This window comes from Miniopterus natalensis, chromosome 1 (assembly GCF_054644295.1).
Source record: "Miniopterus natalensis isolate mMinNat1 chromosome 1, mMinNat1.hap1, whole genome shotgun sequence".
In the NCBI taxonomy this organism is placed as follows: Eukaryota; Metazoa; Chordata; class Mammalia; order Chiroptera; family Miniopteridae; genus Miniopterus; species Miniopterus natalensis.
In genome coordinates, this window is record NC_142081.1 from 2,651,410 (window position 1) to 2,794,472 (window position 143,063).

The 143,063-nt window shown below is 50.9% G+C and overlaps 2 protein-coding genes, 1 non-coding gene and 2 pseudogenes across 3 annotated transcripts; 3 read left to right on the forward strand and 2 right to left on the reverse strand.

The window, feature by feature from the left end:
- Positions 1 to 1,076: 1,076 nt before the first annotated feature.
- Positions 1,077 to 2,724, forward strand: LOC148093979 (MAPK/MAK/MRK overlapping kinase-like). The gene is made up of 4 exons (XM_087820010.1): positions 1,077 to 1,371; positions 1,837 to 2,020; positions 2,134 to 2,212; positions 2,642 to 2,724. The coding sequence occupies exons 1-4, from the start codon at positions 1,208 to 1,210 to the stop codon at positions 2,722 to 2,724; spliced, it is 510 nt and encodes a 169-aa protein (XP_087676136.1). The 5' UTR covers positions 1,077 to 1,207.
- Positions 2,725 to 4,759: 2,035 nt separating this feature from the next.
- On the reverse strand, positions 4,760 to 96,661 carry RCOR1 (REST corepressor 1). Its single transcript, XM_087818106.1, has 12 exons — positions 96,349 to 96,661; positions 96,203 to 96,262; positions 48,031 to 48,114; positions 29,751 to 29,803; positions 28,197 to 28,358; positions 27,364 to 27,482; positions 24,411 to 24,489; positions 21,417 to 21,611; positions 14,606 to 14,683; positions 14,335 to 14,392; positions 13,514 to 13,743; positions 4,760 to 9,855 (listed from the first exon to the last, which is right to left on the reverse strand). The coding sequence occupies exons 1-12, from the start codon at positions 96,659 to 96,661 to the stop codon at positions 9,814 to 9,816; spliced, it is 1,473 nt and encodes a 490-aa protein (XP_087674232.1). The 3' UTR covers positions 4,760 to 9,813.
- Positions 45,572 to 46,262, reverse strand: LOC107536495 (non-histone chromosomal protein HMG-14 pseudogene; annotated as a pseudogene).
- Positions 85,221 to 89,753, forward strand: LOC107536489 (sperm-associated antigen 7 pseudogene; annotated as a pseudogene).
- A 5,929-nt stretch (positions 96,662 to 102,590) lies between the features above and the next one.
- LOC148093980 (U6 spliceosomal RNA) lies at positions 102,591 to 102,697 on the forward strand. Its single transcript, XR_015716298.1, has one exon. It is a non-coding gene; the product is annotated as a U6 spliceosomal RNA (small nuclear RNA).
- Positions 102,698 to 143,063: the final 40,366 nt, after the last annotated feature.

The window sequence follows — 143,063 nt, forward strand, 5'->3', positions numbered from 1 at the left end:
GAGCTCATGCGTTGGAAATATCACACCTCGTGATGACTCACGGCGGGGCCAGAGGGCACCCGGCTCTGCGTTCGCTCCCTTTTATTAGCCGTGGGAGCAGCTGGCTCCCGGGCGCGGGGTCCCCAGCGCCGGCACCTGGGGCTGGGCGCAGGTGGGCGGTGGGGCTGTGGCTGAGCCGTGCCAGTCGCGGGAGATGCAGATTTGGGGGTGGACCCCTCCACGTGCCCCCTGCAGAAGCCGATGACTCAAAAGGCTGCTGTGAGGTTTGACAGCATGACCACAGCCCAGCCTGCCCCCGAGGCTGCTGTGGGTTCTCCCTGCGAAGCCAGCGCGAGCACCACTGCGTGGGGGGGGGCGCGAGCGTCGGGCACGGCCGGGCCCACCAGAGGCTCCTGGCTCCGCAAAGGCCCAGAGGAGGCAGCCGCCAGGCTCGGCCAGCAGGGGTGGACGCTCGCCCTGCAGGGCAGCCTGGCGGGGGTGCGGACAGAGGCAGGAAGGACAGTGGAGGGGGAGGAAGGCACCGGGGGGGGGGGGGGCGCCCACCCGCCCACGGGACCCTGCCTGAGCCCTCTGCTCCCGAGCTTCCGGCGCCCTGCCGGCCAGGCCGGGGGGCGCCAGTGGGCACACTGAGGTCTAGGGAGGCTGTTGCCCTCGCAGCCCACAGGCCCCTCTGCCCAGGCTCCACGGCACTGGCCTCACAACAGCCTTTGCGCACCCTGCCCTGTGCAGACCCACGAGGATCCGGCCACTGTCCCCCGCCCTGTTCTGAGCATCTGTTTGAGGCGAAGGGCTGGGGATGGCTAAGAGCCTCCTCTCCGGGTGCCTTTCTTCCGTTTGTAGATGACAGGTTCCACCACCACCACCCTTCTTTAAAAAGAAGACTTTATTTTTCAGAGCAGTTTTAGGTTCACAGCAAAGCTGAGGGGAAAGTACAGAGATTCCCCACACACCACCTGCCCGCGGCCCAGCCGCCCCATCAGCTAGTGACGAACCGCACTGACCCGACGTTGTCCCCCAAAGTCCCCAGTTCCCTCGGGGGCCACTCTGTGTGGCGCCTTCTGGGTTGGCCCCGTGTACTCGGGCCCCTCTAGGTCGCAGGCCGTCACCCCAGCGCAGGTCCCTGTAGTCGTGACGAGAACGGGCCACGTGCTCGAAGTGATGGCGTGATCGTCTGTTGTCATTGGGCTTTCAATACAGGTCGAGAGCTATGAGTTTTGATTTTCCTTTTAAAAAGGGATCAGGAATTCCTCTCCTGACAGCCAATCTGTCCCCGCAATGCCTCTCCCTCCTGCACGCAATGGTGGCCTATGATCCCGACGAGAGAATCAGTGCCCACCAGGCCCTGCAGCACCCCTATTTCCGAGAGCAGAGGTGGGTGCTCTGGACAACGGGGGTGGGGGGGTGCTGGCTGCTGAGACGGGGGGGGGGGGGCGTCCTGAACAGCTCTCTGCCCTGAAGTGCCCTTTTCTGGAATACTCTCCTGACGGAGGCTGTTCGCGGGGAGGGCTCCGTTAGACCCGCGGGGAGCCCACTTGCCCCTGTGTGAAGGGGTGAACTCGCCGTGAGGTCTGACAGTGAGCTGGGTGCACCCGGCACTGGACGTACGTGCTCTGAGCCGAGTCCACGCCCCTGTCCACCCCGCTGTGACCTGGGGCAGGGTGCGGGCCTGTGGCGGGGCCACCCCCAGCCAGAGACTGCGGCTGAGACGAAGGGGAGAGGTCCTCATAGCCCGTGTGGGAGGCAGAGGCGGTGGCCGCGACGGGACGGGCGCCTCTGGAGACAGGACGGGCTGTGTGGCGGGTTCTCAGGGGGCGCTGCTCTCCTCCCTCCCTGCAGGGCGGCGGAGAAGCAGGCTCGGGGCGGCCACAGAAAAGCCGCTGTCCCCGAGCGCCCCGTGGCCCCGGAGCAGCTCAGTGACAAGTGGCCGGTTTCCAAGGAGGGCAGCAAGCAGGTACGGACGGGCGGCCGGCAGGAGGGGGGCCCTGGGGGGGCCGCACCCTCGGGTGGCCTGAGTCTGAGGGTGCCACCGCGAGGCTCCGCCGGCTCTGCCCTTTCTGCCCTGCCGGCCAGCGCCGCGTGGGCAGGCCAGACGGGGCCGTGGGGTGTCCCGCAGGATGCCACTTGTGCCCCCAGACCCACCCCAGCGGGGGCACAGAGAGGCTGAGCCGCGCCCAGGTGACCCAGCTCACCGGTGACCTCCCGCTGGCCCCGGGTGAGCGCTCCCGTCACAGAGAGGGCTCCACACACACTCTGTCCATGCGCCACGTGCAAGCCCCTGGTTCTACCCTTCACTCCAGGGACCCGTGGCTCCAGGTCATTGTCACGGTCACCCGATACCCCCTTGCCCGGCGCAGGAAACCCTCAGGCCATGGCTGTAGGAGCTGGCAGCCCGGCCCTGCCGTGCGTGCCCAGCCAGCCTCATGGGTCCCCCGCTCTCTCCCTCTCGGTCCTGCCCAGATGCGCCCCCCCCCCCCCACCACCCCAGTGGCCCGAGGGCACAGGCAGGCACAGCAGGGGCTGGCGCTGGGCAGTCTCCGGGCTTCTGCCACCTCAGGACCTTCTCATCAGGCTCTGATGAACTAAGGACTGTACGCCCGCTTCGCCCCAACTGATTATAAGGGGTCTCCTTGCCCACGGCCAGGGGGTCGGAACCTCCTGAAGAGGCGCGTGGGCCCATCCCCAGGACAGGACTCCCGGGCAGGTCCAACCCTGGGGCAGGCCTAACCCCCGGGGACGCGTGTCCCCAGCCGGCACGGTGGGCTGCTGGGAGGGGCGGCTGGGTCTCCCCAGTGGCCCTTCTCACTGTCCGGACCTGCCCCTGCAGTCGACGTCCTTTGGGAGTGGACTGAGGACCGGGACAGGGACCTGCTCCCAGTCTTGTCCTGGGCCAAGCTGGAAGGCACAGGGATCCCCCTAAAATGGCTTCTTGGGGACTTGGCACCCCAGGCCTGCCAGGAGGTCCTGGGCACAGCAATGGCCCAAGAGTCACTGGCTCCCTTCCCGCACCCCTATGTGCACACGGGCCCTGGAGGCCTCCGCATTGCTTCTGGCGGTTCCTGGAGCACAGGGCCTCCACGGGTGCACCCCCAGCCAGGCCGTCCCCCAGGGCCACGCTCACATGCGGGCCTCACTTCAACCTCGCCTGGGACACAGCCGGGAGTCGGCCTGGGAGTGGGGTGGGGACAGGCATCTCCCACCAAAACCATGCTGGGAGAGGGGCCCTGCCCTGCCCCACGGCTTCCTGGGCCCCCCAGAGCCGCCCCCACCTGACACCTGAGCTCAGCGTCACTGATCAGAGACACGCAAAGTGATACAATGAGGTCTCACCGCCCGCCTGTCAGAATGGCTCCATCAATAAACCAACAGACGACAGGTGCCGGGAGGGTGTGGGGAAGGGGACCCGCGCGCAGGGCAGGTGGGATGCCGCCTGGGGCGGCCGCGGTGGGACGCAGTGGAGAGGGTCCGCAAAAAAGTAAACATGGAGACCCAGCGACCCCACTTCTGGGAATTTATCCAAAGAAACCCGAAACACTAATTTGGAAAGATACAGGCACCCTGTGCTCACTGCGGTGTTTACAATAGTCAAGCTACGGAGGCAGCCCAAGTGCCCAACACACCAGCGGGCAGAGGCGGCTGCTTCTCAGCCGTAAAGAGCAAAACCTTGCCACCTGCGACAGTGCGGACGGCCCGGGACAGGGCGACGCTAAGGGAAGTCAGTCCCTCAGAGACAAGCGCCACAGGGTTTCACGTACACGGGGAAGGCGGGGCTGTGCGATGTGGCACAGAGGTGGCCCGTGTGCGCAGGCGTCCCTCCCCTCTGGCCTGCGGGAAGGGGCCTGACCCATGCTGGCCATCGCCCTTGGTCTGGGGACCCGTGGCGCATCCCCTGCCCCTCCCCTGCCCAGGGTTCCCTCAAGCTCTGCCCTCAGGTCAGCAGAGGCCCAGCCCACCCAGCGGCCTGGCCTGACCCCCTCACCTCTCCCATGCTGCCTGCAGTCCCCCGGCTTCCCTCTTCCTGCCTCCCAGCAGGAAAGCCTAGGGCTGGGGTCTCACCTGTCCCCTCCCTCAATCACACAGACGTCTCCCCGCCTTGACCTCAGGCCCCTTTCTCCCTCATGGGCCCTGGGGCAGCACTGGGCGCTCTCCCGGCCGCTCCGCACAATAGGCAGGGGCACCCGCTCTGCTGTGTCCACCAGGCCAGGGCCACCCCCCACGACGCAGTCATACACTGGAGGGACCCCGCGTGCATATGGTAAGTGCTATCGGGGCAACACTGGATCTGGGAGTCGGGGCTTTACAGCGGTCATCGAACCAAACCTCCACTTCAGCTGCAACAGAGGTGCTGGACCGGAGCAGTGTCCACTCTGGGCTGACCGGAGGCGACAGAGGGGGCCGTCCGGCTGCTTCACGGCCACGGTCCAGAGCCCAGCATCCGGGTGAAGCCTGGTCAGGCTGGAAGGAGACACTGCCACCGGGCAAACAGTCCTCCCCTTCGGACAGAGCGGGAGCCCGCAGGTCTTGCCAACTCGCGCACCTCGATCTGGTCCCAACCGCAAGGTCATCACGCGCAGAAAGGAGTGTAGCTCAGGTAGAGCCGAAGGCTAAAAATGAAAAGCATCCCTGGCCGTGTCTGCGGGTGTGGTTCTGGGCATTTATACAGCCAGAAGCCCCAGGGTCCGGGGCAGAGGCGAGGAAAAGGCCGCTGAGAACCGGGGATAGACGCTGCTCGGATGGAGAGGGGGTGCAGAAAATAGTGCTGTTTCATTTTTATTACATCAATGGCTTGAAAATTTTTATTTAACTCCAGCAAATATTGGAAATAGAAAAATGAATTCTGCAGAACTTCACAAATAAATTTTCCAATCTCCACTAACAAAAAAATGTCATCATCCAAGGGCTAAGCAATTATAATGCTATGAACATTCACCATAACGAGTGTGCTGAAGTAGAAAACAGGCAGAGAGACATTAAAATGTTACTTACACGGCATCTTACAACATCGCTTCCTTAACGCCCCAGATCACTTAGAAAGATACAGTTTCAAACTTAACCTTTCACACCGTTCAGATCTGCAGTCTGAGCATCGCCCTAAGCAGCACCTGGCAGGGCGGCGGGCTGGGCGGGCCGCCCGCTCCAGGGCAGGTAGGCGGCGACTGTAAACACCGGCCTCGGACGCGCAGACTGCCCTGACCGCCCTCTGGGCCCAGGCGGCTGCGGCTGTGCTTCATCTGGTTGGGACAAGCGGGGGACACGGACGCGCAGAGGCGCCTGGTTCTGAGCGCCGCCCACCATCCCTCAGGGGCCACTTCCTCGAGTCAAAGTTTCGCTGGGGAGTGAAAGCTTGACCCCGGGTTTCAGGGGGCCGGATGGGGGTGGGCCCCGCCTGCTCTCCCCCGGGGAGGAGGGGACCACCGTCCCAGTCTCCAGAGGCCACCCCAGACCCTGCAGGCTGCCCAGGCCCGGGAGGGGGGAGCCGAGCAGCGGAAACTGACTCAGCTTCTCGGCCAACGACCCTCAGCTCGGTCGGCTTCCCCAGGACTGCGCGGCCGGCCCCCGGCCTCGGCCAGCGGCGAGGGAGATTCGTCCCTCCAGGCCTAGGCGGCAAGTACACGCCGGGTTTAGGGAGAAGACATGGCCGTGACCTCGTGAGCACGACCGGGCCCCAGGCATGTGACCGGGCGTTCCAGTCAAACACATCTCAAGAGCAAGCGTATGGCGACTGTGCCAAGGAGGCTGTTACACGTGTGCTTGAGGGACACAGCGGAACGTTTGCATACGGACAGACATCCTCTGGGAAGACACACAATGGAGGGAGACCTTCAGGATCCAGAAGGCAGGGGGATTATTCCCAGAACAGTGCAAGACATTTTAATTACATTTTTCCATGGATGAGAATTTGGAATTTCATATTAAGGTTTTGCATTTTGAAATTTATTTGGATTAGATAAGGGACCTATTCGATGTTTCAGAGACCAACCTTTCAGCTGATGAGGAGAGAGACGGAGCCCCCCGGGAGGAGGCGCGCTGAGCGTTCTGCGTGTCGTCTACTGCAGCTACAGACCCCACAGACGGGGAGACCCCACAGACATGTGGCAGTTACAGACTCGAACGCGCGCGGCTCTGGGGTACAGTACATTCTTATTAACGTAAAATGAAAACCACAGACGGAGGCAGAGCTGAGCGGAAAACTCCGTCTGGCTGGTTAGCAGGTGGTGGAAACATTAGTGAAGCCGGAGCTGAGGGTGCTGGACGGAGCCAAGGGCACCAACGAGTCACCCTCCGCCTTGGACTGGTGACTTCTGCCCTGGCTGGGGCCGCACCAGGTCCCACATCGAGACAGTAAAATGACCAGAGTCCTTTTCAAGACTCACTAGGTGGGGACGGCAGAGCCGCTCTGTAGTCTGCTGCTGGCGATCATCATACAACGAAACCGAAACAAAATCTAGACTCCTTTTTGGCAAAAGGGCCGAAACAATTAAGAACACAGTTTGTGTTCATGTAGCGTTAACTGCACAACAGTGGGAGAAGGAATCTGAAAAAGAAAAAGTAAGACCCCCCGAGACACCACTCAGGGGCTCGGAAACAGACGCAGCGGATGGCGTGGTGGTAACGACCCAGGAAGTTGTCACTTCTAGTTGTTGACACAGATTTAGAGCTATTTTATAAATTTGAGATTCAGGTATTTTAATAACAATGCATAAAATTTTTTTAAAAAGCTTGACTCCTGGGTGGGCGGCTTTAGAAACAGGAGGGCGCGTCGCCCCGAGAGGCCGGCGGCGCCCCCTGCGCTCACCGGGCGGGCCCGGGCAGTGTAATGCACCGTTTGGCTTATTTTTGGTTTTGCCGATAGTACGTCTGATCTTCAGAAAGACAAAGAGAGGGGGCAGTTGGAATTTAAAGTGACAACGAACACACTTCAATGGTGTGTGACATTTGAGGAGACTCTATATACACAGCAAACAACTGCTGACTTAGTCCGCCACAGCCAAGTTCTAACGCAACTGCTTTTCAGACTCGTTTTTCGATCAGAGGTGTGTGACCATCAAAAACTATCAGAAGCCATTCCACGGAGCTGGGGTCCGGGTGACACGCAGCACAGCGCGGCGCAGTGTCGCCCTGACCTTGGCTCCCGGCGCCCTCAGCACAGCGGGCGGGCAGCTTCCTGCGTAAACGAGCTACTTACAGACTTGATCTGCTTCAAACCAGCCGACACAACATTCAAGTAACAAGGTATCTCAATGGAGAAGGGAAACAAAATTTACCTAGCACTTGACACAGCTACATGAAATGAAATAAAACAAACTTTTAATGCATATGCAATACAATTTGTATCTTTAGGATTCCTAAACTAAAACTATCATCTGTTTCAAGGGTACTATATTTTGCACAATAACTTATACTTAGGAGAAATCTTCCACAAAAATATATATATATAATCATGACATTCACATTGATCAGTCGTGGGGAGGTTAAGGGGACGTTGCAGCCGCAGCAGCTGCCACTGTGGACCCTCCCCCACCCCAGCGCGACCGGCCGATGCACCAAGTCTTGATATGTTTAAAAGGGTCTTCACATAAAAAGACCGCTCACTTTGCTCTCGGCAAAGTGATTTCTTGCATTTACAACATCATTGCAAAGACAGTGTAAGGAAACAGCTGAGGACACAGGGCTATCTTGTGCGGGAAACCACAGGAGGGCAGTCGAGGGGATGAGCACGTGCCCCCAACCCAGCGCCGCGGGAGCGAGGCCCCGCGCAGTGGCTCTCGGCGGCCCGGCGCCGGCCCTGGGCTGCTGCCTCGCCGCAGGAGGAGCACCAAGCTCTCGGCGCTGCCAGAGGGACGGGTTCTCAGGGAGAAGAGCCCGGGCGGGAGGAGAGAACAGGCCTGCTGGCAGCGGGAGCCCCTGCGGGAGGCCGCGCCTGTGACGGGGAAGGAGACCGAAGCCCCTGTCCAGCCTGGTGTCCCCTTACAGCCATGTGCAAAGCATATACACCTCCTCCCCATGTTTTCCTGCGTTTGCAGTTACACAGCAGGCTTGCGATGCCAAGAAAGCCAACCCTTAGTGGCTCCTAGTGTCACCTCGCTCCCGTCTGAGCAGGACCGTAAGTCTGCCTCCCGACACTGCTCCTCACTGCGCCCCCTCACTCAGTGCAGGGACCAGAGGATGCAAGTGGAAAGTCTCATTTTATTGCCCCCTTCTGAATGACCTTTGTCCAGATTCCTTAAAAAAGGTCCAATTCCAAACTATGATCCTAGCTGACCCTCTTCCTAAAATCAGCTGACTTAAAAAAAAAAAAAAAGGCAAGGTGCTTGACAGTCAAAACACATTAACTTTTAATTGCATATTTTAAATTCTTAAGAACTGTTTATGCCGCCTTAAAGCATCGCATTTTTTTCTTTTTGGTATTGAAAGCAGGAAGAGTATTTAAGTGATGCAAAACGACACCAGAAAGCTCCTTCAGCATATTTAGTGCAGGCGGGAGCGGCGAGGGCTAGACAGGTTTGCCACGCCAGCCCGCAGCCCTCGCGGCCCACCATCTGCCGAGAGAACAGAGGGGATTCTGGAATCTCAGGACATTTATCAGGAATTTTCACGTGTTCCCAGTCCAACCAAAGGGCAGCACACACCACTCTGCAGACTGTTTTTCATCCTGGGCTCACTAGACCCAACAAGCTGACCACTTCTGTTCTGCACTACACCGTGGAGAGAGCAAGGGCGGGGTTGTGTGGTCACACACATCAGGACATGAAGGACCCACGGGTATGTGGAGTGACACATAAAGGCCGGGCATACCGAGGCCAGGAAGCAAAGTATTTTATAAAACCCCCACCAGCCAGCCTAATGCCCTTTGTGGAGCGAGCCTGACATTTGAGTCTGCACGGCCAGAGTCTGCAGCGAGGTCTTGTCTCCCACCCTCAGTGATGTCATCTTTGGCAAGCAATCGACGTTAAAGAAGTAAGACACCCAAACAGAAACAGGACTGATAGCATGGTTGCCAAGAGGAGAAGGCACCAATTCCAAATGTACAGCACCAGGGGCAGTGGTATGGACCAGGTCTCTGGGAAACGGGGAGAGAGAGGGTGGCACCCATCCTGGGGCTGCGATGCTGAGAGCTCAAGGCAGAAAGTGTTGAGGTTCACGTTCCTTTTCAGCTACGTGTCCAAAGAGAGCTGCTGCGAGTCAGCTTCCTACCAACCGGGAAGGCAGAAGGGAGAGATTCAAGCGAATTAGATTTATAAACCATAATTACACCCTACTTTCAGGGAAATGGGAGTTGAATCAGGATGTTTGGCACGATCAAGGTTACGATGCAGTCTGCCAATACACTGTGACATCCAAGAGAGCGTGATCTCACTTAGGTGGACGCCTCCGACTGAGCAAGAGAACTTTCCAGAAGGCCAACCGGGTCGCGGTTACTGGAAATGACACTATGCACAGAGTGGAGATTGCGGGCCATGCGGGAGCAGAGTCGTGCCTTCGGTGGGCTACCTGTTCTGAAGCTGCTGACGGAAGAGCTGCCATGGGTGGGCTCCGGAGCTCTGCCTGGGGGATGGTCCCGTCAGGGCGGCGTGCGGGCCCGAGGTCCCCCGCACACAGGCTGAGCGTGAGATGCGCGGAGCTCTCTGGGAAGTGGCGCCAACACGGAGGAACGAGCGGAGAATTAAGGCAGGTGTAGCACAGGACCGGAAGTGTATGCCTTTTTGGTAATAGCTGCTTGTCCAGAGAGGTGATGCAGATGGCTAGGTGATGTCTTGTAATGCCCGGCGTGCTGGCAGCACCGGCGCCCATACCAAGTGCAGAGCCACCCGGGCCTCAGGAGGCAGATGCATATCTGACGTCAAGGACAGAAGCAGCCTGAGCAAAGGGGAGGAAAAGAGAATCAGAGAGCAGGAAGCAACACCAACGGCTCACACTGGTGTCCGGCCAACGGCCCTGACGGTCCCCGAGGGCGGGCCGGAGGCAGCTGCACAGGACTGAGTGCGGCCTCTGCAGCCAGGGGCCCTGGGCTCAAGGCCTGGCTCTGCCACCGTCAGGCTGTGTCCCGGCACAAGTTACTCTATTTGAGCTTCACTTTCCTCTCCTGCAGAACACACACCATCACGGTGTCTACTACCCAGGATTAAACAAAACCCCTGGAGAGGGCAGCTGGCAGGCGCTCGGGGACATCAGCACTGGCTGGAGGGGCTCCCGTGGTTCCTGCGGAGACAGTGGCACCCAAGGTCCCTAAGACGGCAGGATCCTCCTCAGAAGCTGCCAAGCATTTCTTCCCTCTCCCCTCCCACTTTCAAACCTGACTCCAGTCCAAACCTGAAGGTTACTCGTGTCTCAGGCCCCCTGCTCACTCACAGGGTGTTTGTTTGTTTTTTTTATTCTTTTCTTTTTTTTAATGTTTTTATTGATTTCAGAGAGAGGAAGGGAGAGAGAGAGAGAAACATCAGTGATGAGTCACTTGATCGGCTGCCTCCTGCTTGCCCCCGAGTGGGGATCAAGCACCTAACCGGGGCCTGGGCCCTGACCAGTAATCGAACCACAATCTCCTGGATCCCAGGTTGATGCTCAACCCTGAGCCACACCGGCCGGGCCCTCACGGGGTCTTATTGCCTGGAAACAACTGGGCTATGGGCCCAGAACCCAACACAGCTGCTGCTCAGGTGAAGTCAGGTCATGGGAGTGGCTGGTTGTCCAATCAGGAGACTTCTCATTAGCAAACAGAATCATTCTTACATTTTAAGTGAGACTGACTTCTCTCCCATCTGTCCCTTTCAGCTTACATGCCCCTCCTGACACTCCCCCCACCCCGTACCCCACCCTTGGCCCCTCAGAGAGCTCTGGATCTCACAAGCTCAGAGCCCTTGGGTCTCCCTCCCCTCGGCCTGAAGGAAGGAGCAGGCCCTGCCGCCCTCCCCTGCAGTGGAGGGGAGGCCCAGGAACAACTCCACTCTGGTTTATGCAATCAGCCTGTGGCAAAGCTGGCTTGTTGTGCATCATTTTGAGTGAAGTCGCAGACCTCCTGGGACGTTAAGGGAGGGCTCCCTGCACCAGGACTTCTGCATCTGAGGCAGACGGGCAGGCAGGGCCGCAGACAGCGTCGTCAGCCGCTGGGTGCCACATGGTAAACAAGACCATGAAGGACAGGGACAGCGAGTCCTGCGCACGGAGCAGAAGACAGTTAACCATCTAACAGCTCTCCATGGGCCCTGGAACACAGCAAAGCAGCTGGTCCTCACAGGTAATGTCCTTCTGCAAACAGAGGGGGAAACCAGGCTGGCGGAGCATAGGGCTTGTGTGGAAGCAGCAGAAAGACTAAAGGAAAGGAAATCCAGGTGTGTGAGAGAGTGTGAGACAGAGTGTGTTTTAAATGACCAAAGGTGAGAGGTTTTACAGGAGACATAAAGGCAGGTGAGGTGATGCCATTCTCTCTAAAGAGCGGGCTGGGTGAACAGACACAAGGATCAGCCGCCAGGGAGCAGCGCAGCCTGGCACTGGGGGAGTCCAGTGGGGAGGGGCCACCACCAGAGGCAGAGAAGAGAGTGGGGTGCTGTGCTGTGAAGTCAGCATGGGAGTGGACCAATCAGAGAGAAAGAGAAGGGCCTGACCGTTCCGTCTCAGTAAGTGAGAGAGGCCGGAGAAACAAGGGTGGTGGGTGCACAAGGACCGACGCCCTGAACTGACCATCACCCTTCCAGGCCAACCCGGCTGCACCAGCTCCGGGGAATGTGCAGAGGGAAGGGAGCCGGGCTCCTATGGTTTCTGCTCCTGGAGCTGGAGCTGGAGCTGGAACACCGTGGAAGAAAGCTTGCTTTCTTACAAATTCTCTGTTCTGTCCCCAGGAATCCTCAACTTTTCAATGCTCCCTAAGTTGAGTCTAGGACTTTAGGAAGTTAATCTGTTGCTAAGGGCGCCATTAGCACTGGACGGAATCAGTGCCAAAGACCAAGACACCTCCATGTTGCTCCGATGCGACTATATCCAGGGCCTCAGGCTGGTCCACTCACATTCACGGTGTGACTCAGGAACCGCTCTTGTCGGCAACACTGCAGACCCTGCACACTCACTACCCAGTCTTTCCAGAGGCCAGGGAGCCTGACGAACACAATCCGTGTATTTAACACACGCTGGCCAGCGGCCCCGGGCACTGCGCGGTGCCTTGCCCACAGTTGCTCCCACACTCAGGGCAGAAGGAGCTCCAGGCTGCTCTCTAGCCAGGCTCCTCACAGGAAAGCACAGACAGACAGGACAGGTAACTTCAGTCACTCCCACGTGGTTGCTGGGAGACGGGTGAGAAAGTGACTTCCCTTGTAAAGCTGAGTTACCCCGTCAGTTACATCAGTGAGCAAACTCAAACGTGAAGTGACTGGCAATGAACTCTGCCGGTGCCCAGCCCCATCTCCTCTTCTGTGGGAGTGAGGGGCAAATATGCAGCAGGGCAGGCTGGCAACACACGGGGAGATGGCAACAGCCCTGTCCCAGGAAGCAGGGAGGGACAGGTGGGTCCCTGCAGCCTTGGGACTCTCCCTGCCTAACCTCTGCTGACTGGGCTGTGACATCAGAGCCAAGCTCCTGGAGACTGTTAGGAGGCAGGCCTGGCGGTCGCAGCCAGCCACACCTAGAGCTGTCCCCATCCACACAGAAGTCAGTCAGCTCCACCTGGCGTCCAGGGCTGGGGGACGGGACAGTGGAGATGACCAGGAGCTCTGGTTGGTTGGCTGGCTGTGCAGACTCAGCAGCAATTCACTGACCGCACAGGGAGAGGACACCACCGTCTATGGGGCTGACTTAACTGACACTCCCCGAGACACCTCCCACTGCCTGCACCACGGCAGATCCTTGCTGTCCTAAGGAAGTGCTGGCACCGGGGGATAGTCTGTGGCTAGAGGAAGTGCTGGCATTGCCAGGTAGCCTGGGGCTAGAGGAAGTGCTGGCATTGCCGGGTAGCCTGGGGCTAGAGGAAGTGCTGGCATCGCGGGGTAGTCTGGGGCTAGAGGAAGTGCTGGCATCGCGGGGTAGTCTGTGGCTAGAGGAAGTGCTGGCATTGCCAGGTAGCCTGGGGCTAGAGGAAGTGCTGGCATCGCAGGGTAGCCTGGGGCTAGAGGAAGTGCTGGCATCGCGGGGTAGTCTGTGGCTAGAGGAAGTGCTGGCATTGCCAGGTAGCCTGGGGCTAGAGGAAGTGCTGGCATTGCCAGGTAGCCTGGGGCTAGAGGAAGTGCTGGCATCGCGGGGTAGTCTGGGGCTAGAGGAAGTGCTGGCATCGCGGGGTAGTCTGGGGCTAGAGGAAGTGCTGGCATCGCGGGGTAGCCTGGGGCTGGAGGAAGCCAGGATGATGTTAGGAATCAAATGTAAATCACACACAGTGACAAGTCTGAATGAACTCTCAGCACATGTACCGTGGTATTTACAGGCAAAAGTCATGTTCCTGACATGCTGCGCCCTGAAACACTTCCCCGGGCGAGGGAACGGACGGGAGGGGCAGAACGCGGTTGGGGGGGGGGTCCCCCCCGCGCTGCCAACTTACCTCCTCTTCCTCATCGGGAATCTTGGCGGAGCTGTCAGGGGACTTGGCCGGTTTCTGGTTACTGGGCCCATGGGTCTCTTCTTTCCCATGCTCTGCCTCCCATTCTTGTAAAACTTCATCTATGTTGAAGCGGCGTCGATAATTTACAAAAAAGTTTTTCACCTGCACCACTGACTTGTTCCCGATCACGTCGGAGATGGCCTGGAAGTCTCGGCCGTATTTCCTGATGGCTGAGGGGGTGAGGGAGCGTGTTTTTTTCATTACAAGAGAAAACCAATTAAAAACACACACACACAACTGAGACTTGCTTGTACCCAGATAAGAAAACACACAGGCTTCTAACAGCCGTGCTGCCTTAGTGTCCCAGGCAGGGAAGACGTGGAGCCAGACACATTCCACAGGTGGCTGGCCCAAGAAGTCCCTGCGACCCTGTCCCCAGAAATCTGCACACTGCCCTCAGACGTCACCCAGCAACTACTCTGTGGTTGTGGACACTCTGCACCTGTCTTTCCAGGGTCCCCAGGACTAGAACACCCCAGCCTTAAATCCCTAACATTCGGTCTGCTTGCCGGGGTTCTGGCCTTCCTGACTATTCAAACCCCACAGGTAGCTGTTAAAATGAACTACCCACAGCTTTAAAACCAACACCTCCGCACTAATTTTTAATCTTGTGAGACCCTGAGGGAGCTGGTAATGTGGCTAAAATGACTTCCATGGCAAGAGCCTAATCCTCCCAGAATCTGCTCAAATGGGCAATGCGCTGGGCGCGGAAGGGGCAAGAGTCTCTCCTAGAAGCTCTCTGCGAGAGGGACCTCCCCTACCTTGCACGGCGAGAAGCTGCTCCTCCGTGGTCCAGCGCGCGTTGCATTTCTGAATGACCTGGACACCCAAACGAGTCATGTTAGCACACCACACATCCTCACGAGGGCTGACCAATCTCTCACATCAGAATTTCAACATCAACTAGGTTTATAAAATTCTGCCCACACCTTTCTTTCTACGAGGTGTATACTGGAGACACAGCACATGAAGATTACTCTTAACACACAGAACTCGGGCATGGCTTCTGGGACGATGCTAACACAATCCTACCTCTGGAAGTCGATAGGGTTCTATCCCACCGTCGAGCTTTTCTTTGAGGGCACTGTTTGTCTGCTTAATATTCTGAATCTAAGAGAGAAAAAGACTGTTATTTTATTTTTGAAAATATATCTTTATTGATTTCAGAGAGAGGAAGGGAGAGGGAGGGAGAGAGAGAAACACCACTGATCAGCTGCCTCCTGCATGCCCCCCATTGGGGATGCAGCCCGCAACCAGGGCATGTGCCCTGATCAGGAATTGAACCGCGATCTCCTGGATCCTAGGTCAATGCTCAACCGCTGAGCCACACCCAGCCAGGCAAGGAAAGATTGTTACAGCGGTACCTCGGTTTTCCAACATCTCCGCTGACGAATACTATAAACCCAGAAGTAAATGCTTCGGTTTTCGAACACACCTCGGAAGTTGAACATGCCACACAGCTTCCACTGAGTGCAAGATCCTGAGGCCTAGCTATTGGCTGTTGATCCCTTGGTTTTCAAACGTTTCAGAACTCAAATGGTCTTCTGGAACGGATTACATTTGAAAACCAAGGTATCACTGTATTTTAAAGATAAAAAACTCTGAAGTAGGGCGGGTTGGGCTGGCTCCAGAGTGGGGCTGAAGGCCAGACAGGGGTGTGGTGGGGTCGCCCTGCTCCATGCTCTTCTGAGCTCTGTGCCCACAGGAGGAAGTGACAGGAAAGGGATCTGACATCAGGTAAGAATCTGAAAAGAAGCCGGAGGCTCCTGCTGGCCCCATAGGCACCCATGGATCATGGCAGGAACAGTGAAGTGGGTCACGGGTGCCAAGATGTCAGTGCTCACAAATAATTGTGATATTTAAAAATATATATCTTTATTGATTTAAGAGAGAGGAAGGGAGAGGGAGAGAGAGAAACATCAATGATGAGAGAATCATTGATCGGCTGCCTCCTGCATGCCCCTGACTGGGGATCGAGCCTGCAACCCGGGCATGTGCCCTGACCGGGAATCGAACCCCAATCTCCTGGATCCTAGGTCGATGCTCAGTCACTGAGCCATGCCAGCCAGGTGTGATAATTTTGAAAAGAGAGGATGGTGCAGGTCACAGACAGTGAGGACTGGAGTTCCCACTAGTTGTGTGTGCAGACCACCTGAAATGTCTTCAGTGTTGAAACCAGCCATTGGCTCTCAGATGATCAAATAGTCCACCCCTTTCTGAACCACTGAGAACTGACCCGGAATGAGCTGATGGTGAAGGTGTTAGAAGATACCGGAGAGCAGGAGAGAGAAGGGTGTCCTCTGGCAGGAAAGAGGAGACTGGAGAACACCCACTACAACCTGCTCGAGGAGGAGCTCAGGAAAAGCCCCTCCAGCACCCAGACTGTGAAGCCTTGTGGCAAAACCCAGGGCAAGGGCATCCTTCTCATCAACAAGCTCCCGCAACCAGTGGTCCCGGGCCAGCCACACACCCTCACGTGTGGGGCCGTCCGCAGACCTGGTTGAACACAACCTTCCTTTTCCTACTTCCCTGTGTGCTCAGTGACTCTTCTCTAATGTCAGATGGTTTTCACTCTCCACGCTGGAAGACCAGAGGTGACAGGGTCCCATCGCTGGCTCACCTAAGGGTCCTGGCCCCTCATCTGTCCAGGAGGCCTACTGCACAGGTCTGGATCACAGAAGTTTCTGGTAAAGCAAAAGGGGCAGAGGGGGGTGCCCCACCTCCATCTCTTCCTCACAACCTTGAATGCAGCAGACGTGAGGGTTACAAAGTGGCTCCTGCAGCTTCCAACGGGACAGACGCAATAAGGCAGGTGAAAGGCCAAGCTAAGAACGCAAAGTAGAAACGTGAAGGTGTCAGGGTCCCTGAGAGCACCGCTGAACAGAGGAGCTAACGCCAGCACACTGACACTGGGATTTCTATTTGATAAAAACAATCTCATAATTGTTTAAAAGGTGTTGTGAGTCAGGATTTCTGTCATTTTCAGGTGAACAATTCCCTGACATACAACCAAACATGGGGCCTCCAGATAAAGTGTCGCTGAGTGACTGTCATTTTGATTCCAGAAGTGTGTTTGGCAGGAGCCCCGAAACCCTGTCTCCTCCCTCAGGAAGTCGGACTCCAAGGCCTCCCTCCGACAATGGGAGTAGCTACCTTCCAATCAAACAGTCCTGCTCTTGACCCTGGCTCTGAAAACCAAGACTCTCTTATCTATCACTCTGCAGAGTCGGTAACACCCGTGGAGCCTGGAGCAGCGGCGCCAGAAGCACATCTCAGCGAGCAGTGAGCCCCCTGCACCGGAGGTGGCAGTGCCCCGAGGGCATGCAGCCGCTCAGAGCGGGTCCCCCAGTGCAGACTGAGCTCCCACCCCGCAGCCCCATCCATCCTGGAAGATCAGGCGGCCGGGACTAATCTCCTCTTGTGAAGAGGCCCAGGAAGATTAAGTGATTCTCCTAAGATTAGATGCAGCTGTGCCAGCAGCCAAGACAAGGAGCCAATCCTCCGGCTCCACGGGGCCGCTAGGTCCTGGTCTGCGCCGCTTCCCCGCACAGCAGAGACCGGGGCCCTGACCCACTCTTCTCATCTCTGAAACGACAGCTGGCTTCCTATTTAACCTTCCAAGGGACCATCAAGATTAACAACTCAAAGCATCAAAAGCTAAAAGTGAACCATCAGTCCACAACATGCTTGAACTCCGGACAGAGGGCAGGGGGAGGAGGGGGCGGGAGAGAGGAAACGCCCGCCCGAGGACAGGGCGAGGCTGCGAGGCTGAGTTCTCAGTCTCCAGGTGCCATGCACCGATTACATTAGGTTAATGTAACATAATCTATTGTGTCGAACATAATTAGATTAAAACAACACTATTTCTCATACTAGCCAGAAATAAGTAGCAAAGGGTTAATTTTTTTCTTTTTATTGACTTGAGAGAGCGAGAGAAACATCAACATGAGAGAGAAAACCTGGAACCTGGGCATGTGCGTTGACCGGGAATTGAACCCGCAACCCCTGGGTTCCCGGGAATGATGCTCGAACCGCTGAGCCACGCCAGCCAGGGCAAAAAAGGGTTAATTATTTTATTATTTTTTAAATGTATCTTTATTGATTTCAGAGAGAGGAAGGGAGAGGGAGAGAGAGAAACATCAATGATGAGAGTCACTGATCGAGCCTGCAACCCGGGCATGTGCTCGGTCCGACAGGGAATTGAACCCGGATGGCCTGGATCCTAAGTCGACACTCAACCGCTGAGCCACGCCCGGCCGGGCCAGGATTAATTTAAAAACAATATCTTGCCCTGGCGGGTGTGGCTCAGTGGTTAGAGCGTCGGACCAAGAACCAAAGGGTCTTGGGTCCTATTCCCAGTCAGGGGCATGTGCCAGGGTTGCAGGTTTGCTCCCCGGCCCCCGTCGGGGTGCGTGTGGGGGTGGAGGGCAACCACCATATGTGTCTCTCTCAAGACACACCGACATTTCCCTCCCTCCCTCTCTCCCTCCCTGCTCTCTCTGAAAAGCGATAGAAAGAAGTATCTTCAAGTGAGGATTAAAAAAAAAAATTAAACAACAACATCCTTTACAAGAACATTAAAAAAAGTACTTAATACCTAGGAATAATTCTAACGAAGGGTATACAAGACCTATGCGCAGAAAAACAACACACAGAGAAATTAAAGGCCTCCATAAGTAGGGGGTGGATCAGAAGATGTTAATTCTCTATTTTGATCTATAGATTCAATACAATCAAATTCTAGCTGAATTATTTTTCTGGAAATTGAAAAGGTGATTCTAAATTTTATTTTATTTTTCTATTATTATTATTTTTTAATCCTCACTCGAGGATATTTTTCCATTGCTTTTCAGAGAAAGTGGAAGGGGGAGGGGGGAGAGAGAGAGACACACAGACAGACAGACAGACATCAATGTGAGAGAGACACATCGATGGGTTGCCTCCCGAACGCGCCCCAACCAGGGCCAGGGATTGAACCTGCAACAGAGGTACATGCCCTTGGCCACAAGTGAACCCAGGACCCTTCAGTCCGAGAGCCGATGTTCTAATCACTGAGCAAAACTCACTAGGGAGGTGATTCTAAATTTTAAATGGAAATACAAAGCGTCATAAATAGCCAAGACAATCTTGGAGGACTTGTACTGTCAGATACCTACACTTACAACCTACCTACCTACAATGAATAAGACAAACATACCACAGAAGCCGACAGGAAACCCCTAACCATACACATGGACGCTGTATTGAAAACAAAGGCCCCTCTGCCCTGCAGCAGGGAAAGGACAGTCTTTTCAACGAACAATACTCGTTTAACTATATATCCACATAAAACAAACGAACAAAAATTGAACCTACCCATAACATACACAGAAGAACACTTCCAGGTAGACTGAAGATCAAAACGTAAAAGACTTGGACAGGTACACGCAAAAAAATGAAACCAGACCAGCTACTTACTCCATACACAGGAAAAACTCAAATGGATTAAAGACTTAAATGTTAGACTCGAAACCATAAAATCCTAGAAGAAAATATAGGTAGTAAAATCTCGGACATTTCTTGTGGCAATGTTTTTTCTGATACATCTCCTTGGGCAAGGGAAACAAAAGAAAATATAAACTAATGGGACTGCATCAAACAAAGTTTTTGCACAGCAAAGAAAACCATCAACAAATTGAAAAGACAACCCACTGAATGGGAGAACATATCGCCAATGATACATCTGATAAGGGGTTAATATCCAAAAAGAACTTATAAAAGTCAACAACAAAAAAAACCAAACAATTCAGTTAAAAAATGGGCAGAGGAGCTGAACAGACACTTCCCCAAAGAGGACACACAGATGCCAATGGACGTATGAAAAGACGCCCGATGTCACTGATCATCAGAGAGATGCAGACTGAAACCACAGTGAGAGACCACCTGACTCACACCTGGGAGGGTGTGGAGAAAGGGGACCCTCGTGCACGGCTGGTGGGATGCAGACCAGGGCAGCCTCTGTGGAAAGCAGCGTGGAGGCTCCTCAGAAACTCAAACATGGAGCTGCCTTATGACCCAGCGATCCCACTTCTGGGTATTTAGCCAAAGAAACCTAGCACACTATTTTGAAAGATACACGCACCCCTATGTTCACTGTAGCGTTGTTTACAACAGCCAAGATTTGGAAGCAGCCCAAGTGCCCATCAGCAGACGAGTGGATAAGAAGCAGTGGGGCATCTACCCCATGGAACACGACGCAGCTGTTAAAAGGATGAGACTCCTGCCCTTCGCGACAGCATGGAGGGACCCGGAGAGCACCATGCTGAGAGAGACAAGTGCCCTGTGATTTCACTCGTGTGGAATTTAATGAACTGAACTACCAATAAAATAGAGACAGACTCATAGATAGAGGGCAGGCTCACAGCTCAGGGTACGGGGTTGGGAGGAAGCAAAAAAAAAAAAAGAGAGAGAGAGAGGGAGAGAGCGCATGGACACGAACAACAGTATGGTGATTTCAGGGGTGGAGGGGGAAGAGGGGATAAATGGTGAGAGGAAAGGAGAGGGAGAGAGGGAGAGAGAAACATCAATGATGAGTCACTGATCTGCTGCAGCCCGCAACACGAGCATGTGCCCTGACTGGGAATCGAACCCCGATCGCCTGGATCCTAGGTCGACGCTCAACCGCTGAGCCACGCCCGGCCGGGCAAAATAAAAAATTTTAATGTAAAAGGCAAAACACCACTATGATCACACAACAGAACATCTCCTTGACCTTAAGGAAGGCTGTAACAGAACTCGAAGAGCACTAACTTTAAAAGACAAGAACGAGAAATCAGACTACCTGAAAATTAAGTTTCTGGCCATCAAAGGTACCATTAAGAGTGAAAAAACAAGCCTTAACACGGGAAAGAGGACAGTCTGTGCCCCTCTCCACAATGCCGCGGGACACTGCGGCCTCACACTCCTGGGCGGGGAGGGTACTGCTAGCACCTGGTGGGTCAACGCCAGAGATGCTGCTGAACATCTTACAACACACAAGAAAACTCTCCACAAAGAAGAATTATCCAGCTTAAAATATCAATAGTCGCAGTTAGTGAACCTGACGCCGCAATGCAGCCCAAACTCACCTGAACTGACACGACCACTCTGGTCAACCATGTGGACCGTTTTCTAATGTCGGACACATGCATCTCCCTAATCCAGCAACTCCACTCTTAAGCATGTATCCAACAGGGATGCATACACAGTGCACCAAGTCATATAAAAGAGTGTTCCTTGGGTATTATCTGTAATGGCCAAAAACGGGAACAACCCAAACGCTCCTCCGTAGGAAATCACGCAGCAATGAGAAAGACAGGAACTACGGCTCCACACCAAGGGATGGGTCTCAAGGTGAATGAAAGCCAGACAGGAAAGAAACCACATCATGTAGTTTGTACACAAAATCCAAAAATGAGTAACAGCCATCTGTGGCTTTACAGTCCGAACAGTGGCCACGTGCTGGAGAAGCCAGGTGATCGGGAGGGTGCGAGGGAGCCTCAGGCAAGGCTGTGCTTGGCGAGTGCAGGGGTGGAGGGACACAAGTGGGCTTTGGAACCAACAGTCCATTTCTTGACCCAGAGAGAGGCGAGCTGGGCATGATCGCCACGTGAAAGTCAGTGAGCAGACACATCTATACATACACACTTACTATCAATTTCAAAGTGAAATTAAGAAAACTTAGTGAGCCAGTACCTAAGATCTTCTGCCCAATTCCTTAGGGGGGAAAATGCCCGTTTGAGATTTGTGGAAAGAGAACATCCTGTCTGTGGAAAATAAAACACCTCTGAAGTACTGGCCGGCTGTCGCCCAGGGGAGTGGGTACCTGTCGCTTGATTGAGACCAGCTCCATGTCCAGCTGCCGCAGCACCGTGGTGGCCGCCGTGGCATTCGCAGAGACGGCCTCCACGTCTTCTTGGGAGAGGAACATTCCTTTGGGAGGTTTCCTTTTTGCTCTGTTTTTTGCTTGAGTACTATGCTTTTCTTTCTTGATCTGAGGAACTGTCTCAGCAGGGGGCACCTGCACAATATACACATTTTGATAAATGAGACATGAAAAAATTAAAATGCCAAATGAACAGTAACAGCATATTCCTTCACATGAGCCCAAATGATCTAAGGCAAAGGCCAGCTGCATCATAACTACCACGTACCAATTCTAACAGGCAGCCAACAGACAAAAACATTGCTAAACACTTCGCAGGGGAGCGCAGCTCCTCCTGCACAGACGCCCTCACTCCATCGCCCGGAGCCTCTGAGCAAGCGCTCGCGGCTTCCTGGAGGAACACAGGAAGGAAAAGCCTGCACTCTCTGCTGAGTTGTTATATATGAGCAGGAGCTACTGTATTTTCACATCCCTAGCGATACAGATGGATGTATGAACACAGAAAGAAGATAGAAAAGATTCGGCACATGTATGAAGATCCACTTAAATTCTTTAAATCTTCATACAAGTTAAAAAATATATAAACTTCAATAGGAAACTATTACTTTTTTAAACACCTTTTTTAGGGAATGACAGCTTTTAGGGCAACTGTGCCCTACAAACTTGCTTCAAAAAAATACATGCTGTCACTTTAAATGCATGACTGCTGATAATTTTTTAAAGTGCTTTCTCTGAATCCAAAACCTCCAGAAATGAGATGCAGGGAGCCTGGGCAGGGAAGGGATAAGGCCTTACTGCTGACCATTTATGAACAAGAGGTGTATGTGCTTGTTCACTGCTCATCCTGCTAAGAGGATCACATTCGCTGATGAAGCTGGACGCATCTTCACCCCGGGAAGGACTGAGCTGAAAGCCCATGAGTCCCGCGCGGTGCTCACAGCGACACAGGGTGGAGTCAGCGGCTGCTCAGGCAGGACCACCTAGGGCGGCGTGTCTGTTTTAATAACACTTTAGTATCTAAACAAACTACGACTTCACCATTTTTCTTTTTGAATCAGAAACTGAGCTATACAAATAAGAATTACAGAAATTAATATAAGATCAACCCTTTTCCCTTCCAATTAAAATGTCCCGCTGAAGAACCCAACGGGCAATGCAACAAAGCAAAGCTTCCTGGACAGTCCAAGCACAATCTGATTCCCGAACAACCCTAACGGAGCTAACCCTTGAGAAATGTTGTTATCTGGACTCGCATATAAATCCCTGGCAAAGTGCCAGGAGGAAAGGACTAGTTGTCCCACTTGGTGACACAACCACACCAAAGAAGCCTTAAAAACATATCGGGAACGCTTTGACTCAACATTCAACGCCTAGAAATGAATTATAATGGAAAAAATTAAGTGCACAAATATTTAGTTGTGAGATCAGCATTGTTTATAACAGCAAAAAGCAGGGGCAGAGACTGTAAGGCCCACTGAGGATTCCCTCAGTCGGTCGTGAAGTAGCTGCACGATGGGATGACACACAGCTGTGCGCACACACATCTGACATAAAAATATGTTCAAAGGAGAGTAAATCTGAAAGGTGATGGAATTTATACATATTAAAATCCCATTTATATTTTCTTAGGTAAATATTTACTCAGAATTAAGTATACATGCATACACTTTTTAAAAACATTTAAAAAAATTTATTTTAGAGAGAGGAGAGGGAGGGAGAGAGGGAGGGAGGAAGAGAGAAAAGCACAGGCTTGTCCCACGTGCTGACGCATCCCTGGTTGATTCTTGTATATGCCCTGACCAGGGACTGAACTTGCAACCTTGGCATTGTCGGGATGACACTCTAACTGTGCTGCCTGGCCAGGGCCCATACACTTTTTACAGAGGAAAATGTTAATGGTGATTATGTGTGTAAGTGGTTTCACTTTCTCCGTTATGGTTAGCTAGTCTATAAAAGCATGCGTTATTGATGTAAGTAAAATTTAGGTATGTCTAGACCTTTTTGTTTTTCCACACCTAAAATAATTGCTCTCATATTTTAGAACCTTTTGAGACAGAAAACCCTTGAGATTTTGCTGAAACTATAGGCTCTGCCTTCAGAAAAACTCTTATGTGACCACAGGTAAAAGTCATGCCCGCAGTGGGAGCCCACCCTCCAGCCTGACTGAGGAGCTGAGGGCCCGCCCTCCAGATGTCACGGCGGCTCCCCAGGCCTGCTGCGGGTAGTGCTGGACTGTGTGGTTTCTGACTTGAGCCATGGAGCCCTGGGGGTCCTACACATGCTTTATTCAATTTTATGAATGGACAAAATACTGCAACCCCCATTTCAAAAGGCTAAGATCATCCCGACACCCCGTTTTCAGTGGACAGTTTACAAGAGTCATCCACAATTATAGGGTTTCATGAGCCCCCTGAACCTAGACACTAAAAACCTCTGGCATAACGACTTTCAAGACGTGAGCGACTGCAAGTTCACCATGCGTGAGGCTCGCCCTCGTATGACCTGGGCTGTCGTTTCTGAGTAACAGGATTTGCTCTGAGCCCGTCAGCGCTCTGCTGTTGCCTCCTGACCCGGTGTGTGCAGAGTCCTGGGCCCGCGACAGCTTGGAAGGAGCCACAAGCCCACGAGGAGCCGCGTCCAGCCTGGGCCTCAGGGGCACCTCCTCCTGCAGCTGAGCCAGTCGCGCAGGGGAGCACGCACGAGGACTCGGCCCGGACAGACCACCGTGCGTCACCGCAATTTCTTCCTTTGAGACGCCCTTTACTCGTGTCTCTCAGCAAAGGCAATTCTAAGCTCTACAGACCAAGTTACCAGTTTAAAACGTCCTCTCACGATGCCCTGTACAATGTGGCCCTTAATACATTCAGTAGAGTGAGCAAGAGGAGCGACGCTTTGCTCACGGACTCATCAAACTCAGGTGCCTGCAGGAAGTACCTCCTTCTTGCTGTCCTTGTTCTGATCCATCTCAAGGTCGATGGGGTTACTTCCGTTTGCCTCTTCCAGTTCATCCTCACTGGAAGACAGGAAAACGTTACTGAGAGGTTACTTTGTATTGACTTAATTAATATACAAACAGAAGCAATAAACTGGCTTAATGACAGATTTAACATAAAATTAGTATGTTTTCAGACTGCTGAGATAAAAACAATTTTACAATTCAAATAAAAAACCAATTTCATAGTTCTTTTAGTCTAAATGATTAAAATAAACTATTAAAATGGGTTTCTAACTCCCAAACCAGGCCTAGAACCCTGTTGCTTTATATACGTCAAGTGTTTTCCCTTAACTCTCAACTAAAAATATGTAATTTAAGACATTTACTTTATCTCCCCATAATTATCTAGTGGAGAACTGGGATGTGATCATGAGACATAACTGAGAAATTGTTCAAGACTAAAGCCCCACTGCGCCTGGAGCAAATCCACCGATGAGTGAAAACAGTCTCAAGCCCCACCTGCCTGCTCACGACCACCCAAGTCTGAGCTCGGGGAGGCTTTTTGGTGGCCGTGACAACTGGTATTTTAAATTAAGTTCATCCCAAAAAGGACACTCAATTGCTGTGGTGTTTCAAATGCTTTTGCTTATATCCTTCCACATAGTATTTCTTATTAAAAAAAGGACCAGAGCCAGCTGGTGGGGCTCAGTGGTCGAGTGTCAATCCATGAACCAGGAGGTCACAGTTCGGTTCCCGGTCAGGGCACATGCCTGGGTTTCAGGCTCGATCCCCAGTGGGGGGTGTGCAGGAGGCAGCCGATCAATGACTCTCTCATCACTGATGCTTTTTTTTCTCTCTCTCTCCCTCTCTCTGAAATCAATAAAAAAATTAAATTAAACTTTAAAAAGGACAAGAGCTCTGTGGTAGGTGGGAGCTTCACTAAACAATTAGAAAACAAGCCCTGGCTGGCCCACCGCTGAAACCAGCTCATCGGCGATGGCTACAGAGCGCTCAGGTTTCGAATGTCCACATCCTGCCTGGTCTCAGGAATCCATCCCAGCTGACTACACCCGTGCACTCCCCACCCTCCAAGGCCCAAGGTGGTGCAAGTTCTGGCTTAAGAAAGAGTGTCCAAGAAAATAGTCTGGGTTGAGGGACTTTTGTCCCAGCCGCTGACATTACTATCACAGGCAGGTCCCATCACAACGACAAGCCGCGGGTGCTCCCGCCACAGCAGGTCTCCTCCTCCGTCTGCACCCTGAGAGCGAAGGTGCACACGGGAGGTGGGAGCAAGAGACCACCCGGGATGTCATTCATGCTCAGCACAAGTTCCAATCTATGTTTGTATTTAATTCTGATCTTAGCTGAGTAGGCTGCATCTGTTTGCAGTAATAAATTTAATTTATACACAGTAAACAAGACCTGAGATATAATGGAAATAAAAATTTTAACCAAAAGCTGCTACAACACTAAAAACATTCAGTAAGTGGGTTTGCCACATTTCTTTGGTTATTAAGAGTGCTGATTCATAAACAGACCCACTGGTATGTACGCTGAAGACCAAAAACATGCATATGTCTCAGGTCAAAAACCTTATAGACTTAGAGCTGGAAAGGGCTCTGGAGACGTTCTCAGCATCACTCTCATTTTACACTTGGGCCAAGAGGGCTAGGCTCTCCAAAAGTGATGCCTGACTTTCAGTTTGTTCCCACAGGTTAGTCTCTTTAATTTGAAATCATCTCTTCTGAGATGGGGCCAAATAATTATAAATTTACAAAAATAATATATTACACAAAATATATAAAATATAATTTTAAAAAGCTACCTACAGCCCTGGCTGGTGTGGCTCAGCGCTTGGAGTGCTGGCCTGCACACCAAAGGGTCTCGGGTTCAATCTCAGACCGTCTGGGAGCATGCGGGAGGCAATCAATCGGTCTGTCTCTTTCACACTGATGTTTCTCTCTCTCTCTTTCTCCCCCTCCTCCCTCCCTCTCTTTATAAAAAAATTGGAAAAAAATATCTTCAGGTGAGGATTGACCCAAAAAAAAAAGTCACCTACATTATCACCAACCTAATACAAAAACCGTTATGCTGTGTACTGGCCTCTGGACTTTAAGCATCTTCGTTTTGGAACTGAGGAAAGGGGTTCGGGAAGGAGTGTCTGAACTGAAACCGGCCTGTGAGTGGGAGCAGAGCCTCCCCAGCAGAGCCTGGTGCCGCTTCTGCGTGTGCACACGGCCCCTCCCACCGCGCTGCGCCGCACAGAGGCTGAGGAAGTGATGACTAAGGTGTCCTTCCAGTAAGCTGGCTGTGAGACCAGCATTTACCAAGAAGCCGTGCAGTGTTTCCCACTCACTCGCATATACAAATCAGACAGTCGAGGAGGGAGGAAGGAACCTGAACTGCCCTGGCCTCTTCAACGCACCCAACACGAACCCATCACGTGAATCTGCACGGCACACCACACACATCTCAACCCAGGAAACAACAGATCCTGTCACTAAAAGAAGACACACTCGCCCAGGCTGGGCCGCTCAGCTGGGTGGAGCGTCGCCCCCATACGCCAAGGTTTCGAGTTCGATCCCCGGCAGGGCACATACAAGAGTCAACCAGTGGCACATCAGTACGCGGGACGAGCCAGTGTTTCATCCCTCGATCTTTAAAATCAGTTTTTAAAACAAGATGCCCTCACGGGCATGAAAGAATATGCAGGAAAGTCTACTCGTTCACATGACACTTCCTGGCAGCAGGGAGAGCGGTGGGGAGAAGCTTGCAGGAGGAAACGCTGCCGCGAGGCACAGCCACCAGCAGGGAGCGGAGCGCATCTGAGTCTGGTTCGGACAGGTAGGCACTGGGCCCCTGCAGTCACTATCTGTCCTCGGCGGGCCCACCAGCTCCCAGGGGTCTAGTGGCCTGCAGCCCCGCGGTGAGCAGCACCCCCGGCGCACTGACCTCTCCTCCCGCTCGCGCTTCTGCTTGCGAGCGTGACGGTCCATCACGCTGGTCTTGGTCCTTGTCTTCTTCCAGGAGTAGTAAAACTTCACCAGGCTTGCTATAGATTTATCAGGAAGCTACGTACAAAGAATGAGTCGATTCAGATTCAGACTAACCTTCCAGGGTCCAACGCGCTCAGATACACTTAGCTAGGATCACACTCGCGCAGTCGGGTGTCGAAGCCACGGCCCTTCTTCAGTAAGGAAATAAATTCATGAAAGGACTCTCCTCGGTGCATTTTCAAATTACTAAGTGTGACTGGAAGTGAAACTCAGCCCATGAAAGACTGTAAAGTCAGTTTAAGATGAATCAGGGTTTTCACACACCTAAAGTTTCTAACATATTCTATCATAACTTTTGGGTTACTTAAAAATAGTTCATTTTAGAACTAATGTAACTCGGTAAGATTTTGTGGCAGAACCCACCAAGCAGCATTCTCCATTGCGAGAAATGAGCAAACCTTTCCCAGGTGGACAGGGCCCATGATGCTCCACCTCATCAATAACTATCGAGAGCCTTTGCCAATAACCTTCTGGGGAATTGAAACAAGACAGACTGAGGGTGGGTGGGGGGCGTCACAGCCATCGAGCTGGGCGGTGCCAGGAAATGCTTCCCTGCTGTCATCTGCAGCCTCTCGTTCCCCTAGCAGCAAGCAGTGGGCTGCTTTTCCTAAAGGGAGCTCTATTAAAAATGAGACACTCATGCCTGCAGGCGACAGTCCTATCCCTCAGGTATGCTGCAGAGGAAAGAGGCTGGGGGGCGGGGGGGAATCAATGGTCTCATCTACTTACCATTTGTTGGATTCTATGAAAAGTTTTCCCATGAAAACTAAAGGCTTGCTCAAACAAGACTTTGTCTTCCACAGTCCACTCATCTGGGAAGGGGGTAAAGTTGGGCAAATCAGCCAATGACTTTTCAATATTATGCTTATGCCAAAAGAGCATCCCAAGGGCCTAGAAAAATAGCATCGGTGAAATTTTAGACCAAAGACATGAATGCAACATTAAAATGGAAATACGGCTGGTGAAAGAAGAGTGTGCACATCTCTACACCAGACAAATTAACAGCTACTCGTGTGCGCTGCTAAGTGGCCGTCACAGACACACGACCTCCTGCACACTCACTCACTTATCCCAGAGCCCTGAGTAAGGTCCACCATTCTCGCTTCTCAACTTAGAACACGGAGGCCCTGAGCATTATTCAGCACCTCGCCACTGGAACAAGGCCAGGAAGCGGCGGCCGCTGCGCTCTCACAGGGTCACACGCTATCGCCCTGCAGGTAACAGGAGAGGCTGTTCTAAAAGCACCCACTGCTTTGTTATTCCTCTGCTCAAAAAAACGCAACTAGAGCCCTGGCCTGGTGGCTCAGTGGGTTGGAGCATCACCCTGGGCACCAAAAGGCTGTGGGTTCAATTCCTGGTCAGGGCACATACCCAGGCTGCAGGTTCAACCCCCAACTGGGGAGCGTACAGAAGGCAAGCAATCGATGTTTCTCTCTCTTCCCCCTTCCTCTCTCTCTATAATCAATAAAAACATCCCTGGGTGAGGGTTGGAAAAAACAACAAAAAGCCTGCAAATAAAAAGTTTTTTCCAGCTCAGAAAGGAAAAAATACAGGAATGCATGGGAAGCATATCTTGCTTTGAAAGATTCTGGAACTATCTTATTGTAACCGCCTAAATTTTAAACAGTTCCACTGGGATAGAACAATTAAAAATAAGACCAGGGCCGACAGGAAGAGAGCAGCGCTACGTAACGCCAGTCACTGGCGTCCTCAGTCACTCGGACAAGTGAAAAACGTTAGTGACCAACCGGTATAAGACCAGGGTCAGTGCCAGGAGAGCCCTAACCCAACTCCATGGCCTTGTTTCTAAAACAGAAATTAGAAATAAGGTTAAAATAAGGCATCACCACACTGTTGGAGAAAAGTAAATTCCATGGATTTCTCATTAACACGCTCCAAACAATTTTTAAAAGAAAGCCTTAGCCAAATCTTACAATTTGAAAGTGATTAAAAAACAATTAGTATCAAAACACGACAGGTTTGAGCGTGACAGCGAGCCAGGAAAAACCACAGAACTGACAGGTCACAGCCACATACGAAGGAGCTACCTACGCCCAGGACCCCCCGGGCCTCCACTGCCCGAACCCCGCAGGCCCACAGAGACACGGCGCCCCCCGCGAGGTCCTCTCGCACCCACCTGAGGTGCGGAAAGGGGTCAGAGCCTCGTGGGCGCTGCCAGCAACCACCCGACTGCTGAGGGGAGACACTGCACTCCACACACACAACCGACGCGGCGGTCCGCTCAGCGCGCCCCTTCCTACCGCGAGACAGCCATGCCGTTACCTGTTCCATGTTGTACCCGTGCTTCTCCTTGGCGATGGCGATGTACTCGTCCACTGAAAAACAAGACGGGCCGGTGAGCAAGGCCAGGGCAGGCGGTCTGAGCACCAGCGCGGCGGGCAACGCGCTGCGGGCCTGCCGCGCGCGGGGCCGGCAGGAAGAGCGGCAGGAGCGGCGCGGGGCCGTGCGGCAGAGCCCGGTCCCCCCGGGGAAACGGCTGAAACGCCCAAACACTAACAGCACTTATCTCTGGGCGGCAGAACTATGGTTCTTTTTTTAAAACAACTTGGTTCTACTTGTTTTCTACAACAAGTATTTCTTTGGTATGCTGAAAAGTAATTACTCAGAAATAAAAAGATACATTAAATTGGGGTTCGCTCAGGCTGAGCCTCGGCTGAAGAACGGCAACCTTCTGTTCTATCTGAAAACCTAAGGGGCAAGTGGCACGAACCAGTGTCTGGTCTCTGCTTTCAGACGCTACGGAAACTGCGAGGGACACTGAGCCCCAAGGATGAACCTGCTTCCACCCATATTCTCTAGTCTTCTCTCCAAACAACAGACTCATCTGTAGCACTTCCTTTTATTCACGTATGACTTTTCCACACAAATCACAAACATAACACAAGCTCACAACGAAACAAAACAGGAGCACAGAACTGTATGGAACAGCGAGGTCCCCACAGCCCCGATCCCTCCGTCCCCGAGGCTCCCCCCGAGGGGACCGGCTCCGGGAGCTTCGCCCACCAGCCAGGCGGCCAACGGCAGGAGCCCCGTGAAGCCGGTGCTCCGAGGCCTCGGCCGCTACTCCATCAGGCCACAGCCACGGCCCCGCTGCGGTGGAACCTACAACCCGTTCAGGAAAAAGAAATCAGTTTTGAAAAATAACTCATCAGCACGTATTCTAACACTAGAGGAAACGTTTCCACCGACAGAAACAGCAGCACCACCCAGAGCGGCGAGTGGCCGCCGCACCAGAAGGACCACGTCCCCCGTCCAGCGTCCGAGTGCCGGGCGGCCGGGGGCCGAGTCGGCGAACCACACCCTGCACAACCTCGACACTACGTGCGTTTATTTATTTTTAATTCTCACCAAGGACACGTTCATTGATTTTTTTTTTTTTTTAGAGAGAGGAAGGGGGGGTGGAGAGAGAGAAACATCAACTGCCTGCTTCTCGGAGGTGCCCCAACCAGGAACTTGACCCGCAACCTGGGTGTGTGCCATGACGGAATCGAACCTGTGACCTTTCGGACAACACTCCAACCAACTGGGCCGCGCCGGCCAGGGCAAAACACTACATGATTTTTAAAATGTGGGGGGGAAGCCCTGGCCATTTTTGCTCAGTGGTTAGAGTGCTGGACTGTGGACCAAAGGGTTGTGGGTTCAATTCCCAGTCAAGGGCATATACCTCGGTTGCAGGTTTGATCCCCGGCCCTGGTCAGGGCACATGCAGGAGGCAACCAGTCAATGCGTCTTTCACATCAATTTTTTCTCTCTCCCCCTCCCTCCCTCCCACTCTCTCTAAAAATCAATGAAAAAATATCCTCAGGTGCAGATTAAAAGGGGGGGGGATGGACTTACTCCAAAGTGTGTCCCTTGCTTATTACTTCACAACAGGGTGGATTAAGGCGAATACAAGAAAAATGCCCTAAGGTTCTAGAACAGTGCTAATGGGAGGGAGGGTGCACATCTGGCCAGAGCCCTGCTGAGGGACCGGTGTGGTGTTCACCCTCGGAGGGGCCTGGATGCCAACGGCAGCGTGGACCTGGGGTGGACCGTGGGTCAGATGACCGAAACGAGGAACCAGACTGTCCAAGTCAAGAACACGTAAGGGGAGAGGGAAACAACTGACAGAATGCGGGGTCAGCTCTGAGAGGGGCTGCTGGAGGCGTTTCTTCTAATGCGGACTTGGTGAGCACGCAACAAATGAACCTCAGACACCTGCTAGACTAAATCCCGGCTCTGGGATCATGTGGATTTACCTGAGCCGTGGGACGAACGTGTGACGTGTGCACGGTCACCTGTCGGCCACGTGCTGTCTAAGCAAATGGGCACAGGCTGACCGCATGCCGCCGGAGCCTGTCCCGCCCGCGGCTCCCAGGCAGGAGCCTGTGCTGAGTCTGCTCTGCTCCCTCAGGAACAGAGTTCACTAAGCCTGTCCCCACTGTTGCCAACCATAGTTAGCTAAAAAAATTAGCTGGAAAACTCAGGGAAACAAGAACATTCTTTGAATGTATTCTATTTTCATCTGCTGTTTTGTTTTTTAACATAAAAACTGGCTTGGAATAGTAAAAGATTAAAACCCTGGACTCTGACTGCTGCTGCTAAGGTCGCTGTGACATTCGCCAGGTGTACGCAGCAAGGCAGTCCCACCACGGTGCCTGTGAAATCGCACACCTGCTGGATTTTCCTGGAGCCCCCCCTGGGGACTCAGATCTAAAGCGAAGGAAGAAAGAAGGCCACCGCACTGCTCACGTGGCATCACTGGGACGTCCCGGGCCCCTGGGCGTGATGAAGTTGATCTGTGAAGCGGCACTGCCTGACAACCGCTGGCACAGTTTCTCATCTTTTCACCGTCCCCGTGCTGTGAGCACTGCGGTGCTGTGACACCCACCAGTCAATGTGTTCCGGTTTTCTCGGCAGCAGGTTAAAGGCAGCGCAGGCTGGGTCTGCGGTAGAAAGGCTCCAGTCACCCCGTGGCTCCATCTCCCAACAGAATGGGGTGCCTGGCATGTACTAAGCGCTGCATTAAGACCGTGTTTCCTTTAGCAGTTCCCTGACCTTCCCAGGCAGCAGCTCTCACCAGGAAGCTGGGCTACCACCAGAGTGTGAGGGCGACACCACCGAGGGGTCCTCTCCCTCCGGAGTCCCTACAGAATGAACAGAGTCGGCCGTACAAAGAATGCCGCCAACAGGCCTCGCGTAGTCCTGCCTTCCTACCCCACATCTCCCGAGCGCTTCCGTTTCCTAATCGGGGGAAGGGCTCCCACCTCACTCTAGACTCCCCCAGGGCTCCCACCTCACTCCTTCCTTTACAGAGCAGCCAGTAGCTGCTGGGAAGATGTGATGAAAATGAAAGTGTGAATTTTCAAAACCTCCCACGTGGTTTCCTTAAGCAAAACTAAGCTTTCAACCTAAGAAAATAAAATCCACTCCCAACTGCCTTCATTAAAAACAAAGGATGCCGGGCCAACATGGCTCAGCGGTTGAGCATCGGCCTGGTATCCAGATCGGGGTTCGATTCCTGGTCAGGGCACATGCCCGGGGTGTGGGCTCAATCCCCCGCAGGGGCGTGCAGGAGGCAGCTGATCAGTGACTCTCTCGTCATTGATGTTTCTCTCTCCCTCTCCCTTCCTCTCTGAAATCAATAAAGATATAAACAAACAAACAAACAAAGGATGACTGGAAGTTCAGGGAGGTGGACACAAGATGAACCAGGGAAGGGAGCAGGAACAAGAGAACAGCAAACTCCCTGAAACAGAGCAGCCGGAACAAAGAAACGAGGAATCCTTGGGGACATTTCTAATACCTCCTTATCTGTGGTGACAATAATCTTGGTTTTGCCTCTGGAAGATTACAGGCGAGCCAGAGTGGATCCCCATCTGGGGGAGGAGCCGCCGCAGGAAGAGTCACTAAGGATGGTGTGAGCAGGCCGCTGGGCAAAGTCCATGTGGCTAAGGCAATGCCCAGACACTCCTTGGGTCTGGACCTTTGCACCTCCCCGGGGCACAGAGGACAGTGCAAGGAGCCAGCTGGTGGAAGAAGACACAGACCTGCCCTGTGCAGCTCAGCCGACACCCTGGTCTGTCTGTCAGAAGCAGAAGAATCAGTCAGAGTTAAGTGTTCTCTGCTTCAAAAGCAGCCTATCAGTGCATAATGCAGTCTTTTTAAAACTTGAAAATCCCCATGGAAACCACTGAGGAAAACCGTCCAGTCTTAGGTTATGATGGACAAAGATATACACTCTGATTCTTTAAGAAATACACAGACTGCACACGTTGTTTGCTTTTTGACAAGTCCTTACCATTATGGAAAGCACAGGTGAATGGGCTATAGTCCAGGATAACATCACTTAAAGGTAGTGTGTGTGTGAAATTCATCAAGAACATTGACAACAGAGTCAACAATACCGTGGTAACTATGTACGGTGCCAGGCGGGTACTGGAAATAATTGGGGGGAACACTTTGTAAAGTGTGATTGTCTATAAACACTTATGCGGTACACCTGAAACTAATACGAAATAATAGAGAATGTCAACTGTTACTGAAAAATAAAATTTTTAAAAGAAAATTCACAAAAAGCCTAATAAAGCATTTACTGAGTTACCCTTCCTATGCACAGAACACTATCGAGTAGTAGGGAAAAGAGAAAGGGACCGATCTCCCCTCAGCGGCCGGAAGCAGCACGGAACAGGAGAGAACACGCACATAAAACAACAGCACAGAGCGGGACGGCCGGCGGGGAAGGCAGTGGTCGGGGAATGCCGCCGCCGATGGCAAGTCACGAAAAGCTTCCTCGGGATTCGACAGTTACACCAATTGAGTAATAACAGTAGCTGACATCTGAGAATTTACTGTGCCGGCCACTGCTCCAAGCTCTCCAAGGCCCGTCTCCAGTAACTCTGTTCTTACTCTCGCTCACAGAGGAAGACCCCGAGTCTCAGAGGCGCCGGCGATTTGCCAGGAGCACGCAGCGGGTAAGCAGCAGAGACAGGACTTAAGTGAACGCGGGGTGTCTGATTCCAGGAGCCCTGGGGTTGAACCTCTGTCTACATGCTCTCCTCTCGTGAGTAAGGGGCATCAGGGAGAAGCCACTTCAGATGAGAACAGCCCCCACCCCTGTACAGAGCGCCCACCAAGGCTCATCCGCACAGCGCACCTAGCTGGAACGGAGTTAAGAAAATAGAACTGTGGCTGATGAAGGATGTGTGGAAACAGGTCACAGGCAAACGGCTGCCTTGTGCTAGGCTTCATTCGTGTCTATACTCATGTTTTAACCCAGGGAACTACGTGCCCTTAGGACCATTACTAAGAGTCTCAAATTCAGCTGCAGATGAAAACTGCCACAGTCACCTCAACTCGCCTGCCTCCGAGCGACACTGCAGCGGGAACACCTTGTGGTCTGGCACAGCCTGCGCAGGGCAAGAGGCAGGCTCCGTGGGGGGACGGGGCTATAGCTTCGATACAGCTAAATTCTACCATCGTAACACTCGCAGTGGCATTAAGTACTGAAAGGAAACACGCACCAATTTCTCTCATAACTCATACTGAGCGTGCCAATTTTTTTTTCAAGAATATAATAAATACTGTGGCAGCTCCTCTTATTATTAAAATAACCAAAATGAGTTGTCACTGTGACTCAGAATCAAAGGGAGCGTAAATCATGTAAGTGAAGCAAGTGTGCCACCTGCTGGGCGCAACTATCACTACAGTTAACATTTCAATGGCACCCCCCACCTTCAGGGAAAGGGGGGGAAGACGCAAGATAAGCAGAGGCTCTGCGGGAGTGTAACGCAAAAAACCAGTCCCCTTAGCAATCAGACGCACTTTCTCTATGAAACGCTGTTTCTGAATGTAGTTTTACTAAAACCCCACTTTAGAGAAGAAGCTGCCCCCCTGGCGCCCAGCCCAGCCCCACAGGTGACAGGATCAGGCGGGAATGAGCAGCAGGAGCGCCTGCCAAGCCCCCACGTCCGCAGGCAGCGCTGGCACCCCGCCTGCCCCACACCGCTCGGCCACCCCCCATCCGGCGTCAACTCTCAGTTAAGCGTGGACTAGTGTGGTCTCAGAAGTGTCTTCCGCGGCTAACACTGTACAAGTCATGTTTAAAGCTTTTTAATGTTAAAGAGCAAAGGCAGGGAGTGACACACTCCCTCCGTGCGTCTCTCTCACATCAAGTCAACGTACTGGATGACTCAGTCCCTCAGCAGGCAGCTGCGTACTCAAAATAATTTTGTTTGCTCTCATACATGCTTTGTTTTGTACGATACGAGCTAAGAAAGGAACCATGCTCAAAACGAGGTCTGCATCTCCCTTAACTAAAGGTAACATTTCTCTGACATTAAAAGAGAGAGAAAATTTTTATTTTTATTTATTTATTTTTAAAATATATCTTTATTGATTTCAGAGAGAAGAAAGGAGAGGGAGAGAGAGAGATGGAAACATCAATGATGAGAGAGTCATTGATCGGTTGCAGCCCGCAACCCGGGCACGTGCCCTGACCGGGAATCGAACCCTGATCATCTGGATCCTAGGTCGACGCTTAACCGCTGAGCCACGCCCGGCCAGGCAAAAGAGAGAGAAAATTTTTTAAAGTCCAGCACAGTCAACTTGGCCTTAAACCTCACAGCTGACTACACTGTGGGAAGAGCCCTGGACCCTGCTCAGTCCTTGGTTTCCATCAGCAACCAGCAGGCTGAAGCCACCTCCTCTCCTATAAAACAAGAGTGAGATCAGCCATCCGGCTCCAGTCCTTCCCAGTGCAGCAGAGGAGTCGAAACACATGGGTGTCAAGTATTATCAAAAGTAATTCCTTGCCCTGCCGGGAGTGGCTCAGCGGTTGAGTGTCGACCCGGGATCCAGACGATCCAGGTTCGATTCCTTGTCGGGGCACATACCCGGGTTGTGGGCTCGATCGATGACTCTCTCATCAGTGATGTTTCTATCTCTCTCTCTCCCCCTCTCCTTTCCTCTCTCTGAAATCAATAAAGATATATTAAAAAAATAATAATAATTCCTTCATAAATATTTGTGAGATTCAACTAGAGGGAAGGGGTGCAGTTTAGAACCATGGAATTAGCTTAGCAAGAGAAACCAGAAAGGGCCTGAGTGCCGTTAGAGCTGTGCTCCAACTCTAGTTCCCAGTCCTGCCCCATGAGCCACCTCACCAACTTCTTCAAAACCCCGGCTCTTGGGCTCCACCCAGCTTTGTATATGTGTGTGCATACATGCATGTGTGTACACATGAGTGCATACGCATGTGTGGTGCATGTGTGGTGCACACATGCATGTGCGAGCATGTGTGCACTTACATGTTTGTTATATATGCACATACATGGGTGCATTCGTTTCCTTTGTGCATATATACCATTTTTATGAAGTACGACAGGTTCTAACAGAGAAAAGCACATATGGAAGGACACAATTTGGTGAATTTTCAGAAAATGAACACACCCAGATCAAGGAGAGAGTCAACTGCACTCTAGATGGTTTTGGTTTATTTCTGTAATGCTTGCAGGGGATTATGATGGGCCAGTTTTGAAAATCAACAAATTAGAGCATAATATTAATGTGTATAGCATGGGCTTGATAACATTCCCCATTTTAGTGCGATAAAAATCATCTCAACAAGCACAACATATTTTAAGGTTTGGGTACTGAGAAGATTATGACAATATCAAAACCATAGAAACAAGAAGAATGTGCTTTGAGGTTTGCGAATTTGAGTTGTGAATTTCAGTCATGCAAAAAAATTTCCTTTCAGTGACTCAAGAGGTTCCTTTTTAAATCACTGATTTCAAGCCCACCTCCCGCTGAGGGGTGAAGGAGCAGGGGAGAGAGGCGGCGGTTGGAGGAGGGTCTAAGAGCTGCAGAGCCTGCGAGCCCAACCGCTTACCGCTTACAGCCTGTACACAAACCTCACGTCGCGGGGCGCCTGTCTCTTACCCTGCCTCTCCCACCTGTGCAGACAGGGGTCCTTCCCCAGCTCATCCGTCTGACACAAACGGGTCTGCATGAGATTTGAGGAGCCAAGGGGGCAGGTTACAGGAGGCACGTGGGGACTGAAGGTCCTGTCCACCACACACTGCCCAGGTCACTCGCCCTGTACGGACCCATTTCTTTAGCTAAACTGCAGGGTGGAACAGTGAGAATACCAGGGGCATGTCAGTTGGGAGAGGGCATGTTTTCTCATTGTAAATCCTACCATTTTCAACGCTTCAATCTTGGGGGGCGGGGCCCTTCATACCTGAAGAAACCTGAGCTTGAGAAGTGGGTGGCAGAGTGACGTCTCCTAACACCCCACCCTAGCACGTTCCACCTTTAATCCCTGTGCACTGAGTGGGTAAATCTTTTAGCCCTACTGTGTGCCCAATGCTGTCATGTAGCCATGATGAACAGTCTCTGCCTCCACAGAGCTCTAAGTCTGGCTGGTTATTACAAAATAATTAATTCCAATTGTCATATGGGCCAGAGACAAAGAACTACGAATGCACTTAGCTGGAAACCTGACCTGCAGAATCAAGGAAGGACTTCCGTTTCTACTGGGACGGACACCGTAAGTTCCTGCTTTACTCAAGTGTTACTTCTAGTAGGGAAAAATGAAACAGAAATGGTCAAGAGTAAGGATGTGATTCAATAAATTACGCTCCATAATGGAATGCTACTTGGATCAAAATTCAGTTTAATTTCCAATCAGCAAAGTTAAAGTTGAAAAACCATCATACACAGTATGACCCATACTTAAATGCTTAAATTCAGAGTGCACACGAGCCCGGCAAAAAGGAAGGAAAGCACAACACTAACAGTGGTTGTACTCACGTCAGTTGAGGTGAAGGAATTTTAGGCTATTTTTAATAATAAAAACAAGCTTATGTATATATGTGATCTCTTTTCTAAACCATTTGAGGGAGTCCTATATGTTACGGCCCTGCACACGTCCTACCTACTCGGCATTTATTTTCCAGCAGCAGTACCCACATTCTTATGGAACCAGAGAAGAGTACATTTAACACTGAAACAATCATCTGTGTCTGTATTCCAACCGGGCCAACTGAGATGAAATGTGCTTTGTATTTGCTGGAGAATTTTAAAGTAAGTCTCAGTTATTTCATCAATATGCATCTTTTTAAAATGCCAACCTATTTTTTACAAGACCACATGCCATTATCAGACCTAACAAAAGCAGCACACATCCTTGGTATGAGACAGCGCTGTGCTCACGGGCTGCCCAAACAGTCCAGCAGTCCCAATCACGGAGGGAACACAGCGTACATCAATTCTGCGTTTTAGTGGCAGCCATATAAACTGGTCGGGCCACTTTGGGAAATAATTGGCACTCATCTCTCAGAGCTGCGTATCTATGCTCTGGATGGATATCAAGACACAGGTCAAAGAATGTTCCCAGCAGTAACAGCTGTAATTGTCAAAAATGAAACCAAGGTCCACCAGGACAGAAAGGATAAGCCACGATAACAGAATAAAATTCTTTACGTTTAGAAGGGTGAAGACACATTGATATGGTTAAAGGGCAAAGTAATCCTTAACTGTAATGGAAGGCTTCCACTATAGCGTGTAAGTTTAGCTGTCTTTCTAGTAGGTTTTGCATATTTTGGCTAACTCTGGAGCACTTAAAAGAAAACAAAAATAATAAAAATAATTTTCACAGGCTAAAAAACATCATTTTAATCACAAGCTTCAAGCTCTTGGATGGCCATTTATTCATAAGGTGCTGGAAACCAAGGCCAACGTTAGCTTATCTTATTCCAACCCTTGCACGCCCTCCAGTCACAGAACTCACAGGTGAGAATTTCATGTGCACTCTTCTCCCTGGGCAGTGAACTCCCAACCCACAAGGGCAGTTTCCCATTAGACTGGAAGCTATGCTGGCCTGGGACTCAGACTGTCCACTCTTGTATTCCTCCAGTGCTGGGCACATATGCAGCCTCTCAAATATTTACTGAGTAAAGGAATGGTCACCACGAGGTGAGTGGCAAGGAAGAAAATGTTAGACTGCAAGTGGCCCAGGTTGCAAAACAGGGAGCCCAAAAGCCTATGTTTACCACTCTCCACAGAGGAGTGTCCACAGCCCCACCACGTTCTCACTCACTAGACAGGTATTTACGGTGCAACTCCCACATGCCAGGAGAGGGCTGACCAAGAGCCAAACACACGCCCAGCTCCTCTGCTCGCTGGTCCTCAGCAGTGGGAGGGACACGAGCAGTGCAGGTCGGTGATGCTCGAAGGAATGAAGGGAATGGGGTGAGTAGCCAGCAGCGGTCTCCATTTTCTAGGTGGTCAAAGAAGGCCTCTGACAGAGGCATTGAGGCAACGAGGAGTAGTAACTGTGGGGGGGCCCTGTGGACAGTCAGGGACAGAGGGTCCCAGACAAAAGGGGCAGAAAAGGCTCTAGGAGCACGTTTTGGGTAAGCTCAGGCGACTCAGGCCTCGGGCCCAGCAGTCAGGCCTTCTGACTTTCATTTGTGGTGGACTGGAACATTGTGAATAGAGACTCCTGACATTTATGACATATTTATATGAAAGTTTAGACACTCACTACACATCTATGAAACTTTCGCACACAACATAATCCTGAAAACGTGTGAGGTCAAATGCGCTAACAAAGAAACCACCTCCGTGTACGCTGCAGGTCTAAGGCGGGTTCTCGTTCCAAGAAGGTAAAACTTACTTTAAAATCTCTAATTTGACTTTGGTTTCTGACACAGTTTTAAATTCTGTATGTCTAGCATGTTATATGTGTTAATTTCTTCCTTTACAGTTACTAGTCAGCCAGCTTTAGAAAACTGCCCGGCGTATCTTGGCAGAGCCGATGAGTTCGTCTTTGCTATTTTAATGCTTTTTACCATTGCACCAGTTTTTCCTTTTTTATAAAATAAAAACAAAATACAATCAAATAAATAACTGCAAAAGCACTGATCACACGTGACCTATAACATACAGAAAGGCGGGAGCACTGTCTCACTGATTCCCAGGAGCCAGGCACTACCTTGCTAAGGTCTACGCCAAGGCACCTGCAGCGGAGTCTAGGAAACGTGCTTCCTTAGGAAACAGTGAGTGTGGCTGAGTAACCGGCTTCCCCTCCAGCCCCCATTCACCTCTTTCAAACCCTCCCTTAGAAAGAATCAAACAATAAAAATCATCTTCAATTACTCCCTTTCCTAACCTAGTCTATTCTCTCTTCTAAAATTCCCTGCTAAGAATTATCCCAGGTCACAGTTTTATATTAGACTTGACAGCACTTGCTTTGGTAAACTTTTTTGTTTTCTTTAAAACAGCAGAATGAACCAGACTGTAAGAGCTGGCCTAACTCTACATACATTTCCAAGACCAGATTATCTAGTAAAAAAAACAACACACAAACCTTCTGAGGTTCCTTTTTTGCTAACCCTCAACTGCCTCTCTGCATTAAGTCCAAACCTCGAGAGCGTGTGAGCGTGAGGCTCTGCTCTGAACCACAGGTGGTCAAGAGCTTTCTAATACAAACTATTTTGCTTCTAGCTAAAATCCCTCAAAAACCCTCATCCCCTTAAGAAGTCTGCCTGCCCTTCCGGTTCCATTGCTTCTCACTTCCCCAAGGACCGTGTGTGTCCCCGGCAGGCTGGCCTCCACAGGAGCCTGCATTTCCTCCTCACACCTGCAGGCCTGTGCAAAGGCAATGCCAGCCATTCTCCGTCTAGACCGCAGGCATGCCCCTAGCCCAGCCAGCCAACTCATTCATTCCTCAACATTTTATTCAAATGTCAGCTGCTCCCAGCGCTCCCCTTGGTCCTGCCCAGGAAGATGTGGCACTTCCTGCTGGGTCCCCAGGGGAGCCTCAGAACTCTACACAAACGAGGTGCTTGTGCTCAAACGATATGAGCATCAACTGTCCTCTTCACCGGTTAGTGAACACTTTTTAGTTTCTCTCACTGTCCAGATTCCACGATGTGACCTAACCTTCATTCCCTCCAATGTCCCCTAAACCTCATAGCACTGTTTCAAGTAATTTTCCAGAATCACTTACTATACTATTTACATTGCATGGTTCTCAGCCATGTTACTTGAAATTGCTTACATTTCCTCTACATGAAATGTCTCCACAAGGCACATTTTCTAGGCATCACCCAAAGGTGGTATCTTACACACAGCCCAAAGCAACTGGTGTAACATCAGTACTTAATTATGGTTTACTTAATGGAGCAGGACGCGGAGCCGGGTGTGTGTAATAATGCAGCCTGCAGACCAGAAGTCTAGCCGAAACCTGGCTACTAACTGGCTGGGGGTCCTGAAGCATTAGACTGAATTAAGTTTTCTTTTTTTCTTTTTAAACATATCTTTATTGATTTCAGAGAGAGGGAAGGAGGGGGAGAGAGAGATAGAAACATCAATGATGAGACAGTCATTGATCGGCTGCCTAGCCCGCAACCCGGGCATGTGCCCTGACCAGGAATCAAACCCCGATCTCCTGGGTCCTAGGTCGATGCTCAACTGCTGAGCCACGCCTGGCCGGGCTAAACTAGGTTTTCAACACCTGAAAAGCAAGAGTTGGAATAGAGGGACATGGAGAAATTACTTGTTTACATATTAGTTTTCCCCTTTCTCCACTAAAATATAAGCTCCCTGAGTCCCTCCCTCCTGGCACACTAAAGGTTCGCAAAGCTGCTCCATGAAACTGTAAATCAAGCCAATTCTCACTAAACTCAAATTCAGTGTAGCCCTAATCGAGATACTTTGGAGAAAACACGATGCCACAAGTCTAAGAGTCTCCTGGAAAAATAAACCCATGAGCCAGGAGTACTGAGAAAACAAAATGGAACCAAATTAGGAATCAGCTGATACATCAATGAAACAAAACCCAGCAATTCTACTTCCACATGTTCACCCAGAAGAACTGAAAGCAGGGTCTCAAGGAAATATCTGCACACCCATGTTCACAGCTGCACCATTCACAGAGCCAAGAGGTAAAAACAACTCGAGGGCCATCGACGAATGAACAGCAGACCAATGGGGTCTCCCCATATAGCAGAATATTATTTACCCATAAAAATGAAGGAAATGACATGTTCAGTGTGGATGAACTTTGAGGGAATTATGCTAAGTGAAAAAGCCAGTCACACAGAAACAAACACTGATGAATCCCGTACTTGAGGTGCCCAGAGCAGTCACATTCATTGAGTCAACAAGTGGGGAGGTGGCTGCAGGGGCTGGGGGGGGGGGGAGCTGCTGTTGATGGGGACAGAGCTCCAGTTCTGCAGGATGGAAAGAGTTCTGGGAGCTGGCTGCACAACAGTGTGAACGTATTCAACAGCGGTGAACAGGGCATTAAAACGGTTAAGATGGCAAACTTTATGCCGTATTTTACAATTAAATATAGTTTTAAAATATTTTTTAGAGAGAAAAATTAATACTCCCAGCATTAGGGAGGTTTTGGAAAACAGGCACACTCCTCTAACTCTTTAGACGAAACATGGAAAACCTATAAAATATAAACATCTGTGCCATCTGACCCATCACCCCCCTTCAGTGACGCTCTCTGCAGCAGTTTAGAGATGCTTGAACTAGGAAACACCCACATTATGTGGCCATAAAACACACCAAATGTGCTTACAGAAACTAACAGACACCCAGAAAATTAACAACAGTGGTTAATTTGGGAGACGTAGAATATTTTTCACTATTTTATCTTATTTTGTGTGTAGGTATCATTTTTAGTTTAAAAGAAAATAAGCTAAACACCTATTAGAGTGCCCAAAATCCAAAACACCAACACCAAGTGCTGGTGAGGAAGTGGAGCAGCAGGACCTCCGTTCACACCGGTGGGAGTGCAGATGGTGCAGCCACTTCAGAAGACAGTTTTGCAGTTTCCTAGAACTAACTGCGCTCTTGCCATACAATCCAGCAATCCTGCTCCTTGGCATTTATCCAAAGAAGTTGAAAACTTATGTCCATAGAAAAATCTGTACACAGGTGTTTACAACAGCAGCTTTATTCATCATATTTGCCAAAACACAGAAGCCGCCAAGATGGCCTTCAGTTGATGAATAAACTGTGGGACATCCAGGTGATGGAATATTATACAGCACTAAAAATAAGATGAGCTATAAAACCATGAAAAGATGTGGAAGAACCTCAAATGTACATTATTACTAAGTCAAAGAAGCCAATCTGAAAAAGCCTATACATACCATATGACTGCTACTGATGATGTTCTGGAAAAGGCAAAACTATGGAGACAGTGAAAGGATCAGTGGCTGCCGCAGCGAGGGGTGGGGGGCTGCAGAGGCAGAGCACAGGATTCAGTATGACACTACGATGCGGACACACGTCACACACCTGCCAAAACGAACGGGAGCATTTGAGATCCTGCTACCCAGAATATGCTGTCAGCCTAACTCAAATAAATTCTTATAAAAATCCAAAAACAACAAACACACCCTTATAGAATGTATAACACAAGAGTGAGCCCTAATGCCAACGACAGCCTTCGGGTGACGATGTGTCGCTGTAGGATCACTGATGGTAGTGAGGGACATCCACAGTAGGGGAGGCTGTGCCTGTGTGGGGACCGGCGGTACATGGGAAATCTCTGTACTTTCTGCTCAATTTGACCGTGAGCCTAACCTGACTCAACCTAAAAGTGCTCTAAAAATTAAATCTATTTTAAAAAAGAAACAAAATAAGATATAATGTATTAGCTCCTTGTCCTAGAACTAGGGATTTGTCCTAAAGAAATAAGAATGTTCACTATAGCTCTTTAAAAAGTTTTTTAAAAAAATGAAAGACTAAACTATGATACACCCACACCTGTTAAAAACTAGGTAACTGGAAATGAACTGAGACAGAACCGAGTCCCACATATATTGTTGATAAGAGCAAATGGCTGAACAGCTTTTATTTTCTGATAAAAATTTTAAAATATTTATTATGTATAAAAACATTAGAGCCCTGGCCAGTCTGGTTCAGTGGTTAGAGCATCAGCCTAGGGACTAAAGGGTCCCAGGTTTGATTCCAGCCAAGGGCACGTACCTCGGTAGCAAGCTCGACCCCTGGCCCTGGTTGGGGTGCGTGCAGGAGGCAACCAATCGATGTGTCTCTCTCACATCGTTGTCTCTGTCTCTGTGCCCCCCACCCCAGCTCTCTCTCTGAAAAGCAATGGAAAAAAATATCCTCAGGTGAGGGTTAAAAAAACAAACAAACAAATTAGAAAAAGCACATCTATTGTAAACAGTAATTATAAGGCTTTAAGTATCTACATCACACATTCTGTATTGTTTGAAATTACAACAGCATTTACTTTTATAACCACACAAAAAATTTGTAAACTTGCAGTAACCAACCCTAAGAGGCAGAACTCTAAACATCTACTTGAGAAGAAAGAAAGAAACATAGGAAAAGCTAAGGACCTACAGACATCCTTCCACATCGGGGATATCACTGAGAAATCTGTACATGCTCCAAGTCTCCTATTTCTACGCAGAGTCAGAGCCAACACTGGACAACCAACACTTTCACATTTGCTCAAAATAAAGAAGAAAGGCAAGTAGAAAAGACTTCTTTTCTGCCCATACATCAGGGGAGTGACAGGTGGCAGAGTACAAACCGTGTGTGCTATTTGCATGAACACTGTAATTACATTTTAAGGCCTATGATTAGACTACTTACTAGTCAAGGAGTATGATTCCCAAAGCGCCACAAATTGGTACCTACTGACAGGAACCACACTCACACGTCAGCAGGTAAACAAATTCCCATCAACCCACAATTCCACTCCTAGGGATATACCCTAAGCAAATACTAAACACAATGAATACAAAAACAAAACAGAACAGAGGACAGAGCTATGGCTCAGTTTCTCACTATCGGCTTCTACAAAAGCGACCAATTAGAAGCAACCTAAACATTCCATAGAAGGATGGTAAATACACTGACACACCCGCACGACAGAACAGTCCACAGGTATTATGATGTGTCCAAGAGGTTTTAACTGTGGGAAAAGCTGAAGTCAATGCTCAGGAAGAGAGCACACAGATACATACAGCGGGTCCCATTTTGTTATAATGTTGATGGGGGTAGAGGGGGGCAGTAATTGATGGGGGTTGATGGGAGGGACGGGGCCACTGTCCGTGGAGTGTGCTTGGTGTCCCCGTGTCTGCCTGCGTTTCCTCCCACACCACAGAGCAGAGCACGGGAGGTGAATGGCGTGTCTACACTGTCCCACTGTGTGTGAGTGGCTGTGAGTTCACCTGCGATGGGAGAGCGGCCTGTCCAGGGTGGTCCCACCTTGCACCCCGAGCAGCCAGGAGAGGCTCCAGCCACCTGTGACACTGACCTGGAATCAGCAGGTTGGAAAATCATGATCTGATTTCTTTTTGTTCACCATTCTTAGATGTCTGTATAGCTCACACCTATTTCAGTGTTTAATGATAGAAATGTTTGGGGTCTTCGTTCAGAAGTTTGGTGATGTTACTCTGGATTGTACAAGGGAGACAGATGGTGATAGGACAGGGTATAACATCAATCAGACTTGGCTTCTTTCTCTCCTGCTTCATCCGAGACTGGACTTCCCTCCATTTCAGTTTCCCTGTTTTCCGCAGGGAGGCCTTCAGGTGCCTGGTGAGCCACTTGGCCTGTTTTCCCTTTGCTCCCATTTGCACTTTTGTGTCTGCAGATTTGTCTTCTCCTGCCACCTTTTTTGGCATCGTTTCCACTTATGGGAGCAGGTTTAGCTGACAACCTCGCTGACCTCCTCCCGGGCTCCTCCTTCGCTGTCCTCTCGGCAGAGCTGACCTTCCTCTAGAACATCCTGGCAGTGGGGCGGTGGGCTGGGCGGGCCGGGTGCCTGAGGGGCGAGGCAGCCTAGAGCCTTTGAGGACCTGGGCTGCCTGGCCCGCTGCGCTTCCCCAGCCGCCCAAGCTGCCCAAGCTGCTGGGGCCGCGATGGGGGGCAGTGGAAAACCTGCTTGAAGCCGGATTGGGAGCCTGCCTCCTTGCCCTGCCCCCGCCCCAACTATTCTTAATATTCAATTCTGGGCACCATAATTTAAGATGGGCATTGTCACCAAATGCAATATATCCAGGAGGGCAACAGAAATAAAAAGAGACCCAAAAATCAAACCATCTAATAAACCGTAGGCAGGTTTAACTTGGACTGGGACGGCAAGGGAGGTAGGAAAATATCGCAAAGACACACAGAGAGGCTTATTTAGCGGAGTTCGGGAAAACAGAGCTTTACAGGCAGGCAGATTTTCAGCTCTCTGTCAGAAAGAACATGTTCAAAAATGGAATCGATTGCTTTTGTAAGTTACCAAGTGCTCAAAAGGAGAGAGAACGTTTTAAAGGCCCTCCCAGCACAGGAACGGCATCCGAAATACCAACACTGCCTTCTGCTGCTCTGTTCCCCGTTAAGAACTCACCGAGCAGCAGCTTGACGGAGGCAAAGCTCATGCACCTTTAAGTCAGGTTATGCTGAGGCTACTGCTCCATTTAGCACCACTACACGCAGGGCACTGCACCAGAAAGGACCCTCTTGGCCAAAACTAAACAGGTTTCTTTACCGTAGGAGCTCTATGCATCTTAAAATGCTCACGTGGACACTGTGTATACCAGAGAAGGGTGTTTAATATGCATCAACCTCACACTATTAGACAGTAATGTGTTCACACCTATTTAATGCTGCAGAACATAATGCGAGGAATCCTGTCACGCCCTTGCCCCGCCTGTGCTCACAATGCAACAGTTTTCTGATGGACATTTACCACTGAGAGCTTTTAAAGCCCTGTTATGTTTTAGAGAATTGAGTATTAACCTATTTTTCAAAGACCCCTTTGAAAATCCCATGTCATTCCTCCAGAAAAACACACGTGTACCCAAAAATTTTGCATGTGATTTCCAAGTTCACGAATCCCCATTAATTCCATCCAGGCCCCCCACTAAAAAGTCCTCAAAAGGAAACAGTTTTTCTTCTCTTCTAAGTTATGAAGAAAATAAAACCTTTGAAAGTGGCAAAGGCTATGGTATCATTTGAGCAGAAGGGACAGAGAAGCTGAAAAGCAAACTCTGAAAATACAATGAATCAGCTTGAGGACCCCTCCCCTCCCCATCTAAGGTAGCTCAGAATATTCATCCTAATAGGATTTTAAACCCATGAAACAGCCAATCCCAAAGTCCTACTTCTAGGTAGGCTGAAGTCTTCCCATAAGGTCCATTCCAGTGTCACATATTGGACCTTTGTGATCTTTCAAACAAGAAACCTGCTCAACTCTCCGGCTTTATAAAGCTATCAATGCCCGCCAACGGGGTTAGGCACTGCGCTGTAATGCTCCTTCCACTCTGAGCCTTCCTCTGGGTTACTTCAGCATTAGCCTGCATAGCATTTTGGTGAAGCCACAGGCTGGAAATCTTTCAGTGATCGTGACAGGCCACAATAAAGAAATACACTCTCAAACTCTTGAAATTACTTATTTTAAAAATGTAAGAGAACTGTAACATATGTAGGGACTTTTAGCTACAAAGCTTGTTTAAAACTCTGCATTAAGTAAGAAGATGAAAAATAAAGGTGCTCTAAAACTTACGTTTTGCTTCTGATAGATTCTGATTAGGCGACCAGACCAGCATGCCAAGATTCTCTCGTTCCTGACTGCGTCTTGCTAGTTTGGCTTGGTAGAAATAGAAAAGAAATTTCTTATTGTAATTTAACAGACATATGAAGCAATGATTAGCACCACCACCCTGACCTTTTCACCTTGGAGCATGATGACATCGCCCACCCTTTACTGAAATCTGCCCCAGGGGAACCCACACACTTACCACCACAGGGCAATCGATGTGAATCCGACGAAACATTTCTACTGCTAAGTCTTTTCTTACTTTACTATTATTTATTTAACACAGTACATATGAGATAGGTGTAAGTGCTATTCTCATACGTCGAGGAGAAGAAACAGGACAGGTCACTTGGCTACGAGGGGACTGCACTCAGAATGGTGTCCAGGTGTGAACACTGTGGACGATGACACTGCTTTTGGACACGGGACACAAAGGGAAGCTGCGTGTGGCAAGCTGCTCAAAGACTCCTCTGAATACGAACCCTTCGTGTGTGCTTAGGATACCCGAGCCCTTCTCGGCAGAGTCACTCTGGTGACTCTGACAACAGGAATCCAAAGGTTCTTTCAACAACTTTATTAAATAATAAACATTAAAAATATTTGACTTGAAAGGAAACTTCAGAAGTGTCTTCAAATTCTTTAAAATCTGTGATACAAAATAACAGGCCCACAGGCTTACAAGTGCCATGAAAAAGAAGGAAATCTTGCCGTTTGAGACAACATAAATGGACACAGAGGGCATTATGCTAAATGAAATAAATCAGGCAGAGAAAGACAAATACCATATGATTTCACTTACATGTGGAATCTAAAAAACAAAATAAACAAACAAAACAGAAACAAACTCATAGATACAGAGACCATTTTGATGGTTGCAACAAGGAAGGGGCGTGGGGGTGAAGAAATGAGAAGAGATTGAGAAGTACAAACTGCCAGTTATAAAAACAGCCACAGGGACGTAAAGGACAGCGTACAGAATATAGTCAATAATATTGTATTAACTATGGTGTCAGGTGGTTACTAGACTTATCGGGGTGATCACTTTGTAAATTATATAAATGTTGTACACTTGAAAGTAATATAATATTGTACATCAACTGTAACTGAAAAAAATTAGGAGAAACAAGCTGGCGGCGTAGGTAACAGCTGCACCCACCACCTCCCGCAGCCACATCAAAATTACAACTAAAATACAGAACCATCACTCAGAACCTCCTGAAATCTGGCTGCACAGAAGTCCTAAAACCAGGGAACTGAAGAAGCACCAAGAGCGGTGGGAGGGGGGAGACGAGGGCGGATCGGGACTGAATCGGAGACCCGCTGGGGGCCCACACCCAGTGCCGCGGTTTAAACCCGGGAGGACATCTCGGCGGTGGGGGTTTCCCGGAGGAGCGAGGGGTCCCAGCCCCACAGCAGGCCCCCAGCCCAGGGCTCCAGGCCGGGAAGAGACGTCCCCACACCTCGGGCTGTGAACCCAGCGGGGACTGTCCCTGAGGGTCCCGGAGGCCTCGGGAGCCCCAGCAGCTCCTCTTACGGGCCCGGCAGGACTCCCTCGGACGCTGCCTCTGAGCCCAGCGCTGGGAGCAGCCGGAAAGGACCCGGGACACTCGGGGAGGGACTAACCTGCCTGAGACCCGGGCGAGAGGTGGAGGGGCGGCTTCCTCCCGGGCAGAAGGGCTGGCGGAGGCCATGGCTCCTGTGGCGAGTCCTCCCCGCACAGCCGGCAGGCGGGCGCCATGTTTGAATCCCCAGCACCTGACTCACCTTTGGCCCCGCCCCGTGACTCCCAGAGGCCCCTCCCCTCCCACCTGCAGCTCATCCAGGCCATTTCCAGGGGCTTTTCTGTGCAAGTGGCCTCTCGAGCCTCATGCTTAGGACTTTCCTAAAATCTCTCAGACAAGCAGCAGCGGGCCCCATACGGCTTGATAAGCGGCCCCAGGCCTGGCACTAGCAGCAGCTGCACTGGCTCATAGCTTGGCCTCTCCTGGGCACCTCCAAGCCCAGCACAAGGAGCAGCCAACTACGGTTTGCTGAGTAGCTCATGCTGGGGGGCCCTGGGCAAGGCACTGGCACAGGCTGACTTTGCACCTCCCGGGAGGCCCCAGAGACAGTGCACCTGGTGGTCAGACTCGACCACGCTGGATTACAACCCCCCCACATCCACAAGTGACACACTCAAGGGGCACACTTGGTGACCACCAAAGCTCCACTGAAGTAAATCCTGCTCTGTAGGGGTGTCTCCAGCGCAGCAGCTCTTTGGCTGTAGCTGCAGCTGGTCCTCACAGCTGATTGGCCTGGGGGTCAGTTCCTCCCAGGGACGCCAACAGCAACCAAGGCTCAGCTACAACAGGACAGTGCACACAGCCCACACAGGGGAGCCCCTAGAAGGCCCAGCTCAGAGGACTGGGGAGGCTGAGCCACTGGAACCCACAGGACACCTACTACACAAAGCCACTCTACAAATTCCAGGAGATGTAGCAGCTCTACCTAATACACAGAAACAAACACCTGGAAGCAGCCACAATGTGGAGGCAAAGAAACATGTCACAAAGGAAAGAACAGAAGAAATCTCTAGAACTGGAACTAAATGAAATAGATCCAAGCAAGCTAGCAGATACAGAGTTCAGGGTTTTGTTTTTAAGGACGTTTAAGCAGACTACTGGGGAAATAACTGACAAAATCGATAACATAATAAAGTACCAATTTGAAATGAAGCCTACAGGAACTGAAATGAAGAATAATTTACATGGAATCAACAGTAGAGTAGAGGACACTGAGAATCCAATCAGCAATTTGGAACATGAAGAAACAAAAAACACCCAACCAGAAGAGCAAAAAGAAAAAAGAATCCAGAAATATGAAGATAGTATAAGGAGCCTCTGGGACAACTTCAAGGGGCCCAGCATTCTTATTATTCAGGTGCCAGAAGGGGAAGAAAGAGCAAGAAATTGAAAACCTCTTTGAAAAAATAACTACAGAAAACTTCCCCTACCTGGGGAAAGAAATAGACTTACAAGTCCAGGAAGGACAGAGGGTCCCAAACAAGAGGAACCCAAAGAGGCCCACACCAAGACACATCATCATTAAACTGCCAAAGGTTAAAGACAAAGAGGGAATCTTAAAAGCAGCAAGAGAAAAGCAGTTAGTTACCTACAGGGGAGCCCCCATTCGACTGTCAGCTGATTTCTCAACAGAAACCTTGCAGGCCAGAAGGGAGTGGCAAGAAATATTCAAAGTGATGAAAAACATGGAACTACAACCAAGATTGCTCTACCCAGCAAAGCTATCATTTAGAACTGAAGGTCAGATAAAGAACTTCTCAGACACGGAAAAGCTAAAGGAGTTCATCACCACCAGACCAGCACTACAGGAAGAGGTGAAGGGTCTTCTTTAAGAAGAAGCTAATGAACAAAAGAATCTGATGAACTAAATAGATCCAGAGACATTGACACACGAAACAGATGATCACATTTCAGAGGGAAGAGGGAAGGAGGGTGGAGGGTGGGAAGAGATTAACCAAAGAGGTTATATGCATATATGCATAACCCATGGACACAGTCAATAACGGGGTGAAGGCCTGGGGAGGGGGTGGGAGCGAAGTGGAGGGGGTCAATTGAGGGGGAAAAATGGGACACCTGTAATACCCTCAACAATAAAGATAAATTAAAAAATTTAAAATTCCTTTACAATTTTCATTTGGATTGCAATTAAAAATTAAAAAGACTGACAATACCAAGGTTTGGTGATAATGTGGTGGAACTGGAACTCTCATGTGCTGCTGATGGGAATGTAAAATGATACTATCACTTGGTGGGAGGGAGTCTGGCAATTTCCTAAAATGTGGTATATCCATTCAATGGAGTTAAACTCAGCAATAAAAAGGAATGAACTGCCCTGGTTAGTGTGCCTGAGTTGTTAGAGAGCCAGCCTGTGCACCAAAGGGTCTCGGGTTCAATTCCTGATCAAGGGCATGTACCTGGGTTTGGGGTTCACTCCCTGTCCCTGGTTAGGCATGTGCAGCAGGCAACCAATAAATGTGTCTCTTTCACATCAATGTCTGTCTCTCTCTCTCTCTCTCCCCCTCTCTTCTTCCCTCCCTCCCTTCCACTCTCTCTGAAAAGCAATGGAAAAAATATCCTCAAGTGAGGATTTTAAAAAAACGTTTTTTTAAAGGAATGAACTATTTAAGTATTCAACTTGAATGAATCTCAAAACAATTATCCTGAGTGAAGACTTGCAAATACAGAAAAAGGGAGGCTAGAAAAACTTCTGTGGTGCTGAAGAGAAATCGATGGTAACTGAATGAAATCATAGTTTTCAACAGAAATAGAAATATGGATGCCTGTACACGTGTGCATGCACACATACACACATTTACTTCCCAGCTCTGCCTACTAAGAGGGCGCTGATGTGATGACAATTCAGCAACAAATGAGCACCTCTAGCTCCCAGATCTTGGTTTCTAAATACCATTCACAAATAAAAGAAACTAGGTCTCCTTGGAGAAATGGTTGATTGCAGGGCTAGGAGAGGAAGTGTATAAGAGGACAGTGGTCCCTGGCCAATGTGGTTCAGTTGGTGGGAGCACTGTCAATTCCCGGTCAGGGCACATACCCAGGTTGCAGGTTCAATCCACAGTCGGAGACATTGTAGGAGGCAACCAGTCGATGTTTCTCTTTCACATAATGTTTCTTTCTCTCTTTCTCTCTCTCTCCCTCCTTCCCTCCCTCCCTTCTTCTGAGATAAATAAAAAGTAAAATTAAAAAGTATTAAGAGGACCCTGAAACATCTTGTTATGCCAGAAGGTAAGAAAGTGTTCCAAGAATGATAGGACCTTTCTCCCACTAGCCAGATCTGGGTCAATTTGAGCAACAAAATAAATGACAGTAATAAAATAACAATCTATGATTACCATACTGATATAAATAAGCAAAAGGATAGATAAAGAGGAAAGTCAAATGGGGCCAGAACAGCCAGGTCAGTATTCAAAACACTGCGGTATTGTCAAAAGGATACACACAGATCAACGGAACATAACAATCCAGATACAGGTCCATAAAAACATGGCCAACTGATCTGTAACAAAGGTGCAAAAGCAGTTCAATAGAGAAACAATACTCTTCTCAACAAAGGGTACTTTACAAAGTAAACCTCAACCTGTACCTCACACCTTTTATAAAATTCAAAATAGATCTCAGATATAAAAATAAAATCGCTAACTACAAAACTTTTAGAAAAAACATGAGCAAATCTTTGTGAACTTGAGTTTAGGAAAATATTTCATAGACAGGACTCCAACAGTGTAGTCTATAAAAGTTAAAAAAGGGTAAATTGAGCCTAATCAAAACTTTAAAACTTTTGCTCTGCAAAAGACACCATTAAGAAAAATTCTAGGCTGTGAGAAAATATTTTTTAAGTCACGTACCTGACCAAGGACCTGTATCCAGAATATATAAAGAACCTCAAAAACTCATAAGAAAATAATACAATTTTTCAAAAGCAAGCAAAGATTTGAACAACCATTTCACTAAAGAACATATACAGATGGCACAGAAGAACATGAAAAGATCCTCAACACCATTAGCCAGCAGAGAAATACAAACTAAAGCCATGATGAGAAACCAATACACAGTACGCCTATTAGAACATCTGAAATAAATGAGTAATACCACGTACTGACAACAATTTGGAGCAACTAAAACTCTCATACACAGCTGGTGCAAATACGAAACAAAAAGCCCCTCGGGAATAGCTAACAAATGACTGACCCAACCATCCCACTCTTAGGTACACACCCTATAGAATTAACATACGTTCACAATAAATTTTGCAGACATTATAGCAGCTTTACTCACAACCACCAAACCTGGGGGTTGGGGAGGCCAAAGGCCCTCCAAGGAGTAAATGAGTATATGGTGGTGCATCTGTACACTGGAATAAACACTTCACAGCAATAAAAATAAACGAACTACTGATTCAGGAAACAGCAGGTTGCATATCGCATGACTGCGTTTGCAGGACACTCTGGAACAGGAGACACTCTGTCAGGAGAGGGAACAGAGACACATTCTGAGGGCCCGAAGCAGGGGGAAGGTAAGAGCCGCTGAGGTCATCTTCTGAGGAGATGGAGCTGTTCTGCGCCCCAGCTGTGCTGTGCACACCAAAACGAGTCCACTTCGCTGTCTATAAACTGAGGAACATAAACACAATGAAAAAAGCAATGCCGCTCACTTCTGGATGGGTACTGATTATCTGCTGAAGGTGCTAATTCTGAGGCTGCTCTCCTTGTTTAAAAGTTGGTTACCAAGTGTTAAAAACCTTAAAAAAACATGCACTGCTGGTGGGACTGCAAATTGGTGCAGCCACAATGAAAACAGTATGGAGTTTCCTCAAAAAATTAAAAATAGAGGGAGCATTTGAGACCCTGCTCCAGGGCATATGTCATCAGTTTGGCTCAAATAAACTCTTATAAAAATTCAAAAAAATAAAAACAGAGCTACTATATGACCCAGCAATCACACTTCTGGGTATTTATCCAAAGAAATCCAAAACATTAGTCTGAAAAAATATCTGCATCCTGATGTATCACTGCAGCATCATTTACAACAGCCAAGATAAGGAAACCACTAGGTGCCCATCAAAGACACAGGAGGTACATTTACACAACAGAGCTTAACTTGGCCTGAAAAAGAATAGAGTCCTGCCCTTGGTGACATGTGGATGGACCTGGAGGGCATTGTGCTAAGTGAAGTAAGTCAGAGAGAATACCACATGGTTTCACTTACATGTGGAATCTAAAGAACAAAATAAACGAACAAACAAAATGGAAACAGCCTCCAGACACAGAGAACAGGCTGATGGTTGCCAGATGGAAAGGGGGCTGTGCGGCCGGGTGGAAGGGGCGAAGGGGTAAGGGAACTACAAACGGAGTCACGGCCACAGGGATGCAAAGCATAGCACAGGGCACAGCCAGGACGCTGTAGCAACTACGGTGCCAAGTGGACACGAGGCTTTTTGGGGGGATCAGTTAGTAGGTTATGTAAATGTCTCACCACTATGCTGTACACCTGAAACTAATATAACCTTGAATGTCAACTGTAGTTGGGAAAGAAAAAAAAAAAACTTAAAAATATAAACCCAGACCTACCTGGAAGTAGGATTACAAGGAAATGGAAATTGCCAATTCCCATCACCAGGAAGATGAGAGTGTTCACCCTTCTGGTGAGAATGTACATTTACAACTACTTTAGGGAGAAAGCTGGCAGTGATAATACAGTTGAAGTGTGGATACCCTGAAAGCAACCCATTTCTAAATAGAATATCTATACAATAGCAGTGTTTTTTAAACTCAGGTCAGACCTATTAAAATTAATTTATTGGTTCCTAACCGGCATTTAAAAAAATAATAATAATAAAACCAGTATGTTGTTTAATTACATGTATAAATTATTTTTATTTTTAATATATCTTTATTGATTTCAGAGAGAGGAAAGGAGAGGGAGAGAGAGAGAAACATCAATGATGACAGAGTCATTGATCGGCTGCCTCTTGCATGCCCCCGACTGGGGATTGAGTCCGCAACCAGGCCTGTGCCCCGACCAGGAATTGTACCACGATCTCCTGGATCCTAGGTCGATGCTCAACCGCCGAGCCACGCCCAGCCAGGCTATAAATTATTGGTGGAGATTGTTTAAAGTTGGAAAATCCCTGCCCTAGAGACTAATATGTACACATGGGAGCGTAAGAAGCTGCTTAGTTTTGTGTGTCAATTTGGGTGAGTTATAATAACCAGTCGCTTAAGCAAACACTGAGCTGGGTGTTGCTGGGAGGGTACATAGCGGTTGCAGTTAACATCTGTCATCAGCTGGATTTGAGTGAAGTGCCTCCATGATATGGGTGAGCCTCATCCAATCGATTGAAGGCCTCAACAGCACAGTCTGGAGTCCCCCGCAAGAAACTGTGCCTCAAGACTGAAGCCTCAGCTCCTCCTTGCAGAACTGCCCTACAGATTTCAGACTTGCTGGGCATCAGCAACCACACGAGCCAATTCCTTTTAAATACCTAAATACACACACACACACACACACACACACACACACACACACACCCCACCCCCGCTGGTTCACACACACACACACACACACACACACACACCCCCACACCCACCCACCCACCCACCCACCCCCGCTGGTTCTGTTTCTCTGGAACAGTCCTGCTTGACGTGGACTACTCCCACAATGCTGTTTATAGCACTGAAATACAGGAAAATCTTAAAAGTCATCAACAGAGACTGGCTAAACTGCAGTATGTGCATTCAAAGGAATTAAATATAGAAAATAAAGTTAATCCCATTTACAGACAGCAACAATTTTTTATTACAAAAGGCAAGTTAAAGGAAATGTATGATACCATGCTATAAATATTAAAAATATAACAAGGAAGCTACATGTTATTGGAGGTACATACATTCAAAGAATAAAAGGTACACAATAACAAAATTTTAAAAATCAGGTAGCAGCCACTCTAAAAGGGGCTAGCTTGCTTTGGCTGTTACCTTTAATGGTCACTGCTTGCTGCAAATCTTGGTGGTAGGGAAGCAAACACTATTTTCTGTAGTTTCTATATTGTATAATTTCAAAACATTTTTAAAATAATTAAAAAGAAAAAAAGAGCCCTGGCAGGTGTGGCTCATTCAGTTGGAGCATCATCCTGTGTGCCGAAGGTCGCAGGTTTTTATTCCCAGTCGAGGTGCACACCCAGGCTGCAGGTTCAATCCCCAGTCAGGGCCCATATGGGAGGCAACCGATCAATGTTTCTCTCTCACATCAATGTTTCTCTCTCCCTCTTCCTTCCCCTCTCTCTCTGGAATCAATGAAAAACACAGCCTCAGGTAAGGATTATAAAAAAAAGAAAAAGAAAACCTGCCTGGCCGGCCGTGGCTCAGTGGTTAAGCATCGACCTAGGATCCAGGCGATCGGGGTTCGATTCCCGGTCAGGGCACGTGCCCGGGTTGCGGGCTCAATCAATGACTCTCTCATCATTGATGTTTCTATCTCTCTCTCTCCCTCTCCTTTCCTCTCTGAAATCAATAAAGATATATTTTTTAAAAATAAAATAAAAAGAAAACCTTCACTATGTGATTTGATGTTACCTAATACAATATCTATGTTCTAATTTAAAACAATCTTGTCCCACACTAAGAGAAATATTCTTTAAGTCTATTTTTTGTTGAGCCTTGAAACCTTGAATTAGTTATTTCTCATTCTATAAATCATATTGTATTTTCAACTATTTAGAATGAAAGCAACAATTTACACTTACATTTTACATTCCCGCCAGCAGCACAGGAGAGCTCCAGCTTTTCCACACTTCCTGACACTTGTTATCTGACCTTTCAATTCTAGCTAGTGGGTGTAAAGTGGTGTCTCGCTCTGGTTTTGATTTGCATGTCTGATGATTAATGATGTTGAGCCTATTTGATATGCTTATTGGCCATCTGTATATATTCTTTGGAGAAATGTCTATTCAAATCTTTTGCCCACTTGTGAATCAGATTATTTGACTAGAATGATGAGAGTGTAAAATGTTACAGCCACTTTGGAAAATGGTCTAACAGCTCTTCCAAAGGTTCAACACCAAGTTACCATATAACCCAGTAATTCCGTTCTTAGGTATGCAGCCCCGAGAAATGAAAACCTACGTCCACATAAAAACGTGGACACAAGTGTTTGCAGCAGCTTTATCCTCAACAGCCAAAAGGTGGAAACAAGCCAAGTGGTGACCAACTGATGGATGAATGTATACTACATATAATATAGCCGTGTGGTGGAATATTATACTGCCATAAAAAGAAATTTTGTTTTAATCCATGCTCAGTACGGATGAAAGCTGAAAACATGCTAAGTGAGAGCAGCCAGTCACACACATGAAAAAACATATTGTATGATTCCACTTATATGAAATGTCCAGATAAGGCAACTCCACAGACACAGACAGTAGAGGCCAGTGGTTGGCAGAGGGCATGGGTGTTTCGGGGAAACAGGGAGAGACTGCAGATGGTACCGGGTTTCTTCATGAGATGATGCGCGTGGTCTAACATGGGCCGTAGTGATGGTTGTGTAACTCTGTCAATATACTCAAACCACTGAATTGTATACTCTAAACAAGTGAATTATGTTTTGTGAGCTATAAGCTCAATAAAGCTGTTATAAAAAACAAGTACTTATTTTAATTATTTTATGTATTTCTTTATGAATAAATGAATTAAAAAGCAAAAATATCAAACTGTAGATAAGACTAACCACCCTGTAAATTTAAATAGTGGACAATTCCTAGGAAAGAAAGGAAACTAGACTGGGGGGAAATGGAATCTCTGGTTCTGCTCCAGAGACAAAAAAGAGAAATCTGAATAAGAGTCTGAGACAATTTCTTATAAAGTTGGGCTTAAAACTATCTTATTAAGGAGCAATTCAACTCCTATATTACTCAGGAAAAATTAAATGTTTATCCACAAAAAGGATGTTAATAGCCTTACTTGTAATAAGCAAAAACTAGAAACAATCCAAGTGTCCATCAACAGGAGACAAACAGATAAAGGTATATTCATACAAAAAATGCTACACAGAAATAAAAAGGAACAAACTGCTGATTCAAGCAACAACACTGATTAATCTCAAAAGCAAAAGAAAACAAAAAGCAAAAACACCCCAGGTGCTAAAGAGTACACACTGCATGACCCTATTAATCCAAAATCCAAGAACAGTAAAACCTACTGTGTTGATGGGAGGGAAGGGGCAGTAACTGGAAAGGAGCGTGAGAGAACTACCGTGTTTCCTGTCCCTTGTTCGAGGAGGTAGGTGCACAGGTGCACACGACTGTCAAACCTCACTTCACACTCAGGATCTGTGCATTTTACAATAGGTCAATTATTTCTTTTAAAAAGACCGTCAGCCCTGGCCGGTGTTCTCAGTGGTTAGAGCGCCGACCCAAGCACAAAGGGTCGAGGGTCGATTCCCCGTCAAGGGCACGTACCTGGGTTGCAGGTTTGATCCCCAGCCCTGGTCGGGGTGCATGGGGGAGGCAACCAATTGCTGTGTCTCTCTCACTTCAGTGTTTCTCTCTCTCTCTCTCTTTCTCTCTCTCTCAAAATCCATGGGAAAAATATCCTCAAGTGAGGATTAACAAGGAAAAGGAAACTGCAGCACTAAGAGAAGCTGCGCAGCCTCCCCAAGGCGTGGGAAACAATGTTTCGCTAGTGCAGCTCAGTGGGCGCTGACCCCACGAGCGATGCCCGCAGCAGGGCCTGCGGCGCCTCCTACGGAGTCAATCTGTCCCACACCTGGTCCTCCAAGTGCAAAAGTAAAACAGAGCAGACTACAAAACAGAACTGCACGCTGCAGAGCCATCCAATGCAACAGCTCATGTCCAGTTCAAGGACTGCCACAGCGTAACTGCCGACACTGTGCTAAAACCCCGCCGGCGGTTTCTCAGGCCCTGGCCCCTGCAGCCCTGCCTGCCCCTCCCGGGCCTGTCTCCACGGGTGCTCTCTCCCCAGTGCTTAATAGATGGCTGTGTCGTCGGCTACATTTTTCTGAATGAGAAACTATTTCCTTCCCTATGAAGTCTGTGAGGTCAGGGGATGCTGAGAGTAAAAGCCACTGACATAGTTTGATGGAAGAAGAAAAAATGAACATTTATTCTTTTGGTGGAATAAAAAACAGCACTAAGAGCCAAATTTTTAAAAGCTACATAATTATTACTGACTTTTCCGTAACTAATTCAGATTTGTGAGGATTTTATTAGATTCCTACCGCCACAATCTCTCTTTACAAAGTGCTTTATCCCTCTGAAAAAGTTTGGACATTCCTGGTTCCACACACACAGTCTAAAAAAACACTTCTAGAAGTATGACCAATGTAGAGTAGGATTCATTTCTCACTATAATGACAAAAACCTGATGGACCCAAGAGCAACGTAAAACTTTGTACACAAGTTCCAGAAAGCATAGAACCAAATTAAAAATAAGACTTCCCACTGTGATTTAAAATACAAACTAGGGAATTACTCTCTTTTTTTATATATAATGATATGCAAACAATTGAATAATAGACTTTTTGGGGAATCGTTTCATTCCTGTAAGCAATGATCTTCCATTGTACATGTAGTCTGAAGCTACAACCATTACTATTCCAATTCAAATAGTAACACCTATACAAAAATAAACCTCATTATAGCCCAGAAGAGCTTGGCAATATCACAATACACAGTTTTACTGGTTACTTTATTTTAATAACAAATCTGAACTAATTTATAAGACTGTAATTTATACAATTCATACCATATAAGAAAACACCCACCTTTAATATTATACTTACATACAACCTCTCCTTATCCTACTAACCTGATAATGTCACACTTTAACAACGGTGGAAAGCCAAATGCTGTCATTTCTTAATACTAATCACAAAAAAGGTATAGCTCTTTTTTCTTAACTTAGAACAGACTGAAAAGTTAATTTTATTATACATGATATAAAAACAAACTTATTTCTGCCCAAAGAGTAACCTATACAAAAGTGTCTGTTCAAATTTTCATATCTGTTAAGGAAATCACTTACAAATCACAATTATCGCACTGTACATCAAATTCATAGAGCTATAAACCCATGGATTCAACGCAATTCCTATTAAGATATCAATGGTGTGTTTCACAGAACAAAAAAAATTCCAAAAATTCATATGGAACCACAGAAGGCTCTGAACAGCCTCAGCAATCTTGAGAAAGGAGAATGGAGTTGAAGAACCGCGCTACCTGACACCGAATCATACTACGAGGCCACAGTAATCAAAACAGCACGGCGCTGGCATGCAAACAGACAGACAGACGGCCTGGCCGGGCGTGGCTCAGCGGTCAAGCATCGACCTAGGATCCAGGAGATCGAGGTTCGATTCCCGGTCAGGGCACATGCCCAGGTTTCGAGTTCAGTCCGCGGATGGGACACGTCGACAGGCAACCAATCGATGTTCTCTCCCACATCGATGTTTCTCTCTCTCTCCCCCGGTTCCCCCCTCTCTAAAATCATTATGCACATCCTTGAGTGAGGGTTAAAAAAGACCTGGAAGACTATAAAAACATAGAATAGTGTATCATGATAAAGCAAAAAGCAAATTACAACACTTATCACCAGTAAGGTACTGAGAAGGAGGAATGCCAATGAGCCTCGAGGAGAAACGATGCTGAATGTTCGTGGCTCAGCGCCCTGCCGTCCTAAAGCACAACACGCGAAAAAGCGGGTGTCAAAGCAGAGAAGAATCTAGTGAAAGTGTTGCCTATGGTAAGGGGTTAGTTATACAGAGATGTCGCCTTTCCGCTGTACTTCATACCTGTATTACCTATCCAAAGTCGGTAACATTTTATTTAAATAAAAAGTGACTCACAGGGAAAGAGGTGTGGCAAAGACCGCTGATCCTAAGTGGCGCGGATCAGCCCTGCCATCCCCGCCAGGGAGCGCTGGTTTAAACAGGCACCGGACTCGGGCATCCGCATCACAGAAGGGGGCTGTCAGAGCCTCACAGCCATCACAAGGCATCATTCAAGGACTCGCTCAAATTAGAACTGAATCTCATTCTGCCTGCTCTCCAGCTAACCCAAGCCCCCAACACAAGTGGAGTCCACGTTTCACAGGATGGCTATCACCATGTGATCCAGCACGAGCCTCTGGAGAACTAAGGAGTAAACGATAAACTCAATGATGCTGCTTTCAGGTAGTTTTTCCATGCTCCCTTGAAATCTTGCAGTCACACAACCTTCCCATTGTACGTGTAGTTATACATTCTAAGTTCATTATTTACCAATGGTAATATTTTTGTCAACTGGAAGACAGAAAATGTTAAAAGTAGGTGGCTTTATGGCAGGTGTCCCTGCTTTTCCAAAGTTCACTTGACACCACTTGTGAAAGGCCTGCATTAGTGCCCATCTCCGCTGACTGGAAGAAACACAAAGGATTTCACTTTTAGGAGAAAAGGCAGAAAGTGGAAAGCACATCTGGCGCTTCATTTGCAGAGCGCAGCGCCCTGAGCACACGTTAAGGTACCTGCTGCTTCCCTTTACACCGTCCAGCTTACCAAGGCTTCACAGGAACGCTCTACTTTCAGACAGTGAGGGAAACCTGTATCTACCCAAAAAATCTCACCTGGGGGCTGGGTCTAGGTGGTGGAAACAGTATGCTAGGAAGAAATGCAGCTTGGAGAATTTTCACCCAATTCAGGTCTCAATGAAAGGACAGATAAGATACTCAAACGCAGCTGCGGGTGGGCGGCACAAACGGGAAGCTCAGCGCCAGGAAGATAAGAAACAGCACCGCCCACCACAGAAAACAGTGTCCAAGGACACGAGTCAGGCAAAGGTCCGAGAAATCACGTCACTGTCAAAAAGACAGAGCAGGGGAGAGGGTGCCTGTAACTCACTGCTCAGCACCCTTCTCCCGCCCCGGTAAGTGGACACCCAAGACTCAAGGTCTTCCCTGTCTGTCCTTCTTTAATTTTTTAAAATTGATTTTGGAAGAGAGGAAGGGGGACAGAAAGGGAGAGAGAAACCTCAATGTGAGAGAGAAACATCGGGTGGCTGCCTCCCACATGCACCCCAACCAGGAATCAAACCTGCAACCTGGACACATGCCCTGACCGGGAAGGGAACCCCCACCTCTTGGTGTACAGGACGACGCTCCAGCCGAGTGAGCCTCGCTGGACAGGGCCCTGCCTGTCCTTCACGCAGCGAACACTTGTGGTTTAGTGCAGCAGTCCTGGGCCGGATCCAGCTCTCCCAGATGGAGTTACCTGATCTCTCCAGACCTCAGCTTTCCGTTCTGTAAAAATGGAGGAAGCAATTCCCTTCCTCACCGAGATTAAATAAAGTGGCATTTAAAACAAGTAGTAAAGGTTCTGTCCTATAGTGGGAGCTTAAAGTAACCGACCCAGACACCAGGACTAGATTTCAATCATAAGGATGTTTTTAAGAGACTTAGTTACAAAGCTCTCATCTAAACCAAACCCAGCAATTCCTATGTATCCCGCCAGCTCGGCATAAAGATCCTCTAGTACAAGTTTCCTTTTATTTAAAAGGTCTTCTGATAATCAACTCAGGCAACCCTCAGCCACAAGAAATCAGATACATGCAGCTATCTAATTAGGGAACCCATTCATTTTCCAAGTACACTTACTCATACCAAGCATTTCTACTCCAGTCTCTTAACTATTTTTTAATTCTAAATCCCTCATTATTGGCAACACTCAAAACTTAGTCAAATTATTCTAACCAATCGCAGCAGTCAACAGTTTACTGTGCAACGATGACTGCCATCAGCTGCTAGTAAATTAGGAGTTAACTTTAAAAATGAGAACATTCTCATTAAGATACCTGGATTCTTTTACAACAGCCAAGATTTGGAAGTAAAAATGAAGGAAATCGCCCCAGCCGGTGTTGCTCACCAGTGTGTGGGTAGAGCACCTGCCCACACACCAAAGGGTCTTGGGTTTGAGTCCCAGTCAAGGGCACATACCTGGGCTGCAGTTTGTTCCCTGCCCCCTGTCAGGTGCATGTGGGAGGCAACCAGTCAGTGTCTCTCTCTCATGATGTGTCTCCCTCTCCCCGCCTTCCACTTGCTCTGAAAAGCAATAGAAGAAATATCCTCAGGAGAGGATTAACAAAACAAAAAAAAAATTTTTTTAACAGAAGTCTGACCCTTTGCCACAGCATGGATGGGCCTGGAGAGCATTATGCTGTGAAATGAGGCAGTCAGAGAAAGACAAGTACCATGTGATTTCACTCATATGTGGAATCTAATGAACAACATAAACTAACAAAGCAAAATACAGACAGACTCATAGACAGAGAGCAGGTAGACAGCAGCTGGAGAAGGGGGTTGGAGGGCTGGGTGGGGGAGTGGAGGGATTGAGCCAAAAAGGAAAGAAAGAAACTCATGGGCACAGACAACGTGTGGTGACTGCCTGGGAAGGGGGAGGTGGAGATGGAGGAGGGCATGGGGGGATAAGTGGTGATGGAAGGAGACTTGACTTTGGGTGAACACACAACACGTGTACAGATGATGTGCTGTGGAAGTGTGCACCTGAAACCTGTATAATTTTGTTAACCAGTGTCATTCCAATAAATTCAATAAAAAAGGGGGGGAAATATATCTGGATTCTATTATGAGCCCAAGTCTCATTACCTAATACAGCAATTACTAGTGAGGAGATAGATAATTAAACTCTTCAGGACAAGAGCAAACCACCCAACATTTAACAACTAAGATTAAGAACTCTAAACGGGTCTCAGTGTCAAAATACCCCTGGTCAGTCCCTAGCCCAGCTGTAAGAACACCTCTGATATCAATGAGCAGGAAGAGAGCCCAGTAACCCCAGGGTTTGCTCCTTCCTATACAACTGCAAAATGACCCATCTCTCGCAAAAACATACAGATTTCAAAAGTATGTGGGATGCAGTTTCCCTATCAGAAAAAGGAGAGGACTGGACTTGGTCTGGATCCATTTAATGAAATGGCATAATCCCATCCACTTTCAAGCCTGCCCTCCCTTTTCCACTATCCAAGGAAATCCTGTTTGTTTTTTTATTGAGTGGGTGTGGTGAGGTTTGTAAAATTTGGGTGTTTTTTTCACTCACTTCCCCCGGAAACTTGATTACCCACTGACTTCACAACAGACTAGTCTTAGTCATGAAACACAGCTGGTGCCTCTTCAAGCTCCCTCTCCTCTCTGCCTTCATATACAACCAGGCTAGGTAACCAGCCCATTTTCTTGGAGATCACCACTGCTAGTGCCAACTTCCTCGTCAAGTTTCTTACTATAAACAAACCCAGTCTAGCCAGTGTAAGCAACTAGGTGGCTTGCACAAACTCTAGGAGGGTTGGAGAATCGGGCTTAGCGGCATGCAGCCGATGCACCACCAACACTACCCTGCAGCGCTGCTTGGCAGAGACCCTGCAGCTGCAGCTGCTGCCCACGAGGGTCTCCTGCAAGCTGCACAGCCCTCTGCCATCCTGGCTTCAGTTTTGCTTCCCGGTCTCAGTTTTGCCCTGGTTTGTGGAGCAAAAGTCATACGTCTATGGCTAACTACAAGGAAGGGTGGGAAAGCATATTAGCTTTAGAACTAATAAAGGTGGGCAATTCCCCCCAAAGACTTCAAAACGTGCCAGAGACCAAAAAGCACAACCAAGAGCCACAAGTGGTACCACACTGGCCACTCACCTCCTAAAGCCCTCGTCTGTTTTTTTCTCAGCTTACTCCCTCAATTGTCCCCTAAGTTTGGTGTCATAGCTCCCACTCTCCTTCCTTCCACATAGTGGAATCTTGCAAGTCTATTAGCTGTTTCAGGTCTTTCTAAACAGCATACTTATACTGCTATTGAATTTTTCCCCAGTTTCAATGCTGTCTACTCACTACCTTATATAGAAAAGAGGTAGTTATACAAACCACTTCTTCCTTCCTCCAATTATCGCACAACATGCTTAGCATATTTTGATTAAGTCAATATATTTATTGTTTATGGCTGCGTAAATACTATTCATAGCTGAATCATGCTGCATACTATTATTACAAGCCCATTTTTGTACACTCTGTTTTATCTGGAACTAATAAGTGTCTTTTTTCCCTTGCTTGGTTTTCTGTATACCTGATACTAATTTACTCCCAAACTTCCAATGGAAGTACAATCTCAGCACATGAGCTACCTACCTGCTGTTCCTTTCCTGAAAACCTCCCTTCGGAGCCCTGTCTTCACTCGACAGTCAGGGCTGGTTGGTTGGTGCTTGCACAGCTGGTATCCCAAGACTTCTCTTTACCATCCCTCTAGAGTTCCCTTCACCTTAGCTACTGGTTGAATCTGTTACCTGGATCTGGATCCCATGTCTGAGGTAGGCTTTCAAGATTAAACCAATAGGTGACTACACTGCAGATAATGGGAACGAGGACTCTCAAAGAGGAGAGTTCCAAAAAAGAAAAGGGAGGCCTGAACGAACCCTACAGTGTGGGGCCAAGAATGGTGGCGCTGGAGGAATGCCTGGTTTCTAACATACTGTACATAACCACAGGTGTAGAAACAGGTAACAGACGTGGAGATGATACACACAGACCTAGTTCCCAGCTCAGCTCGGGCCTAGAAGCAGTGGTGCCCTGGCAGCCGAGAGCACATCCAGCGCCCAGGGCTTGGTTTCTGTAATACCTTCATCCACTTAAAGAACCAGTGCTCCCTAAGGAAAGAGCTGACTCAAGCATGGGGCAGGGGAAATACAAGATGAACTTACAATGTCTGATATACCAGCAAACAAATCAGTACTCAAAGAATGATGGAGATCTGTCAAAAGGACACAGGAGTTGGCTTAAAGGGGCTCCCACTGGCCAAATCTGGAATAATGTGAGCGTCAAGTAAATGACAGTTATGAATCGTAACTCTCTGAGTAAGATGGAAAACTGTGAGTCCACACCGGTAAAAATGAAGGAGTAATAAACGGCAGAGAACTAGAAGCCACAGTCTACCTCCTCACAAAGAATTTATTACACATTAATAAGTACAAAATAATTCTTAAATAATTTTACAGTGAGGAATCACGGCAGACACTGAGGAAACAAAAATAGAGTATCTTGTCTGCGACTCATTCTCCCACGGTCCCCAGAAGGGTCTACTCGTATAGAAAGAGGGCGGATAGCCCCTCCCCCTTTAAAAGGAAAAACCGCCTTACACGTCTGAAAAATACCCTTGTCCTCACACTTCGCACATACAGTTTGGTGACTCCCAGGTTGAAAGTAATACTCCCAGAACCCGAGGGCCCCGCTCGGCTGTCACCCAGATTCCAGTGTCATGCGATTCTCAATCCTCTGTTGTGACGTGATGTGTTCCCTCTGGAAGATTTCGGGATCTCCTCTATGCTCGGCGCTCTGAAATACTGTGACACACCGGTTTATTTTGCCTTTTACTCACTGGGCTGGGCACGTGGTGGATCTGTTCACCTGGAGATCTATGACCTTCAGTTCTGGGAAAGTTTTAAATATTAGTTTAATCACTATTCCCTCTTTCTTTTTTCTCTCTCTCAAAGACACCCACTAATTCAGATGCTGGGTCTCCTGAACGGACCCTAACCCGACATATTCCTCCCCGTTTTGTTTTGTATTACATTATGCGATCATTGCTTTAATGCTCCTCACCCCTCTCTGCGCAACCATCCGAAAAACGCCCACACGGTAATACTAAAGCCTTTAGTGTCACCTCCTAGGACAAATGACGTCCACCTACAGAACCACAATGCCACCACTGTGTAATGTGTAACTAATTGACATTAATTCACTGTCACTTAATATGCAGTCCATATTCACATTTCCATGATTCCTCTTCCCACCTCACACAATATTTTTCAATCAAGGATCCAATCAAGGCTCAGACCTTGTCCATTCTCTTTTTCACCTGTCTTTTTGCCTCCTACTTTCTGGATGATTTCCTCAGTTTTCTACTGAAAATTCTCCCTGCTATTCTATTTCCCAAGTCTTCCTTCTTGTTCTGAGTGATTGCCTGTTTTATACCATCCTATTTTTGTGTCATGAATTTAACACCGTCTTTTAGTTCTTTCAGCCTTTTGTTTTTGAAGTTTAACTTTACTTCTGCAACTTGCTTGCATTTCCTGTTTCTCCATTCGGTTTCTTTAATCTGTTTGTGTCAGACTGTTAGAGGCTTTCTTCGTGTTTATGATGATCCTTGATGGTTCGGTCACAGCTAAGAAGGAAGTACTAACTAAAAAGTAGGTTTTTATTTCATGTGCACAGATGGGCTTACTAAGAAAAGTCACAAGGCCTGCCTGCAGGGTGACCAGACAGGGATCTGTTCCACTAAGAGCCATGAGGCTGTATTTTCTAAAGCTGACCACATATCTCCCATCTCACAGGATCTTCTCACAGTGGGACTAACTGGAACTTTTGCCTTCAAAAGAGGAGGTCTATGTTCCCTCCCCCTTGAACCTGAGCAAATCTGTGACAATAGTAGAAATGATGTGATATGACTTCTAGGACTAAGTCACTGAAGCAGCAGCGCAAACGAGTGCACACGCAGAGGCCTCGTGGAGAAGCCCAGGGGGCCACGCTGCCTCCTCGCCTGCTTTGCGCCCACTACTTCTTTCCAGCTCCACCAACTGACTGCAACCACAGAAGCGACCTGAGCTGGAATCACCCAGCCAAGCTCTCCATAAATTCCTGACCCAAGGAAACCATGAACTATATTAAGTCACTTAATTTTGGGGGCCATTTTTTAGGCAGGAAGAATAAGTGGGACAGATTTTGGCACCTGTAAGGGAGATGCTGCTGCAACAAAAACCTACACAGTGTGGAGCTGGCTTTGGGACAGGTGGCAGGTGGAAACTGGAAGGCCTGGTGGAGGCTCTAAGCCTGAAGGGCCTCAACAAGGAGACTATCAGTAGAGACTTAGTGCAAGTAAGAAAATGGTTACTGCAAATGTGGCCTGCAGTAAAATGGAAAACAGGAAATGTGCTATGATCTGTCTAAGGAGATTCCCAGGCAGACTACTGAAAGCGCCACCCAGCTTCACACTGCCTGGGATAAAATGAGGGGAGAGAGATGAGCTGGGGAACACAGACTGTTTAAAAAAGGGGTCAGGACTTGCCGGGTCAAAAAAAAGTATTTCTCATCCCCAGCCTTTCCTGAGGGCAAAACTATGCTCAAAATAAGAAACAGCTACAGGGAGGAAGATCTAATCCAGGTTATGACTGAAAACTTTATTAAAACCTCAGAAAGACCCAACAAAGTTTCAAATTGGCATTTCAAACAGAGCCAGGGCCTTCTAAGGTCTTAAGGGCTGCCTCTAAAGAGCCTCTCCATTAAACAATGGAGCGTCTAAGATTGTTATGATAGCAGACTCAAGAGGAGTCCAAGGAAGTGAAGGACTTATCACAAAGAAATTTGTAAGTATAGCTTATTGTTTAATGGACTGGATTACAAATTAGCACACAGAACTTAAAAAATTTTTAAAGGAATTATACCAGTTTAGACTGAAAGCTAAAAAACAGTACAAAATGAAGACTTTTGTTCCTCTCCAAATATTATGAGCTTGTGAAGTAGGCTAAGAAAACTACTCAGCTATAAAAAGCAGCCATTTGTTGGAGAAAATATTTGCATACCATAGATCTAATATGAGATTAATATTCACAATATACAGAGAACTCCAAAAACTTCACAACAAAAAAACAACCCAATTCAAAAATGGGCAAAGGACTTCAATAGACATTTCCCCAAAGAAGATACAGGCATTCCTCATTTTATTATGAGTCACTGTATTACACTTCAGATGTGACTTTTTTAAACAAATTGATGACAAGACCCTCCCTGTCAGCAAAAAGATTACAACTTGTTTTAATGCGATACTCGCTTCTGTGTGGTAGCATGGAATCAAATCCGTGATATCTGAGGTATGCCAATACACAAGCAAGGCTAGGAAGCACATACAAAAATCTCAACTTCACTAATTAGGGAAATGCAAACTAAAACTGCAATGACATATTACTTCACACCAATACTATTAAAAAAAAAACAAAACACCGAAAAACAAAACAAGCATTGTTGAGGATGTGGAGAAACTGGAGCCCTTGTGCCATGTTGGTGGGACTGTAAAATGGTACAGCCACTGTGGAAAAAAGTATGGCAATTCCTAAAAAAATTTAAAATAGAATTACCATATGATCCAGCAACTGCACTTCCAGGTATATAACCAAAAGGACGGAGAGCAGAGTCTTGAAGAGCATTCAAAAATGGTTCGTGCCCACCGATGTTCAGGGCAGCATCATTCACAACGGTTCAAACATGAAAGCAACCCCAAATGTCCACCCACAGGAGAAAAGGTGAGCAACATATGGAGTATGGCCACATGACGGAATAGCATTCAGCCTTAAAAAAGGAGGAAATTCTGACACAGGCTACAATACGGATGAACATTGAGGACATTATGCTAAGCGCAATGAGCCAATCACAACACCACAAACACTGTATGAATCCACATGTGTGAGGTATTTGGAGTAGTCAGAATGCTAGAGACAGAAAGCAGAACGGTGCTTACCAGGAACTGGGGAGGGGAGAATGGGGAGTTCGTGTTTAATGGGTACAGTTTCGGTTTTACATTACAAAAAGAGTTCTGGGGGTAGACTGTTATTGATGGTTGCACAACATTATAAATATAATACCATGGGAATATACACTTAAGAATGGTTAAGATGGGAAATTTTGTGTTACGTGTATTTTAACACCATTAAAAATAAACCCTAGCCATTACTTACAGAAAGGGATAACTCAGAAGGCAAAACACAACCCTCAGAAGGCAGAACCAAACACCTTGGAGAATCATTCCCCAGCAACAGAACTGAGTCCTAATCAATGAACTAGCAACTTGTGCCTAGCTGAATTTCAAAAAAGCTATAGACCAGTGACTGTTGTGCCTGTTTTCCCCTTTTCTGAACATGTATGCCAATAGCAATTACTCTCAGTCTGACCCGCCATTTTTAGCTGGAAGGAGTGTCAGACTACTTGTCTCTTGGATTCACATGTGTTGAGATCTAGAACTATACCTGAGGAGCCTCATCTGGTCACAACTGGGCCTGTTTTAGATAACAAGATCCTAAACTTGTAGCAACTGTCATAATGGGTCGAGAGCGGGAGTATTGAGTGAAGGTATATAATCTGCTAGTAGTAGGAATGCATTACAACCAAAGGGTAAGTTGTGGTTAGTCATGTTTTCCAAAGATGGCCAGAACATCATCCTATACATTCTCCTTAGTCTGACGGATTCAATCTCCACCAAGAAAAGGAATCTAGGCTGCCTCCCCTTAAGCCTGAGCAGACTTTTAAATGGCAGAAGTGATGCTGTGTGGCTCCCGAGGCTACGCTTGGCCCTCTTGGTATCTGCCCATGCTGAGACCACATGAGTGAGGGTGTTTGGCCAAGCCCAAGCTGCTTCAGCATCCCTACTGTTTTTGGCTCCAGCCACCATGTGACCACAACCTAAAGAGAATTACCCCCCCAAAAAGAAAGGGAAAAAATAAAGAGAAATCCAAGACAGTCAGAACTGCCCAGCTGAGCCCTTCCTAAATCCTGACCACCAGAAACTGTGAGAAAGAATGAAATAAATGGTGCTGCTTTAAGGCAATAGCAACGGCAACAGTAATGCAACAATAACTGGAACATGGGGTGACAAATGTCAGAGGCTGTGTAAACCTTTACATCTGGGCCAGTTTACTCCCAAAAAACCTTCTAATCTGTTGCCTAGAGGGTGTAAGTCAGGCTGCAAGAATTCTGGGATGTCCTCAGAGTCTCACCATTGAATATGCAAATTGACACAATCTATCCACCTCATCGTCTCACGCAGGGTCCTATCCATCCTCCCCCCTTCAAATCCAGTGTCCCTTTGGTTCAAACTCTACTGAGACAATACTTGTTCTCTGACGGAACAGGAAAGGGGCAGTTGCTAGGGCTGTTGAACATAAAGCCAGAATCTGAAGATCTCAGGACTTCCTACAGACTTCTGATCAGCCCTGCAGTTTAGCCCCAACCACACCACACCTAAGCCTTTGGAGACTCCTGGTGCTTCTATTTCCTAGGCCTGTCTGAGATTCTGCGGCAACAATCAGCTTGCTTCTTACTGGCACCACTAGCATCCTCTGGTTTCAGCTTTCTCGGTTCCTCCATGATAATTACTACTTTTACCTTAACCTATTTTTTCAGTTTCCAAAACATCAGTGACAACTTCAGACTGCTCCACTGTTGAGCATATCCCACTACTCAAGGCATCAGAACCCAATCTTTGTACCTCCCTTCCCGTACTTGCTTACATCCTCTCAAATCTAATCGCTCTTCCATTTCTAATACTTAGTTCAGCCTTCACGACCAAGTTTAAAATGCTATAAAATCTTTAAAATAGCCTTCCTGACTCCATTCTCCCGTACTCCAATCCCTCCTGTAACGTCTCAGAATACCTCTCTGCCCATATCATGCTAACACACACTAAGTGTTCAGCAAATATAACTACCATTATCATTAAATCATCAAACCAAGACTTTAATAAAAATTATCGCCCTTTTTTTTTAATCTTCGCCCAAGAATATGTTTTTTTATTGGTTTTAGAGAGAGAGGAAGCAGGAGAAAGAGAGGGGGGAAGCGGGGGAGAGAGAGAGGAAGCGAGAGAGAGAGAAAGAGAGAGAGAGAGGAAGGGGGGAAGAGGGCAAGCGGGGAAGAGAGAGAGGAAGCGGTGGGGGAGAGGAAGCGGGGGGGGGGGGAGAGGAAGCAGGAGAGGGAGAGAGGAAGCGGGGTGGAGAGAAACTTTGACATGAGAGAGAAACATCGATCAGTTGCCTCCCGCACACTCTCCTGCATAGAGGCGCAGAATGAGATCAAACCTGCAACCAGGGTATGTGCCCTGACCGGGAATCTAACCCGTGACCCTCTGGTGCATGGGACAATGCTCCAACCAACTGAGCCACACCAGCCAGGGCTAAAGATTATCTCTTAATCCTCATATCAACCTTGGGAGATAAATATTATAACCACTTAACAGAAAATAATTCAACAATTATCTGTGGAATTGAACTCTCATTTTCCTCTTGCCAAATAATCTCAATAATCCTACCCAGCTCTAAAATCTTATTTTCTACGACTCAAAGGTAAGAAACTGGAGGCACTGCATACAATTTATACTAAACATAGATTTTCAAGTTCACAGATACTGGTTAATACTGTTAATTAACAGAAGTTTACTCCTTCATTTGATTCCTTGTATTTCTATTTATCAAGAAACTGAAAGGGCCGGCCGGTGTGGCTCAGTGGTTGAGCAGCGACCTACGAACCAGGAGGTCGCGGTTCGATTCCAGTCAGGGCACATGCCTGGGTGCAGGGCTCATCCCCAGTAGGGGGCGTGCAGGAGGCAGCCGATCGATGTTCCTCTCTCATCATTGGTGTTTCTATCTCCTTCGCTCTTCCTCTCTGAAATCAATAAACCATATTGCTTTAAAAAAAAAAAAAAAAAGAAACTGAAAGGACACTGGGCCAAGATACAGTCCGGGCAAGAATGGAAGGAAAGGGGTAAAAACTAAACACACCCCAAGGGAATGGAATCACAATATCAATCCCTACATTAATCACCCTTGTCCCAAATACTGGACCTTATCAAATCACAAGGGAGGTTCTCTCAAATGTTCTCAACATGATATTCAGAAATATAAGGTTCCCTTGATAAATATGCAGATTCAGTGCTGCTCAAATATTCAATATAACTTCTCTACGGGAAAATTTAGTCACAGTGAAACAAGTTCTAAGCTAATTAGTGAGGATACAGCCATCTTTATAAAACCAGCCTTCATACTACATTGGACACATTACCCAAAACCCAAAGGAACTACATTAGATACAGAAGATAAAAGAGAAATAACACATGGCCCAGGCTTTCTTGGAGCATACAATCTAGTTGGTAAGAAACATTAAACCTAGTGAAAGTTATTTAACTTCTCTATGTCTTGGTTTCCTTATCAGTAAAATGGAGTTAATAATAACTGCTTCCTAAGATTGTCCTGTAATGCACTGGTCACAGTGGCTAGCACAGAGAACTGCATAAATACTATTATTATTAAATAACTACTCAAGCAATTCTTTAAATTATAACCTGAGAAGTTAGCCTCTAGGGAACTGTGTCATTTGGAGGAACAGTAAGAGACCAATTACATTTCACTCTGTTTTTGAAATTTAGTTTATACCAATGACACATTATCTATTAAACATTTTTATTTAAGAAGTTAAAATTTCAATCAAAATAAGAGAGAGGTATCTCAATCTCCTTGAGGCTTCCTTGGTTAAGAAATCATTCAGGCCCGGCGGGCCTGGCTCAGCGGTTGAGCATCGACCTAGGATCCAGGCAATTGGGGTTCAATCCCCGGTCAGGGCACGTGCCCGGGTTGCAGGCTCAATCAATGACTCACTCATCATTGATGTTTCTCTCTCTCTCCCTCTCCTTTCCTCTCTCTGAAATCAATAAAGATATATTTTTTAAAAAAAGAAATCATTCAGAATCATAAAAGACTACCTACAATATCTGGTGTCATTCTGGAATTTGATACATACTCTAGGATGGATCAGGTGTTCACATCTAGTCCATGCACATTTGAATACTGATCTTTTAAGCCCAAGAGGCCAAGCTTACAGCATACAATAAGTTATCTCAACTAATTCTCTTCTATTTTGAACATTCAATTAATTAAAAATATGACCAGTCCTTTCCAATATAAAGGGTTTATACAATTTCACAGTAATAATTCCAGACGACTGTGTTGTTACCTTCCCCCACAAAAGGTAACACACCCAAACACTTTTTAATGAGAAAATTTTATTACATTCCAAGCTAGATCTGCCTAGCAACAAGTTATAAAGTCATGTCATCCTACTTATGTTCCCATGGATACAGTCACGAACAGTACAGTGGCAGCTGTACAAATCAAGAAAATAATCCCAAGAGAATCACATTTAAAACTTGGATAGAAAACAACACTATAAAGGTAGTAACCCTTCCATTAAATCCACCTCTCCCTACAAGTCCCAAATACCCTTCCATGAGAACCTCCCCCCTTACCCCTGGCTGGGTGGCTCAGTCGGTCAGAGCATCGTCCTGATACACCAAGGCTGTGGGTTCCATCCCCAGTCAGGGCACATACAAGAAACAACCAATGAATTCATAAATGAGTGGAAGAAACTGACCTCTCTCTCTAAAAATCAGTAATTTTTTAAAATTTAATTTTAAAAAAAGAGAGAAAAAGAAAAGAACCTCCCCCCTTAAACCTATCCCCATTCAATGTTTCTAAAAACTATTAAAAAGGCTTCAGTGCCTGGCCTGCGTGGCTCAGTGGTTGAGCGTCAACCTATGAACCAGGAGGTCACAGTTCGATGCCCGGTCAGGGCACATGCCCAGGTTGCAGGCCCAATCCCTGGTCGGGGACTTGCAGGAGACAGCCCATCAATGACTCTCTCTCATCATTGATGTTTCTATCTCTCTCTCCCTCTCCCTTCCTCTCTCTGAAATCAATAAAAAAAATTTTCTTAAGCCTTCAGCAACAACCTCTGCATCAGAGTTGATAATGATCTTGGGCTAAATAGCATGCGTGCCATTCCCTAAACTGACACACAGTTCTTTCTGATACAGCGAATTCGTCAAATTGGCTTGAACACACGGTAGAAACCCATTCCATATTTTAAATATGTAATCCAGGTAAAGTTAAATGTTCTTAATAGTTTTCTAAACCAACATTTTTAAACAGTAACATCTGAAGTAAAAGAAGTACATAATCCAAATTGTGGAAAACATGATTATTTTAAATGTGGATATTTACTTCCAGAGTTTAAACACTATAAGAACTATTTAAAACACTAAATTTTGATACACTGCAACCAGGGAAAATAAACAAACACTCCTCATTGCAATTTAAGGGCATTCTTCCTTTGTTCAAACAACTTTTTCCTAAGTTGTAAAACTTCTAACAGCACAAAAAGGGGCATAAATTAAAGATTAGTAAATAATCTTTATTTACCCAGAAGTCATAAGTAAAATGATAAATCTCTCTACATAAAATTTAAAACTTTTGAAGGCTAAATGTTCCAAACATCATCAAAATAAAAACATTTACAAAATTTGGATCAAAGGGCCAGTTCCTTTAACATACAAAGAGTTGTTATAAATCAATAAATAAAATAAGTGAAGGTCACAAATAGGCAGTACACAGAAAGAAAAAACAAATGGTTCATAAATATATATTAATAGATGCTTAAATTCATTAGTTAAAAGGATTGATAATTACTCAAAATACAGACATTTTCAAATTCCCCATGGAATGAAAAGTAGCCTTTTCAGAAGGCAATCTGATAGTTTTTATCTAAATTTTGATTCGATTGCTCCAATGCTAGGAATCTACTCTACAGAAAAACTAACCCAAGTGGGCAGAGATTATATGCAGAAAGATAATCATGCAGAATTACTTGTAATACAGAATATCAAAAACAAGAAAATGTCCATCAATAGAGTCAAATTATGGTTAAATAGATATAAACACTGTACACAATCATTATGAAGAAATATAGCTGCCTTTAGCTCATTTTTATATATGTATAATGCATTCTAATAAATACATATAGCTTCAGTTTTTTATTTTTTATTGTTTTTCCCCAAAAAATGTATATTTATTGATTTTCAGAGAGAGGAAGGGAAAGGGGGAGAGGGAAGAGGGAGGAAAAGAGGGAAGGGGGAGGGAGGAGAGAGAGAGAGAGAGAGAGAGAAACATCAGTGATGAGAGTCATTTATTGGCTGCCTCCTGCACGCCCCCAACTGGGGATCGAGCCTGCAACCCGGGCATGTGCCCTAACTGGGAATCGAACCTCAATCTCCTGGATCCTAGGTCGATGCTGAACTGCTGAGCCACACCGGCCAGGCAAGCTTCAGTATTTTTTACACCGGGAGATTTTAGAAATACATATGGAAGAAAATTTCTAAGCTTGCATAAGAAAAATTGGAGAAGTGGGCCAGGGAAGGAAGAGAGGGCTTGGGAATTAGAAGCACATGCAAAAGAAACCAGAGATTTGACTTAAGAAAAAGTTGTAACTAAATATTTAAAAGGCAAGCCATCTTGAGAATACATATTTGCAACAGATGACCAAGTTTTAATACCTCAAACTGCTAAGAAAACCATAAAAACCCTATGCAATGGGAGAAGGTCATAAAGACAATTCATCACATAATACAAAAAATTTCTCACCTTTCTGAAACTGGAAAAATACTCATTAAATAAGGCATTCTTTTGCTTATTAAATTTATCTATTTGTCAAGTGCAAGCAAGAGTACACAGCAAAACAGTTTATAGTTCTATACCGCTGCTATAACCTGGGACACGCCTTATGGAAACCAATCTGCCAATATGTCTAAAGATCTTCAACATGTTCATACACAAGACCCAGTAATTCCACTTTTGGGAATCTATGGAAATAATCCAAAATATAGGAAAGTGTTATGAACATGGAGATTCATTTCAAATTACTTATGAGAAAAAAAATTTAAATCAACATTGCCAACAATAAGAAGTTGGTATGTCTGTAATCTATTCCATGGACAATTATCCAATTAAAAAGTTTTGAAGATCATGCATATAGAAAATGTACCATAACAATACTAATAGTTAACTTCTTGTCAGGCACTGTTCTCTGAGTACCTTATATGTATTAACTCACTTAATAAAACTGTTGGAAAAATATTAATGGCATAAAGCAGTGGTTCCTGATAATTAGTTTTTCTCTTAAGTCAAAAAGATTGAGAATTTTATGAAAGCTATGGGTCCTGACATTTTCCACAAAATCCACATACAACATTTTGCACACAACTTCAGAGGGTCCGCAAGTCCTAGGGTAAAAAACTCGACATTCAGAATGTTAAGTAGGCGAATGAAAAATATGAAGGCAATGCAGCCAGATGGAAGGGTTCTCCAGGGAGGTTAAGTTTTGTGTTTAGCAAAGGGTACACGGTGCAGCTGGGAAGGACCTTTCCACAAGTTACCATAATGGGGGCAGGGGGCAGCGGCGGGAACCAGGAGAATTTTAAGTCAGCAAGCCTGAGGTCCAATTCAAGCTTTGACAACTACTGACTACGTCCCATGTAACAGTGGGCAAGTCAGTCTCGTTCCCTCGTGAGTAAAATGCGAACGTTCTTCACAGGGCTGCTATGATGAGTACACACAAAAGGGGACCTGGACGTAAGCCTCCCCTATGTGATTATTTAATAATTTTAAAAAGTAACATCGTCTATGCCAAAGTCATATTAAAAGTAAACGAACTTGCTGACATTTTTCCTGAATCTCAACACATATGAGCTTGTTCAACAAATGTAAGGGAAGTGCAGAGTCAATCCTGATTTACCAACCTACCACCTCCCCTTCCCAGAAGCAGATCAACAGCCACACAGGAAGGCAGCCTTCCTTACCACAAAGGCAGAGCTGCTGCACCATTCGAAATGTAATATAAAACACCTGCGCAGGTGTCGTACTACGGAGACATTTATCTGGTATGTTCCACCTGAAATCACTGTTACGGAAACACTCTGCCCCTGGGAGACAGAGCTTAGAGCTTCACCAGGCTGCAGTCACATCAGCAACGTGTGCAGCCAGAGGGAAATCTCACAGCTATTCAAATCTGCAGAAGCGTGGTGTGGATAGGTCTGTCTTGTTTTTACTATGATCAAGATTAATAAAGAGGCTATTACAGTGCACTCAAGCCAAGAATTTTCACTGTCACCTCCCCTCACCAGCTGGGAAGACAGAGAACTGCGCCACGCAGGCACTCCACAGCAGCCACGCCGTCCCCCTGGGGACTTCTGGGAAGACCAGTGGACCTTCGTCCTGCCTGAAGCACAGTCACGTGCGGTGCACAAGCATGTACATGTGAGACGTTCTGGAGGCACCTCACACCAAAATGGAACCTTAAAGGTCACGTCTCAGAAATCTACCTTTCATTCTATAGAAAAGTAGGATGTTTAACTTTAGAGTTTTCTTTTACAGTCAACTTTTCAAAATTTAATATTCTACTGAGAACAAATTCCATTTTGGACTACAAACTAACTTTCCTTCAAAATACAGAGTAAAGGGAATCTTACCCCATAAGGTTTTCTGGATCCCACCTGGCCCCAGATCGCATCTGAACTGTGGAAGCCCCCATTACAGCTCTGCAGTTGTCTGCTGGGTGCCTGCAACAACTTCCTCTAAGGCTGGAAGAGAACTTGAGAGCTGGAGGAGACCTCAGAGATCATCTGATGAACTGCAGAATGGAGCTCTGTATTAGATTAGGTTCCAAGTCATCATGTAAGGTGAAAACGGCAGAGTCAAAATCAACCTAGAAAAACACCTCAGGAGAACTCCCCACTGGAGACCCACGAACATTCATCTCAGTAAGCGCAAAGCCAGTCTCCTCCTCCAGTCATCGCACACGCAAAGCTGTTGGGTTGTGTACAGAAGTCACATGCACTTTAGCACATGGGAACCAGCCCTGGCCAGCGTGGCTCAATGGTTACAGCATCAGCCCACAGACTGAGGGATCCCAGGTTCGATTCCGGTCAAGGGCATGTACCTCGGCTGCAGGCTCCATCCCCGGCCCCGGTCAGGGCGTGTGTGCAGGAGGCAACCAATCGATGTGTCTCTCATATCAATGTTTCTCTCCCCCCCCCCCCCCCACCTTCCACTCTCTGAAAAAGCAATGGAAAACATACCCTCTGGTGAGGATTAAAAAAATAAAAATAATAATGAAACATGAGAACCATACTTGACACAGTCATATTTTCACACTAGGAGAATCACAAGGATAGTTGAACGTAACACCTGTCTCGCTTCCTCCAGGGCACAAATATGAGTCTGATGAACCATGACCATTTGTCCAGGTTAGTCCTGGAGAGTTCCAGTTTACACCTGTGAAGCCGGCAACATTTTTAATAAGCCCTTGTTCACTCCAGACTAGTAGACTAGTCTGGACTAATCTACTCCCCGTGAACTTACTCCCACGCCCTGTGTAGTCACCTCTCGCAACAAATCTGGGCTGGGCTGGGCTGTGACTCATGTTAACCAAGGAAATGTGTCAGAAGTGATAATGCCAGTGCTGGGCCTACACTGTAAAAGGACCAGCAATTCTGCTTCCTCCTGCTTGGCACACTTGCTGTGGGGAGCCCTGAGCCACTGTGTAAGGAACCTATCTGCCCATGGAGACTGCTCCCACTGGAAAAATAGGCCCTGAGACGACATGGAGAAGACAACAGGTCTGGATGTCCCAGCATCCCAGTGCAGCCTGCAGGTAACACTAGCCCCAGCCAGCTCCAGGCGACAGCCACATGACATGCCTGCCGAGTAAGCCCAGCAGAGCGGCTATCCAACTGAACAAGAAACATAACAGGTGTTACTTTAAGCCATGAAACCTGAGTGGTTTGTTACACTCTCCTATGTGAGACAAGGCAACTCCTGTAATTCTTCATGGAAGACCCCAGAGGTGGGCAGAGCTGACACCTTGAGCCCAAAAGGGCAAGATCTTCTGTAAGGGCAATCAGCACAACTCTTCTAAACATCTGGGCAAGAAATGTACATACCTCAGATGCAGGAACCCAGCAAGAGTTCTGACTCTAGGAAGATCTGGGAAGGCCAGAGCTGAGCAAGGCCTGTAGTTTAGTTATTTCTACACTGACTTTAGACAGAATTCCTAACTTTTGGTTGCTCTATATTGAGTATATGCTAGGCAGACGCTTTAAATATTTATCACTATTATGGGGTTAAACAGCCTGCCCAAAATTTCTAAGTTCCTGCACAACACAAAACAAGATGACATTTCTATATCTAGGAGGTGGCATATAACGTAAAGATAGTCAAGAATATAGGATCTAGATCAAGTTACCCTCAGTTGGGTTCTGCCACTTACCAACTGAGATCTCAGGTGAGTTGTTTAAGCTCTCTAAATCTCAGTCTCACCGTCTGTACAATGGGGATGATACCACTTGTGTTGTAGGTTTGTTATAAGGATTAAATAAGATCCTTTGTAAAGCTCTTCAGCACGGAGCTGGTTCACACACACAGAGCTAGAAGGAAAGGAGGTGAGAAGGCTGCCAAGGTGCCTTCAGAACTATAAAAGGTGTATCCATAAAAGACACAGAAAAGGCATCTGTAAGCCAATAAAGGTATTCATTGCTGAGAATTGCAGGCTAGAAACCTATTACTTTGTAAACTTCACAGGAAGAGTTTCTGTCCATGTTTTTAAACAACCGGAAAGTTATTATTGAGACAGTCGCCAGGCACCATTCTGAAAGCTAGGGTATAAAAAGGCACCAAGATTAAGCAGCCCTCGCCTCACAGAGCTTACCTTCTAGTTGAGGGGTTGAACCAGCTAAATAAGGAAGTATGCTGGATACTGATACGGGTGAGTGAGAAGAAATAAAGCAAGGAAGTGGAAGGGGAAACACCAGGCAGGCAGCTGAAATTCTTAGATAGAGTGGCCATAAAAATCCTCACTGAGGATGTGACACTTCACTGCAGAGAGAAAGAAAGAAGGCCATGAGCCAGGCATGGGGCAGGGGCAGGCGGGGGAGCAAGAAAAAAAGCACCTCAGGGGGGAGGAAAATGAGTGCAGGGCCCTCAGACAGAAGCCTCTCGCCACGGTCAGAAAGAGCTGAGGGTCCCTGTGCCTGGAGCGCGCTGAGGTCAGGAATGACAGGGACCACGTCTTGTTGGAACTAAACTGGCACCTTGTTCAAGATGTCACGGGAAGAAAGGGTTTTATGATGGTTAGTTTTATATGTCAACCTGACGGGGGCAGTGTCCAGATAAGCAAACATTCTGAGTGCTTCTGTGATAACGTTTTTGGATGAGATTAACGTTGGAATTGGTAGACTGAGTAAATTGCCCCCCGTAACGTGGGTGGCCCTCACCCAATCAGCTGAAGAGCAAAAAGGCTTGAGCTGGAACGGTGGATCTCCTTGTTCTCAGGCCTTTGGACTGGGCTAGAACTCACACCACCTCTTCTCCTGCATCTCCAGCCTACTGACTGCACATCTCGAAACTTCTCAGCCCCCAGTCACATAAGCCGAAGTTCTCCTTAAATATGTATATATACCCATATGTATGTGTGTGTATTACGTGTATATCCTACTGGTTCTGTTTCTCTGGAGAACTGACTGATCAGGTTTCAAAGAGGTGCCATCTACTAGGTCTCTTGAGGTCAACAGGTCAAATAAGGTAAGGACTGCAAGCTGACCATGGATTTAGCAACATGGAGGTCACTAGTGACGTAAAAAATTCTGGAGGAGCAGCGGGGGCAAAAGCCTGAGGGGATGTGTTCGAGAACAGGAGAAAAGCGATAGAGAACAGACTACAGACAATTACCACAAGAAGTTTTTTAAAACAAGGGAGAAATAACAGTCTGTTTATATGCTGCTGAGAATACAAGAGAAGAAAAACCTGACGAGTCAAACGAAGGATGCATGAGTGACATCTCTGAGCAGAGAGGCGACGGGGCCTGGTGCACATGCAGAGGCGCTGGCTGGGGCGGCAGCAGGAACAGTTACAGAAGGCAGGGCAGAGGATCGGGCGCAGGCGTGGGAAGGCCGCGCACGTGGCAGCGGAGCCGGTGGAAGTTTCTTCCAGTTGCTTACATTTTTTCCCCAGTAGAAAGGAGAACTGAGGTTGAACGTGAGACGGTAAACGCCGTCCAGGTGAGAAGCTGCAGCAGTAAAACAGTGTAACAGAAGGGGCCTGCCTGGAATTGGTGAGCAGGACTTTAAAGTGAGACTAGTGGGTATGGCTTCTCCAGCCGCATCCCGCTGAGCAGAGGCTGCATCCCGCAGGCCCTAACAGACGCAGGTCAGGCGCCCCAAATCCCTCAGGCCTGCCTGCTGCTCCACTGCCCGGCGGGAGCAGCCCCACGAGGTCTCGCAGGCTCCACATGACCATGAAGCCCCAGCCCACCACATGTGTCTCCTCGCCTAATACCACCAGCTGTCTCTGCCTCCCCCAGGGGCAAGGCCTGGGCTCTGGTGGCCTTCCTTGTGCCCACTGTGGCAGAAGCCACAGCGGCTCCCCAGTGCCCAAATTCAGCTGCTTCTCCAGCAGCTGCCTAGGCCAAGTAACAAGCCCAAAAGCACAGGATAGTTAAGACCCTGCAGGGCAATTCCGACTATTAAGAGACAGGAGATGGGAAGGAGCTAACAAATTTCTCAGCTGTCCTCCCCACATCTTGCACCCTGGGAGTGTCCTGGGATTCTTATACACTGCTAGTAGGAATGTAAAATTTGGAAAAGTCTGCATCATCCCATGCACCAAAAGGTCACCAGTTCAATTCCTGGTCAGGGCACATATCCAGGTTACGGGTTTGGTCCTGGGTCAGGGTACGTGCAGGAGGCAGCCAACAATGTTTCTGTCTGTGTTCAGTCTGTCTGTCTCTCCCCCCACCCTTCTGCTCTCTCTAAAATCAATAAAAACATATCTAAAACAAAATAAAAAAATAAACATGTGGCTTTCTCAGCCTGAAGTATTTTTCCCTCATCTGCCCTTCAGGACCCACCTTAAGGGTCACCTACAGGAAGCAAGCTGTGCCTTTCACACATACTTCCAACCTCCTCGCCGCCACCCGCTGCCCCAGGCTTTCAGGGCACAGGCACACCTCATCTCGTGGCATTTATCACACCAGGCTAGGCATTTTATACCACGGAAAAGAGTAAAAGGTCCAAAAAATCGTTAAGTTTAATACATATACAATTTTATTTTCCATAACATACAATGCCACTGAAAAGTAAATTTACTAAACTTAAGTCAAAAAAATATTTATTTTTTTAATCCTCACCTGAGAATATTTTTTCCATTGCTTTTCAGAGAGTAGAAAGGAGAGAGAAACATCGATGTGAGAGAGACACCGATTGATTGCCTCCTGCATGTGACCCGACCAGGGTTGAACCTGTAACCACGAGGTACGTGCCCTTGGCCGGAAACAAACCCTGGGACCCTCAAGCCACGGGCCAATGCTCTAACCACTGAACCAAATCAGATAGGGCAAAAAAATTTTTGTTAAGCAAATATGGCTGAACTCTTACAATTATTAAATCTGGTTGCTAGACAAATAGAACTTATTAATAGTCTATTTTTACTGTATGTTCAAATTTTCCATAAACAAAAAGCAAATTTACTAATGTTTAGGAAAACTATATGTATAATATCCTATAACAGAAAAATTAGTGTTCTTAGATCACCAGAAGTATAAGCAGTCCACCAGTTCCTCACACGAGTTCCTAAAACACGTACAAAACTGGAATGTGTGAAAGCAAGGCAACAGCTCGGCGGGGGGCTCAGTTGGTTGGAGCCTCATTCTGTGCACAGAAAGGTCACGGGTTTCATTCCCGGTCATGGCATATGGTTGCAGGTTCGATCTCTGGTTGGGGTACATAGGGGAGACAACCAATCAGTGCTTCTCTCTCACATCTGTTTTTCTCTCTCTCCCACTACCCTTCCTCTTCTCTAAAACTGGTAAACACATCCTCAGGTGAGGATTGAAAAAAGAAAGAAAAAAGGCATTAGACATGTCTTAAGGGGAATTATGTTCCTGAAAAGCTAAAAACTGAAAAACACTTAATTGGATCTTATCTGACTTTTCCAGAATATAGTTCCAATTTCATACATGTTCTTAAATTGTTTTCTTCTTTCACAATTAAACAATCAACCAACTAATGTGTCCAATAGGGTTAAAGCTGCATGCTTTTACAATGTCTAATTAATTACCATTCGCTTTGTCTCAGCTGCATCAGTTTGTAGAATCTGCACTTCAAGCCACTGGCATCAACACTTTCACTCTGCCACTGCTAGTTGCTCTTAATAAGGCAGAAAGTGTCGTTTTAAAACTTTTTAATCAACAGAACTTTTACTTTAAAAATCCCCAGGAACTTAATATGCAAAGCTGAACAAAAGCTCGGCTCTTCTAGCTTATACCCTGCTTGAGCAGGCAAGGGCCTGCCGCCCCACCCCTAACCTCCCAGCTCCACTGACAGTGGTGTGCAAAAAGGGCAACACCACACAACGGACCTGTGCTAAGCAAGCCGAACACCACGCAAGGCTCAAAGCCGTCGTTCACCAGCTGATATATAAAACCCTAATTCAGTTTAGAGTAACAATATATGGCATATGGAAAGTGCCGGATGTTCAAAAATCAAAAAGGAACCTAGCTGAAAATGATTAGAAAATAACAGAAATCTCGGTAAGAAATGCTTCCAGAGGAGCACATGCTCACACACGCAAATACTCCCTTCACTGCGTCCCAGCCAGACGGAGGCCCAAGGCAGCGCAAGAATGACACATTTCTAAATTACGCTTTCTTCAGAAGTACATTAATTAGAAGTAATGATTTTTAAATAATTTACTTCTTAAAGAATAGTTAATTCAAAACAAAACTATCCTGCTTTGGAGAGTTCTGGGCTGGAACTACCAGATTTCAATGAGCAGGGAAGGTCAGACTGTGCTTCGCCACGCATACTGAGCCGACCCCTGGCTTATGAGACACAAGCCCCCTCACTCCCTCGATGGCAGACCTGCTGGGCTCCATCTGAGCTCCACGGAAAGCCACCCAGCCTCGGTGACCGGGAGACTCGGTGCAGGGCCCGAGAGCAGGCCGCCTGCCTGAAGAAGCTACAGGGGCAAGGGAAAAACAGAAAGTGGAGTTTCGTAAAAGGATGGAGAAAGAGGTGTCAGATTTCATCCGAGACAGTGGGCCGACCAAGGGAGAGTCTCAGCCCGTGAACCCAAGATGGGCACACTACACGGTGTGGGAGTGGCTGGCCTGACAGCCTTCGCCTTCAGGGAAGACGACGAATGGCGCTATGTCATGATCTTCAAAAAGGAGTTGGCACCCTCAGATGAAGAGCTGGACTGCTACCACAGTGGCGAGGAGTGGGACCCGCAGGAGGCTGAGGAGAAACGGAAGCTGAGGGAGCGGGCTCAGCGGGGGCCTGTGTTAGTGAGCCCCACCAGTGTCAAGGACAAGTACAGCCAGCTCATCGGCAAGGGGGCCGCCAAGGATGCGGCCCATACGCTATAGGCCACCAAGACCTACGGCTGTGTGCCCGTGGGCAACGAGAGGGCCACACGCTCCACTGCGGAGGCCATGAATGAGGTGCAAGCCAAGAAGCGTGCGCGGCAGGGCGGGGAAGAGCTGCCACCCACCCCTAAGCACCCCAGCTCCCTGGGCGGGCAGGAGGCAGGGAGAGACACGGCTGCTGCTATGAGAACCCATTCTGGAGCCCCACCTCTGACCACCCCTAACAGCCATCACTCGGGCTGGAGGAAGCAGGTGTTTGATTTGTCACTGTCAGAGTCTGGATGTGTGTGTGTGAATGGACAGGTGGGTATTTACTCTGTATTATTCTCTGTTCTCCTTGGAACTTTCCTCTCCTTGGGGCTGGGGTTACTCTACCTTTAATAAACACTGTCTGACCCCCCTCCTCCAAAAGAAACAAAAACATAAAATTTGCTCCCTGGCAGGTGTTGCTCAGTGGTTAGAGTGTCGGCCCACACACCAAAGGTAATGGGTTCGATTTCCAGTCAACGGCACATATGTAGGTTGCAGGTTCAATCCCTGGTAAGGACGCATGCAGGAGGCAACCCATCAATGTTTCTCTCCCTCCTCTCTCTCTACAATCAATAAAAACATATCCTCGGGTGAAGATTAAAAAAATTAAAATGTAAAATTTGGTATTCTAGTTTTAAAAAGCATTATTATTCTATTTACAGAATGCTCCCATGAACATAAAACCCAAATTTAGAAGTTTAAAAGCCATAACAACTTTTAAGAAAAACCCAAATAGAGGTAAAACAAAACATATAAAATGCATATTAATGCTTTCTAACAAAAAGGAAATAGAACCAATTTCTCTATATTCCTTTCTTTAAAAACCTAGATTTCTGCTTCCATCCAAGGTGGAGTGACATGAACCAGATTTACCCTACAGTGTCTAAAACAACTAAAAACTGGACAAATATAAAAAGCAACAGTTTTGAAAACACTGGACACCAAGTACAGTGATCCCTGAGAAATGGGAAACAAATGAAGTAAATCTTGTAAGTGCCCCAAGGAGTCAGGCAGCCACAGGCCCCCCCCCCGCCCCCCAAGGAGGTAGCTGAGCACAGGGACGCCAGGGCACCCAGAGTTCACAGGGCAGAATGTCAGAAAAGAAAGAGCTGCGCAGAGTGAGAGCTCCAGAGGTCTGGGGCCCCCGAGTATTCAGCACAGCACTGGTCAGTACATGCCTGTGAAGGAGATGCTGGTTTTCTGAGTAAAGAAACACCACAAAGAATAAAGGGAGCCACCCACAGGCTCACGCAGCACCGACAGTGCCTGTTGCCAGCACCCGAGAGGAAAACCTCAGAACTCGTGCTACTGAGTACAGTACTCAGAAGGGTTCTGGCTCACCAGCAGGAAATAGCCTTAGACTAAATGCCACTCTGATCCCACCTAACAAAGCTTAAAGCCAAGGTCTGAAATAAACTATTTCTAAAGAATTTAACCATCTAGAACAAAGCTCAAGAATATTTACAGGAACACAAAAATATCCAGCATCCATCCAAGTAAAATTCATGTCTGGCATCCAAAAAAAAATTATCAGACAAGCCAAGAAGTAGGAAAAGACAACCCACAATGAGAAAAATCAATCAACTGAAACCAACCCAGAAATGACACAAAGGACAGAGTAGTGGACGATGGCATTAGAACAATTTTAACTGCCTTTCAATGTGTTCAAGAAGTTAAAGGCTGAGTATGCTAAGCAGAGAAATGAAATATTTTAAAAGACAAATCAAACTTGGAAAACCTACAGTGTCTGAGATAAAAAGTATATGGGATGGAAATAAGGGCAGATTAGACACTGCAGAAGAAAAGATTAGTGCCCTGGCCAGTGTGGCTCAGTTGGCTGGGTGTCATCCCATGCACCGAAAGGTTCCTGGTTCGATTCCAGGTCAGGGCTAATGCCCAGGGTGTGGACTTGAGCCCCAGTGGGGTGGGTGTGGGAGATAGCACATCAATGTTTCAGTCTCGCATCCATGTCTCTCTCTCTCCTTTTCCCATCTCTCTCTAAAAGTCAATAAAAAATTATTTTAAAAAAAATAAAAGATAAGTAAACTTAAAGCTATAGCAATAGAAAGTATTCAAAATGAAACAAAAAAAGACTGAACAGAGCATCAGTAAGTAATGAGACTTCAAAGAGCCTAATACAGGGTGGGACAAAACTAGGTTTACAGTTGTTCATATGGAAAATAATATAATAATTAACAAACGGCCCAGGCCAGTGCGCCTCAGTCGGTTGGAGCACTGTCCTGCACACCAAACAATTAGGATTTTCAAAGTAATTTTTTAAACATTTATAGCTTATGCCCTGGCCAGTGTGGCTTGGATGGTCAGAGTGTCGTCCCGCACACCAGGAGGTAGCGGGTTCGATCCCTGGTCGGGACACGTGCAGGAGGCAGCTAACCGATGTTTCTCTGTAGCATCCATGTTTCTCTGTTTCCGTGTGTGTGTGTCTCTCTAAAATCAATTTTTTTTAAAAATTTATAGCTTACATATTAAGTAGCATTAATTCTTAAATAATTATCATAAAATCATAAACAATGAAAAAAGTTCCTGTTTTTTAAAACTTAGCCAAAAGGACTATTTCATCTAAATCCCCTTCCTTGAAATAAACCAACCGACAGACCCCCTGCGTCGTCAATCCCCTCCACCACAGGCGGGGCTGAGGTGGCTCGGAGACCACCTTCCAGCATCCTGTGTGCTGTCATCAGCAACGTGGGAGGGGTTGGGGGATGGGGATGGGAAGTAACTACTAGTGATTATGACATTTTCTTTTCGGGTGATAAAAAGCACATTTTGGAACTGGACAGGTGGTATCTGCGCAACACTGCTGTATCCTAAACGCCACTGAATTGTTCACTCAAAAATGGTTAATTTTGCTATATGAATTTTATCTTCTTTCTTTTAAATATATCTTTACTGATTTCAGAGAGAGGAAGGGAGAGGGGGAGAGAGAGAAACATCAATGATGAGAGTCATTGATGGGCTGCCTCCTGCACGCCCCCGACTGGGGATCAAGCCTGAAACCCAGGCATGTGCTCTGATCAGGAATCAAACCCCGATCGCCCGGATGCTAAGTCAATGCTCAACCACTAAGCCACATCCGGCCAAGCTGAATTTCATCTTAATTTTAAAAATTTTTAAGAATGTACCTAAGCAAGATGTGCACCTCTAATTCATACAAATTCATTTATAAGGCAGGCATAGAAAACAAGGAAAAATCAGCTTTTAACTTGCAGTTTTCCTTGGGTTTCCAATTCTTAAATAACTGAACTTGGTACTTAATTATCAAGTGTCCTTTACAAAATGCCTATTCAAGGACAGTCAAACCAAACATATGTTCCTATTAAACTCAGCACCATGTTCAGCTCTGACAAGTTAGCAGAAAATAAACCTGAACAGGGAGCTCCAACAACTAGGGACCACCCCCTAGGAAAGCGGACACCACGAACTCCGTAAGACTTTACAGCACTGCGTAGTGGGAATGTACTTATTGGGAAAGCATCAAAGCATAAAAAATATTTGTGCAAATTATCTATATGTACAATTAATCCATTTAGAAAAAGAGCTGACAAACGCAATACACATTGTTTATCACACATAAGTAGGTCCTAAAGTACCAGAGAGGGCTTGGGAATCCTGATGGCCTTGAGAGTGCGCCGCTCAGGCTTCCCTTCAGAGGGAGAGTGCTGGCAGGCTAGCGACCCAGCAGGTGGGCACCTTTGGGACCCATGCAGCATGCACCAGGGCCAGGCCAACAACAACACAGGACCATTCCTGCCCAGCGGGCTTCTCCAGCTGCACTGCAGCCTGGGGCTCCCGGATCCATCCCTCTTCCTCAGGAATCATATCTGCACCCCCGCCGAAGGCTTTGGCCGCCTCACCCTCCCTCCCCTCTTTGCCCTCCACAGGCATGTACACCTGTGAGTCTCCTGGACATATAATTCAACCTCGGCACCTGCTTCCAGAGGATGCAGACAAACTACCACAGGCATAGCAGAAACCACCCTTGAAGCAGTGAGGCCAGGGTGAGGATTACCCTCAGCTGCACCTGCAGCAAATGTGGCCCAAAATAAGTGTTTAATCACAGTGGTGGGTACGTAACTATATGTTATTTTCTGTTCTATTTGAACATTTTTTTTAAACATATCTATCTTTACAACTCTGTCCTACTTTATGGTAATATGCAAAGACATTCAAATATACACAACAACTACCTAAGTCACTTCACTTTTTGAAAGTTTAACTCTTAGCTGGTTCTAAGATTATGAACCTATATTACTGTTCCCAATTACTACACCCAGTAACAAGGCTCTGGAACATCTAGCTTTTAATATTTAGGTAATGACAGACAGACAATCAAGTCACCTTCCCTCTAGGGTCCCACTTTCCTTGTCTAGGACAAAGGAAGGTTGGGTTATATGGACATTCTAATTTTCTCTATCATTACTTTCAAGGAGGGAAAATCCAGAAATTTCAAAGAACTGGGTCTGGTGTGCAATTTTTACTAAGATCCACACCTTTAGAGAATTTGACTAATTTGAAAAAGTAGGAGTTTTAGGGCTTTAATAACACTTTAGTGTTATTTTATGTTATTTTAAAATATTTCAAACATTTTAGCAAAACACTTTTGCCACCTTACACCAACTTTAAAATATTACATTTTTAAAAAGTCAACAGAAACCATAAAATTCAACCAGAGGTTGAGCTTCTGGAACATAAAACAAAAAAACTGTTACATTGTAATTATACCCTCCCTATCCTTTCTAGGGTCACAATATTTTCCACAATTGCTATTTAACACTGTAAAAATATTAACTCATTCCAAGTCATGAACTCAGCATGCAGTCCCCAACTCCTACCTTTTTCAGACTTTTACTATGCTGCTGCAGAGTCACTCTAACCAGAAAGAGATTTCAAGTTCTGTTTCTTGGTGTGTGGTTTTTTTTAATTGATTTTAGAGAGACAGACAGACATGGATTTCTGTTTTGAATATAAATACTAATTTATTATATACTCCATAGCAAAAATCACTGTTTTCCATTAGAACAAGGGAACAAAATAGAAGCCTTATTTCTTACTTTTAAATTATGCATGGAACCTCTGAAGAAAAGCTCGGAGGAAAGTGAGAGCTAAACTGTAAGTCAATTACAACAATCTCTGGAGCAGAGAGGAAAATATAAAAAGTCTGGCACACTGGCGAGGAATACTGTAACTCTAACAGGATCTTGATGTTTCATCTCCAAAGACATTTTTAAACTAAATTGCCCCACAAAACTTTATAATGCCAAGGAAAATAAGTAAGAGTTAGCCTAAGTTTCTTCAGTAAAAATGACCTTTAACAGTGCTTTTGAAGCAACTCTGCTCTCTGGTCAGCCTCAACCAGCTCACCTTTTAATCACAGTCATCACCCATGGGAGAGAAGATTGTCATAGAACCTGCCTCAAAAGCATTAACTCTCAAAGACAAGTTTAAAGCAAAAAACTCCCTACCTCAGAACCTACTTCATGTGTACTTCCCCTGGCCCAGGGATGGATTCTTTAGTACATCTAGAAACTTGATCTGAAATTTAAAAAAAAAGAAACAAACAAGGCCCTGGCCTGGTAGCTCAGTTGGTTAGAGCGTCGTTCCAGTATGCCAAGGTTGCAGTTCAACCCCCAGTCGAGGTACATGCAAGAATCAACCAATGGCCCTAGCAGGTTTGTTCAGTGGTTAGAGTGTCAGTCTGCAAAGTGAAGGGTTCCCGGTTCAATTTCGGCCAAGGGCAGATACCTCGGTTGCAGGTTCGATCCCATGCACAGGAGGCAACCAATCAAATTCTCTCTCACATCAATGTTTCTCTCTCCCGCCCTCCCTCCCTTCCACTCTCTCTAAAATTTAATGGAAAAAATATCCTCAGGTGAAGATTAACCAAAAAGAGTATCAACAAATGAATGCATAAATAAGTGGAACAGCAAATCAATGTTTCTCTTTCTCTCCCTCTCTCTCAAATTAATGAATAAAAATTTTAAAAAAGAAAGAAACTTGATCTGAACAAGTTTACCTATTCTCTCTGGACCTCAGTGTTCTTTTCTGTTATATAAATGTTTTTGTACAAGTTCTCTCTCTTCCAGGAAAGAGTACTTACCAAAATGCAGCAGGTACTTGTAATTTAAAAGCAATCATCTTCAAATACCTCAATGTATGATTTGCATTCAAATCGATGGCTACATTATAATCCAATCAGTAAATCCGGCAATGCAGGGACCACTACTTGGCGGCTCAAGTTACATGAATAATAAGAATAGCAGAAAATGTTTACTTAGCACTCACTATGTGCGAGGCACTATGCTAGGCATTTTATATGTATTAGCTCGGTCAATTCCTTTTCTTGAGGAAGTTCCGATATCTGTTTTACATGAAAGCAAAAATGGAGTACCTTGCTCAGGCGGGTGTGGCTCCACAGTCAGAGCATCTGCCCTCGCACCAAAGGGTCACAGGTTACCTGGGTTTCAGGTTGGATCCCCTGGCCGGGGCTGATGTGCATGCGGGAGGCAGCCAATCCATGCATCTCTCTCACATCCATGTTTCTCTTTCTCTCTCTCTCTCCCCCCTCACCTCCCTCTCCTTCTCTCTCTCCTTTCCCCTCTCTCCCTCCCTTACACTCTCTAAAAATCAATGGAAAAAATATCCTTGAGTGAGAATTAACAACAACAACAAAAATGAAGTAACTTGCCCAGAGTCAACACACAAGTGACTGCCAGGATCTGAACTCAGGTTTTACAATTCTCACAGCCCAAGCTCTCACAGTCTATACTCTACATTGCTTCTGAAATAAACATGAATTTAAAAGATGACTATAAATGACATAATCATAGACCATTAGTGATGAAAAGAACCTGATTCATGACTGAGGAAACTGAGGCTCCTGGAGGTAAAATGACCAGCTCTACCTTCTATCACCTTCTTAATCACAGAGGCAGGGCATTCAATCTCCTGATGTCTCCAGGTGTCTCCCTACCACAGTACTTAATGAAGTTGATCACTCACAGGATTTATCATTACCCTGACCTCTCATTTGGGTGAACACTGCCTCAAAGTATGTTTGAATCACAAACCATTCACCATTAACTTATGAATTTTAGGACATCTATAAAACTGACTTTTACAATGAAACTAAAGCACAGAAAATGTGTTCAAAGTGGCACACAGAACCACCAGTAAAATGAAAAGGTCAAGATGCCCTGGTCAGCAAAGTTATTCCACTTAAAGTGTAACACATTTTTTACTACCAGTCAACTACCAGTCAACTCTGACCTGATATTTGAGCTAATAACAACCACAATTTTCAAATCTGATTAAATCTACTGGATTCAATGTTCCAAATGTGGGTTACATGTTTAAAGGCCCAAAATATTATCACAAAAATATTTACCATTAACATTTCCTCTTCTGTAAGAATCTTAATTTTACTATTAGTGACCTGTGATACTGAAAACCAGCTCAGGACAGAAGTTGACAATAGCACATGATTCAGAAAACAAAGAACTGAAGTCAACCTTAAGATCCTGTCCCTGTGCTCCTCTGGCTAGAAGAAAACAGAAAGAGAACCAAACACATGATCAAAGAAATATACGGAATACGCAGCTTCTTCCTTTGCATGCTTATCGGGAACATTCACATCTTCGTACAGAAAGCACTGCTCATTTCAAAACAAATCACGCTTTGCAAGTGTAGAAACTAACCAACCACAAGTAGGACAGAATAAGCATCCCTCGCTTACTCAATTCTGTGATTGCCAAACTCTAACTGAAACCAATGACAACTCAGCACATGTACAGCACCGGGAATGGAGAGGGGACCCGGACACCGCTTGAGAACAAAGCCCAAGTTAAAGGTATAGGACTGCATTCTGGTCTTTGTTCTTAAATCTAGTTGATAAAACTTTTTCTGTTGTTGTAAACATAGGTGGTATTTTAATTACCAAGCTATGCCACAGTCCACGCACTCAGTCTAGGTCTTAGTTAGATGGAAAGAGTGGAACCAGCAGGTCGGGACACAGTGCTGAACCCACTTCACTCGCTCCTTGCGAGGGGCCACAGAAACGACTCTGCCTCGGACTATTTAGGAAATATCAGGGGGTCCTAGCTTCAACCATTTGCTTTTAAATCTCAACAGGGTCAAGTTACAATACTGTGGATAAATAAAATCTGACTTTTAAAAAAATTAAAATGAACTTCTTCCACTCACGCATCTTTGCCACGGGGGCAGGGCAGGGCTTTTGGATAAGTGTCACATTCACCTACCTGTTCAGACTCTGGTGTAGGGGGGGAGAGAGAGATGCATTCAAAACTCAGGCAGGGAGAAAAAGGAAAAACATTCAGGCAGAGAGAAAGGGAAAGTGGTAACAATCACAATCTCAGTCCGTACTGTTCCTCACTTGTACTGGAGGAAAGAACCTGTCTTAAGTCTAAAGACTTAAAAAACTTTTTTGCCATATGGAGACCACTTCTATTCCAAGACGGAAGTTGTCTCTTCCCTCAGACTTTAAGTTACATGAGAGCACATCTTTAAAAAAAAGCACTAGGAAACAGTAAAGTCCCACAATTTTCAGCAATACCTAGGAATGCGTCCCACTGCTCAGACTGGCAAAACAGGGTTTGAAATTATTTCATACCAGTCAGATGCCTTTCTAGATGAAAACAAACACATAATAGGGAATTTGGAAGTGTTACCACCAAGACCCAATCAATTGGCTGCAGGACGATGCGGCAGAACGTTTACAGTGTTTTACTCTTCGAATGGCAGGTCTCTGGCAAATTTATGCTTGTAGCTGATCTATCAAAAATGCAAGGACAGCTCAAAATACGATCCCATTACATTTGCTGTGTCAAAGAAGAGAACAGCTCTCAAGTTAGGCTCACGACTGACAGCGCAGAGCCAGACATCACTATGTAGAAGAATGTCAGACATCTAATTCCTGCGGCTGCCATCAAACACGCCCTCTTCCTCAGCCACATCCAACATATTGAAATGAAGCCTTCAAAACTAGCATAACCAAAATGTACCAAAAAACTCACCGGCTCACTAAAACTAAAAGATTTGCACAAGTTGATTTTTTTTTTTTTTTAATATGGGGGGCGGGGGTGGGGGGTGGATAACTTGGTGACAAGCTTCGCTTTATGTTCTGGGGATTAAAACAAAGATGGACTTGACCTACAAAATGAAGATAGGGTCAACTGTAACCAAAAAAAAAACCCGGTATGCTTCCCCTGGCGGCCGCCGGGGGAACGGGGACGGCAAGCCCGAGCGCGCGCCCGGGCTCCGGGTCCGCCGGGTCGCTCCCGTAAATGAGAAGCGGGAGAAGGGGGGCGACCCCAAAAGACCAACAGGACTTTAAAAGGAACACAAACCTGGGTGCTAAGACCACGAAAACGCAGGGAGATTTAAACCCACGGCCCAAAACTTAGAAGGCACGTACGGGAAAGGTCATTTACTTCCAGGGCGCCCAAGGGCTCGCTCAGGGATCCCCCGCGCGTCTCCACCTCGGGGGACGCCCCGAGTCCAGCACCTCGCCGCGGCCCAGGGCCCCATCCTTGCCGCGGTCGGCGGCCGCGTTTCCAAGGACCGGCGCCGCCGCGCTCCTCTTCCCCAAGAAACCAGCGGGAGCACCGCGGCGCCGAGCCCCGAGCCCCGAGCCCGGCCGCGGGTCTGCGGGCCCCGCGCTGGCCGCTCCCCTCTGGCTTCCACTTCTGCGGGTCTGAAGGGTTTTAACAGCGGCACCGCGTCCCCTGAAACACTTTCTCCGCCAACAGCCTGATCTAAAGACAGCCCCGCGCGGAGACCGGCGGGGCTCTCGTGCGTTAACACCCGACGGATTCCTTTGTCTGATCGCATTTTTTTCCGGTACCACTTTAAATTGGCTGCCGCGCAGAACAAGCAGCACGAGGGACGCGAACGCCCAGGGCCGGGGTGCAGGGGCTTCTGGGGGGGGGGGATGGAGATCACCGCTTAGGCTGAAGCCTGGGCAGGTCCTGTTCTTCCAGGACCCCTGCCTTTCCAAAAAAAAAAAAAAAAAAAGGGGGGGGCGCAGGGGGTACCCACACACGCACAGCCAGGTCCCAGGACTGCGGCAGGGGCCTCTGGGAGAGGACGGGGGGCGCCCGGGGCAGCGGAGGCCGGGGCAGCTCCGGGTCCGAGGCCGCCCCGGGTGCGCGGCCCGCGGGATGCTCCCTGCCCGGGGCGCGGGCGCAGCTCGTCCCGACGGGCACCGCGGGGGGGGGGCAGGCCGGGGGTGTCCGGCCCGGCGGCCTCGGGCCCAGGGCGCGGGCCCCACGCCGCCCCCTCCCCGCCGCGCCTGCTGTTCTCCCCGCGGACGGCAGGGCGCACACACAAAAAGAAAGTTGTCGGCCGGCTCTCCGCCCCCTCGGGCTCCCGGCCGGCCGGCCGGCCCGGGGCGCTACTCACCGGGGTCGAAGTCGGGCACCGCCGCCTGGTACTGGGGTCCCACCCGCATGCCGCCGCCACCTGCGGGGACGGGGAAGCAGAGCAGAGCGGTCAGCGGCCAGCGGGCCGGGCGGCCGGGCGTGCGGCGCGGGGCGGCTGCCACCTACCGTGCTCCTCGTCGCTGGACGAGCCCGAGCTGCCTTCCTCCCAGGAGTTGCTGCTGCTGTTGCCATTGGGCGCCGCCGCCGCCGCCAAACTTTTATTCTGCCCGTTGCTGGGGGCGGCGGCGGCCGAGGCGGCCGAGGAGGAGGCGGAGGCGGCGGCGGCGGAGGCGGCGGCCGAGGCGGCGGCGGCGGCCGAGGCGGAGGCGGCGGCGGCCGAGGCGGCCGAGGCGGCGGCCGAGGCGGCGGCGCTGGCCGCGTTGTTCCTCCCTCTCCGCTTCCCTGACACCTCGGGGCCCTTCTCCACCATGGTCGGCATCGGCGGGGGGCCGGGGCCGGGGCCGGGCGAGAGGGACGGGGACCCCCGGCTCCCGAGGAGGGGACGCCGGGGCGGGGCGGGGGGGCGCGCGGGCGGGCGGGCGCGGAGGGCCCGAGCTGGGGCTGCGGGCGGCCCTGGCGGGCGGAGCGCGGGGCCGCTTCAAGCCCCCAGCGCCGAGCCGAGCGCAACTTTCGCTCTCATCGCCGCCCGCACTTCACTGGCTCTAACTACTCGGGGAGCAGCGGGCGGGCGGGCGGGCGCGCGGGGGCGGGGCCTGGGCCCGCGGGGGGAAGCCGCGCGCAGCCCAACCCGGCGCGGCTCCGCCCCGCGCGCTCCCATTGGCTCTTGTGGGATTTGGACGGAGAGCGGCGGCCCGGTTGGCTCGGCGCTCCCGTCTATCCCAGGGGCGGGGCGGGACGGAGGGGCGGGGGCTCGGGCTTCCGTTGGTCAGGTTCGGTTGACGCGTATCGCCCGCTGTACGTGGTTTGAGGTTTGCAATCGCTCTACGCCCCATGATCCATCTCTCCCGGCGCTAGCGAGGAGTTAGCTGCCCTCCCCGCCCCCTCCCTCGGCCGGGGCTCCCCCCCCCCGCCTGCGCGCACCCCTGGGGGCCTCGGCCCCTGCAGCCCGCGAAGGGCCCGCTGAGGGTCCCGTCGGCTCCAAAAAGTCAAACGTGGGCGGCACGGGAACAGAAATTGAGTGGAAGGTCGGGACTACTTTCCCCCTCGCGGAGGATTACACTTCGCAGTTTGAATGGGTCTATACAAAGAGGAGAAACTAATTGAAAGAAACTAATTGCGCCCCCACTTTCCCCGAGGGGCTTGGGGGTGTAGCAGAGCCCCGGGAGCCCTGGTGCAGAGGGCAGGGCTCCCAGGTGACAGTGTCCCTGGAGGGAAAGGAAGCCGGGTGGGAGCTCGCGGGGTTCGTGGAGCTCTCTGCGAATTGGGGGGGGGCGGGGGGGCTGGAAGTCACCGTAAGTGCCCGAGGTGCGGGGCGCGCCGCGTCCGCCCAGGCCGGGCGGGAGGGTCCCCTGCCGTCCCGATGGCCGCTTAGGAATCGGGGAAGGGGCCGAGCTGTCCCGGGGGGAGGGAGCATTTGCAGAAACGGGGATTGGGACTGAGAGAGACGGGCTGGGGGCCCGCGTGGGTAAAGAGGAAGGAGCTATTTTCATCCCAAGCCCTCGGTAGGGGAGGAGAGTCAACTTCCTCCAAGGCAAGAGCCACTTTTCCGGATCGGCTGCCCGCCTGGTCTCCCCCGCGCCACCCCGGGCACCCGGCGAGGGACAGCACGACCCGGCCCGAGACATCCCTGCCCTGGAGACTGACCCCCCGGCCGGCCCGAGGGCGACTTTATAGCTAGATGGTCCGTGTCTGCCCCACCCCCACCCAGACCCCTGGCTGTTCGTCCATAACTAACTAGCGAGAGAAGGGTCTATAAATGAATTTTTTTAGATGCGGCGGTGCCTATTTTTCTTCTAAGTTACTTCAAACCTGAGCTTAATATGGGGACAGTTTTACACCAGCTCAGGTTATAAATAGCTACAAGGAGAAATCTGGAGTTTTATGGTTTTAAAGCCCAAATAAATAAGCAGGGCGTTCGCTTCCACGTTTTCTGCCGCATGATCCATTATTACTAGCTTCCAGAAGGTGGTCACGTTCATTTGTGCTTCAATGGCCTTTGAGGAGAAGGGCTGGGAGCCCTCCTTTCGCAGGGAGGAGCCCTGCCCCCACCAAGTTTAGAGTCCATGCCTCTGGACTGCCCTTAAAGGTAGAGCCCTCTCCTTGGAGAGCCCCAGGCAGTGCAGGTGTGTGTCCCTGGCATGCTCCCTGCCAGCTGGCCTGGGTAGGGTGTAGACAGCAAAGCCAAGAGTTAGGTACCAGAGGTTGCATGCCCCAGGAACTAAGCTACCTGGCTACGGGCTGTGACTTATCTGGAGGTGAGCACGATGCCCTGCTCACTAACTGTATGCGAAGTTCTACCATTAGACTCGGGAAAGATTCGCCTACAAGGGCACAAAGGTAATATTGAGTCATTTATGAGGGCAGCAGGCATGGCAGGGAGTCACCAGCCCCGCCTACCAACTCCAAGCTTGGTGCTGCTTCCTGTCTGGATTAGACTGGGGGGTGCATCACTGGGCTGTCCAACCAATCACGTTTTTCAACATATATTTATTAACACCTAACATGCGCCAGGCCAAGGCCATTTGGCCTTGAACCTCTCAGCTTCCTCATCAATGAAACAGATTAATAGTGCCTACCTCCTGGCCTGGTGGATTTTTAGAGTTCATCTCCCCAGCTCCTCACTCCTTCCACCATTGGAAACCCCCCAACCTGAAAGAAAGGCCCCTTCCTGCCCCTGCCTATTGCTTGGGTGGGCGTGGGGGGTGGGGGCACACACAACTCTTCTGACTGGGAATTTGTGGTCTCAAACTTCAGACACACTCTATAGTCAGCGGCTCTACTGTGTTTTTCAGTGGCACTTTCCTCCTCTCTGAGACTAAGATTTCACACCTTCTCCCTCTCCTTACACCACCCAGCCCCGGGTGTCACCTCCCTCTTCAGTGAGGAAAACCAAAGCCATCAAAGAGGACCCCTCTCACCTTCCAGTCCCCAAGCTGACACATCTCCCTGCCTGGCACCCACCTGTGCCCTCAGGCTCTCCCACCCCGATCCTGATCTCAGGCACCCTCTTCCTGCTATCCTACCCTTTACACTCTCCTGTGCCGTCAGCCTCCATCCCCTTGGTCAGTATGTTCCAAAAAAGTGGGGGAATTCTCCCTTGCTCCTGAATGTCCTCCTGCCTCCTCCGCATTTCCCTACTGCCCCCACAGAAAACTCCAAAGATGCGTCTGAACCTGCCTTCTCCGCTCCCTACCTCGCCAGCCTCTCCTCACCCCGCCCCAGCAGGGCCGTGTCCTGACTCTCAGTTCTTGGTAAGGTCACCCACAACCTCCCTGCTGCCCCATCCAGGGCTCACTTCTTGGTCTCACCTGAGTCCACCACTCCTCCCAGAAACTCCCTCAGCTGCTCAGGACCTGGTTCTCCTTCCTACCGCACAGAGCACCCCGCCCTCAGTCCCCTTTGCTGCCTCCACCCCCTCCTCCCAACCTGTGATTGTTGGGGTTCCTCCTGGACCCCCTGCTCTGTGCCTAGGACACATTATATATTTGTTGATGAATGAATGAATGATAGGGGAAAATGATAGGGCGGATGGAATAAGGGAGGTCTGGCAAGATGTGAAATACTGGGGGAGTAGAGGGGGTGCCAGCCCAGCACCTCCCTAGGTGGAGGAAGCCCAGCTCTCACCAACCTCCCCCAGGTGGTGGGCTTGGGGCTTCCCCATCCCAGCACGTGCCCCAGGCCTGGCCAATCAGAGAGCCCCAGCCCTCTGGCTGCGGCGATTGGCTCAGGCGTGGGCACGTGACCTGGGCAGACCCATAAAGGCCCTTTCAGGACCCTTCCCTGGAGCCAGGAGGAAGCGCTGCTCCTGGCGGGCGGGCGGAGCGTGGCACGTGGTCGCCTGCCCGCCGCTGCCCCGGCCCTGCTCCAGGAGCCCGGCCTGGTCGCCAGCCTGTGCGGAAAGGAGGGTCGAGTCCCGATAGGATCTTTGCACTCTCCCCAGTGCCGCCACCCTGCACGCCGGGCCCGAGAGCCTGGCCTGCACCCTGCGCACCTCGAGCTTCTGTTACATCGCAGACTCCAGGCCCTCCAACAGCTCGGCCTGGCCTGGCGCGGGGCCGGCGTGCGGGCGAAGGCGCCTGTCTGCCCGCAGCCCCTCTTCCCACCGCCGTTCAGAGCGGGAGGGAGGGAGGCAGAGAGAGAAACGTCGACGGGTGAGGCCCGTGCACCGCTGCCGCCTGCACGCACCCCAACCAGAGGGGGCGCGCAAGCCCCAACCCAGGCACCTGCCCCGACCTGCCGGCTCGCAGCGCCTCTGCGCTCCCCCTGCGCCCCCCCCCCCCCCCCCGCCCCAGGCGCCAGCCTTCCCCCCAGCCTGGCGACCCCGCGGGCGCCCTGGTGGTCCACGCAGTGTTTCCAGTGCTTCCCGCTGATGTTTCAGCTTGAGTATTAGTATCGCTATTTGGCTTCTTAGAAAATTCTTCTAGGCCAGGAATAGCTTCCCCGAGACTGGAGCCAGGCAGAGGGCGCTGGGCTGGGCTGGGCTGCGCTGGGCTGGGCTGGGCTGGGCTGGGGAGGGGGGGCTGCCAGGAAAACCCCCCTGAAGCCAGTCTTGGAGGGTTCGAACCCCCAAAACACGATTCAGAAACGGAGACTTTGGAATTTTCGCCACCCCAGGAGTTCTTAACCTGAAGTCTGTGGATAGAATTTGGAGGTACCCTGAACCTGGGAGGGTAATTACAGCTCTGTTTAAATGAACCTTTAACTGAAATCTAGCGTTTTCCATTGTAAGTGCAGGCTGTATTAACAACGGCTTCCGTCACCCACAGAAGCCTTGGCGCCCTCTCGTCCCATTACAGTTGTTGGAGAGATCTCAGAACAGTATGTACACTCATCTCCAAAATCACAGAAGATATCAGACCAGCCACCAGATCTGGTTACTTAACACGTTAACAAGTAACTCAAAATGGATCATAACCTAACCGTAAGAGCTAAAACTGTGAAACTCCCGGGAGAAAACACAGGAGTAAATCTCAGTGATCCTGAGTTAGACAAAGGCTTCTTACACACAATTCCAAAAGCATAAGGAACAAAAACTATGTATAGATAGAGGAATTGGGCTTCATCAGAATTAAAAACTTCTGTGTTTCCAGCGATACGGTAAGAAAGTAAAAACGGCCCTGGCCGGTGTGGCTCAGTGGTTAGAGCACCTGCCCACCCCTCTTGGGTTCAAGTCCAGGTCAAGGGCACATACCAGGGTTGCAGGTTCAATCCGTGGCCCCAGTCAGGGCATGTGTTGGAGGCAACCAATCAATGTGTCTTTTTCACATCTCTCTCTCTCTCTCTATGTCTCTCTCACCCTCTCTCGGGCCCTCCCGCCCTCCCTCCTTCCTGAAAATCAAGGGAAAAAATATCCTCGGGGGAAGATTAACAACAACAACAAAAAGTAAACAGTCCACACAATGGGAAACAGTTTTGGCAAATCATGCCTGGTAAGGGACTGTATCCAGAATCTATAAAGAACTCACTACTTAGTAATAAAAAGATGAATAACCCATAAAATGGATAAAGTATCTGAATAAGACATTTCTCCAAAAGAGACATACAAATGGCCAATAAGCCCATGAAAAGATGCTCATCAGGGAAATGAAATCAAAACTACAATGAGATACCACTTTGGATGAGTGTTGGAGAGGATGTGGAAACAGCGGAACCCCCATGCCTGCTGGTGGGAATGTGAGAGGGTGCAGCTGCCGTGAAAAAAGTTTCGCAGCTCCTCAAAAAGTCAGACACGGAGCTAGTGCCCTGGCTGGGGAGCTCAGCTGGTCAGAGGGGCATCCCGATTCGTCAAGGTTGCACTTTGATTTCCAGTCAGAGCACATACAAGAAAAAACCACTGATGCATAAATAAGGAGAACAACAAAGCCATGTTTCTCTCTCTAAAATCAAATTTTTTTTAAATTTTCACCTGAGGATATTTTTTCTATTGCTTTTCAAAGAGAATGGAAGTCAGAGAAAGAGAGAGAGACATATCGATGTGAGAGAGACACATCGATGGGTTGCCTCCTGCACTTGCCCCCACCAGGGCTGGGGATGGAGCCTGCAACTGAGGTCCATGCCCTTGGCTGGAGTCGAACCTGGGACCCTTCAGTCCACAGGCCGAAACTCTAGCCGCTGAGCCAAACCGGCTAGAGCATCTCTAAAATCAATTTTTAAAAAAACATGGAGCTCCCATCCAACCCAACAATTCCACTCTTAGATATATAACTGAAAGAACTGAAAACATATGTCTGCAAAAAATCTTGTACACAGTGCCCACTTGGGCAGCACGTATACTGAAATTGGAACGATACAGAGAAGATTGGCTTGGCCCCTGCGTGAGAACGACAGGCAAATTCGTGAAGTGTTCCATATTTTTACTGTCAACAATAAAATAAAACAAATAAATAAAATTTTTTAAAAAAATTGTACACAGATGTTCATAGCAGTGTTATTCGCAATAACCAAAAAGTAGAAACAATGTAATGTGCTTCAACTGATGAATGGATGAGCAACATGTAGTCTACGAAAAACAAATGTGAAAACAAAAACAGAAAATAAAAAAAGATTAAAAGAAAAAATTAAATTTAAAATGTAGTCTCCGATGAAATATTATTCAGCCATAAAAGGAATGAAGTACTGTCACATGCTACAACATGGGTGAATCTTTTTTTTTTTCTCACTTAGGCTATTTATTTATTAATTTAGAGAGAAAGAGAGAGAGAGATCGATTTTTGTTCCATTCCTTGATTGATACTTGTATGTGCCCTAACAGGATGGAACCTGCAAATGTGTCATAAGGGGATGACTCTCTAATCAATTGAGCTATCAGGCAAGGGCCTATTTTATTTTTTTAATTGAATTTATTGGGGTAACGTGGGTGAATCTTGAAAAATTATGATAAATGAAAGAAGCCAGTCACAAAAGTCTACATGTCATATGATTCCATTTACGTGAAATGTCCAGAACAGGCAAATGTACAGAGAGAGAAGGTAGACTGTTGCTGAAGAGAAAGCATTTGAAGAGGGGGAAAAAATCTTGTCAGAAGATCCCAGGAAAGTTCTAATTTTCATTAGCAGTTAATAAAGTTATTCATGCAGAAGTGTGTACGACACAACACTGATCTTTTTTACTTTATTTGTACTTTTTGGCCTGGGATATGAGTTTTAAGTGGACATTGTCTGTACCAGCTTCATTAAAATAAACAAAATATTTCTAAACATAAAAATAAAAAGGAAGTAGATTGTTGGTCACCAGGGGCTAGGGGAGGAGGGGACTAGGCAGTGACCGCTAATGGGCATAGGGTTTCTTTTTGAAGAGATAAAGTCGTCTGAAATTGGTTGTAGGGATGGTTGCACAGTGCAGCGGCCGGCATGGCTCAGTGGTGAAGCATCGACCTGGGATCCAGGAGATCAAGGTTCGATTCCTGGTCAGGGCACGTGCCCGGGTTGTGGGCTCGATCCCTGGTTGGGGGCCTGCAGGAGGCAGCCGATCAATGAGGACTCTCATCATTGATGTTTCTATCTCTCTCCCTGTCCCTTCCCCTCTCTGAAATCAATAAAGACATATTTTTAAAAATAAAGACCACTGAATTGAACTCTTTAAATGGGTGCACTTCACAGATGAGAGATGGAGACCCAGCTGGGGTCTGTCATCAGAGTAGGATTTGGGAGGGGAAGCATCAGGCCCAGGCCCTTTCCTGCCTAGTTCACCCCACTCTTTATCTAAATACCTTCAGGAATGTTTTACTGTTTATCTGAGAAGCCTCCCCAGCAGGACTGAGGAGCTGGCCTCAGGCCTGGGGTAACTCTGGGGCTTCCCAGGGTGGCTCCAAGGGACCACAGGCACGTGAGAGGACAACGGAGACAGACCCCAGCCCCGAAATGTGGCTGAGGGAAGTCTCCACGTTGAAGACCAGTGGTCCTCTAGCTCCAGGACTGTCTCAAGACTCCCTAGTTCGGGGGACATTTTTCCTTCTTGGGGCTTCTCAGGGCATGCTGCTCCCACCAGGCCATGTGGCTCAAATTGTGCCCACTCCTCCTTCATGTCCTTCCTGTCTCAGCTCACAGGTCACCTCCTCCAGGGAGCCCCTCTGACTTCCTAGCCCTGGTCCCTGTAATCCTCCTTTCTGGCACCAGTCACAGTTGTAAGGACCTATGGGTGGCAATGTCTTTTCCTCCCACTGCAAAATAGGCTCCACGAGGCCCCATCTGTGGACAGTGCGTTTGGGGTTATGTGTGTTTGGGATCCCCCCCCCACAGCAGGGGCTCATGAGATCACCACTGCTGACTTTGTTGTGGGGGTCATTCTGGGCCATTAGAGCAAAACCCGAGTCAGAACATTCATGAATCGCAGGGAAATAAATGTTGAGCAGGCTCTGGCTTCCCAGGTAGCACGACTGCAGATGCAGCGACCTTCAGGCTACCTTCTGACTGCACCCCGACATTTAGTCCGTTGAAGAGGAGAGTGCTCCTTTTCTCATTTGGAAATCGCCTTCCAGTGTGTGGTTTCCTGTCTGAGGACCCACCCACCCCTTATCCACAAGAGTGATGACCCCTTCCCCGCAGGGCAGGGCAGCAACCACCTAGTGTTCCCTGTCTCCTCCCAAGCGCCATCCCCTGCCCACAGAGATCGTCTTAGATGTGTGGACTGGATCTTGTCCTTCCTGGCTTACAACCCCCAAGGGGCTTCCTGCTAAGGAGAAAATTCAAAGTCCCCTGAGCCCACTCCAGCCCCCTCCCCCCACGGGCCCACTGCCTTCCTTGGGCCCCACTCTCTGCCTCTCCCTCACCTCCTGGGGACTTTGCACAGGCTGTTCCTCAGCCCAGAACACTTTTCCCCATCTTTTTATTTAAAGTGAGGTGTTTGTTTTTTTAAATATATCCTTATTGATTTCAGAGAGAGGAAGAGAGAGGGAGAAATGTCAATGATGAGAGTCATTGATCGGCTGCCTCCTGCACGCCCCCGACTGGGGATCGAGCCCGCAGCCCGGGCCTGTGCCCTGACCGGGAATCAAACCTCAGTCTCCTGGATCCTAGGTCGACGCTCAACCCCTGAGCCACGCCGGCTGCACAGCCTCTCCCCATCTTCATAGGCTGTGTCTTCCTTATTCAGACGGCGCCCCTCAGGGAGCTCTCCCAACGCCTACCCAGCAGACCCCACGGGGCCTCCTCCATGCCGCACCCGGCCTTATCTCCGTGACAGTTAGGACGCTTTGTCTCATCTTTGTCCCTCACTGGACTCCACCCTGGCCTGGCACAGGGCCTGTGGGTCTGTCCTGGGCCCGCCCCATCCCCTCCCCGGGCGAGTGCCTGGCCTAGAAGAGAACCGTCTCAGTGTCCATCTTGTAGTGACCACGGGGGAGGGGCACCGCAGGGGACGGTGGGTTTGGTGAAGGCCACTGTGGCCCCTTCTGCGCGGAGCCCCACCAGGCCCTCTCCAGCCCTCCACTGTCCCACGGGCCTCCCTCCCTTACAGCCCTAGCAGCTGACTTGCTGGCCTCCGCTCCCCGCGCTGGCCTAGCACCCAGTGGGCCTCGAGAAGGGTTTGGGGCTCTGGATGGGTGGACCACAAGGGAGGCAAGGGATCCTTTTAGGTAGGGGGACAGCACGAATGAAACGGGGCACTTTACCAAATGCCTGACATTTTCTAGCCAGTGGGTGACTCAGGCAGACCTGGGCCAGCGGCTCCAGCTCCCGGGTGTGGGCTCTGCAGGCTCAGGCCCCACTGCCCCAGCTCCCCCTCCCAGGAGGGGAGAGGCCTGTCCCAAAGGGCAGCTTCAGAAATCACAGGAATTCTAAAAAGGAATGAAAAGATGGGGGGACAGCCACTGACCTTCAGTCCTGCCCGGGGCCCCACCAAGTGAAAACCCAAGGACACCAGGAGGAGGAACGACACCAACACAGTCCTGGAAGCCGAGAATCATACGGCCAGTGGTCACTGGCCTCGGCCGTGAGGACAGCTGCCTGGCAGACCCCACACGCTCACCGCTCCTGCCCCCGGCCCAGCGACAAGTGGACTCCTACTTCTTGGTGTATTTAGCATCCTCATGACAACCTCGCCAAGTAGGATGGAAGTAGGCTGGGGACTCTGCGCCTCAGTCACAGAGCTGGCCAGGGGTGGAGGGCCCAAGCCCCAGAAAGGAGTGACCTGTGTGCGGACACCGGCCACACTGTGGAGGGACCTTGAAAACGCTCTGCTATGTGAAGGAAAGTAGCCCCTAAAGGTCATTTACACAAAATGTGCAGGCCAGGCACTTCCACGGAGACACAAGGTCAGTCTGTGGTTGATGGGCGCTGGGGGAGGAGGGAACAGGGGTGGATATTTAGCAGGGACAGGGTTTCCTGTCCCGGCGATAGAAAGTCCTGCAACTAGCTAGTCCGGACAGTGGCACCACATTGTGAACTTACTGCCACTGAATTGTTCATTTCAAATGATTAAAATGATAAATTGTACATTATGTGTATTTTAACCCATACATACACACACACACACACACACACACACACAAAAGAACTGAGGGACCCCTGATGGCTGGTGTGGCTCAGTGGTTAGAGTGTCGGCCCATGAACCGAAAGGTTGCAGGTTCGATCCCCAGCCCCGGTTGGGGTGCATGTGGGAGGCAACCAATTGATGTGTCTCTCTCACATCAATGTTTCTCTCTCCCTCCCTCCCTCCTTTCCTTTCACTCTCTCTAAAAAAATCAATGGAAAAAATATCCTCACGTGAGGATTAACAATAAAAACAAAATTAATCTAAAAAATAAAAAGAATTGAGGGTCCAAAGTTGGAGCCCAGCCTTCAGATTCAACATCAGGGCCGGAGGGGACAGGGAATGGGCCACGGGCTACAGGGGGCAACCCTTCGTCCAGACACCCCCGCACATCCTGCACCCCGTCTCTGCCTTCCCACCAGCTCTTGTCTAACAGACAAGCCCTGGATTCTGGGCTACGACCCAAGGTCCCAGAGGAGGAAATGGCCCCTAACTGAGAGGCCTGAGCGTGAGCGTGACTGTTACAATAATAGTAATGTAACCACGCCGAGAGCCCAGCAGGCGCGGGCCCCACTACGAAGCACTCGGACCCCCTGTGCCAGGGCGGGAGCCATTGCTGCGTCAGGCCTGGGCCTCCCTGCTTGCTCACCCTGGGTGTTCTCAGGGAGGCTCGTGGCTTTAAAGAACACGCCTGCACCAGTCACCTGCTCCAGTCTGCCCAGGGTTGTCCAATGGAGACTGAAGGTCACACACTGAGACCCTTCCCCCACCCCACCTGGGGACATGTCCCCTTGGAGGCACCTTGGCTCCTCTCCTCCTCAAACGCCACATCCAGCATCTACTCTGCCTCCAGCCCCCTCTTGTGTCTCCACTGTCCTCACTCTGCTGTGGTCCCATCGCCTCTGCTGCATCATTATAACTGGCCAGTCTGCTCCTGCCATGGACCTACGGGTGTCAGAGCAATACGGGGAAAACGGAAACCAGACTGCGTCCTTCCCCTGCTCTCCTCCTTGCGATGGCTCCCACCTTCCTCAGTGAGAAAAACGGCCCCCAGTGGTGTAAGAGGCCCCACCCAGCAGGCCCCAGTGACCTTTGCCACCTTGCCTTCTCCATGTCGCCACCGGCTCTAGCCCCAAGGCCTTCCTGCTGGTCCTCAAACAAACCAAGCCCAGACCTCAGGGCCTTGGCACCTGCTGTTCTGTGAGCCAGGAATGTTCTTCCCCAGAAACCCCCTCAGCTCGCCCCTCACCTCCTTCAGATCCTGACTCAGCTCTCACCTTCTCAGCCAGCCACCCCCAGCCACCCTCCTTTGTACATGAGGCCAGCCCGCAACCTTACTGACTCTTGCTGTCTGGCTCCCTGAGGTGGCAGCCCCTTGAGGGCAAGCCCTCCTATCTGTTTTGTTCACTGCTGTTTCTCCAGAGTCCGGAGCAGTTTATGGCACACAGTGGGCCTCCCTAAACAGCTGAGAAATAAACGGGTCGTTTTTGGGCAGACACCAAGGCCCGGGGGGGGGGGGGGAGTGCCGCTGTGGCCAGCAGCACCAAGGCTTCCTCCAGGCCTCCCCCAGAAGCTCCCAGATCCTTCCAGCTCACAGTGCTTGTTTTTGTTAGTATCCACCCTATGGGAGACAGAGTGTTCTCACACCATCTTCTTGCTGAGAAGGCAAATATTCAAAAATACTTTGACAATGACATTCTCCAGTTCCCCAAGGCTGGGTGAGATGCCAAAAATGAAGTGACTAATTAGCAGCACCAACTCCCCACATGTCCTGGCATCTGTGTCTCCTGGGGAGGGGGCCCAGCAGCCCAGCCCCTCTGCCACTGCCCAGGAGTGTGGGGGTGGGATCCCCAGGGGAGAGGGCAGTGCGACCACAGAACTGGCTTCACCTCTGGCTGCCTGAGAGCCCCAAGCCTGTTCCCAGGCCTCTCTGGCCTCAGTTTCCCCATTTGTAAAATGAGGGGCTTGCAGATCAGATTCAGGTCCCAAGGTTATCCAGCAAGGAAGTATCACACCCAGTCCCTGGGGGGTGGGGGGACACACAGCGTGTGCCAGTGCTACGGTGGGTTCCTGTGGTTTTCCAGAACAATCTCAGAGCCTGAGCCACTTTCATTCAGACCACTTCCAGGCCTTCCTTCTTCATCTCAGCTGCACACACCTGAATGCCCACGTGGCACCAGGTGCTAGGACACTGTGACAGGATCTGGTGTCAAGGTCAGGCCTCTGCAGGTCCTGGGCCCTTCCTCTCCCGGCGCAGCCACCTCCCACGGCATTTAGCACAGTGTCAGTGCCCACTAAGGACAGTTGGTGGGGTCAGCCACCGTCCTTCCAGCGCAGCCTCTGATGGTCAAGGTCATTCTGAGACCATGCTTTTTTTGACCCTCAGAGCAAGCCCGGAGGCCTCCAATGCAGGATTTATCCCATTTTTAAACTTTTATTTAATTTTTATTTAAATTTAAAAAAAAATTTATTACAGTCAACATTCAATATTATATTAGTTTCAGTTTTATTGCTCCCATTTGATAGATCTGGAAGTTGAGGTCCTAAGAAGGGAAGTGACCTGTTCAAGACCCCACAGGAAGTTAGATGAGCAGAACCAGAACTTGAACCTGGACCTTCTGACTTCTGGGTCAGGACTCTCACCTGGACACCTCCAAGGAGCACCAAAGTAGGGCCTCAAAAGCTGGCAAGGGCCCTCTATCCTCAATCACAGACAAGTGGACCCAAGCCCAGTTCATGGCCTCCACCAGGCTCAGGGTAGCAGAGAACAGCCTGGGGTGCTGGCCAGGACAGAGGTAGAAACAAGTTCACCCCAAGGAACCTCACCCCAAACATCAATTTCATTAAGCTACTCCTCTGCTCAAGAACCTCCCATGGCTCCCTATTACTGAACTGCACCAAGCCTACTTTCCCTAGCATCACTCTAAAACCCCACGTGTGTGTGTTCACCCGCCAACAAACTGGTCTGCAGGCCCCCCTCAGCGTTCCAGACTCACCCTCCCCACCTCTGCCCAGGCTGGGATCCCCATGTGGAGTGCCTCCTATCTCATCCCATTTCCTTCAGTCTTCAGCAGCCCTTACTCCAAGCCAGGTCTCCTTTCTTTGGACATGGAGGTCAGAATTTGGGAGGTCAAGGTCCCCACCCTCCAGAAGCTCCATGGCCTAGCTGGGGAAACAAATCTCTTTATAAAAATATCAGAATATAAAGCCCCGGCCAGGTAGCTCAGTTGGTTAGTGTATTGACCCAACATGCCAAGGTTGTGGGTTCAATTTTGATCCCTGGTGAGGGCACATACAAGGATCAATCAATGAATGCATAAATGAGTAGAACAAGAAGTCGATGTTTCTCTCCCCCTTCCTCTCTCTAAAATCAATTTTTTTAAAAATTTTAAGTATCTGTAGGCAGTTTCAAAAAGGTTCTGGCCCTGGCTGGTGTGCCTCAGTTGGTCGGGCATCGTCCCATGCACCTGGGGTTGCTAGTTTGAGTCCCAGTCAGGGCCCATGCCCAGGTCTCAGGCTGCATCTCCAGTGGGGGTTGTGCAGGAGCCAGCTGATAGATGTTACCCTCTCACACCGATGTTTCTCTCTCTCCCTCTCCCTTCCTTTCTCTCCAAAAATCAATTTAAAAATCTTTTTAGAATATATATTATGGGCTGCTGGGTTGTGTGGTCCCGTCACATCCCCTGGCCCATCCTGTATGGCATGGCTCAGAAAGAGGAAGTGACTTGTTCAGGCCTCACAGCCAGCAGCCAGCAGCCAGCAGCCCACCCCCGAAATGAAATGCGGACTGGGGACTGTGACCTTGGTGGATCCCGGGCTCTGGGTCCCGCGGTCTGGAGAGCTCCTGAGTGAGTGCACTGGCAGCCCTCCTCTACCCCACCTGTCCCACCCTGGGGGACAGCTGTGGCTTCCTAGAGAGACTGCCTGGCAGCTGCTGTACAGGGGACAGCTGAATCCTCAAATAGAATTGCAGTCGTGTCTGACAGGCTTGCCTTGATCAGATAGTGAAGCTCCAGCAGCCCATTCTCACTCCCTTTATGCCTTGCCTGCCAGGAAACTCGGAGCTGTATTTGATGCCCAATTACCAATCACTAATGCCCTGGAATTGGATAAATGCATGTCTCTGGCATTCTTTCTTTCTTTTTTTTTTAATCTTCACCTGGAGGATACTTTTTCCACTGCTTTTTTAGAAAGAGTGCGGGAGAGAGAAAAAAAACAAACATTGATGTGAGAGAGACACAGCGATTGGTTGCCTCCCACATATGCCCTGACCGGGGCCGGGGATCGAGCCTGCAGCTGAAGTACATGTCCTTGGCTGAAATAGAACCCAGGATCCTTTAGTCCGGGGGCCAACGCTCTAACCACTGAGCCAAACTGGCTATGGCTGTTTTTATTGATTTTTAGAGAGAGAGGAAGGGAGAGGGAGAGAGAGAAACATCAGTGATGAGAGAGTCGATCAGCGGCCTCCTGCGCACCCCTCACTGGCGATCGAGCCCGCAACCCGGGCATGTGCCCTGCCTGGGAACCGAACCTTAACCTCCTGGACCCTAGGTCGATGCTCAGCCTCTGAGCCACGCCGTCCGGGCAGCTTCCACATTCTCGGTTGTTCAATGTTACCTATTACTATTGTTACGAGTTGACTATTTCCGACTTTCTGTAGGTTGTGCCTGTTCTTTTGGGAATACCGAGTGGTATGAATCACAGATTACACGTAAGGAAAACCTAGCATATTCATTTGACCCCAACAAACAAATTCTCAGACTATATGGCTGAGCAGAGAGGAGGGTCTGCTGGAGACCCCCTGCCACTCCCGCCACTGTCTGTTGGTGGCCAAGCCCTGCAGCCTGTGACTGTACCCAGTGAAAAGTCTCCATTTCAAGCAAGCCCATCTCCCTGCTGCTGCCAACAGGTCAGGGCACCTTTGCCCAGGTGTGCCCCCTGACTGAATGACAGTCCTGCTCCTTCTCATCTGTCTTGGTCTAGTTCTCAGGCTCAGCTGGAGGGCACCCTGCACCATGGAGCCCACCCAACCCCCAGAGTCAGGTGCCCCAGGCCATTCATTCCCTCCATCACAGTGTGCGTGGGGTGGGCAGGCCCATGTCGTGAGCATCTCCTCAGTCTCCACAGAGGCGATGCCAAGGTCAGATCTTTCTCTTGGCAGCTGGGACTGAAGCACCGGGGGATGTTAACCTGTGTACGTGCAGGCAGGTAGGCTTAGCAGTGGGGCAGGGCGTGGGGGCCCAGGGCTGCCCGATGGGGAAGGGACTCCCATCCCCAGGAGATGGGCTGAGGTTCTGGGAATTTCAGAAAGGAGTTGGCTGGAGGACATGGCAGGCCCTGCCATCCCATCTGTGTGGCCCTCCTTGCTTACCCATACTCACCCTACAGCCTGTTGATTGGCTGACAGATCCCTGCCACAGTTGCCACCAAAGTCCCCCCCCAAGCCTCTTGCCCCTGGGCTGGGCAGGGGTGCTAGGGTCCATGGGGGCCCCCACGACATCACAGACAGCTCCTTGGACACTGAAAGCAGGGCTTAGGGGCCAGGTTGTGAAGGAAAAAGGGATGGCAGGCCCAGGGACCAGGATCCAGGTGGCCTTAGGACAGGAGGAGGTGGGGGGTTGCAGGGTGAGAGGACACTCGCTGTCTGACTCAGTTTATCTACACCATGTGCTGCTATAGTTGGCTAGGTCCTGCCTCCGCGTGAAAAATGGAAGACATCACACCTGGCAGTGGTCCTTGTGCCCTCACTGAGCCCATCTGCCTCCTGATGGTGGGTGGCACCAGCAGGGCTGGTTGGGCCTCTTTGATGACCCCCCCCAAGAGTAACTTGTCACTCTTCCCTGCCCATTAGGAATCCCCATCCCCACTGATCAGCATCACCACAGTCTGCCACCAGGAGGAACTGGGATCACCCAGAGCACCAGGTGAGGACATCAAGTCCATGTCCCACAGGTACTAGGGAGCCTGCTGGCCCCGTACTTGGCATACCCTGCTTGATCCTGGGTCTGTGGGTCTATGGGTCCTGGGGGGCAGGGACAGGCCCAACCCTCACTGGTTCCTGGCTTAGCGTCTACTCAAGGGGGCTGGGCATGGGAAGAGACCACCTGCTACCTCAGACACTCCTCTGGTGCCCAGGGGGCCAGAGCCCCTCAGACCAGCTGATGGAGACTGGAACAGGCCTTGGAGAGCAGAGGGCCGTGAGAGGCTGGAGTCTAAACCTCCGCCCACCCCCTTTACAGGTGGGGAAACTGAGGCCCATCTTGAGATAAAGGGGATCACTAGTGTCCCCAGCCTGTGACTGCAGACTAACAGGACTCTTGGGGAGAAGCCAGGGGGAGGGCCCTCAGCGTCCCCCAGATCTGTCTCCTGCTTCAACAGTGTTTAGACGGAACAGACCCAGGGACACCCCTTCTTCCAGCCTCCGATCATCCTCCAAACCTCTTCTCCAGTCCTCACCATGGGAACCAGCCAACACCACTTTCTAACTTTAACTCCTTATTGCCCAACAACCGAACAACCATGAGCTCCCAAATGCGTCAGAGTTATTCCACCAATGTGGAGGCTGTGGTCACCCTGCATCTGCGGGCCTCCTACACCTACCTCTCTCTGGGCTTCTATTTTGGCCACGACAATGTGGCTCTGGAGGACGTGGGCCACTTCTTCCTGGAGTTGGCCAAGGGGAAGGGCAAGGGGGCCCAGCACCTCTGTAAGAGCCAAAACAGGCACGGCGGCCGCATTCTCTTCTAGGACGTGCTGAAGCGGTCCCAAGATGAGTGGGTGAAACTCAGGACACCATGGAAGCTGCCAGGGTCCCAGAGAAGAACCTGACCCAGGCCCTGTGGATCTGCAGGCCCTGGGCTCTGAGGCTCCCCGGAGACCTCCTCCGGGAGGGGCAGGCGGAGCTCATCAGGAAGATGGGGCGCACCTGACCCACCTCCGCAGGCCGCTGGCCCCACGCTGGGCGGGGAAAGGCTCGCCCTCAGGCACGCCTGGGAGCCTTTGGAGCCCAGAGGCCTTGGAGGAGCCCCTCTGCGCCCCTGGGTCTGGCTTTTGCCTGAGCCTCTTCCTGCAACCACTAGGAATGCTTTTAACCACCCTGGAGCCCTCGCCCATGCCTGGGCCCAAGTGGAAACAATAAAGCTGTTTCCAGCAAGAGAAAAAAAGAGAAGCAGCCAAGGGGGCAGGTCCTTTGCCTCCCCACTAGGAGGGCACAGGTGTCTCAGAGGTGGAGTGGCTTGGACCTCTGCCACCAGGGAAACAGTGCCCGGTCCTGTCAGGGCCCTTGGGTTGTGGCAGGTGCTGGGAGGCCATTCCCGCGCGTCCCACAGTCTGGTCCTAAGCCGGGAGGGGCTGCGCTGGGTCTCAACAGGTGCCGGGGACACCCCTCCCCCGCCAGGCCTGAGTCGCCCCCTCCGTGTGATGCAGGGAAGAGCCTGAGCCCTTCAGAGCTCGGTGCACACGCCCCAGGTCCCCCTTGCGAGGACCTTCCAGGGTGGACGCAAAAGGACAGCCAAGCCCAGCGAGACCCCAGGGGAGCTGCTGGGCCCCTGCCCCTGCGGCTCAGACACGGAAACTGAGGCCCAGAGGGAGCGAGACCAGCCCAAGGCCACCCGAAAGCCGGGGCTCGGCCGCAGCGGGGCCCCCGGGGTCCCCGCGCGGCCCGCCGCCCCTGCGCCGGCGCCGCCCGTTCTTTGTCTCCCGGTCACCATGGCTACGGTTCCCGGCGGCTCCGGGCCGCGCCGCCGCCTCCGGCCGCCGCCGGGATTTCTCCTCCGCGTGGGCGGCGAGGACCCCGGCCCGGGTGGGGGAAGGATCGCGTGGGGAGCGGCCTGGGCGCCGCCCCAGAGCCCGGGGCGTCCCTGCGAGAGGCGGCGGCGGGTCCCAGGCCGCACAGAGGGGACCTGGCGCGCGGGACCGGCCGGGCCGGGCTGCCCCCACCCTGGAGGGCGCCTGCCACCCGCACGTGGGCGCCCTGCGCCGGAAAAGCCCCGCGAGCGCGCAGGGGGGGAGACCCCGATCTTCACCCCAGGGAGGCGAGGGCGGGCTCGGGAAGCCCCGCAGACCTCACCCGCCCCGGCCCGGCCCCCGCGGGTCCCCGCGTGCCCGCTGCCTGAGTGGCGTGGGCGGGCCTGGCCTTTCCGTCCTGCCCATGTGACATGGGTCTGACTCCACGTGGTGCGGGAAGGTCACAGGAGCCTTGGGACGCGGCCGGTGCCGTCATGGTTCTGAACCCCACGCGGTGACCTGGGCGGTGGAGTCACCCCCCTACCGGCCGGGAGGGGGTGCGGGGCGGCCGGGGCCGGTGCGGGCCCCCCCCCCAGCTGGCGGCCTGAGGGTGCAGGAAGCTGCCTGGGGGCGTTTAGCGCCGAGAAGGACGTAGGAAAAATCCCGGGCGCCAGAAGTGTGGGCTCTTCGCCAGAGTGAAAGCCCTGTCCCAGGGGGACCCCAGAAGAGCGCTCAGGACAGGATGGGGGGCTGTTCGGGCCTCGGCCTGTGCAATCCCAGAGGGTCCTGCTCCCAGAAACAGACCCCTTTGGGTTGAATGCTGTGCTGTTGCATCATGAAATTCTTAATTTTTTTTTTTAATTCTCTTATTTTTATTTATTTTTTTATTTTTGAACAAGGGGCTCCACAGTTTCATTTTACACTGGGCCCCATAAATTATGTAGCTGGGCCTGTGGTGGGGGCAATGCAAGGCCAAGGGATGGTTTGTTGTTGTTTATTTTTTTTAAGTTGTGGCAAAACTAAATATATATAAAATTTACCATTTCTAAGTGTACAGTTCAGTGGCATTAAGCAATACACACTCTTGTGTAACCATCACCACTATCCATCCACAGAACTCTTTTCATCTTGCAAAACTGAAACTCTGTCCCATTAAACACGACCCACCCCCTCCTGCCCAGCCCCTGGCAGCTGCCCGTCTGCTTTCTGTCTCTAAGGATTCAACTCCCCTCCGTCCCTCCTACAGAAAGGATCAGACAGTGTCCTTTCGTGAGTGGCTTATTTCACTCAGCATCATGTTCTCAAGGTTCCTCTGTGTCATAGCCGTGTCAGAATTTCCTCCTTAAGGCTGAACATAGTCTATTGTATGGATATATATTTTTATTCATCCAATTGTCTGTGGGCATTTGGGTTCTTTCCAACTTTTGGGTACTGTGACTAATACTGCCATAAACACAGGTGTGCAAATATCTGTTCCCATCCCTGCTTTCAGTTCTTTTGGGTGTATATCTAGAAGTGGAATTGCTGAATCACAGGGTATTTCTAACCAAGGGAGAGTTCTCCGAGGAGTGTTGAGGTCAGATGGGGCCATCAGGGCACTCGTTGGCTGGGTGGATAGTCCTGGGGTCGGAGCACGGCCTGGGGACACCAAGTCTAGGTGTGAACTCAGTCTTGCCATGTGTTGGCTCTCCACTGGGGAGTCGTCCTGTGTAAATGGGATGACTGTACTAGAACCTTCTGTTTTAGGGGATTAAATGAGCTACTGTGTGCCAAAACTTAGGGCAGTGCCTAGCACAGCTGCAACCATCATCATTGTTATTTCTGGAGAGGGGTCTTTGGGAGAGAGAAGCTAGGGCCTGGCTGGACTTGGGGAACAGGGAAAGAAGGGGGTGCCGGCAGGTACTCCATCAGGAGGGGGTGGGGCACAGCAGCAGCTCTCCACACGGAAAGAGGCCAGGTGCTGTGCAGGCTCAGGGTGGGGGGTGGGGCTCTGTCAGGCCCACATGAGCACCCAAAGTTCAAAACTAGGGGGGCCTGCCAGAACTCCTCCACCCCCTGGCCAGAGCTGGTCATGAAAAGCTGGTAGGAATGTGGCTTATGCAAAACAGAACCAGAAAGCAAACCGGCAGATACAGAGTAACAGGAGTAGGGAGAGGGATTGGGGGGAGGAATCATACAGACAATGGAGCTAAACTGGTGAGTTTTGTTTTGTTTTTCAGGCAAGCGGTAGACTGGTGAGTTTCATTTGCTTCGCTCTGCTTTCTGCATGTGGAGGACCTCACAGCCATTCACAGTGTCCTCTGCACTCAAGGTGGGAGGGGCTGGAGCAGGCAGCTGCACAGGTGGGGTTGGGAGTGTCCCCAGCTCCAGGGTGGGCGGGTCTTCCTAGAACTAGTGAGGAACCAGGCCTCCGCCAATCAGTGTGAGGGTATTTCTGAGCACGGTGATTAGACCAGAAGGGGCAGTGGCTGCCCAGAGCTTTTCCAGTTCAGCCGGATTCTGCCCGGCTCACTGAGGAGCAGCTTCCCAGTGCCCTGAGGATAAAGCCAGTGGGCTCCCCGTGGTGGCCTTGAGCCCCACTCAGTCACACTGGCCCAGCCCCAGCCTCACCTGACACTACCCTCCCTCATTCTCAGCATTCATTCTTCTCTCGTTCATTCAAGAAAAAGTCTACAATATGCAAAGTAGGGCACAGGGAACATAGTCAATAATATTGTAAAAACTATGCATGGGGCCAGATGAGTACTGAAAAAATCAGGGGGACACTTTGTAAAGTATATGTCATTATGCTGTACCCCTGAAACCAATACAAAATAATATTAAATGTAAGAAAATAATAATAGAATGAAATGTAGTTTAACTTTAAAAAAAAAATCTGTTTCAGGCCCTGGGTGCATCACAGACCTCTCCCCTGACCTCTCTGGGTCAACGTCTCTCCCAAAGGGACCTCTCCACCCCTCCAGCATGGGGGTCCCCTTTATAAACATCCATATTTTCCTGCCCCTCTCCACAGATGTTAGCACAGCCTGAGTTGTGGGCCACTGATTCCTTAGTGGGTCATGAGAAAAAAACAGTATTTTGCTTCTTTTATGGGAAATTGTCATATAGTGCAACGCACCCATTTTAAAGTATCTGGTTCTAGGAGTTCTGACCAATGTGTGCATCAGTCACAACAGAGAACATGTCCATCACCCCAAATGTTCTGGAGTGCCCCCGCCCCCGCCACCATTGATCCCCTTTCGGTCTCCACAGATCAACTCTGCCTGTCCGGGGCTTCATATTGATGGACTCACACGGTACGTGCTCCTGTGTGAGGAGGACTCCTACGGTAGTGGCTGTGAAACTTGTGCACGGGCGTGGGGGGTGTTTAATAATCTGTTCATTTTCACGACAAAGCAGCATTCCTTATTACAAATAAATATATCACATTTATCTGTTCACCGGTGGATGGGCAACTGGGTTGTTTGCATTTGGGGCAGTGACGCATAAGGCACCCAGCGTTTAGGAGAATGGAGTACCGTGGCCGAGGCCCCAGCGTGGGGTAAGGGGAAGCTGGGCTCGGGTTGCATTTCTGAAACTCAATCTGTATGTGCAGGGCGCTGGGTAGAAGAGAACTGTTTCTGCAGCCGCGGCTGAGCAGCCAGCTCGGGGTGTGCTCCTGAGGCCTGGGCACCCTGTGTCCGGTCCAGGACGTGGGGGTCCCGATTAGAACTCAGCAGGCCTTGCTCTGGGCAAGAGGAGTGGGGAGGGAGGTTTGTGCCTAGAAAGAAACGTCCACCTTTCCCCAGAAACCCAGAACCAGGTGGTGGGATCCCCTAAAGTTCCCTTGGTGGGTGTCTACTATCACAGCTCCCAGGCCCCCACACTCTCTGATTCTCACCCTCTTTCTAGGGCCAAGGACAGCCTGGTGGCCCACCCAGTATTATTCCACAGCCCTTCCTCCAGGACCCCTGTCCCCATGCTCAAAACTTCTCGCCTGTTAGGTTCCAAGCCATGACTAGGGGAGCTGGGTGGGCTTCAGGAAGAAGCCCAGACACCAGCAGGGCCTTGGGCTTGGGCGCACACTTTGTTTCTGGAGATACACCTGTGACAAAATCAGAATTCCCCAACCAAACACGTGGGACTTGGCCAAAGCATCCCAGAGGAGGAGAGGGGTGACTTGGTTCTGCCCACCCCGGGGCTACAAGAGCTCCAGGGATGGGTCAGCATTAGTTGATACCCATGACCCTTCAAAGAGGGGCTGCCATGCCCATTATTTGGTGAAGGAAACTGAGGCTTGAAGGCCAGGTGTGCCAGCCCTACCACAGGAGGGGCCAGAGCCACAGGGGTGGGCAGCTCAGACCAAAATTCTGCTACACATACCCCCTCCCGGTTTAACTCATGTGAACTTCCTTCATAGCCTGGTCTGGCTACACCTTCCTCCGAGGGCCCCCAACTCCCCTCCAGGCTCCTGCCTCCTGTCTCTGAAAATGTGTGTGGACATCCCCTTTTACTGATGACGAAACTGAGGCCTAGAGAAGTTAAGCAAGTAGCCCAAGGTCACTTTAAAGTATGATCAGGGAGCGAGTAAAGCCAGAATCACCCTCCAACCACTAGTCTCCATTCTCCAGGCAGGGAGCGTCTCAGCCAGTGCCCAGCAATAGCCGTTGCCAGCCCCAGACCTGCCCCTGGGCCCTTAGTGGTTGCCAGGCACTGAGGCACCCCCAGAAATCCCTTCCCCCCTTCCTTTCCCCCACTCCTTTCCACCAAACCCTCCTCAAATATTCAGGCCACGCGGCTGCTGGGCCTGGGACTCCAGCCTGGGACGCCTGTTCCCCAGCAGACCCAGCCCCCCAGGCGGGTTTCTCCCCCAGAGAGGGTCAAAGACCAGCCGGGCAGGGTGCGCAGAGGTGCCATCTGCAGCTGAGTTAGCGCCAGCAACATCCTGCACCCCACCTGAACCCCACCCCTGGGCCTGCGGCCACAAATGGGGGGTCTCCTGCACAGAGGTCTGGAACAGGAGCGAGGTGGCCCACCCTGGGTCCCCAGGTGTCCTGACGTGGGAAGAGACCTAGGCCTGTGGCCAGGTGAATAAAGCAGGGTGCAGACTGGGGGTGCTGGGTGGGACAGGCCATTCGTGTGAGGGGGGGAGGGAGGGAGACTGATCGCCATCAACAGGATCTGGAAGCCCGTTAGGTTGTCACTGCGGGGCGGTGCCTCCCCGATGTTTTCCCAGCAGCATCTCTGACTTAGATAAAAAACAAATTACCCAAGATCTACTGAATTAAAAACAAAAAACCTGATCGGAGCCTTCAGAGTCGTCTCTTCCCAAGAGACGTCCACGGAGAGACTCCCAGCTGCGGGGGCGCCGCGCCCGCCGGCGGGACCCCCTGCCCCCCGCATCGCCGCCGCCCCAACCCCCCGGCCCGCGCCGCTGCCGTATTCTCCCGGGAGCTCTGGTACCGTATTCCCCCGAGTACGCGCCCGCCCCAGGCGCCCCGCCCCGCCCCGCCCCGCCCCGCCCCGCCCCGGGGAGAAGCTCCCCGCCGACTCCGCCTCGCCCTTGAGGACCTTTCTCTTCCCCCTTCACTTTCTCTCTGTTAATTAACGCGTATTTTTATCCAAGGAATGCAGTAGTTTAAAGGATACCCACAGGACAGGCACAGAATTTTAAAGGATTAATAGGCCTATAAGGAAAAGCAGCTGCCCCCCCCCCCCCCCCCCCCGCCCCAGGCCCAGCCCTCCCCAGAGGCGACCGCGTGCAGCTCTTCTGGCCTCTTCTGGATTTTATCTCCATGTTTATAAATAACGTGCCTGTGCTGCAGTTACTTGATTCACCCAACTTCCTCTCCGGGAAGACGAGTGTTCAGCTTTCTCACACCCCTCCCTGCAGCACACGGTCTTCCTGTCACCCCCTAGTACCTTTACCCGCATGTAACCATTTGTGGCTAAACCAATATTCAGTTGTTTCATCAGAATGATTTTATAAACATTGCTTGCCATGGAGCCAGGGACTATAACCATATAACCATATAAGTATGGTCTTACTTTTAGTTTTTCATGGGGTTAATAATTACCTTTCTTTAGGCTGCTTCAAGAATGGCTCCTACCCCGGCCAGGTTGGTTGGGGCATCCTGCCGGTGCACCAAGGTCGCAGGTTTGACCCCAGTCAGGGCACATACAAGAATCAACCAAGGAATGTGTGGATGGCTGGAACAACAAATCTCTCTCTTTCTCTTTCCGTCTCTCTCTCTCTCAAATCAATTTAAAAATCCCATGTGATTAGAACACCATTTAGTTCATCCCTTTATTAAAATAATTAATAATAATAATAAAAGAGCCCAGCCAGGCGTGGCTCAGCAGTTGAGCATCGACCTATGATCCAGGCGATCAGGGTTCGATTCCCGGTCAGGGCACATGCTGGGGTTGTGGGCTCGATCAATGACTCATCATTGATGTTTCTATCTCTCTCTCTCCCTCTCCTTTCCTCTCTCTGAAATCAATAAAGATACATTTAAAAATATATATATATATTTAAAAAATAATAACAAAAGAATGGCTCCTATCATCGTAAGGAAAAGAAAATTGTAGCTTTGTGTAGTGATGACTGTTTACTATTAACTGGACTCACTGCGGTGATCATTTCACAAATTATACAAATATCGAAGCACGATGCTGTACACCCAAAGCTAATATGTTAGATGTCAATTATGTCTCAATGAAAAATGGCTCCCAAAGATCCCTCCCATTGCCATTCACACCCTCCTGTACCCCACCCGAGAGGGGGCATGACCCGTGATTCACTCTAACCAGCAGAACAGGCCAAGGGTGTATAGATCCCAGAGACCACTTGCTGGAGCCGCCTGCTCCCTCACTGGCTGGGAGGAAGCACGCCGCCCGGGCGGGTGCCTGTGTGGAGAGGCCCACGTGGCAAGGAGGCACAGGTGGCCTCTAGGAGCTGATGGCAGCTTCTGGTCAACCGTCAGCAAGAAACGGAAGTCCTCAGTGCTACACAGCAAGGAACTGAATTTCAGCGACGCCTGCAAGCTTTCCCAGTCAAGCCTCAGATGGGACTGCGGGCCCCAGCAGGCACCTTGAGTGCAGCCCTGTGAGATCCCAAGAGAGGACCCCTCTAAGTCATGCCCAGGCTGTCGACACGGAGACTGTAAGATAAATCTTGGTGATTTGCAGGAATAGAGAACTCACAGCCGTCTTTGTACCCAGCTCTAAGTCTTCTCAACGTTCCAACCACCTCTCAGTGCTGTTTCCTACTCATCTCAGAGCCTGTCCTCGCCCCTGCCCCACACCTTCCCTCCCATCCAGCTTTCTGTAGGGTGTAGCTGCAAGCTTTGCTAAGGTATGCTGCAGGAACAACCCCCTCCCCAACCTCAGGGGCCTACGAAGGTTTATGTCTCATTCATATTATATGGTGCCTGGGGGTCGCTGCAGCTCTGCTCTGCAACCTTTTCGTTCCGGCACCAAGTCTGAAGGAGCTGCCCCCAGGGACAGGCTCTTCTTATGGCAGAGGGGAAAGAGCAATGGTGGGACCAGAGGGTGACTTCCAAGTTGTCAGAAAGTGCAACATGTTACCTCTGTACCAAAAAGGGGACCTGGCCCTGAGCGGGTCTGCCTAGGGCTGGCCAGGAGTGTGCGGGTTCTTTACTTTGTGCAGGAAAGATTTCACAGCTTGGGTCCAGGTGACTTTAATTTTTATTTTTTATTTTTTTTAAATATACTTTATTGATTTCATAAAGAGGAAGGGAGAGGGAGAGAGAGATAAAAACATCAATAATGAGAGAGCCATTGATCGGCTGCCTCCTGCACACCCCCTGCTGGGGATCGAGCCCACAGCCTTGGCATGTGCCCTGACCGGGAATCGAACCCCAATCTCCTGGATCCTAGGTCAATGCTCAACCGCGGAGCCTAACCGGCTGGACCAGTGACTTTTAGATGGTTACTAAAGCTGGGGACAGTGAAACAAGGAAGGGCTGAGGACAGAAGCAACAGGAGAGAGACTAGGTAGGGAAATGAGCCTAGGCTGGGCTGCTTTGGCTGACTAAGAAGTCAGAGCAAAGGGGGGCCCTGGGGACAGGTTCAGGGGGTTGGCCCGGGATGAACTGCCACTGCCCATGGCTCCCTCATTGCAAGTCTCATGAGGTCCCTTAGAGTTTAGGAGATGTAGTCCTGTGAGGGAAAGGCAAGGACATGCTCCTGGGAGGAAGTGCTCACCCTGGGTCCTAGTCTTGAGGGTTTAGCTGGGAGCTTAGGGGAGGTCTTAGGGGAAGATCAATAGAATATTCATCAGCTTTGTTCTGATGCGCCAAAATGAGATTTATTCCCTTAACTTCATCTGTCCTTGGGTGTGGTTGGCACAAATGGCACTAATTGGATTTTTGTTATCTGTCTCCCTGAGTAGGCTGATTTAAATGATTTACCCTCTGGTTGGTGAGAAGGGTAAACCATTTGTTCTTTTTGTTGTTGTTGATTTCAGAGAGAGGAAGGGAGAGGGAAAGAAAGACAGAAACATCAGTGATGAGAGAGTCATGGATCAGCTGCCTCCTGCACGCCCCCTGCTGGGGGTTGAGCCCACAACCCCGGGCATGTGCCCTGACCAGGAATCGAGCCGTGATCTCCTCCTTCATGAGTCCAGGCTCAGCCACTGAGCCACGCCGGCCAGGCAACCATTTGCTCTTAAGTATCCTTGGTTTAGAGAACATAGGATTTTGCAATTTACTAAATGGCTGTAAACGGCTTGGTCTTTTTAACTGTCTGTCTCAGTTCCCCTATTCCACCTGTGCTGGCTTACTAGCCTGTCTCTCTTCCACTCTCTTTCCTTTTGCCAAAGCAAGTCTCATGGCCTGTACAGTAAGGGACAGTGAGAAATCGGGACCTTCCGGAGGTGATGCTATCAGTCCCCAGAGAAGAGCCCTCCAATATTCTGCCTGGGGGATACAGGCTCAGGTTCTGGCAGCCAAGGAGCAGGGCAGGGAAGGATTGGGAAGCTGCGGTCACTCGAACCCCCTTTTCAGCCCACACTTGTCCCTGGCTTGGCCATGCCCAATGCTGATTCTCCTGAAGGGGGTGGGTGGAGGCAGGACAGTGGGTGGACCCGCTCAGCTGAGAGCTGTGGGAAGATTTGGGACTGTATTCATTTTCTGTGCTGTGCAGCAAATTACCGCAGACTTAGCAGCTCACAGCAAAACACATTTATTATTTCAGTTCCCAGGGGTGGGAAGTCTGGCTGAGCTGGCCCTCTGCTCAGGGTCTCAAACAGCTGCCACTGAGGTGTCACCCACTGCATGCTCATCTGCAGGGTCAGCAAGGGGGAAAATCTGCTTCCAAGCTCATTAGGTTGCTGGTAAGATTTATGTCCTTGCGGTTGTGTGACCAAGGGCCCTGGCTTCTTGCTGGCTGTAGCTGGAGGCCGCCCACAGTCCCTTGCCACATGGGCTTCCTCAGTATGGTTGTTTACTTCACCCAGCCCATAAGGCGAATCTCCCCCTCAACTCCGCTTAGACAGAGGGGTGACACCCCATCATCTGTGCTATATTCTATTGGTTAGAAGCTAGTCGCAGGCCCCTCCTACACTCCAGGGGAAGGGATTGCAGAGGGCAGGAAATCAGAGGGCAGGAAATCATTGGGGTCACCTTAAGGTTTTCTGCCACAGGGGCTGTCATCAGATGCCACCCCTACCTCTCACAGTGCCCAGACCTAGCCCCACTAATTTCTGTGGGTGCATGGGTACTTTTTCTTGGGCACCTCAGGGAGGCACATGGGCGGCTCCTTCCTCTTCTATGCTGAGGCCCATCAGTTTCTATCTCCCTAAAATGTGTCAGACCCCTCATCCCAGGTCGTCTCCTCTCTTATGTTTGTGCCCGTTTTAATCCTTTGCCATAGTTTTTATGAAGTTTCCAGAGGAAGTGGAGATAAGCACATTGAGCCCCACCCCCCTGGGTCCACCAGCTAGCCCTCCCCCACCGGCTAGCCTTAGCCTTGATGTGGCCTTCCCTGCCCCCTCCCCTGCCCATCTGCCACCACCACCTCCCGCAACCGCCAGGTCCACCCAAACCTGGTGCCTCTGTCTGCTCCTTGCCTGCACCTTATCAGCCTCAGAGAGAGACACTGACAGATGGGCAGGCAGACTTCAAATTCTTTTTTTTTTTTTTAATATGTTTTTATTGATTTGAGAGAGAGGAAAGAAGGAAAAGGGAGAGACAGAAACATCCATGGATCAAGGTCCACCGGCTGCCTCCTGCGCGCCCCCTGCTGGGGATCCCGCTGCAACCTGGGCCTGTGCCCCTGACCCTGCCCTGGAGTCAAACCCAACCCTGACCTCCTGGCACATAGGTCAATGCTCAGCCACTGAACCACCCTGGCCGGGCCAGCCTTCAAGTTCTTTCCATTCCCATCTGATTCCGTTTCCCGGGGCGCAATGTGCTCTTTCCCGCCTCTGTGTCTTTGCATGCGCTGCTCCCTCTCTCCGGACCCCCCCCACCCCCCCCACCCCCCACCCCCCACCCCCCGCCTCTTGGCACACCTCCCCACATTCCTGCTCGCCCGCAGCCGGGGCCCCTCTCGAGGGAAGCCTCGTCTCACTGTCCGTCCAGCCCGTCGCAGCCAGGGTCTCCCTGGAGGCTACAGACATCTGCAAGGCAGGCACCCGGCCGGCTCCCCGGTGAGGGCGGGGACTCGCCTTTCCCCAGCTGCGCGGGGCCTGAAAACGCGGGGAGGCCAGAGGGTCCCCACAGCCCTGCTGCGCCGCTGCGCTCTCCGCTGCAACCCCTCCCCGATGCAACCCCTCCCGGCTGCAGCCCCTCCCCGCTGCAACCCCTCCCCGCTGCAACCCCTCCCAGCTGCAACCCCTCTCCGCTGCAACCCCTCCCCGCTGCAACCCCTCCCAGCTGCAGCCCCTCCCCGCTGCAACCCCTCCCCGCTGCAGCCCCTCCCAGCTGCAACCCCTCCCCGATGCAACCCCTCCCCGATGCAACCCCTCCCGGCTGCAACCCCTCCCCGCTGCAATCCCTCCCAGCTGCAACCCCTCCCCGCTGCAACCCCTCCCGGCTGCAGCCCCTCCCCGCTGCAGCCCCTCCCGGCTGCAACCCCTCCCGGCTGCAGCCCTCGGTCGGAAGCTCCCGGCTGCCTGGGCCCACAATGCATCGCGGGCCGCGCTGCTTTCCCCCCCCCCCCCCCGTGGCTCTTCCAGGGGCGCCCAGGAGCCCCTGCGGGTCTCAGCGCCCCCTGGCGTGGGGCAGGTTGGCTGCAGGCCTGAGACCGTCTCCCCAGGCTCTCTGCCCCTCCCCCAGTTCTGTGGCTTAGGTCACCTTTGTAACTCCCCGAAGGCCCCCAGGGCAGGGCCGTGCCCCTGTCGCTCAGGACGGTATGAAAAGAGAGCTATGCCCCTGTGCTGATCCAGGGCAAGCAGCTAAAACATGTCCAGAGGGTACTGAGTCCGGCGGGGCCTTGAAGACTCTAAGCTGCCTGAAGCCAAAACTTCAACCTGGGCAAGACTTAGGTGGGCCCAGCCTGAGACCCGCTGGAGCCCAGGGCTCTGTGACATCAGGACCATGCTCTTTGCCTCTCACCCTGGGTGTTCTGCCTCCTTGGGTGAGATGCCTGCCTGAGGTGGCCCTGGCAGCACCTAGTCACCTGCTGGGCTCAATGACCTTCTCCAAACCAGTAGGAGGCATGCTGATTGTCAGGCTCAGAGCTGGGAGGAGGGGCGCTACGCACCAATCCACATGCTTGCAGGGTGGGTGGGAGGGGTTCCCCCTGGAAAACCAGGGTGATCTTATATAAAGAAGGAAGCAGTGGAAGCTGGGCAGACGACCCCTCCAGGTGAACAAACAGCCCTCAGGCCCCAGGAGATGCAGCCCAGGAGAGTTTTCACAGGTCACTGAGCCCAGTGCCCGGTGTGCACCCAGTGCCCAGTGTGCGTGGGGACATGGACGCTGCAGGAGGCCTTGCTCCAGGCCCATGGTGGTCCAGTCCAGGCAGCAGGACTGGGGAGTAGGAGAAAGAAACTGTCAGGTGCCCAGGGCCCTAAACGAAGGGCCCATTCCCAGCTGGATGGTGAGTCACAAAGTGGAGAGAAGGCTTCTGGGAAAAGCTGGTCCTCTGGGGCTGGGGCTCCAGCACAAGGAAGAACAGAAAGAACACTGGGAGAGTCAGGTTCCCCCATCAAGGCACTACCCAACCCCATCTGCGGCCTGTAAAATGGGTCCACAATCCTCTCCCCATAGGCCGGGGGTGGTTGGAGGGAAGAGAGAGACCAGCCTGAGAGGAGCAGCCAGTGCAGCTGCAGGGGGAGTTTGCAAGGTGAGGCCAGGATTCGAAAAGCAACCAGATTAATCTTCCCAATCAGGGCTCTGGACAGGGTACAAAGTTCCCACCTAATCTCCGAGGATGGGAGGAGGGGCACATGCACAGCAGACTGGGGGAGGTGTGGAGCCCCAAGTCCACAGATGGCACATTCACGCCCAACACCCCCACCTGCAAGCCCTGGAGGAGTCCGCTGCCCAGTGAACGGGCTATGCGGTAGGGCGCGGTGGGGTCCCCCAGGCCAAGCTGGGGCAGGGGACATCCTCACCTGGGAACATGGTGCACACAGCTCTAGAGGGGGTGGTGGCTGAACCTGGACCATCAGGTCTGGGTTCAAATCTTGCCAACATGCCACCCTTCTGAGGCCCAGGAGGCCGCTGAGCCTCTCTGTGCCTCCTCCTCACCCGGAACGCGGGGTAATAATGCCTGTGGCCATCAGCAAGGCCCTCGGTCTGGGGGTGCAGTGGGGTCACAGAAATCTATGTGTATATAGTATTTCCTGAGTTTTTTCCAGTGACTGCGTTGGTCTCCGACGGAAAGCACCCTCGGGAGGCCCACAGTGGGGGCCTGGGGACCTGGCCATCGTCCCGTTTCACAGAAGTGGAAGCGGGGCGCGGGCAGGGATCGTGGGGACCCAGCGTTAGGAACGGCCACCCCACCCGCCCCAGGGAAGCTGTGCGCGCTGGGTGGGGGCGCCTTGCAGGGAGGGAGCCCCGGCCTCTCAGATTTCATCCCAGCAGCTAGGCACAGATGTTCCCCCGCGGGGCCTTCGGGGCCGTTTCAGGGGCCCTGGGCCGGTTCCTGGGGGCGGGAAGGGGCCTCGAGGACCGTCACCACCTGGAGAGGCTTAGCGAGCACCTGACGGGGATGAGGGGCGTGGAGGGCTGGGCGGATGGGCCAGGAGGGCGGCGAGGCTCAGGGGCCCCTCCTGGAGGCCAAGGCGGCTAAGGGCCCAGCCTGCTCCCCTACTCCATGCTCCCCATGCAACAGATTCACTTCCTGTTACAGCCGGGGAAACTGAGGCCCAGAGAGGTTAGGTTGCTTACTCAAGCTCAGCCAGCAGGCTTTGAGTTGAGCCTTGAAGGCTGGGAAAGTTCTGGACGTTTGGAGAAGGGAGGGTTGTGTGTGTGTTAGGCAGGGGAACAGCTAGGGCAAAGGCGTGGAGGTGGGGGGGTGCAGGGGCTACAAAGGGAGGTGAGGCCCGGTGGCGAGTGCCCAGCACACTGGATTCCATCTGCCTACGGGACAGTGGGGGCTTAGCTGGGCACCTGGGAGCAGAGAGGTGGCTCTCCGGTGCTTGCTGGAGAGGTTTTGAGGCTGGTCAGGAGGGGCTGGGCGGAGCAGTGGGCACCTGGTGAGTGCTGGGAAGCTGGTTCTGGGGAAAAACCGAATCTCTGCACTTGTTGGGGGAAGGGGCCTGGATTGTGGCCGCTCTCTGCACAAATCCCTCATCTGCACGCTCAAGAGGTCAGGGCATAGTTAGGTGTGGTGGGCTCCCTGGAGGAGGCACAGGGCAGAGGCACCAGACAGTGTGATGGCCCAGTCTGAGGGGGTGGGTTGCTCCATAAAAGGTGGTAGCTTCCAGGGCAGCAGGGGCAGAGGACAGCCAGCAGGGCAAACAGGTTGGACTGGCTGGGAAGGGGGCACAGCCTGTGGGAGAGGCACCTGTGACACACTCTTGACTGATGCCTTGGGGCTGGTAACCTAGGAGGCTACTCTGGGTGTCAGCCCGGGCGTGGTCTGGGCGGCACCGGCCTTGCTGAGAGGGCAGAGGGTGTGGCCACAGCCAGGGCAACCCTAACGCCCCCTTAGCTCTTGTCCCCCCCCCCCAACAGCTGTCCTGTTCCCTGTGCCTTTCCTGGCTAAGGGTGCCCACAATGCCAGCTTCAACCTGCTTCTTCCTGAACTTCAGAACCAAATATCAGCTTGCGGGGGGGGGGGTCACTGCCCTATCTACAGGCCCCCAGACACACCATGCCCAACACGACTTCCTCCGTGTGGATGGGAATCCCAGCCAGCTCCAGCGACTGCCCTCTGTGTGCCCCAGGAGATGGGGACAGTGATAGGGCTGACTTCAGGGCGGTAGCGAGGGGTCGAAATAAAGTTCTTGGGACAGCGCCTGGCACAGAGTGTTTGGTTACGAGTACGTTTGAGTCTAAGGGGAAGACCCCCTTATCCCACTCAGTGGAGAATGTCGCTGGGAGACTGGTAGGCAGCTGCTAAGGCCACAGTGATGCCACCTCCCATATCACGCCCTGGTGCAATCGCCGGCCCCTCCTAGTGTGGGCGGGAGGTGACGGCTTCTGGTGAACAGAAAAGAGCAGAAGTGACGGCATCATCAACTCTGGAGTTAGCTATGAAAACGCTGACTCCTGTTTGGGTGCTGATTCTCACTCTCTAGCCCTGGGGGGAGCCAGCTGCCGTGACCCCCACAGCCCCGTGGAGAGCCCACTCGGCCAGGACCCGAGGCCCCGGGCCAGGAGGGAAAGCTTGGAAGCAGATGTGTGCTCAGGATCCTTCCAGGATTTTACGTTTGCCTCCCCATCTTTACAACTATCTCATCTATACCTAATTCAATAGCAATTTTTTCGTTTAATTACTTTCAACAAGTCTTTCCAGAACATCACCTTACGCCGGTACTTCAGCAGTTTGTTCACATCAGGCATAAGAGGCTGGGCAGAAGCTTGGGGGGGGGGCAGCCTGTCAGGGGGCCCTTACCTGGGGCGGGCGGGAAGATGGGCTTCAAGGCTCCAGGAGCGAGCTCTTTGTTGGCCTGGAAGGCCTGGGGGGTGGGGAAGGGTCAGAGGCCTCCGCAGGCTTTCTGCCCGATGGCCTTACGGAGGGTGGGAGCGGCTCAATGCGCTGAGAAGGTTAAGCGCAGCTGGGACAAGAAAGCGGCTCTTTAATTACCTGCATGTGCTGTGGTCTCTCCAGCTTGAATCTGGGGAACGTCTGCGTCTCACATTCCGCCTCCCGGTTCAGCTCCTTCTGCAGGGTAGGGTGGGCTCTTCCTGCTCCCACGGGCAGCCATAGGTGTGTCCCCCCCCCTTAAACCCTCTTGCCCCTCCCCTCAATGCTCCCCCCCTGCCCTTTGAGCTCCAACCTGCCTACCTCACCTAGGGCTGCCACCTCCAGGTGTGTCGCCAGGCCAGGCCCCTCCTTGCCACCCACCCACCCAGACTGCAGGGGGAGAGAGGGGAGCAGAGCCTGGGCTCTGGCCCTGCCAGCTGAGACCACTTCTCTATCCTTCATGTCCCAGCTGTCCCAGCTGTAAGATGGGGTAACAGTGGCTGTTCTAGCCCTTGCTGGATTCTTGGGGGATCAGGTAACAACAGTAAAAGGGCTTGAAAAGTGTGAAGGGCATTTGAAGGACGACCATCATCATCACTGTTGTTAGAAGCGTTCAGAAACAAGCTGGTCAAAGCCATAGACTGGCTATGAAGAAATGCCAAAAAAAAAAAAAGCCGAAAGTCAGCAAAAACTCCCCTGGCCCTTCCCCAGAATGGCAGGTAGAGGGAGGGCGTGGGGTGCAGAAGACCTGGGTTCAAAGCCCAGTTGGTCAGCGTCTGAGGGAAGGTGCCTGCCAGGCTCCCCCTCCTCAGACACAGGGACTCAGCGCCCGGGGCTGTGATACTTTTAGGGACCCACAAAATCTTTCACTTTTGTTTAAAATTAAAAAGAGAAAGCTGTTAGGGCGAAGAAAATGTTTTAATATACATGATCGGTATAGCCCTCTCCCGACCGATGCCGTCATAAAGTAGAACTTTCGTGCTTTTCATGGAGGAAGGAGCCTCGGGTGTGTGACAGTCCAATGGGCCTTGGGTGGGTGGGGTTTCACGCAGTGAGCCTCAGTTTTGTCACCTCTAGAAAGGGTGCGGTTCTGTGGGCCTCGTCCGAGGAGCTGGTGCAGAGGGGGCCGGGCTCAGAGCTCCTCTGTCCTCCCTCCAGCGGGGACCTCTGATCGCTGCTCTGGCACTTGGGACACAGTTTAAGAGAAGCAGACGAGCCCAGGCCTCGTGAGTTTATTTTTTAAATATATCTTTATTGATTTCAGAGAGAGGAAAGGAGGGGGAGAGAGATAGAAACATCAATGATGAGAGAGTCATTGATCGGCTGCCCAGCCCGCACCCCAGGCATGTGCCCTGACCGGGAACCGAACCCTGATCGCCTGGATCCTAGGTCGATGCTCAACCGCTGAGCCACGCCCAGCCCGGCAGGCCTCGTGAGTTTAAAGAGATTCAGATTCGGGTGGGAAAAGGCCGGGCCGGCGAGGCTCAGTTGGCCGAGCGTCCTGTGGGCAGAAGGGTCCCGGGTGATTCCCCGTCAAGGGCACGTACCTAGGCTGCGGGTTCTACGCCGGTGGAACCGACCAGTGTTTCTCTCTCCCTGAGACTCCTCTCTCCCTCCTCTCTCCCTCCATGAAAAGAACACATCCCGGAGTGAGGCTTACAGACAGACAGACAAGGCACGAAAGGAAAGAAAGGAGAGAAAGGAAGAGGGAGCAGGATGAACCAGGTACCAGGACACAAACAGAAGACCCCAAACGAGGAAGCCTGTGGAGGGGACAGCTGGGCCTGAACAGACCCCGTCCCTCCTTCAGCTGGTGAAACGGGGCTCGGGGACCTGGAGCCGGCTGGACAGAGCCCCCCACCCCCAGGTGCCTGAGAGCTGGGGGGGGCACCTCCAACGGGAGGAGTGGAGCAGGGGACAGATAGGAACCTCCCCAAGTCACAGCCACGGCCCTGGTGTCCTGGGGCAGGCCGGCTGAGGGCACCCATGCTCCCACTGAATCCCTGGGAGGCGGGGGCAGGTGACTCAGGTGCCCCAGGGTGAGGAAGTTGTCACTCGGCAGTGGGTCTGAACGGGAGCTGATTTCCAGGCTCGGGCGTGGCCCCATCGTCTTGGGGAACTCGTTGCCCTGCCCAGAAGGTGCTCAAATGGAGAAATTTCAGAGAAGCTGGTGGAGGGGCCGGAGGATGGGACAGGAGGTCTGCTCTGGATATCCCAATCCCCAGAGCGTGTGCGTGACAGAGGGAGCCTTGTCACCTAGGGAAACAGTCCAGCCCCCCCCCACACACACACCCGTCACTCAACACACTCAACCCCCACACACTGTACACGCAGTGTGGGGACACACACACACACACACACACACACACACACACACACATGCCCGCCCTGTGGGCAAGTCCGAAGCATTCAGAACAAAATGCTCCGACCCTCCCATTTTTGGCTGGTTCATTCTGAATTCAGACACCACAGCCGACACCCTGGGACAAAGTGGCTCACCCTTCCTAAGAGGCCCGGCCTTGTGTCCGGGACCCTCCTCTGTGCAACCTGGGGGGGTGTGGGGGACAGATGTCCGAGGGCCCCAGGGCACCGCCTAGCCTGCCTTCAGAGAGAATCGTGGCGCAGATGGGGATGCTGAGTGGGGCGCCCTGGTCTCTCCCAGCCCGGCCTCCTGCCGGGACCCCTGCCAACTCCCTTCCGCCTCCCGCCCTGACTCCAGGCCTGGTAGCCTCCCTTCACCACTCACAGTTGGAAAAAAGTAGGGAGACCCCACTGAAGCCTCCAAAGTGTGTCTGGAAACTCCTGCGAGTCCTTGGAGGCCTGGGGGGCCCTGAATCCCTCAGCCTCAGTTTCTCCCAGGAAGATGCACCTAAAACCAAGAAGAGCCCTGCAGAGGGGGTGGGGCCAGGCCTGTGGGCTCCCCCACCCGGCCTGGCAGGCTGTGGGCGTTCTGGGCCCCAGCCAGCCAGTCCCAGCTCTGGAGGAGATGGGGGGGGGTTGGGAGGCAGCCAGCTCTGAGGAAGGAGAACAGCCTGGGCTCCCTAGGAAGGGCCCCATTCTCCGCAGCCCGAGAGGCCCGACCTGCCGCAGCCAGGCTCCTCCACGCTCTCCCTGGTGGAGCGGGTGAGGGGGTGTCTCGGGTCAGGGTGGGCTCTGCCGGCTGCTCCCCCGCCCGGCTCCTTTCACCTCCTTCCCAGGTCTCTAGAAGGGCTGTGGATCCCAGACACGAGGGCTCGGGACTTCAAAACCCAGTTCCTGGGATCCCAGACTCTAGAAGCCCAGAACAGGGAACCCTGGATGGAGAACGTCCCTGGAGCAGAGCTGCTGGGGGTCCCATGAAATTCTTCCCTGTCCTTCCAGGGCTCAGCCGCTTTTCATTCAGAGTCCTAGGCCCTTGGCCCCAGCAGCAAGGCTGGCGGAGGAGCATCTTCCCCGAGTCTTGGGGCTCTTGCTCTGGAATCTGGCTGTTTCCAACCCTGAGGAGTGAGTCCTGCCACGCATGGGGGCTGGACCTTGTCCTGGGGTGGGGCAAGGAGGCTACCCCCCCACCCTCCCCCTAACTCAAAACAGGGGTGCGACCCTGGCCGGCATGGCTCAGTGGTTAGAGCATCGGCATGCGCACTAACCGAGGGTTCGAGGGCCGCGGGCCGAGGGTTCGATTCCTGGTCAAGGGCACGTACCTGGGTTGCAGGTTCCATCGCTGACCCCTGGCCGGGGCGCATGTAGGAAGCATCCAATCATCATCTCTATCACATGAATGGTTTTTCTCTCTCCTCCCCCCCCCCGCCCCCCCCCGCTCCCTTCCACTCTCTCTAAAAATCAATGGAAAAAATATCCTCACTGCTTGGGTGAAGATTTAAAAACAAAACCAAACGGGACTGCATTCCCTCGGGACCAAGCATCTGCCGGGGGCAGCAGGACCCTGGCGACCCTTGGTGGGGCCCAGGTCCCAGGTGGCTCTCTGCTGCAGTCTCCAGGCTCAGTGGCTGATGGACCAGACATCCCTGCCCCACCCGCCAGGCTGCATGAGAAGCTAGGCCAGGGACCCTGTACACCCCTGCTTGGGCAGGACCGCCATGGCCATGGCCTGGGACACACAAGGCATGCCCAGGGCCCACCCCAGGGCGGTGTGGGGCTGTAGCCCACGGCTCTGGAGGCTTTGGGAGCAGCTTCCCTGAACCCGCACAGAGCCTTAGTGAGCCTCAAACTGTGGCAGAAGCCAGGCCTAGGGGAGGGGATCTGAGCCCCCAGAGGGGTAGGCCTGCAAGCTGGGCCCCTGGCACAGCTCTGCTCTGGGGCTTGTCTGTGCCATCAGGACTCTGGGGAACTGGCCAAGCCCTGGCATCACACTGTTTCCCACCCCTCCCGCCCCAGGGCCTCAGTCTCCAGCCTGTGGAATGGGAAAGAACTTGGCTGTAGTGGGGACCAGATAAGTGCCCGCGTGGTGTGTGGCCTGCCCCAGGCCTAGTCTACATGCCCTCTCTCCCCCATTAGGCCAGTAGCCTTGGGAATGTGGCTCCCAGAACTTCAAAGAAGTGGGGTTGGAGGCTGCCAGTCAAACATCTGGAACTTTCTGCAAAACCCAGGTCCACTGTGGGGCTGGGTTTGGGATCTAGCCTCCACCCCTCCCATCCTTGAAGGCTCAGTGCAGGCCCCTAGGGCGGTGGGGGGAGCACATGCAGATTCATGGGAGCCTCTTTCCCCTGGGCCTGGTACCCCAGCCCCCAGTGAGGCCAGACTCTCCTGCGTGGATCGGGGCTGGGGAAAGACCAGGAAACCTGCTCTGACTACAGAGGCCACCCCTGGAGGCGGCCGAGGGGGCAGGAAGGGAGGGGGCGGGGCCTCTCCAAGGGCCTGGCTGCCGGGCATCACCCTGAGGTTTCACACACCTTGCTCGCCAGTCCCCCAGGCCTGGGTCACGGCCAGACCCCCTACAGTTCCCCAGGGCCCCACAGAAAAAAAACAAAAACAACAAAGAACAAAACAAATAGAAAAGAAAACAAACAAAAGAAACCCATAGAAGGGCTTGTGAGGAAAGGTCCCTCTTCATGAGGCCCCCCGAGTCCGAGTCCTTCCCCTCTGCCCCCCCCCCCGCATCTGTCCCCAGTTTTGGGGATGAATATCAAAGATCTGTCTTGTGCATCTGTAAACCCTGGACCAGGAAACTTCTGTAATTTTTATTTTTTATATTTGTAGCCTTGACCAGAATTCAACTGGGGACCTCACCACTGAGCCAAACCGGCCAGGACTGGACCAGGAAACTTTTGAGAGATGATCAGTTTCTATCCCAGCTTGCAGCCTCCCTGGGCTCCCCGGTGCAGGGCCACTAGATGTCAGGGCAGGAAAGGGCCTTGGAGACTGTCTTCCTACACCCACATTCACAGACAGGTAGCTCAGAGAGGGGAACGGGCTTGTCCAGGGCACACAGCTCACCTGCGGTTGTAGCAGAGACCTCTCGGCAGCTCCAGGTTCCTGACCCCTCCTACCCCCTAGGGGTCTAAGGGACTAGAACGAGTTTGTCTGGGCATTTGCTGCTTGCAGGTAAGATACTTCCCAGCGTCCCTTGCACTTAGGTGGAGGTGTGGCCTTGTGCCTGTTTTGACCTGGATAGAAACAGAATGTTTGATAACAGGAGGGGTCCTTAAAGGGCCAAGCACACCCGATCCTCTTTTTCTTTCCCCTTCCTGCTGCCAGGAATTCAGATGTAATGGCAGGAGCTCCAACAGCCGTCTTGAACCACAAGGTGATCTTGGAAATAAATCTGTGCATGGCAGGCCCCGGTACAGCAGGAAGCAGGCTCCTGACACCGGGACACTGCGACACTGCTGGCCATATGAGCCCTGGGTCTGTCTGACTCAGCCCAATGCTCCATCTGCTCTTCCCAGGGTGTCTTCCTAAGATGGCCTGATGAGTGGCAAGGAGGTCTTGGTGCAGAGCAGGCCCCAGGGCTCAGAAGCCCAACAACAAATCCTTTCTTCATGTAGAGGAGCTCCCAGGGGAAGGAAGGGGGGGTCCCCACCTGTTCAACCTCCCTTCCTGGGTCTCAAAGCCCCTGAGCGCCCAGAGCATCTGGCAGGGCTGCTTTCTCAGAAGCACCTTCTTGGCCCCCCTTCCCCCGGGGTGTCAGACAGACTGACGGAGGCTGCAGTGACTCAGCCTGGGAGGCACAAACCACCATCACCCCCTGGGGTTCGGGCAGCATCTCTGTCACCTCGGACACCCCAGGCTCCAGGGACTCAGGGTGTAGCGGCTTCCCTCCCCAAGCCCTCCTCACTCCATGGGGGCAGGTGTGAAGAGCAGCAGGTTGCATGTCTCGCCAAGGTGCTACCTGGCAATGTTTGGGCAGCTGGAATCTGGGTCAAGCCTAGAGGAACCAGGGACTGGGGCACAGTCCCTGCCAGGCCCTGTCACCACCTCTCCACCTTTCTTTCTGGGCCATATGGGCCCCTGGCCTCTCTGGGCTTCGGTGCTAGCATGCAGCGGGCTCCTGGCGCCTTGCCTGCCTCCCACACTGCTCTGTGACTCAGTCAGCAGGTGAGCAGGACTCGGGTGAGGGGCTGATGGTCATGTTGCCAACCTGGGGGCTTGGGCGACAGCCACAAAGGACACCCTTGCTGGCCCAGTCCAGGGACCCATCCTTCCGTTCCGTGAGTCATCAGGAGGCATGTCACAAATTACAGTGATGCTTTGTCCCTAAAGTAGCAGATGGAACACAACCTTCTCGAACTTTTCCACAGCCGTTTCCTTAATTGGGAGGCCAATGAGCTCAGATGGCGGACCTGCTGCCAGCACAGAATCCCTCGGTCCATCGAGAAATCACGTGGGTGCTGTGCTCTCCTTGAACATGGGGATGCTTGAGCCACACAAAAGTTAGGTTGTAGGCATTCACCTCATTCCCCACCTCCCACCCCAAATGTCAGTTAACCTCAGGAAGCTGATCCCTGTCTACACTGCAGCTACTCCCCCCAACCCCACATACACACACTCAGTCACACTCCCAGCTGAGACGCAGGAAGCAGGAGCCTCAGTGAGGCCACCTGGAGGGTTTCCTCTCCTGCTGGGAGGCTTGTTTTCAGGGGGGCCATGTGGAGCAGATCCAGGGACCCAGGCAACATCCAGGGCCTCTCCCTAACTCCCGGGGCACTGGCTTCAGGCTCCCAAGGCCCCTGCTATGGACTGTGGGCCCAGCTTCCGATCCCGCCCTGCCACTGGGATCCTGAGTTTCCCATTGCAGGCGAGTGCAGCACCCAGGTGTCACTCGTCAGTCTCTAGGCCGGCTGGGGGAGGCCACCCTGGCTCGGTGCCTCCGCCCTGGCCGGGTCCACGCAGCTCACTCAGGAGACCAGCTTCTGGTTGTTCTGCGCAGAGGCCTCCAAGTTGGCCTAGTGCCTGGATCCCGGCGCACAACGAGCTCTTGGGTATATGGAGGAATTTCATTTTTTAAAAATGGAATTTATTGCCCTAGCGGGTTTGGCTCAGTGGTTGGAGCCTCGGCCCGTGGACTGAAGGATCACGGGTTTGATTTCAGCAAGGGCACCCACTTCGGGTGCAGGCTTGACCCCCCACTCCGCTAGGGGCGGCACGTGCAGCGGCAACCAATCGATGTTTCTCTCTCCGCCTCTCCCCCCACCCTTCCATTCTCTCTGGAAAGCAATGGGAAAAATATCCTTGGGGGAGGATTCAAAATAATAATAAATAATAATAATAATAATAATAAATGGAATTTATTGAGGTGACGTTGGCTAATAAAATTATATGTTTCAGGTGTACAATTCTATAATTGGTATTGTGTGTTCACCATCCCAAGCCAAGCCTCCTTCCATCACCATTTTCCTCCCTATACCCCCCTCTTCTGTCTCCCCCCACCCCCTTGGAGGAATTTCATGATTGATTTTTTAGAGAGAAAGAGGAAGGGGGTAGAGAGAGAGAAAGCGAAGCATCGGCCTGCTGTTCCACCTATTTTTTCATCCACTGGCTGACTCTTGTGTGTGCTCTGAGGGGCGGTGGGGCCTACAGCCCTGGTGTGCGGGGCTGGCGCTCTAACCAACGGGGCCGCCGGGCCAGGGCCAAGGAACTTCACCTTTTTTTTTTTAAATCTTTATTGATTTCAGAGAGAGGAAGGGAGAGGGAGAGAGAGACAGAAACATCAATGATTCGAGGGTCATTGATCCAGCCTGCAACCGGGCCTGTGCCCTGACCGGGAACCGAACCCCGATCGCCTGGATCCTAGGTTGACGCCGGCCGGGCAACTTCACTTTTTAAAATGCTGGTAACATACGCATAACAAAAACCTACGGTGGTAACCGCCTTTAAGTGCAGGTCAGTGGGATTAAATGCACGCCCCTGGTCCTGCAGCCATCGCCACCGCGGGCTCTGAAACTCCTCCTGGAGAAGGAAACTCTGCCCCCAGCAAACAGCCGCGCACCCCTCCCCCGCCCCGCCGCGCCTCCCTGACCCTGACCCTGACCCTGACCCTGACCCTGACCCTGACCCTGACCCTGACCCTGACCCTGACCCTGACCCTGACGGAGCCACAGGCCAGTGGAGCCCCACGGAGTTCTTGTTACCGGCTGGCTTCACGGAGCCCAGTGGCCCCAAGGCCCATCCAGGCCGCAGCAGGTGCCGGGGTTTCCTTCCTTCCTAACAGTCCGCCGCCGGCGCAGCCCGTCCGCCTGCGGGGCGCAGGGTGTCCCCACCTCGTGGCCGCTGCGGACACGGCGAGAGACGCGGGGCTGTCCCACGGCGCGCGCTCCCTCTAGCGGCGGAGCCGGCTGGTGACGCGCCGCAGCCCCGCGTGCGAACCCCTCGCGCGCCCCCGCGACACGGGCGCCTCGACCGCCAGCAGCAGGCGCAGGGCAAAGGGCAAAGGGCAAAGGGCAAAGGGCAAAGGGCGAGCGTCGGGTGAAGGTGCCGCTCGCGAAAGCCCGCAGCCCAGGCCTCTCTCCCGGGCCCGGGGCGAGCCCCGCGGGCCCCCCCCCCCCCCAGTCTGGTTTGGGGCCCGATCCCAGGGAGACACCCGATGGCTCCGCTCACTGGCCACCCCGGGAAAGGCCCTGGTCGGGTGGGGATGGGCCCTCCCGGGTCAGCTGCCCACGCCTGGTCCAATCCGTGGCGGGGGGGGGGCTCCCGTGGGGCCGCGCGGGGGCGGCAGTTCTCCCAGCGGTCCGCACCGCCCTCCGGTGGCTCCTCCAGGGTGGGGCCTGGGCACGGGCAGGGTTGATACCGCCCCCTGGTGGCCTGATGGGGGCTGCAGGGAGGGGCCTGGGGGACCCCAGGCAGGCCTGGGAGGAAGGTCAAGGTCTGAGCCCACTGCCCTGTGACCCCCGACCTTGACGATAAAAGGGTGGGAGGTGTGCTGGGGGGACAGCCCTGCCCCCCCCCAGGCCGAGCCCCGCGGCTGCCCCTTCTAACGAGGCACCTGGGTCCTGGTGCGTGGGGAGTCGGTTAATGCGGGGTGGGGGTGGGGGGCCCAGGAGCGCCCCAGATGCAGCCTGTGCCCTGCAGGCGCCCCTCATCACTCAGGGCCCCGCGGGGGGCTTCGGCTCCAGCGCGGTTCCTGACCTTGCGTCCTGTTTGCAGCCGGGACCCCCGCGCGGCTCGAGTCTGAGCACAGGCCCCGTGGGCACCGCGGCTCTTTGGTTCCAGGCTCGTCAGTGCGGCCCAGGCCCCACGGGGCGCGGGGGGGGGGGGGGCCCGGCTCCCCGCCAGGCGGACACCCAGGCTCCTCCTCCCGGGAACCCCCCTGCCCCCCGCCCCGCCGAGGGGGAGCGGCGCCCCAGTTGCGCTCCTCTAATTGCTGCCGCGGGGCCTCCCCTGGGCCTGGGGCTTGTTGTTGGAAGGAACCTGATTCCCCCAGTTCGGGAGAATCAGACCTGGGGGTTGAACCTGTGGTTTGGAGCGTTTATTATTCATAACACGCCTCGCGCCCTCACCGTTTTCCGTAAACAACGCGCAAGGCTCCCGCATCATCTGGGCCTCCTGACCTGGGGTCAGCCCAGCGCTCCCGGGCGAGGCTTTGGGGCCGCCCCAGCGCAGGCCGGCTCCTCTCCCCCTCCCCTTTCTGGGCTTTATCGCCCTATGATTTATGGACCATGAAATCCCCTTACCGGGCACAGCCCAAGGCCCTCAGCAACTTCACGGAGCTTTATGGAGCGACCACCCCAGCTCTCGCTCCCCCATGGGCTCTCCCTATCTATGCACTTGATTTTTTCGGTACATTTCCTGTAAATAGCATCAGGAAAACTGGAGTCTTTTGTGTTTGGTTTCTTTCTTTTTAAAGAAGTTTTACTGTGGCCCAGCCGGTATGGTTCAGTGGTTGGACGTCAATCCATGAACCGAGAGGTCCCCAGATCCCTTCCCGGTCAGGGCACATGCCCGGTTCCGAGCTTGATTCCCAGGAGGGGGTGTGCAGCTGATGGACGTTTCTCATCATTGATGTTTCTCTCTCCCCTCCCTTCCTCTCTCTGAAATCAATTTTTTAAAAAATTAAAAAAAGAATGCTGATATTTAAAGAACAGTTTTATTGTGATAAGGACTCTTCATGAGACCTACCCTCTCGGCACAGTTTTAAGTGAACATTCTGGTTGACTCTAGGGGTGCTGGGCTTCTTTTACTCACCGTGATGTTTTTGAGGTTCGTCCACGTTGTTCATGTCTCCGCAGCTCATCCCTTCTCAGCGCTGAATAATTTTCCACTGTATGGCTGCACCGCCATTGATTGATCCATTCACCAGCTAATGGACGTGTGGACACGCGTCTCCATTTTCTCACCGACCTGAAGAAAGCTGCTGTGAATGTTCGTGCACAGGCCTTGTGTGAACGTTTTCCTGACTCCTGGATAGATACCTAGGAGTGGAATTTTTGGGGGTCATATGGTACATTTAAGAAACTACCAAACTGCCCTATCTGGTTTGGCTCAGGGGTTAGAGAGTCCGCCCTCAGACTGAAGGGTCCTGGGTTCGATTCCGGAGAAGGGCACATACCTCGGTTGCAGGTCCAGTCCCCCGCCCCAGTCCAGTTGATGAGTCTCTCTCACATCAGTGTTTCTCTCTCTCTCCCTCTCCCCCCTCCACTTTCTCTGAAAAGGCAATGGAAAAAATATCGTCGTTTGAGGATTAAAAAAAAATAAAAAACTACCAAACTGTTTTCCAAAGTGGTTGAAGCATTTGACATCCCCACCCTGTTTTTCACGGTCCGCAGAGCACTTACCTCTAACTAGACGTTTCCCCAGTTTCTCTCTGCTAGTGGTTGGTTAGCCTGCAGCCTCCACAGGCCCCACGACTCGACCAGGAGGGAACAGAGTTCCCAGCCCCTCTTGGGCCAAGTCCTCCCTCCTTCAGGAAACCTCCTTGGTTATTATGCCCCCGAGGTCTCCTGTCCCACCTCCATTCCTTTCCCACTGTGGACGCTGGAACTTTGGGGTTCCCCAACGAATTACGCTTCCTGGTCGTCATGCACTGTTAAGGCCTCCTTCCACACTGACTCTGGGCTTGGCCATGTTACTTGTTCTGGCCAATAAAAAACTAGCAAGTGGAGGTTTGATACACTGTTACGTATTGGGCCGTGTTCGCCAGGGAACCTGGCTGCCATGCTGGGAGGAAGCCCAAGTCAGCCATGTGGAGAGGCCGCGCACCTGGCATGACCGTCCGCGCTGGCGGCCAGCTGAGCGCCCAGCTGACCTCAAGGGCAGCCATGTGGGCGAAGCCGCCTTGGACGCATCACCCCACTTGAGCCCCCAGCTAACTGGAGCCTATAAATGACCCGCGCAGGGGGCGGCAGCTACTCCCACTGCTCGGCCCCTCAAAGCAGAACGGTCCAGTCCATCCAGATAATAGTAGGAAATGAGACATCACTGCTGTTTCCAGCCTCTGTCGCACAGCAGCGGGTAGCTGACACGCTGCCGAAGTCTCATTTGTCTCTCAGGGCTCGTGGGCATACCTGCAGCCACGCACCCTCCTGCCCATTGCTCCGGAGGTGGGCAGTCTGCCCAGCCCTTCTCCGCCTTGGAGCCACTAAGCCTCTCACAGTCCTGTCTCCTCACTGGCTGGGTGCTCCCTCCAGGGGGCATCAGGGGAGCTTGGGACTTTAGTGACACCTGGCAGGGCCCTGCTGGCACCTCCAGGGCCTCAGCTCCCCATTGAACAGGTGGTGGCATAGTTAGGGGAGGCTCCCCAGGGCGCCCTGATCCTTCCCCCACCCCCCATCCCGACAGCACTGGATGCTCAGTGGGCTCCACAGGGCATGTGCTGGGGGAGGGGTCCCTGCAGAGGGAGCAGAAGACAGACTTGGGGCGCGGTGGCACTGGGGTGGCGCAGCAGAGGGTCACCACGCAAGGCTAAGGTCCCGCGGGTGCCTGGGGCCAGCTCCGCAGACCGCCTTGGTCTCAGTGTCTGCATTTGTAACATGGGCCGGTGCGTTCACCCTGGGTTAGGACCCTCATAACGTTCACGGGGAGGTGGAGGGAGGGGGCCGGGGGCCGGGAAGCCCCCGGGGTGGGGCACTGAGGCCGCCTGCGGAGCGGACGGCTGGGCGGACGGCTTTCCACGCGGAGGTCTGCTCCCTGGGGGGGGGAGGGGGCGCGCAGACGGCTGGGGGCGGTGTCAGCGGGGCCCACGGCGGCGTGCGGGGCGTGGAAGGGCGGAGGCGGAGTTGGGGGCACGCGGCTGTTTCCCGGATGGGGGCAGGGGAACAACAACCGTCCCCCACTTCGAAGACCGGGACACTGAGGCTCCGCTGCGGGAGAGCCGCCCTCCCCACGCGGCGCCCTGCCCGGGGCTTCAGGGAGGGGGAGGGAACCCCACGGGCTTCCCCCGGGCGTGGACCAGTCCCGCGGCCCCGGCGCACCCGGGCCGTCGGGGCCCTGCACCCTCGCGGGGCCGCGGGGCCGGCTGCGAGGACGCGCGCGGCCGCCAGGGGGCGGTGTCGGCCCGCGCTGCGCCGCGGGAGCCGCCTGGGGCGCGGCTGGACGGGACCCCGCGCCGGCGGGGAAACTGAGGCCGGCTCCGCGCCAGGGCCCCGCCCCCGCCTCCCGGGCTCACAGGTTAGGGTCCGATAAAGGGCTCCCCACCTCCAAGCCCTGGACCCGACGGGACCCATAAAGCAAGTCTACGTGCCCTCCCATCCCCGCACCTGCTCCGGCCCCTGGCCCGGTAATTCCGCCTCCCTGAGCCTCAGTTCCCCCCGTGTCCCGAGAGGAGGCGGTTGTGAGGCCGCAGGGATCCAGGCCCCGATGGCTCAGGGGCCTTGGGAAGGCGGCGTGTTCCTGGGTCGCTGCCAGGTAGGTTCCCCTCCTGCCACCGAGGCCCCTGGGCGGCCAGGCCTGTGCCCAGCAGGCTCCTGCCCTGCGGGGGGTGGACAGGAGCTGGGCCCCCCCGCCCCCCGGTGTTCAGGACTCCCAGGGGCCGGGCTGTCACACAGCCAGGATGAATCACCTGCCCCGCAGGC

Bases quoted from the DNA above. Each gene is read 5' to 3' on its own strand.
- LOC148093979 (XM_087820010.1), top strand. From the start codon at position 1,208: ATGAGTTTTGATTTTCCTTTTAAAAAGGGATCAGGAATTCCTCTCCTG. The intron at 1,372-1,836 runs GTGGGTGCTCTG...CCCTCCCTGCAG, and splicing joins CCCTATTTCCGAGAGCAGAG to GGCGGCGGAGAAGCAGGCTC. The intron at 2,021-2,133 runs GTGCCACCGCGA...TTGTGCCCCCAG, and splicing joins CGGGTGGCCTGAGTCTGAGG to ACCCACCCCAGCGGGGGCAC.
- RCOR1 (XM_087818106.1), bottom strand. From the start codon at position 96,661: ATGCCGACCATGGTGGAGAAGGGCCCCGAGGTGTCAGGGAAGCGGAGA. The intron at 28,359-29,750 runs GTAACGGCATGG...CTATTTTTCTAG, and splicing joins ACGGGTACAACATGGAACAG to GCCCTTGGGATGCTCTTTTG. The intron at 24,490-27,363 runs GTCAGTGCGCCG...CCTGTCTTCCAG, and splicing joins AAGCGCGAGCGGGAGGAGAG to TGAGGATGAACTGGAAGAGG.